The sequence below is a fragment of the Lontra canadensis genome, unplaced genomic scaffold, assembly GCF_010015895.1.
Source record: "Lontra canadensis isolate GAN:19392208 unplaced genomic scaffold, GSC_riverotter_1.0 scaffold14, whole genome shotgun sequence".
In the NCBI taxonomy this organism is placed as follows: domain Eukaryota; kingdom Metazoa; phylum Chordata; class Mammalia; order Carnivora; family Mustelidae; genus Lontra; species Lontra canadensis.
In genome coordinates this window covers 24,579,111-24,723,289 of record NW_022631008.1, presented here as the reverse complement: position 1 = coordinate 24,723,289, position 144,179 = coordinate 24,579,111, and the positions used below count along the sequence as shown (strand labels likewise).

Sequence of the window (144,179 nt, the reverse complement as noted above, 5' to 3'; positions counted from 1 at the left end):
ACACTGTTCTCCAAAGAGGCTGCACCAACTTGCATTCCCACCAACAGTGTAAGAGGGTTCCCCTTTCTCCACATCCCCTCCAACACATGTTGTTTCCTGTCTTGCTAATTTTGGCCATTCTAACTGGTGTAAGGTGATATCTCAATGTGGTTTTAATTTGAATCTCCCTGATGGCTAGTGATGATGAACATTTCTTCATGTGTCTGATAGCCATTTGTATGTCTTCATTGGAGAAGTGTCTGTTCATATCTTCTGCCCATTTTTTGATATGATTATCTGTTTTGTGTGTGTTGAGTTTGAGGAGTTCTTTATAGATCCTGGATATCAATCTTGTCTGTACTGTCATTTGCAAATATCTTCTCCCATTCCGTGGGTTGCCTCTTTGTCAAAAAGGTTTTTTAAGAGAGAAATTAGAAAAAAATCTTAGTTACAGGTCAGTGAAAAATATGAGTGACCTAGGAAAACAAGAATGTACTAGATACATTCAAGCAGAGGCTAGATCACTTGTCAGAGAATTTATAGATGGAACATACTACTACACTGGGCCCAAGGCTGACCTTCCAGTTTCTAGAATCTTAACACCTACTATTTCTGCAGTACTTTTAGTAAAAAGACAAATCAAAGGAACAGTTATACCCCTATTTAAATATGATTTTCTTAAACAAAGAAAATGAAGCTCTTGAGGTATAAAGCAGTACTAATCTACAGTAGATCAATCACCCATTTCTGGACCTCTTACATTCCTTCCTATCAGTTCTGTTCTTAGACCCACTCTTTGTTATCTGCCCCTCCAGCCCCTAGAACTATGTCTAGGGCACCAGCTTTGCCTATGGAATAAGCTAGAGCTATGCTTTTCAAACACTAATTGGAAAATAAATTATCATGAAGTTATCAGTCTCAGGAGCAGGCAAAAATATTCTTTTCTAATACAATAGATGTTAATGAAAATCCAAGAAACAGGGGCGCTTGGGTGGCTCAGTGGGTTAAAGCCTCTGCCTTCAGCTTGGGTCATGGTCCCAGGGTCCTGGGATCGAGCCCCGCATCGGGCTCTCTGCTCAGCAGGGAGCCTGCTTCCTCCCTTCTCTCTCTCTGCCTGCCTCTCTGCCTGCTTGTGATCTGTCTGTCAAATAAATAAATAAAATATTTAAAAAAAAAAAAAGAAAGAAAGAAAATCCAAGAAACATGAACTTACACATAAGGGTATTCATCTAATTGGGTAGTAAAATCCAAAGTCCATTTTCTTAACCACTAATATATATTAACAATAAATTATATCAATTCATATGGCTGAGATACATTAGTTCTCATATCAATGCCTAATTGAGATCTCCTGTACACATATAGTAAAGAGGTTGTGGAACCAAGGGTGAACATGAGTCATCATTTAATAAAGACACCTAAAAATACAACATTGAGATACAGAAAGACACTATGGAAAAAAAATCACAAGATGTGGCTCTAACAGTACCTAGCCTCCATGAAACAATTTATTTATAAAATCTAGTTTAAATAAAATAGAATTTTCAGATATGCTAATGTTCAATTTTAGAAAACCTTAGAAACATTCTCCTCTAGTTTTCAACTATGGCCTCTCTTAATGTTCTCCGACAAGGTCATGTTCTTCTCATAAAATGTCAATTTTATTGACCAAGGACTCACCGTCGGTGTTTTCTCCTTTTCTCTCTACAAATATTCCCAGGCTAATTCTTCCATTCTCATAGCTCTCGACACCTCATTTTTCCTTTTTTAGTCTCAGACCCCCATATTTCCTACAACTAATTAAACTTAATTATCCAGAACTGTCATAACCACCTCAAATTTAACAAGTCCAAAAAGGAAGCTCTCCCTAAAATGCCTCTGGCCCTACTTTTTTGTGTGTTTGATTTGTTTACCTTGGCGGATGGTGATGCCATCAAATTACCCAAACTAGGAAACCTAAGTTGATCCTAACTCTTCTCTTTCCTTGTCTCACAAAAAGCCTGGCAACTCTACCGAAGAATGGTCTCTGAATCCCCTCCCTTGCTGCCCTGCTTCCCACCTCACCACAGCAGTAACTGAGGCTACGAAGCGCTCTCCAGAACTACAACTTCCTTCTAAATCACCACCGAGTTTCCAGTATCCCCCACCCAGGCATTTCCAATCTGCATTTCAGGCAGCAATAGGAATAACCATGCTAAAACCAATACAACTTTTCTTCTTATAAAACCTCCACCAGCACCGGGCTGAGCCTAGACGTCTTTGTGCACTATACAGTACTTTTAAGCAGATCCAGGCCACCTTCCCAGCTTCATCTCTAGCTGCTCTCCCTGAGGGCCCCTAATCCAGTAAAAGGGCCATCTATAGCCACTTCTACACTTGTGCTGCCACACCCTCCCCTCTCCAAGCAGAGCTGCTTTCATTCCACAGCCCAGCAACACTTAAGATGAGCTTACATGATAGGTTATCAATGTCCATTGTTATATTAAGGAGCTAGAAGACAATGGTGAAGTTTGTGGTTCTGGAGCAAAAAGTGCCTGGGTTCACATCCCAGTTGGGTGACCATGCCTGTTTATCCATCTATGAGATGGAGGTAACAAATATTTTACAGGGTTTTTATGAAGATTAAATTATGGAAGAGAAAGAAACTGCTAGCAGATCACGTGGAACATAGAAAGAGGTCCATAAATGTTAGCTATTATCATTTCATCACTCTTCCAAGACTGTGAGCTATTCAAGGGCTGGGGCTCAATTTCATTCACTTCCCCTACCACCAACACCACCACCACCACCACCACCACCACCGCACACACACACACACACATACCCTTAATACAAGGCTTCAACTGAATTAGCCAATTTGAGGCATTTTCCACCCACACCGTGGCCATTTTAATCTCTAATGTTTCTCCTTCACTATTTGGAAGTTGAACAACCATTACGTTAAATGAAGATACACTTGGGCCGAAAAGAAAATGGGCAATAAAATAAAATTTGAGCATCTATACTTAAAATATAGGACACCAAATTTCAATTCAAATTTTTTAAAGCATTTTTCCAAAGATTTTACTTATCTATTTGAGAGAAAGAGAGCGCGTATTTCGAGCGCGCAAGCAGGCAGAGCAGCAGACAGAGCAGCAGGCAGAGGGAGAGGGAGAAGTAGGCTCCCTGCTGAGCAAGGAGCCCAACTGGGGCTCCACCCCAGGACCCTGGGGGATCATGACCTGAGTCGAAGGCAGACGCTCAACCGAGCCAGCCAGGTGACCCTCAATTTAAATTTTTAATAAACTAATGGAAAAGGGCACCTGGGTAGCTCAGTCGGTTAAGCATCTGACTTTGGCTGGGGTTGTGATCTGGGATCAAGCAGGCTCCCTACTCAGCTCAGCGGGAACCTGCTTCTCCCTCTCCCTCTGTCTGCCACTCCCCCTGCTTGGACTCTCTCTCTCTCTCTCTGTGAAATAAATAAAATCTTAGGAAAAACAAAAACAAAAAAATAATGGAAATATACATATCCCAAAATGGAATTCATAATGTTCTATTTCCTAAGGAATTTAAATTGGGCAATCAGGTAGGCTGATTTGCATGAAGAGCTTTTTAGGACCCCTAAATTCTTCATAGTTCGGCTTCCCAAACATCTTGGAGCCAGGGCTGGCACTAAAGCTTAGATGAGACATAAAAACAATGAACATGCTCTTCCTTTCCCCTCACTCCTTTCCTTGGTCTATTTCCTTCTTCTGTTTAACATTAAGTCAATGTTTCCCTCACATTACACTGTAGTAAAGAGTAGACTTGAAAAGATGAAAAAAATGCAAATATAAATGTAAACAGTAAATATTCCCCCAAAATTGAGGGATACAAGGCCCATTTTAAAATTGAACTCTAAATACTGAAAAGCATTTCAACTTAAATTTTTTTATTTAAAGAGAGGGAGGGAGTACCTTTACTTACAATTAAATCAACCTCTACCTTAACTGTATTTTCATTAAATCTCTAACCCTAAAACTGGCTAGATTTTGAGTATAGGAGGCAGTATTATAACAACCCATGTTCACCTGTCCAATGCCCAGCAAAGACCACCACTGAGGTACCAAGTATGTAGCAACAAAAGGTTTATTAAAGATGGAGCCAAACAAGGAGACAGGACAGCAAGCCTCAAATCCGCCTCTCCAGAGGAGAGAAGGAAATTTAAAGGCAAAGGGAAAAAGATCGGGGTATAACGTTGCTGCTGCACTTTTTAGGCTACAACTGCAATTAGTCCCATTAACCCTTTGGTTACTGGTTTCACTCGCCACTTTTGATCATTCCTCATTCTTGAGAGAAATGGGATAATGACCATCCTAGTTACTTCCTGCTGACACGGAAGTAAAAATCAGGGTTAGAGGAATGGAACCTTTCTGCAGTAATCTAGAAATATTTTTTACCTCCAGGTTGAAACCCAACATCCTACATGACCAAGATGTGTGTACTTTGGTTATTAGTTCTTGTACTATATTTTATCAAAACCTTAGGAGAGATTTGTTGTAACCAACCAGCTTATAGTACTTATGGATTTCTTCAGACCAGCTCCCCTAAAGTATTTTCAGGTCCATCAAAGGCTTGCCAGTCCAAACAGGGCTCTTTTTGATGTTCTCCTTGTGACAGGGTATAGGGAACCTGTGGACTCTTATAATTCGAGTGTAACGAATCCATGGCTTAATTTTCTTTAGATTCACTGAAGAATGAGTGGTCACCAGTACTTCATAAGGTCCTGTCTAATGAGGATGGAGCTGGCCCTCCAAGTGCTTTTTCTTCTAGGTCCTTAATACCATCAAGTCTCCAGGATTCAGGCAGTGTAAGGGCACAACAACCTCTAGAAGCAAACTTACACAGCGAACATAGCCAGTAGTATTCAATTTCCTAACATAAGCCTCATTAGGAACTCCTAAGTCATGAAGAGTGTAGAGTCTTCCATATAACAGCTCATAAGGGCCTAAACCAAGCCTACTTCCAGGGGCCACTCTTACCCAAAGCAGAGAAGCCAGCAAGGCTTCTTATCAAGTTAAGTTGGTTTCTTGGCATATTTTTGCCAAAGTTCATTTTTTTTCTGTTTTTCCAATTGGTTGGCTTCTCCAGAAAGCATGTAATTTCCACTGAATGGCCAAGGCACCGGACACTACTTGTATGATTTTTTGCCACAGACGCCACTCCATTGTTGCTCTGAATTGTTAGTGACCATTCAAACCTGGCAATAATCTTACTTAAAAGTGTTTTTGACAAGGCGCCTAGATGTCTCAGTCAGTTAAGCGTCTGCCTTCGTTTGGCTCAGGTCATGATCCCAGGATCCTGGGATGGCATCCTTTAACATCGGGCTCCCCACTCCGCAGGAAATCGGCTTCTCCCTTTGCCCCTCCTCCCACTTATTTTCTCAATCTCTCAATTTCTTTCAAATACATAAATCTTTTTTTTAAGTGTTTTTGACAATTTCTGAGGTCTCCTCTGAACAGCATGGAAAAGCTTCAGCACAATTTGTAAAGGTGTCTACAAAGACTAAGAAATATTGAAAATTACCTGTTGTTTTTGGCATAATAGTAAAGTCTACCTGCCGATTTTCTCCAGGTTCGGCACCTCTAAATTGTATACCTTTTAGAACTGGTGGGGGCCAGTTTTAGAATGGTTTTTAGCACAAATGTCACATTTTTTAATGGTGCTCTGAAAACTGGGACCCACAATATACTTATGGATCCACTTAAGAATAGTATCTTGGGGCGCCTGGGTGGCTCAGTGGGTTAAAGCCTCTGCTTTCAGCTCAGGACATGATCCTGGAGTCCTCGGATCAAGCCCCGCATTGAGCCCCGCATCAGGCTCTCTGCTCAGGGCTCTCTGCTCAGTGGGGAGCCCACTCCCCCCCGCCCCCACGTGCCTCTCTGCCTACTTGTGATCTCTTGTCTGTCAAATAAATAAATAAAATCTTAAAAAAAAAAAAAGAGTAGTATTTTAACCATAATGGGTGCTTTGGAGAATATGGTTAATCATTTCTTCCATAAGATGTTCTCGGATAAGGATTCATTTTAGCTCGAACAGGCTTTAGTGCCAATATGGTGCCAAATTCCTGTTCCTTAAAAAAAAAAAGAAAGAAAATTTAAAAAAAAATTCTCATTTCTTGCTCTTTTGAGGTCCTCCCAGGAAAACTGGGTTAATATTTAGTTAAACCCATGTCTGGCACTAAAGTCATTACAAAAGGTTTTTGGAGTCTTTGCCAAACTGGCAGCTTAATCTGCCTATTGTTCCCTTGAGCAATCAGTCCAATTTCTGGTGTCCTCAGCAATGGACAATAGTTGATGGTCGCCATTGCATCCAGCTCTTCATTGTCTTTGATCCATAAAACTGCTCCCATCCATAAACATATCTCCATCAGGAACGAAGGACTCTCAGCTGTAGGAATGCTCCGGACAGTCCTCAGCTCTCAGACACCATCAGGATTGTCTTGACTGAAGACAGCTAGCTGCCTTACCAAGGGTATGCCCTCTTCCCAAGTGGTCATGTCCAATCACTGTTACAAAAGGCCAGCCCTTTTGTCTCAATTTAGGATGATTCTAAAGGATAACCAACTTTTGGAACTCCTCAAGAGAATCAGTTAAGGCTTCTGCTGATATCATATCACTGCTCAACTTCTGCCTACTCTTGTTCTTTTATGCTCCCTTCTCTTTTTCCGGTGTTAATCACTAACAAACTTCTTAAATACTAATCTCCATAATTAATCTCCATAAAAAAACTAATCCCCACAAAATTCCTTTCCAAAAATCCCCTTCTCACAAAACTTCTAAAACTTTACTTCTCACAACATCTCACAATTTTACTTTTCACATTCAGATTTTGTCCTCTTTAGGTAACCAGGCTCACTTTCCTGGCATATAGAGTTGTTACTCTTATTATTTCCAGTAGTCTTAATTACATCTGTTAAAAGTACTTACATCTGTTTATTTATTCTTAGATCGCCCATACAACTTAATAAGAACAAGTTCTTAACGAAATTCTAACAAATTTTGCAATGGTGAGTTTATTTGACTTTCAGTAAAGACAGGCAGAATAAAACCTTTATATTTAATGCTGACAATTCTAAAGACGTGGCCCTTTTATTTAAACGAATAATCTTGAATTAGCCTTAATACTGAATATTTTCCAAGCTCATGTGAACTTAAACAGCTGGGTTAGTTTCCATCTTTCTCAGTTTCAGAATGCCCAGTTCTTACAAATGCTTGCCTTGGAACCACTAAATAAAGCTCTTCCACAAAATTAATTTTAGCAATAACACCCAGAGGTAGAGAAAATATCTCACATTTACAACATACAAGGACACACAAATACACAAGATGCAAACAAAATCTTAAAGGTCCAATTTCTAGATATCCCCCTTTTACAACACAAATCTAATTGCAAGATGGTATTATAATTAATGGACGCAGCCAAGCAGTGTTGCCAAAAAGGACTGCCCAGTTTTGGAGAATACAGGCCAAAGGGCTGCATGTGGAGATGAAATTGTCATTTCCCATTTTCCAATTAGAACACAGCTTGTTTTATTCTAAAATACCAAAAGCTTTAGCAACAACAACAACAACAAAATGAAGCCCAGAGTACCTCTGTGAACATTGTTCTTCCCCAAAAGTTGGGGCTCCACAGACTGAACCAAATGGCTCCCTAGCCAAGCCTTTTCTTAAAGAAAAGGACACTAAGAGAACCAAAACCCACTATTTGAAGGCAACTGAATGGGAGGAGAAATCTGAGAGCCAAACCAAACAGGAGGAAGAAATAAACTCACATGCCATCACACGAAATACTACTCACCAAGAGACATCTGTCCAAACTGAATCCAAGGAAACGTTTCCCTGCCACAAAGGTTAAATGAGGTGTTGAAAGTCAAAGGTACCCAGTTGGGATGGGGCCCCAGGGACAGTCCCTAAGGCAAAGAACCTAAGCAGCTGCTTGGACTTGTCGCCAGGCCCCCATCCCCAACTGCGGGCCAACAAACCACCCACAGGCAGGCAAAGAACTCCTGGCTAGCTTGCCAAATCTGTAACAAAACCCAAGTCTGGCGGCCCAATGTGCAGCAAAGACAATCACTGAGAATCAAGTAGGCAGCAGGAAAAGGGTTTACTGGAGAGGCAGGCAAAGTAAAAGATGGGAGAACAAGCCTCAAACCCACATCTCAGAAGTAGGAGAGAAATTTAAAGGCAAATGAGAAAGGTTTAGAGGAAAAGTAGCAGCTGCAATTAGTTCCATTAACCCTTTGGTTTCTGGTGAGTTCTGAAATTCTAAGAGATAATTCTGAAAGCAATAATATCTTGATTTAATTTTTTTTTAAATATGAGTACAGGTTAATAGCAAAGCCTTTATGGTCAGATGTAAATCCAAGTATAGCCTTTACTTGAAGCCAAAAGTTCTGACATTTCACTAGCTATATAACTTCTGCAACCTTGGATCCATCATCCCCAAAATGAGGATAATAAGAATTAAATAAGATAAAGTGTGTAGAAAGCACTTAGCATACTGCATGGCACAGAATAAGCATTCAGTAAATCTTATGTTATTATGATGACATTCCTTAAATCTTAAATTTTCATAAATTATGGAACATGCATTGAATAGAATTCTATTTTAACCATCTAAAATAAGGCAGTTCTATAAGACACCTGGGTGGTTCAGTCGTTAGGCATCTGCCTTTAGCTCAGGTCATGATCCCAGGGTCCTGGGATCAAGCCTCGCATCAGGCTCCCTGCTCAGTGGGAAGCCTGTTTCTCTCTCTCCCACTCCCCCTGCTTCTTTCTATTCCCTCTCTCGCTGTCTCTCTCTGTGTCAAATAAATAAAAAATATTTTTTTTAAGTTAAATAAAAAAATAAATAAAATGAGGCAGTTCTAGGAGTGCCTGGGTAGCTCTGTCTGTTAAGCAACTGCCTTAGGCTCAGGTCATGATCCTGAGGTCCTGGGATGGAGCCCCACATCCGACTCCCAGCTATGTGTAGAGCCTGATTCTCCTTCTCCCACTTGCCACACCCCCTGCTTATGCTATCAAATGAATTAATTTTAAAAAATAAAATAAGGCAGTTCTCTATGTATTGATATGTAACGATTTCTAAGATATACTAAACAAAAAATAAAAGAAAGGTACAGGAGGATATGTATGTTACCACTTTTTAAAATACAGACACTTACTTAAATACATACATATTTGTTCATACAGAGAACGTCCCGAAGAATACATAAGAAACTAATATTAGAGGTTGCCTCTAGGGAGGAAAACTACTAAGGGATAGGGGTGGAACATTTTACCATATTTTTTCTTGTATCATTTGCTTTTATTACCTGTTTCACAAATTTAAAAAAAAAATAAAGTTTATATTATGACTCAACCCTTATGATACCAAAAATATCCCATTATATATAGTGAATTATGCTAAACTTTGCAGAAAAATCTAAGGTGACTTAATCAGAGTTCTAGTATTAATTTCAACTCTATTGATGGTAATAATTAAAGACTGATAGGGTTTTAGCCAGATAAGCCAATGAGAAGGGTGCTGGAGTTAAGAAAAAAGAAAACATAAGTATGCTTGGAAAAGACAATAAGAATAACATCATTCATTCATTCATTCAGGAAATAGACTTTAAGGGTCAGGCGCCAAACACTGCGCCAAGTGCTGAAGAAACAAGACACTTGGTCCTTGCTTTTGAGTATCCTGCAGTTTAATGGGACAACATATGACCATTCACTCATGAACACGTAAGGATTTGAATGAATGAGTGGAGCAAGCCTAACGACAAAATACACCCCACTGAAGCCTCTAGTGACCTGAAAAGAACAAGAACTGATTCTTCAATCTGAGAATACTTGCACACCTGCATTCCCAGAACCCCCGAGAGTCAGCCTGGCCGGCAGAAGTCTGAGGTTTGGCTTTTAGATGCCTTGCAGGGTCACCATTCGGGAGAGCAGGGAAGGCCAACTATAAGGGCCCCCAGTCCCCTATCCCACAGTTGCACCCCTTCAGCCAGGCACTCCCACAACTGGGCTCAGCAGGTGTTAACTCTAACTGCCTGAAGGGAACAAACTCTTAGTGGACCTCTGATCCCAAAATGAAAGCCGTCCTGGGTCAGCTTCCTCAGTACTCAGGGCTCCTTCATCAGCTGCCAGACAGGACAAGAGAGGCTGAAACTCCTCTCGCCAAGGGACCCTAGCTCCAAAAATCGTGAAACCAGGAGGCAACTGGGCGAAAACAGAGTAGGGAGGGTAACTGACCCGAGGCTTCCCCGGTCATTTGCAGTGGGCTCGGCCTACTCATGGCACAGTCACTGACCTTTCCAAAAGGTGTTTCCAGGGGCGGTGGCCGGAGGGGCGAGAGCAGCAGCCCGGGCCCCGCACCCAATACATCTCCCTCTCAGCCGGCTCTGCACTAAGCGCAGGGTAACCAAGGGCGACCAGGAGGCCGCCATCTTGAGATCTGTACAAGGGAAGAGGAAAACTTTATTGAAACCCAAAACAGAAACGGTGGCACAGACAAATAAAGCCGTGCTCACAGAAGGCTACCCCCAGAGAACGAAAGGGAGCCAGACGAAGGACCGGACCTCTACTAGCGAGAAGGCTGGCTAGACTCCGAGGCCCTTCCGTCCTTCTGGGCGCCTCCAGGCGGAACTACGACTCCCAGCATGCAGTGCGGCAGCGCCGTGGGCGGAGGGGAGCCGGCGAAGGATGGGCTCGGGGGGACCGCAATCCTGCGCCCAGCGCCGGCCCAAATTCCCCGAGAAGGATCCCAAAACGTTTCGGGGATTTGGAACGTGATTATGATGTGTAATCACGTAACTCCTGAGTCTTCTCAGTTTAAGTACTTGACCGAGATTTCGAGACCTAAATAAAATGTGGGTGACCCACTGGGCACTCATATTTTAAGGAAATATTGGTGTTACCTGGTCACACTCCTTAAATGGTAGCCCGAATTTTTTGCCTCCAGCGCCCAACTCATCTTTGGCAGAGTATCTGAAATGTGCTCCTTCCACTTTTACTTTCTATATTTGAAAAGCATAAATCACTTTCAATATGGTATGCACTCAAATGTTTTTAAAGTATTTATAATAACTTTCCATTGTGAAAGCCAATGGCCCGAGATGGACAATTAGTGGATGGAGTGGCCATGGGATAGTGTATCCAAAAACGAAATCCTAAGTGGATGCCCTAATTTGATTAAACAAAAACAAAACAACAACAAAAAAAATTTGATTAAGTATAAGTGCATTGAGAATACAAACTGGTGTCCAGAAGAGGCTGGCGATCCAGGATGAGGGATGAAAAAAGCAACAAAAGATTCTACCAGATGTTGTGGAATCAATGAAAGGAGAGCACTTTGGGGAATCAGGAAGGACTTCTGGAAGCTTTGATTTTATTTTATTTTTTTAAGATTTTATTTATTTGGCAGAGAGAGATCACAAGTAGACAGAGAGGCAGGCAGAGAGAGAGGAGGAAGTGGACTCCCTGCTGAGCAGGGAGCACCATATGGGGCTGGATCCCAGAAGGCAGAGGCTTAACCCACTGAGTCACCCAGGCGCCCCTGGAAGCTTTACTTTTAACAGGAGTTGAAGACCCTCCAAGAACAGGAAATAGACTGAGCAGGCAGTCAAGAAAGTCTGAATTAGAAGGAGGACAAAGCCACAATCCAGTTGAGTGAAAACTAAAACAACTACCCTAGAAAGAATTCCAGGAAGTTAAGCAGTTCGTCCACAATAGAAAATTCCAAAGAAACAGGAAAAAGGGAGCATATCACAGTATAATTTGGAGACTCTACTGTCAATTTATGAAAAGTTATTTTGATTGTATCTTTCAAAACAAGTCAATTTACACTATTCGTTTTCCATCTTTAATTCTATTGTCTGACATGACTATTCCTCCATGCTATAGTGAATGTTTCCTTATTTCTTTATTGTTATTAATCTGAGGTATGACACTCTGTGAAAAACCTTTTGGAAAGGTTGAACTATTCTTCCTTGACTTACATATCGATCACACTCAGCACTTTCAGAAATTATCTATGTGTCATTTTTGTTTGCTTTGGGAGAATAGGTGCTTGCATTGGTCAATGAAATTACTTTTTATTAGGGATTCCAACAACTTAACAATTAGGAAGTGAAACAGCATTCAAAGATAATATAATGACAAATTGGCAGGAACATCTACAAGAAATTTTCACATGGCTGTGCAAGTGAACAGAAACATGGCAAATGAACTTTATTGCGTACCAGTATGAGGTAACTTAGATTACAGTTGTTGTATTCAAGAGAATTCATTATGACTAGAAGACTAATTTAGTAGCCATTGTAAACCATTTTATTAAAACATCAATCCTGTGTTCCTGCATTTCCTGCAATTGCTAAAACAAATGAAAAAGCAAAAATAACTATGAAAGTAATTTTTAACATTATCAGAAAAAGTTATAGAAGCAAATCAGAAAACCAGAAAACATTATCTTATCCTTATTTTAAAAACCTCCCTAGAGAAAAGGCCAAGTAGTTCTGGCATCTAATCTCAAGGACAAAACCAAGCTGAAAGTACCCAGAGAAGGACAAATAAAGTAATGAATGAAATGGGAAAGAAAGTGGTTTGGTTAATAGAAAACATACTATGACAGAAGTCAGGTATATTTGGGTTCTGATTTTGTCACTAAATTAACCTCTGCTTTTGTTTTCCTCATCTATAAAATTAAGATAATGTCTATCCTAGCTACCTTCCAGAGGTTTTGTGAGAATTAAACAAGATAACGTATATACACAAAGGGTTAATAAAATATACTTGTAAACAGAAACTGAAAGGGGATAAGATCAAAATCTAAAATAAGGGATGCCTGGGTGGTTCAGTCAGTTGGGTGTCTGCCTTTGGCTCAGGTCATGATCCCAGGGTCCTGGGATCGAGCCCCACATCGGGCTCTCTGCTTGGCAGGGAGCCTGCTTGCCTTCCTCTCTCTCTGCCTGCCTCTCTGTCTGCTTGTGATCTCTGTCAAATAAATAAATAAAATCTTAAAAAAATAAAATAAAAAATAAAATAAAATGTTAACTTGAATCATGCCATTTCTGTGTTTAACATCCACTATGCCTTCCCCTGTCACTCAATTATTAAAACATCCTACAAGGCCTCATGACTTGGCCCCCAACTAGCTTTGTGATCTCATCTCATGCCACTCTTCCTTACCTTCCCTCAGTCATTCTACATTGGCTTTCTTGCTATTCCTGGAACTCACAAGTCTGCTTACCACCCTAGAGGTTTTGCATTTCTTATGCCTTCTGCCTGGAATGCCGTCCTCCAAGAGATCTACTTAGTTCACTTCCACATGTCCATACTTCCTTATATCTTCTCAGCTAAAGCCTTAAGGCCTTCCCTGGCTACCTATATAAAATTGTCTCACCCAGCACTCCTTTTCCTCCCTCCCAGACTTATTTTCTCCACAAGTTACCATAATAGCATAATACATATGTTTACTAATTTATTAGTTGATTATCTGCTCTTCCCAGAATTTAAGCTCCATGTGGACAGGGATTTATGTCTGTTTTGCTCACTACTGTATCCCCAAGGTTTAGGATAGCACCTAGGTTAGTAGATAAGGTTTGTTGAATGACTGAATGAGAAGTCTTAGTAAAAATACAAAATGTATTGTTTTTGTCTCTACAAAAAAGCAAATAACTTGTTTCATGAAATCAGTTATATTCCTAATATTTTAAGCCCATTTTATTTTTAAAGACTTATCCATTTATTTTAGACAGAGAGAGTGTGTGTGCAAGCAGGAGGAGGGGCAGAAGGAGAGGAAGAGAGAATCTCAAGCAGATCCCAGCTGAATGTGGAGCCCAAGGTAGGGCTTGTTCTCATGACCCTGAGCTGAAATCAAGAGTCAGATGCTTAACAAAATGAGCCACCCAGGTGACCCATTTTAATGATTAAAAACACCATCAAACTTGGTATCACAGAAGTGGAATACAACCAAAGAGTATTTATTTTCCACTTATTTATTCATTGACTTGTCATTACACATGACTCCTCATAACTAGAGGACCTCATAATTATAGATTCTTCTACTTTAATAAAGAAATACTTCAGAGCTACAAGAAACAATACGGTTCACTCAAAGACACATAAGGAATGATTTAAAACTGTAACAACTCATTGTGTAGAGTTAAATAGAATCAAATATCTAGCTTTTAAATTCCAATGTTTGTATTTAAAGATTCTGAACCAAAAATATAATTTAAGTTACTTAATTTCCACAAACTGATTAAATATGGTTAAGTGCCTTATTGCCTATGGAAACTTCTAAACAAGATACACCTACTTCAGTATCATGAATTAACATGAAGTATAAATTTTGTTGCAAGCAGTCCATTCCTTCTGATAAGTAAGAATTATATATTTGCCGACTTTACAACAAAAGTTATCATTTTTGTCCTTTACTGAAACATTGTTTAACCTGTAAGTAGAGACTGCCCAAAGACAAAATATTTGGAAGTCAAGTCCGGTGACTTGACATCTGTATTTATCTATATTTTTCCTCCTTAAATGTTCTTTACCCAACCTTTGAAGGAGGAGGAGTTGAAGCTTTCCTTATGTAATTTCTCCACATGCCCTCTCTGCCATCTTTCTTTTTAAAAGAGCAGTGACCCCTAACTAATTCTAATCTTCCCAAACTCCACATGCAAATGTGTAATCTGACCACCACCTTCAACTAGTTTCTGTTCCTCATCACTCACATCCAATCTTTCATCAGATGCACCAGAATCCTGTCATTTTAATAAGGCTTAAATCCACCTTTTATCACTGGGTCTTCCTCCTGTCTTTCCCAGGCTAAATGCACTGGCTATAACTCTTTCCTCTACTCCAGCCTGCTGTCAGATTTGTTTCCAAAAATATGACCTATCTCACCACATCCCATCACAGATTCTAAATTTGCAATGCCTTCTTACTGTCGACAGAATTTAATTCAATTTCTTTATTATAAGCCTTTAGGAAATCAAGCTTTGGCTCCTATCTAACTTAACATTTTCTCAAATCAGTCAAATGATTTAGATTCAGAAAACCAGAAAACATGTCATGAGTGATTTACTAAACATCTCATTTGTTTTCATGAACCTTTATATATATATTATTTTGGAAAAACTGGAGAACTGATCCCATCTCTAATTCCCTACCCCCTTTCTTTATTTCCTAAGTGTGTTCTGATACTTTCTGTAATTAAAATAATAAAATAATCTTGATAAAAATAATCACAAATTGGGACGCCTGGGTGGCTCAGTTGGTTAAGCGGCTGCCTTCGGCTCAGGTCATGATCCCAGCGTCCTGGGATCGAGTCCCACATCGGGCTCCTTGCTCGGCAGGGAGCCTGCTTCTCCCTCTGCCTCTGCCTGCCTCTCTGTCTGCCTGTGATTGCTCACTCTCTCTCCCTCTGTCTCTGACAAATAAATAAATAAAATCTTTAAAAAAATATATAAATAATCACAAATTTACCCACAAAATTTGAAGTTGAATACTTCCAGGGCGACTCCAAGGATGTTCCAGATTTAATACAGCATACATGCTCAGTATTCATCATTACAAGAAAAAAAATTTCATATAAATGAATATCCAGACTTAATGAGAAAAAAATGACTTACCAACAATGACACAGGTACTATTCCTTTTTGAAGTTAGTTTAATAATAATAGGGGCTAATACCTTGTCTATTCAATGAGATAGTTCTTCAAATAGCCCTTAAGTCATATCTATATATAAACAAAAAACAGATCATGCTACGTAGAATTTGGATTGACACTCAGTGATGGTCAAAACAATCTAGATTTTTTTGGTTGGTCAGTTGGTGGATGCAATGCATCCAGGCATTCAAACAGACTGGATATTTTTCAGTTCTATAGCCTGCTTATTCAGAGGAACTTAAGTTAGCCAAAAATGCGACTAGCCTTTGAAACTCAAAGATGTGATCATAAAACTGTATGAACTCATTTGTTCAAATCAGTATTAGTACTTGTACTAATTAGTCTCAAAATTGGCCACGTTTTGGCCTAGACCTCAAAAGAATCAGCTGGGGTTTTTTTGTTTTCAACTGGACATCTTGGAGAGATTACCTGGTTAAGTTTAAATCAAGGTCAGTTTTATTTATCCAACTTTACTGACAACAGAGAAGTGTTGTTTTTTATTAAATAATGTAATGTTTTATTTTGTTTTTTGAGGATTTTATTTACCTATTTATTGGAAAGATATATAAAAAGAGCAGGGGAGGGACGCCTGGGTGGCTCAGTTGTTAAGCATTTGCCTTCAGCTCAGGCCATGATCCCAGGGTCCTGGGATGGAGCTCTGCTAGGTTCCCTGCTCCGAGGAGAGCATGCTTCTCCCTCTCCCACGGCCTGCTGCTCCCCCTACTTGTGCTCTCTCTCTCTCTTTGTCAAATAAATAAATAAAATCTTAAAAAAAAAAAAAAAAGATAGAGAAGGGTGCCTGGGTGGCTCAGTTGTTAAGCATCTGCCTTCAGCTCATGTCATGATCCCAGGGTCCTGGGATTGAGCCGCGCAGCAAGCTCTCTGCTCAGCGGGAAGCCTGCGTCTCCCTCTTCCACTCCCCCTGCTTGTGTTCCCTCTCTCGCTGTGTCTCTCTCTGTCAAATAAATAAACAAAAATCCTTTTAAAAATATAAAAAATAAAAAAAGATAGAAAGAGAACAGGGGAAGGGCCAAAGGGAGAGGGACAAGCAGACCTTGAACTGAGTGCAGAGCCTGAACATGGGGTTCAGTCTTACAACCCAGAGATCACTGGCTGAGCTGAAATCGAGAGTCAGGTGCTTAACCAACTGAGTCACCCAGGCTCCCCAACAACAGAGAAGTTCTTAATCTAGACTCTCTAGATAATGAAACCTAAATACCTTTTAGTCATGGGACATATCTAATTCAAGAAGGGTTTATTCCGAAGTTGAGTATCTTCTGCCAAAAGCAAGACTGTGCGCAGAAAACGAAGGGAACAGATAAGGAAAGCGTCATGAGACCTCTAATGTCTATACACACCAAATGTAAGGACCCAATTTTCCCAGCATGTATCTCACTTAGGCCAAGCAATTCTCATCAACTTCAAAGGGAGAGATGTGCATCCCCAGATCCAAGTTTGCAGTACCCAGGGCTTACTCAGCGGGAATACATACTATAATTTCTGGTCCCAGGCTTCATTTTTTAGTCCAAATCAACTCAGCTGGATTTTGAAACTTTAGTTCTTGCAAATAATCAACCATCCCTTAAAATATCAAATCTACTTGGCTTTATTTTACACATCGATCCTGTTGATTACTTAGGATGAGCCATAGTATGGGTTTGTACATTGACATGGAAGACTTGTAATACAGAGCAACATGCTATACTACTGTGTAGCATTATAGTATCAAATTACCAAAATTTTTTCTGGAAGTGATCTTATGCATAGCAAAGAGAGAATAAGGCGATATAGTTTGCCATTCTGCTGTTCAAAATTTTTTTAAATATAATTCTGTTTACAAGTACTATTTTTCAGGTTTAATTTGATACTTAACTACCAGATAAATTATCATCTAATGTAATTACTTTTATATGATAATTATGATGATGAAAGTCTACAAAGAGATTAAAGGGCATTTTCTAAGAAATAGATGTCTGGATTTAAATTATGTAATTTTTCTGCTTGTAGTTTTGGTGTTATCAATTTATTATTATCATTATTATTATTACTATTATTAAATAGTTATGAAGTGGCACGTATAGAAATAACCTTTACAAATAGCTGAGGCTTTAGGTCTAAGATATTTTTAATCACAGATTTCCAAAAGTTGACACAGTATATCCCCGTTATCTTTTTTTTTAGTATTAGTTTTGACTCACTCTAGCACTTTATACACATCAGCACCTGTGCCCATTTAGCAAAGAATTTCAGTACAAATCATTTCTGAATTGAATAGACATCTCTAAGAAGCATTACAATTGTTGCAATATTTTTAGAAACCGCAAACAAGGAAATAAACAACTTCAGTAAAAGTGATTTAAATAACAAATAACGTATCTTTATAAACAGCCTATCTCCTTGAGAACAAAGAATAAACAAGGAGACAAGGGTTTTTTTTTCTCTTTCCACTATTAAAGCAGATCACAATATGAATGGGTGAAATGTCATGAATAATTGGAGAAAATCACAGAGTAATCTTCTGCAAAAACATCTGATTTATTTAAATTGTCGCTGTTTGTCTTATTAGAACCTTTATTTAACCTTGTTATCCACAATGCAGTATTCAAGCTGGTTTATCAAAAATATACTTTGGAACTAACCATATTTTGAAAATTTTGACTTTCTCAGATGTAAGCTACGGTAATGTAAACCTCCTGTGACAGCTGTCTTAGTTGGGACCTAATTAATTGACATTGCATTACACTGAAATGCCTGTGAAAACCAATGTTTTGAATCTAAAACGACAGTAAGTAAATCAAGGCTTTGAAACATTCTGTTAATAAATTTAAGCTCAGGTTTCTGGTCAAGGGGATCAACAAACTTTCCACGACTAGATTCATCTCGATGCAATATTCATTTAATATGCCGTCCTCACAAACCTAGCCACACACCACCAGTCTCTCATGATAATGATTCAGGGCCTCATCCTATAATTTTCCACCCATGTTCTTTCTTTCTAGATAAGCCTATTTCCTTATAGACTACTGCACAGATTTCAAGGGTTAGCATGTATCTAGCACTGTTCTAAATGCTGTACAAATATTAACCCTTTAAGTGCCCATAACCACCTTGTGAGGTAGGTACTATTATTTTCCCGACCTCATATATGAAGAAATGGAGGCACAGACAGGCAAAGTAACTTTTCTAGGGTTACACAGGTATAAGGATTTGCCCATCTTCTCTACCAAGCCCTGATCAAACAGAATTGATTTGCTCATAGTATTGTCTTCAAGTCAGATGCATTTATATAAAACACAAAGTTCTAGCCAAGAGATATTTGTAACATAAAAACATACCAGCATGGTAATATGTAAATAATGGCTGGGAAAGATTAGAGAGAACAAAGCACTATGGAGATCTCTGCGGTCTAACATTAACCAAAACTAAGCTGTGGCAGGGGAGAAAAGCATGGATGAAAAGAAGAGAAAAAAGATGGCTCATAGTTATAAGTCTAAGTGATTAGAAAAATATTGATAATATTTACAGCAAAAAGGATGTAAATATTAGCTATTGCTTAAGGGTTAATGGGCCGGGATGATTTTAGACATGTTGAGTTGGATTTACCCAATAGGAAAACAAATGGAAATAGCATATGGGTACCTGCTTGAGTATGTGATTCGATGAATGCCAAACATTGTAGTGATACACCCACTCCGAGTTGAGATTGTTATAGATTTGGGAGCATTAAACAGCCTAGTGGATCAAGCCCTGGTCCAGCAGGTTTGGTCAAGCTCTCTACCAAACCAAACCCACAAGTTCTGGACAAATACATCTCTTACGCAGATAAGTTTCCCAATGAATAGTGAGAAGAGTTTACTTTCTTACAAATACGATTAGCAACCAACCTGGTACACCTGGGCGGGTATGTCCTCGTGGCTGAGGTCTTTCCCTAGAACACTGGCACCAATTCACAGAGATTTGCCAGGACTTCTGTGTCCCAATAGGTGTTGTGGTGTTGTTTGCCTCCTGGCACCCTCCTTGACTTGGCATCTCACAAACTTGGTCTCAACAGTCTTCAGTTGCTTAGTGAAGTGGTTTCTTTGGGTCAAACCAGGGAACCCGGGGCAGATATTTTTCAAGACTATTCACTTTTCTGCATTCCCACCAGTTACCATCTTAATTCCACCAGAGTGGTCTTTCTAAACCAAGAATCAATCAAATCACTCTTATTCAGAGGTTTCCTTTAGGAAGTCTTTAGATAATATCCAGAACCATAAACATGGATTGTATGCCCCGTCATGGCCTTGTCCCTCTTGGCCCTAGCCCTTTCTATTCCCTCTTCAATCCAGTGGTACTGAACTATGTGTAGCTCCCTAACTATGCCACGCTCTTTCTTTCCTCTGGGCCTCTGCATGTGTTCATCTCTATCTCCAGAATGCACCTCCTACACATATGCACACCCAAATCACAGGCACCTTGCCTCTCCAACACCAATGCTACATCTTAGTTTTGCTGCTGCTTCCTTCTGGAATTCTTGCCATACTACCCTCAAGACTGGGCTACTTGGCCCTCATCACACTCTAATTCATTTTTATGTCTCTGTGACTAGTCTGAAAGATCCTGGAAGCAAAAACTGTATCTTTTTTTTTTTTTTTAAGATTTTATTTATTTGAAACAGAGAGAGAGATCACAAGTATGCAGAGAGGCAGGCATAGAGAGAGAGAGGAGAAAGCAGGCTCCCCGCTGAGCAGAGAGCCCAACGCGGGCCTCAATCCCAGGACCCTGAGATCATGACCTGAGCCAAAGGCAGAGGCTTAACCCACTGAGCCACCCAGGCGCCCGCAAAAATTGTATCTTGTTTGCCACCTTCCCTCTTCTCCATACTCTCCCTTCCCCCAGCACTGAGCACACTGATTTATTGTGGGTGCTCAGTACCTATATATTTGCCACATGAATGGCCAGAAGAGCCTAAAAGTCCTAAGAGGGACATTATCTGTTTGGCTAAAGAGACCATATGATGCCACTGGTTCTGGAATGCGACCCTCTCCCTACCCCACCAATTAATTAATGCATCTTGCATTCTTGAGATGCTCTAGATCTTTGCTACTCATTGTGGTCTGGAGACCAGCAGCATTGGCATTACCTGGACCTTGTTAGAAATACACAATCTCAGACTTTCTCCTGGATCTCCTGGAGACTCTGCATTTCCTGGTGATTTGTATGCACAGTAATATTTGAGAAACTCTGCTCAAGATAACATTGGTGGGCACGCCTGGGTGACTCAGTCCTTAAGTCTGCCTTCGACTCAGGCCATGATCCCAGGGTCCTGGGATCGAGCCCCGCATCAGGTTCCCTGCTCAGTGGGAAGCCTGCTTCACCCTCTCCCATTCCCCCTGCTTGTCTTTCCTCTCTTGCTGTGTCTCTTTCTCTCTATCAAATAAACAAATAAAATATTTTAAAAAAATAAGTAAAAATAAAAAAGATAACATTGGTGGTTCTTCCTCAGAAAGCTGGTAATTCCATTTTCTTGAGAGAAGGAATGCAAATGCCTGGTTTCCAGTGCTCCCAGAGCCAAGGAATTATTTTTGCCCTAATCCATGTATACACCAACCTTGCCTGTCCTTACGTGTTTTAAATAAGTCACTCTGCATGGCAGGGGCCCTTCTATCTCAAAAGGAATCCTGTTCCTGCCTCCCACTCCCCCAGCCCTGGAAATCAACCACTCAGCTGGAAACAGGAATTTCTCCTTGTCATGGCTGCTTTTGACTTCTAGACAGTGAATCCAATGTTATCTATCAGAAGAATCTTTCCTCTCCCAGGAATGGGCCTTCTATCCCTGATGTCTGAGCAATCCTCAGCCATTCGCTGGGAGCAGCCTGTGGGAAATACAGCCTTGGAGCAAATGCAGTAATAAATTTCAGAGCACAGCAGCTGAGGCCATAGGTTAATTATGTTTCCTGAGGCTGGAGATCTGAGAGGCACATTCTCACGGCTACCACAAAGAGTAAGGAGCAGATATAGGGGGAAAAAAGGAATAATTAGTGGAGAAGAACTTGAAAAAAGCAAGAGAGAGTGGTTCTGATGTTAATAAAACCAGCTGGTCACTGCCTGCTTCACCAATACAGAAGAGGCACTAAATCACACACACAAAATAACAAAATGCAGAATTGTTTGTGTTTTGGAGTAGATGTTTTGCAAAGGATCTCAGGGTGGGGATTAAGACCCCTCAAGGGCATGCCTAGAACACAACAGGTGGTCACTAACCTGCCAGCTGAACGTGAGAGTCACCTTACCATCAGGTTTTCTTTGCCTAGTAGCGTGTGCGACCTCGACCTTGGCTAGCTCCAGCTCCAGCACCTAATCTCTTTAAACAACACTGTAAACAAAAATACAAAGGAAAGCAGTGTGAAGATGTATTCAGCTAAAGTATAAGCCTTCCGGGGATTCCAACTCTGAGACTAAGATGCAAACCCATGCTGCTTCCCTGACCTCGGAAGTAGGGCAGTTCACCTTTAAGAGGAGAGGAACGGTGTGATGTGTTACTAGAACAGATTAACACCAGCCTCTGATTCTCCAACACCACCACAATTGAAATCAATTCTGAGACACATTACCTGAAGTTGGCACAGACCCTACAGGTTAAGGACTCAGTCCCATAAGACTGTCCCCACAGTCATAAATGAGGTGCCAAAGCTAGCCACTTCTGCTCAGCCAACTTCAGATTTGGGGGTGGGTCTCATAATCTCCCCCTCAGCCTTGAAAATTTGACTCATGGATACCAGAAAAACATTTTACTTATCTTTGCTGGTTTATCTCTTACATTTGGTTCAAAAACAGCCAAATGGAAGAGATGCATAGGGCAAGGTCTGGGGAATGGGTGTGTGGAAATTTTATTCCCTCTTCTGACTGCCACCTTCCAGGCGTTGAAATTTCCCAACCTCTCCTCAAGTATTCGGCCTTTCTGGTGACCAGCTCCCATCCTGAAGCTACCTAGGGGCCTGCCCGGAGTCACCTCGTTAGCATAAACTTGGGTGTGGTCAAAAGGGGCTCCTCAGGAATAACAAAAGACACTTCCACTACTCAGAAAATTCCAAAGGTTTCAGGAACTCAGTGCTGGGAACTAGGGACAAAAAAAAAATATATTTTTTATTACACCAGATACAGTCACAGATAAAGATCAAAGAGAAATGAAATTCTCATGTGACTTCTAGTATAATAATACAACCATCTCAAATTACTGAGTAAAGAATAAATAAAATATATATATATATTGTTTAGTAAATGGTGTTGCAACAACTAGGTAGTCAAATGGGGGTGTTTAGATCCATATTTCTCTCATGCCAAATGAAATTCTAGGTGGATCAAATTTTTATTTTTGAAAAACACCTACAAATAGGGGTGCCTGGGTGGCTCAGTCCAGTAATTGGCTGCCTTCAGCTCAAGTCATATTCTCCAGGTCCTGGGATAGAGCCCTGCTCAGTGGGGAGTCTGCATCTCTCTATCTCTCTCTCTCTCTTTATCTCCCTCTGCTCCTCCCCCACCACTCATTTTCTCTCTCTCAAATAAGAAAATTAAAAATCTTTATAAAAAATTGGGACGCCTGGGTGGCTCAGTTGGTTAAGCGGCTGCCTTCGGCTCAGGTCATGATCCCAGCGTCCTGGGATCGAGTCCCACATCAGGCTCCTTGCTCGGCAGGGAGCCTGCTTCTCCCTCTGCCTCTGCCTGCCTCTCTGTCTGCCTGTGCTCGCTCACTCTCTCTCCCTCTGTCTCTGACAAATAAATAAATAAAATCTTAAAAAAAAAATAAAAAATAAACTAAAAATCTTTATAAAAAATTAAAAATTAAAGAAATTAAGAACCTATAAATAGTCTGGAAAAAATGTGGGGGGTTTTTTAGATTTTATTTATTATTTGACAGAGAGAGACACAGCAAGAGAGGGAACACAAGCAGGAAGAGCGGAAGAGGGAGAAGCAGGCTCCCCCCAGAGCAGGGGCCTCGATGCAGGGCTCAATCCCAGGACTCTGGGATCAGTCAAAGGCAGATGCTTAAGGACTGAGCCACCCAGGCGCCCCTGGCTTTTCTTTTAAAAGAGGAGGAGGTCTTTCTAAGCATGCTTGGAAACTCAGAAGCCATAAAAGAGAAGATTGATAAATTCAACTACATAAATTACAAACTACATGGTAAAAAACCATCACCGACAAAGTTAAACTGGGGAAGATATTTGCAACTCATATCACACAAAATGGTTACCTTTTAATATTTTAAATTTACTTTTTAAAGATTATATTTCTTTATTTGACAGAGAGAGAGACAGTGAGAGAGGGAACACAAACTGGAGGAGTGGGGAAGGAGAAGCAGGCTTCCCGCTGAGCAGAGAGCCAGATACAGGGCTCAATCCCAGGATCCTGGGATCATGACGTGAGCTCAAGGCAGACGCTTAATGACTGAGCCACCCAGGCGCCCCAAACTTTTAATATTTAATAAACTCCAACATATCAAGAAAAAGAGCAAGTCAATAGAAAAATGGGCAAAGCATTTGAACAAATATATCACCAAAAAAAAAAAGGAAATATGAATGGCTTGTAAACGTATGAGAAGAGGCTCAACTCCTTTTAAGGAACATGCAAATAAAGATACCATTTAGATAAGCGAAGACTAAAAAGTTTGAGAACACTTCATGTTGGTGAAGCTATAGACGAACAGGCACTTTCCTACATTGCTGAACGGGGTGTAGACTGGTTAAACCTGTACAGAAGACATCTGGCAATACCTCTCATAAATAAATATATCCTTTGACCTAGTAATCCCATTTATAGACATTTATCCTATAAATATAATCCCGTGTATGTGTAATGATAGAATATTCAGGCTATTCCTTGCAATACTGTAATAGTGAAAGGTTGAATCCCCTATACATTTGTGAATAGGGGGTCAAGTTAACTTATGGCACATCATGTAATGCGATACTTTGGGATAGTAATGTTAGATTATGTTAAATTAAGTTAACTTATGGCACATCATGTAATGCGATACTTTGCTACAGTACAAATATGGAACTATCTTCAAGATACATTATTAAGTGAAATACGATATTATATAAATTTTTACATATATATATATATATATATATATATATATATATACATGTTCTAGTATACTACTTAAGGGACACAACTCTCACCTCTTATGCTTCCACAGTAATACAGGTACACTAACAAATTATTTTTCTAGAATTAGGCCATTTAGGAAAACATAAAGTTGGTAATAGATTTTTTTTTTTAAAGATTTTATTTATTTATTTGACAGACAGAGATCACAAGTAGGCAGAGAGGCAGGCAGAGAGAGAGGAGGAAGCAGGCTCCCTGTGGAGCAGAGAGCCTGATGTGGGGCTCAATCCCAGGACCCTGGGATCATGACCTGAGCTGAAGGCAGAGGCTTAACCCACTGAGCCATGCAGGGGCCCCAGTAATAGATTTCTAACATCTAAGTCTATCCTTATAATATGCTGATGTCTTCCCATTCCTTTCCCCACTGCAATTGCCACTCTCTCTTACCAGTGTTAACAGCCTGATTATATCTTTCCATACTTTTTCCCATGCACAAACAGAAATCTGCCCATATAGATGTACATATCTTTATATATTATTTTTGTTCTGTTTGTTTAACCAAATGACATCATAATGGACAGATTTTTCTGTGATCCTCACCAACGCATCATGAACACTCCTCTTCTAATCCTAATAATTAAAAATTGATATATTCTCCATCCGGACTCCAGTATAAATAGGGTCTGTACTTTCATTCAGCCACTAAATTCTCTTGTTAATTCTAGTAGCTTACTCCTTTTGGATTATTCTAGGAATACAATCATATATCCTGAAAAATAATTTTCCTCCCCATATTTATACCAGGAACCTCTTCTTAGCTGTCTAGCTTCTATGTGGCTGTGCCACTCTCTTCTGTAGCTGCTTCCCACTGCAGCCATTTGTTGCTACTGCCCAAAGCTGCTCTGCATGGCATCCAAGGAATGAGACAGAAGATTCCTATGAGAATATCCCATGAGGGCTTTGTTCAAGTGTCACAGATCATAGCACAATACAATGGTTCCTGGTCTCCTGGCTCACATATATTCTAATTCAAAGTGTCATTTCATAGGGATCAAAGGCAGGCTCTCCCAAAAAGTGCCACCTTGGCATATTATTTTAAGTAAAAGTTACTCAGGAAACAGTCTGTGCAAGCACACTCAGACCCTCCTCTCTCCCCTCTGAGAGCGGGAAATAAATCTTCCACATGGAAGGTTTCCTTCCTGTACTAAGGAAAAAAAATATCCTCATCACCAGGAATCAAGACTGTAAAGTCTCCAAAGTTATAGAAAGAACCGTGTTAATTTTTACTAATCTATTATCCCAGCCCAAATTCTGCTCAGAATTACTTAGAGCTCCCAACCTTCTGTTTTCTGTGTCCTATTAATTCCTCACAGATTTATTGTCTCATTTCTGAAACGTATAAGAATTGCCTGCTTTGGTCATTTCTTTGGATCTCAATTTCATTATAGGGCCTCCATGAGCATGTAATTAAACTTGGGTTATTTTCTCCTGTTAATCTGTCTCACATAAATTTGATTCTTAAACCAGTTGGGTAATCTTGAAAGGTAGAAGGAAATTTTTTTCGTCCCCTACAATCTATACTCAATTCTTTTTTATTTATTTATTTGACAGAGAGAGATCACAAAGCAGGCAGAGAGGCAGGCAGAGAGAGAGGAGGAAGCAGGCTCCCTGCTGAGCAGAGAGCCCGACGTGGGGCTCGATCCCAGGACCCTGAGATCATGACCTGAGCCGAAGGCAGCGGCTTAACCCAATGAGCCACCCAGGCGCCCCTATACTCAATTCTTGAGCTCACTGCTATAATCATACCAGCCAAGTTCCCCTTTGGTCTCTGGCAACAGGAGACAGGCCCAGCAGGGAGTTCTGTCTGCACATACATATTCTAACTTTACCCTTACTCTTTGAAAGATACTCAAAGAAGGCTTCTTTGACCAACCTGTCTAATGAGCTTGTCTCATTCTCTATCACATTATTCTAGCTTTATTTCTTTATAGCACCAATCATATTATTTATTGACTTACTATGTTTCCCCAAGGACTCAATAGCCAGACCTGAAGAATTCAGAGAATTTCCGTAACTTATTTACCCTTAACTCACTAGTATCTACTCTTAACTCACTAGTATTGACAGTTGAAAAATACCTACTAGACCTTCAAGAAATATTTGTTGAATTAATGAACGTTGATTTTTCAGAAAATAGTCTGTATCATATTTAAGTAATTTCTTTATTCCAACTGTTCTTAGTGTTATTAGGAATGGTTTTTAATGATCTGGGCTATTTTTCAACTTAAGGGTCAGATTATTCAGAGTGAAATTTCTGAAACTCAATAGACTTTTAAAAACGCAGACATAGTTGCAGAACTATGCCATAAACAGAGATAACCCTCTAGGCAGGGATAGAAACATCCTTCTACCTCAAAGTTCGAAATCTCCATTTGCTACAGATGAACTACCATCTACTGGTTTTTTCCCAGGTGGTCCCCCCCCCCCCCCCCCAATTCTTAGAAAGTCTTATCTGAGTTTAAAATGCTGTAGAGGGGCGCCTAGGTGGCTCAGTGGGTTAAAGCCTATGCCTTTGGCTCAGGTCATGATCCCAGGGTTCTGGGATGGAGCCCCACATCCGGCTTTCTGCTCCGTGGAGAGCCTGCTTCCTTCTCTCTCTCTGCCTGCCTCTCTGCCTACTTGTGATCTCTGTCAAATAAATAAATACAAATCTTTAAAAAAAATAAAATGCTGTAGAAATATGTTTACCACTTTTCCTTCTTTTTTCTTTTTTTTTTTTTTTTAAACTTACTGGAACTTTGTGGGAAATGAGGGAAGAAAGTTGCAGTTTACCCAAACATAGGTCGTTAAAGGCAGGTTTCAGCCCACTTAACTACGTTATTTTGTTTTCGAGAGCCCAACAGTCTCCAAATGGTTTGACCTTAGTGCTGTGATCTGGCAAGATCTTTGTCCGTATTCCACTCTCCTACTTAATCACCTACCATTTATCAATCTAGATACGCGTCTGGTCAAACTGTCACGATGATGTCAAAATCAGAATGTGAGGCATGTTAATGGTTATCTAGAAAGGCGTTGTCAGTGGTTCACAGTAAAACGGGTGGTAGGCTGACGCAGAGTTAGCTGGAGTTTCATTTCGACTGCGGGCAAATCCCCCAAATCTAGCCGTTTAACTTTTGTTCTCGCAGCCCCCTAGACCGCGAAGATCATCTCCGTGCTTTCTCCCACCGCTCCAGGCCCAGGCGGCTGCAGAGAGAAAGGAAGCGTCTACCCTCGGACCCCTAGGTCCGGCCGCACCTCGGCCTCATCCTGGCGGCGACGCGCTCGCCCGGTGCATTGTGGGCACTGTAGTCTGGCCGGAACCTGTTCACGACTACAAGCCCCGTGACCGCCTTTGCCCGGTGACCGCCTTTGCCCCGCGTCCGCCTCGCCCTCAGTCGCCCTCCGCGGCCTCAGCTGGGCCTCCCCGGCCCAGGGCGCGGCGTCCTGGCAAGTCAGCTGTTTCTCGCCGGGGCACAAGAGGCGGAAGCCGGAGAGACGCAGGGAGGAGCTTCGCGTGCGGGGTGAACGCCCGTCCTACGTGCTCGTTCGCTTCGCGACCGCTGTGCGCGAGCCCGGTGTCCCCGCGGCGGGCAGCAGCGGCGGCGTCGGTGGAACGCGGAGGGGGCGGAGGGAGTCCGCGGCGGCGGCGGCTGCAGTAGAGAAATGGCGGAGACCGTGGCGGACACCCGGAGGCTGATCACCAAGCCGCAGAACCTGAATGATGCCTATGGGCCCCCCAGCAACTTCCTCGAGATCGATGTGAGCAACCCTCAGACGGTGGGGGTCGGCCGGGGCCGCTTCACCACCTACGAAATCAGGGTCAAGGTGAGGCTGTCTTTCTCCCCTTCGGAGAGACCCCTCCCGCCGTCCGTGGTCTCCCCCAGCCAACCCACGAGTGGTCCCCTCCGGCGGCTGCAGCCGCCCAGGCCGGGAGCCCCCGGCTGACTCGGTCGGGCAGCCTTGTCCCCGGGCGGGGTCTTGGGCCAGAGCCCCGCTTCCTCTAGGGCTTACAAGGGGTCTGCAGAGTGAGCTGAGCCCAGCCCTGGTATGTGGAGAAGGTGCTCGAAGAAGAGGGCGTGGGTTGAGCGCCGTTTGCCCCTCAAGCAGCTGATCTGGGAATGACATTTGAGTTGGAAAGGTGTAGATCTTTCGAGAACACAGTGCTTCATCGGGAGGGGAACTAGATCTGACTGAGAAAGGGGGTTTGCGCAAAGTTGAAGTTTTCCCAGTCTTCTTGAGCTGGAGACTTTTCCTAAAGGTGGCCGAGCCAAGCTGGTTGGTTGTTCCAGGCCCTTCCCGAGCTACCAAACTGACCAGGTTGTACACTTCTCGGAACAAAATCTAGTGGGTGTTCATAAAAGCCTGACCAATTTGGCAGGGCTGAGCCTGGAGAGAACAGTGATAGACCTTAGCCTTCTGGGCCACCATCGTGCTACAGGCTGAGGTGTGGCGAGTGTTCTCTACCTCACAATCCAAAACTACAACTGCTTTTAAGAAAGCCTATTCACTTAGGGATCTTGCTCTCTTAATTTCGAGATTTGCACTTAACTGAATGAAGGAATCAGATGAAGTAGAAACACACTCATAATTTCGTAGCTGGTATTTGATAGCAATAAGTAATTCAGATGATTTGAAAGATGCTAATTGAAAATAGTGCTTCACTTTCACTGTAGTTCAGGATTAAAGACCTTTATGTATGAAAGTATCTTTAAAAGTTAATGACATGAAATGAATCTAGCTGTTAAAAACGGCAACAAATTTTACTAAAAATTAAGAATTTCACTTTACAGTAATCGAAATTTACATAACAAGTTACTATTAATATTTAAGTGGAGTAATTTCTCATTAGCTTGTGCATTTTTTTGTGCATATGGTTAAAAAACAACCTATAATTTGCCATCTTCACCATTTTTAAGTGTACAGTTCAGTAGTGCTAAGTATATTCATATTGTGAAATTTATGCATTTAAAAAATATGTGTTGCTAAAAGAATTTTAATAATCAGACTTTAAAATGTGAAACCAAAGTTTATGTTCCAAGTCACCCTAGTGTCCCTACGGATTTGTAAACTGTGAGCCATACGCAGTTTTGTGAAAAAATCCAGGCTCCTGTATAGTCAAGGAAGTGTTTTACCACATAAGCCTAGTGAAAGAGTAAGCGCCCCCCCCGCCCCTTTTTTTTTTTTTTAACTTTTGGAATGATTTTAAAATATATGGCAGAATGTTCACTAAAAAGAACTTCCTCTTTTACCCTAATTTACCACCATGTTTTCCTTTTATTTTTTGTGCTAAAACAGAAGTTGGTATTCCTGTTTCTAAACTTCCATAGTTAGTACTTCCTGTCCTACAACTGAAGCAGAATCTTCTGCTTCCACTTCCTCCATTTAATAACTTCGTGTTTATCTTGCTGAATGCATTGTATTAAATGCATTGTATTATAATTTAATCATTTAAAAATACATCTGATACTTGATTACTGCATAGCTGATGGGACACTTTAAAAATAGTGTTTATGGTATGATCATTTACATTTTTAAGAATAATCCTTTTTAAGAGTGGTTAATAAGTTATGGAATGAACAAAGAATACACCTGCATTGGTTTGTATTATATAAAACAGTTTTTTTGTGTGTTAATGATGGTATTAGTCATAAATGCAGGTATCCCAAAAAAAGTGTAATTGAGTTTCTAATGGTTGTGAAATGACATTGGAGTTTTTCTTAATATGTGGTGTGTTAACTTAAAATTCAGAACACCTTATAGTAAGACAGTAGGTCTTATTTAAGTAGCATATGATTTTTTAGAGAATTACAGTCTTGTGTTAAGGTAAAATGACCAGGAAGATGAATAGTTAAGTCATTTTGTAATTTTATTTATTACTACTTTCTAAACTGTTGCTTCTCTCCCTAGCCCCTATTGCCTGCCCTTTGCTACTGAATTGCCATGTGGAGTTTGGGACCTTAAACTATCTTATAGTTACTTTCTAATTCTGGTCTTGAGAAAAGTGTTCAATTTTATAGAATCTGATTGAAATTACTCTAATTCACAAAGTAATTTTATCTAGATAGTGGTACTTTAGAATGGAAGTTTCCCAGTCTCCATTTATCTTTCGGTTTGAGGGTAGTGTTTAAGACTATTAGGATCACTTGATTAGTATCTCTGGGCTTTTGAAAATAATTGGTACAGTGTTAATGTTTTTAAAAATTGTTCTAATGGGTAGGTACAGCAGAGAGCACCATAAATGATGAAAGGTTTAGGAAAGCTCGGGGTTTAGAACTATTTTGGCATATTAAAGAGAAGTTTAAAGGAGAAACTCAGTCACTATTTTTGAAGTTTGTACCATAATGCCACCTTAATTTTCTGGGGATTTGAAGTTAGTTCAGATCTACTATTGTAACTAGAGACAGTTGTTTCAAACAAGAGGGAAGTTAAGGATCTTTCTTGAGCTCTAAGTTCAATGAATAGATTATAAGCAGAGTAAGGTCCCCAATCTAAACTCCATTTCCCCTCTGTAAAATAGGTATGCTAGCAATAGCATGTACTCATAGGACTAAATGAGATAATGTATGTAAATCTCTTTAGCATTGACTGGTACATATACTAAGCTTTCAAAAGTTACCTCCTTCTAAAAACAGATAGGTTCTAATTTAAAAGGCAGTGATCAACTAACTACACTTTCTGAGTTACTGTGCAGTTGAGTTACTAAAATTGTTAGATTTTCTTGTCATGGAAGTATACTTTCATTGCGGCAGATGTAGCATAAAAGAAGCCATCTTGTTCAAGGAGCTTTTTTGTTTGTTTGAAGTTTTTATTATTTTGTGTGATTCCATGTAGAAAGTTGTGATGTCATTTGGAAGGTGGTAAATTTCATATTAAGCCCAAAAATATTTAATAGAATACTTCATATTTTAAGGTTGCACATTTCCTGTGATTATAATAGTATTCTTACCGTTTTATTGAGATACGGTTGATATACAAGGTATTAAAACTGTATAGCAAAGTGATTTTTTATGTGCATATATTTTGAAATGATTACCACAATAAGATTAGCTAACATGCAACTCCTCACATAGTTACAGAAGTAGCCTTTTAAAATTGAGGCTTATTAAAATACAAAGCTGAATACTAAAGTTTAATCAACTTTTTTTTTAAAGATTTTATTTATTTATTTGATGGAGAGAGAGAACATGAGCAGGTGGAGGAGCAAAGGGAGAAAGAAAAGGGAGAAGCCGACTTTCTGCTGAGCAGAGAGCCGTATGTGGGACTTGATCCCAGGACCCTGGGATCATGACCAGAGTGAAAGGTAGACACATAACAGACTGAGCCACCCAGCCATATTTTTTTTTTAATTAAGATTTTATATATTTATTTTAGAGAGAGTGCGTGGGGGTGGGGGATGAGGGGCAGAGAGAGAAGAGAAACTCAGGTAGACAGCACGCTTAGTCTGAAGCCTGAATCAGGACTGGAGCCGAAACCAAGAGTGGATGCTTAACTGACTGTGCCACCCAGGCGCCGTAAGTCTGATAAACATTTGGACAAGAAAGATGGTTAGTAAAAGTAGCATTTTGACAGTTTTCCATTCTAAACCCGTATTGGTGATTTTATTCTGTGTGAGTCCTCTCATTTTAAATTGGAAGTTATTAATATCGGGGTTGGAAACTAAGAAATACATTCTTCGGGGTGCCTGGGTGGCTCAGCGGGTTGGCCTCTGCCTTCCGCTCAGGTCATGATCACAGGGTCCTGGATCAAGCCCCGCATTGGGCTCTCTGCTGGGTGGGGAGCCTGCTTCCTCCTCTCCCTCTGCCTGCCTGCCTCGCGGCCTGCGTGTGATCTCTGTCAAATAAATAAAATCTTAAAAAAAAAGAAAGAAAGAAATTCTTAGACTTGCTATCAGTATTTATAAGAATGTTTTAGTAAAGGTCCCAGATATATTTTTTTAATGATGTTTTAAAGATCAAGGTGTTTTATGCCAAAGGACATCTGCAGAATCTATGTAGCTTTATCAACTGGCCATGAGATGTCTGATACGCATCTTTGCTGGTGGCTACAGCTGGCTTCCGGGATCTCCATGAAGGATGGGTATGTCACTAGCTTTCAAGGTTCTTACCTAATCCATGCCTTAAGATGGGGGAGGGAAGCAGTGACAGTTAAAAAGTAGTCCTGCTATATTGGGCTACAAGGGACTGTTCTATATTGTTCATTATAGTACTTTAGGGAACGAAAGCACAAACCGTTGTCTCTCACCCAAAGTAAATTATCTGACTAGTGTCACAGCCGGGGTTAGATTGGAAGTAGTCTGGTCCTGGTTCAGAATTGCTTCACAGCTGCAGTTCATTTAATTTAAAACAGGACATTAAAACCTTTGTTGTCTGCAGCTCGTTTTGGGGCACCCTCGGGTGTCTGAACATTGGAAGGAAATCCCAGGGTTGGTACTCTTGAGACCTGAGTTGAGTCTTCAGTAATGCATAGTGGGTAAGACGCACCCAGGAGAGGCGAGCAGCTGCAGAGAGCTTGCTGTTAAATTCTGTGCTCTGATGAGACCTGGAGGGAACACGTTGTTGACTGACTGGCGGGTGATGTTCTAAAAGGCCTTTTTTTCTGTGTGTGTTGAAGCTGAAGAGGGGACTTAGCGCTTCAGTGCTGCTTCTATTCAAGGCGCTGTGCTCTACGTATGTGTCTATAAAATATGGAGCGTTTCATGAATTTGCGTGTCATCCTTGTGCAGGGGCCATGCTAGTCTCTGTATCGTTCCAATTTTAGTGTATGTGCTGCTGAAGCGAGCACTGCTGTATATATATAACACGGTCTTTGAGGTAACTGAAGAGAATAGGGAATATTCCTGTTTTGCTGATGTAAAAGCTGGGGTCCCTGTTGATCTGATCCTCATCTTTGGTCCCTTCCTCATTCTTGCTTTTTGTTCCAGGCCTGTTGAGCTGCCTGTACCTCCTGAATAAGCTGAATTCTCTTTTATCCAGGCCTCTCGTGTCTATATACTTCCTCCGCCATTAAAAACCATCTTCCTGGGGCGCCCGGCTAGCTTGGTTGGCGAAGCGTGTGACACTTGATCTTGGGGTTGTGAGTTTGAGCCCCACATTGGGTGTAGAGATCACTTTAAAAAATAAAGTTATTTATTTATTTTATCTTTAAAGATTTTTCTTTGTCAGAGAAAGCGAGAGAGCACAAGCAGGGGGGGAATGGCAGGCTGTACCGTAGGCACAGGGGTAACTGGCCCACCCAGGTACCCCCTTGCTATCATTTTTTTAGAGATTTTGCTGATCCTTGGATTTAGATTGGATTTCCTTCCTGTATAGCCTTGTAGCCCTATGAGGATTAAATTTATTTGCTTATTTGTGGCTTCCTTTAGTTCTTGTATCTTCCACTATAAGCTCCTAGAGGACAGGGACTGTCATAATCACCCTTATTTAACACCTGGCACTGCACTTCCATGTAGTGGACATTATGAATAATGACGTTTAGGAAGGTTAAGTAACTTGCCCAAAGTCATGGGTATTAAATGGCAAAACTGCGATTTGATCTACATTTTCTGACCTTCAGAGCCTCTATTGAACATTCTCCTGGGGAGCTTTTGAAACCATTGTCTTCTTTCATTGGGCAGAAGTGGGATTTGGGAAATGGTAGTTTCTTTATTTTTATGATTTTATTTATTTTATCTTGGGAGAATGAATGATGGAGAGAGCATGAGCCAGGGGGAGAGAAAGAGGGAGAAGCATACTCCTCGCTGAACAGGAAGCCCAGCTAGAGTGCTTCTTAAACTGTCATTTCCTGAGGTACCTGGGTGGCTCAGTGGGTTAAGCTTCTGCCTTCGGCTCAGGTCATGATCCCAGGGTTCCTGGGATTGAGCCCTGTGTCGGGCTCCCTGCCCCGAGAGGAGTCTGCTTCTCCCTCTCCCTCTGCCTCTCTGCCTGGCTCTTGCTCTCTCCCTTCCACTCTGTCTCTCTTTGTCAAATAAATAAATAAAATCTTAAAAAAAAAAAAAAGCACCCTAGCAAGGACACTTTACTGATACACAGGAAGGGTCATTCCTGGTTGCACCATGCTCTCTGTCTCTGAGAAGTATGAAAAAAATATATGGAACCACAGTGGTTGGTAGTTAGATGTGATTTAGAAAGGCAAATTCTAAGTAAATAAATAGAAACAAATCAGCCAACCAGAACAAAAAAGCAGATTAGAGATCTGAGAGTGGAGAGGAAAACCAATGACATTTGCCAAAGATAGAAAACTGGTTTTGGAGGGGAGGTAATTTAGATACTAGCTGAAAGTGTAACAACCTGTATAGCTTAGCTTTTTCAGAATGAGGGGAGGCCATGGGTGTATTCAGCCAAGACAGTTGTTTTTGCCACTTGTACTGTGTCCCCATGTAAGAATCAGGGAGGTAAGCCAGGAGTTAGGAAAATATATATATCCATCTAAGAAAGAAATTATTATTATTATTATTTTGAGTGTGCACATGAGCCCAGGTGGGGAGGCAGAGAGACAATCTTTTGTTTTGTTTTGTTTTGTTTTAAAGAATTTGTGTACTTACTTGTAAGAGAGCACAGTAGGGGGAGAGCCAGGGTCCTTGCCAAGCAAGGAGCTTGATGTGGGACTTGATCTCAGGACTGTGGGACCATGATCCAAGCCGAAGGCAGATGCTTAACCGATTGAGCCACCCAGGTGTCCTGGGAGAGAGAGAATCTTAATTAAGCAGTCTCCATACCCAGGGCGGAGCCCAGTGTGGGGCTCATCTCACAACCCTGAGATCATGACCTGAGCTGAAATCTAAAGTTGGATACTTAGCTGACTCAGCCACCCATGTGTCCCAAGAAAGAAATTCTTATATTTTGTTAGTATTGCCACACTGTACCTTTAAAGTGGAAAAGTTTAACTTTCAGCAGTCTTGGTGATTCTTTGCAATGGAAATTTTCCTGTCTTCACCTTCATAATCATGCTTACCAAAAAAGAAAAAAAAAAAGTTTGAACTGTTGTTTTTATGTACTTAGATGATTTACCATATTGTGCTGCTTTCATGTAAGCAGAGCCAGCAGTTTTTTGAACATCAGATAAGAGAGATGGTGTCCAAGAAAAGCAACACTATAATCTCAGTGTGGCTGTTTACTGATTTCATAGTTAATGACCTAACGCGTTCAACCAGAGTTTTACATCCTTAAAGAAATATTTAGAACCTAGGAATTTTGACATGGTAGTAAAATGTGACATATGATGTAACTTTCAAGAAAGGTGGTATCAGGATACAGTTTGGGCTGTTCTCACAGAGTCTTCAACAGTAGAGTCTTTATTTTTTCACATGACAGGTTTCAGAGGCAATCTTGGGCTGTTACCCTGGCTTGACTGTCAGCTCCCAGCATCACGTCCGTCTTCTAGCCAAGGGGAAAATGTATTCCTGCCCCATTGCCCTTTTCCTCAAAAAGAAGCTGGGAATTTAGTCACATCTTCAGCCATGTGAAGAAAGGAAGAACAGACACTGTTCTTTCTTTGCTTTAGCACAATAAAGAAGGATTGGGATCAGCCCTTCTAGGGTGTGGCTTTAGCAACATTCTGATCATCTCTCTTAATTCTTTATTTTTTTGCTGATGTCTGATTTCAAAGTTTAGAGGAAGGTGGGTAAGAAATAAAATTGAGTTCTCATTAGTTCTGACAATCTTTTTTTTTAAAGATTTTTTGTTTATTTTATTAGCATGAGTGGGAGGGCCAGTGGGAGAGGGAGAAGCGGACTCCGCACTGAGCAGGGAGCCAGGGATCCCAGAACCCCAACCTGAGCCAAACGCAAATGCTTAACCAACTGAGCTACCCAGGTGCCCCAGTTGTGACAATCTTAAATGTGAATGAGTTTTGATTTCTTCCTGAGAATTAATTTCGATAAGTTGAGAAAGACTATTGTTAAGACATGGCATATCTGATAGAGGTATACCATGGGATTGGGGTTGGATTAGAGGTGTTGAAAATACATGATTAATCTTTTTTTTTTCCTCCTTCCATGGCTGTTTAAAACTATGGAGGCAGTTTTACTTGGGACCAGCATTTTAATTGATGGTATTGAATGATAGAGTATATAATTTGAGATACCAGAGTAAGTGAGATCATTGTCTCTTACCAGAAAATCATAGAAGACTTGAAATAATTTTCATAAAATTATTTTGTGTCTAGCAGTATCGGAACGGGCACTTCCTAATTCTTTGTGCTCTAGACTTTGATTTTATCACTGATGTAACATCTCTGTTTGCTTGGATTTCCTTAAATTATTTCCACACTTGCCACCTATAGATTGTTTGCTTTCTGTTTTTTTCCCACTCCTGCCTTGTGGGATAGTAAATTTGGGAATTTTGATCCATACAGAGGAGGAGAGGAGTCTCAAATCTCCTCTCCTTACATCCATTTCTTTGCATCTCACTCCTCTTTTGCCTTGACATTATTCGTTATCTTGAAGTGGAAACAGAAGTAGATAAAAGTCTTGTTGGCTAGACATGTATTATGTATTGTCAGGCCTTTATTTAAGTTTATACCCAGGGGTGCCTGGGTAGCTCAGTTCATTGAGCATCTGACCCTTGGTTTCAGCTTAGGTCATGACCTCAGGGTTGTGGGATAGAGCTCTGTGTCTGGCTCTGTGCTCAGTGCAGAGTCTGCTGGAGATTTTCTCCCTCTCTCCCTTAAGCTTTCACTTGTGTGAGTGTGCACATATACTCTCTCTCTTTCTCTTAAATAAATAAAATCTTAAATAAATGTATTTATAGCCAGAGATGCCTCCCATATTGTGTAACCTGAGAACTTTTTTTTTTTTTAAGATTTATTTATTTATTTGGAAAGAGAGAGAGCAAGGAGCAGGGGAAAGGGCAGAGGGAGAGAGAGAAAGACACAAAGCCAACTCCCTACTGAGTGTGGAGCTGGACCTGGGGCTTGATCTCGCTGCCCTGCCCTGAGATCATGACCTGAGCTGAAATCAGGATTCAGAAGCCCAACCTACTGAGCCAGGCACCCCACTGAGAACATTATTAAGACACTAATAGATTTAAAAAAAAAGACACTAATAGATCTAGAGCAGGAGTGAGCAAGCTGTGGGCTTCCCTGTTTTTGTAGATTTATTGGAAGACTTCCACAACTTAAGGCAATAAATTTGTGTTTTAAGCTACTAAGTTTGTGATAATTTGTTACAGCAGCAATAGGAAATTAATAAGAATGACTGTACCCTTTTACTAAAAGTCATTTCCCGGGCACCTGAGTGGATCAGGTGGTTGAATGTCTGCCTTTGGCTCAAGTCATGATCCCAAGGTCCTGGGATTGAGCTCCATATCTGGCTCCCTGCTCAGTGGGGAGTCTGCTTTTCCTCCCCCATGCTCTTCTGCTCTTGCTTGCTCTCTCTCTCTAAAATAAATAAAATCTTTTTAAAAAACTGGGTATAAGAGAAAGAACCGTATAATCTTTAATAGGGTTGTTTATCCTTGCTGTTATCTGGTGCTCTTATATGAGAGGGGGCAACTTCTGAGACTAGACAGATGTAAAATTATGTATACTTTGTGATGAATACTGTGGATTATTGGCTCTTGGTTAAAATTTAGCTTAGAAAAGGTATAATTCTTTATTATTGGGCCTTTGACCCTCCATAATTCTAGGCAAGTTCTTGGAAGCAATAGTATCTTATATTCATAGCACACATTGGGAGAAAAATACTTCTGAGTTCTGCATCTTGTGATTCTAGGTCTCAAAGTCTAACATTTAAGTATTTCAGGCAATAAATGTATAACTACACAATTTCTTCTGATGTTACATTTTTTTTTTCCCCTTGGATTTCTATTTTGGAAAGAAACCAGCACGTTAGCCTCAGGCACTTATTTATAATGAGCAGGAACTGGCTGTTCTTTTAAAATATCCAGATCCATTTATGACAGGATAGATTTTAAGAATCCAACCTTAAAAGGCTATGAGGTATATAAACTATATGTATCAAATACGTAAGGCACCCAGAATTTCTATATGAAAAAAGTTCAAGAATGTCAAAGCTAAGGAAGCATTGTAGAAGAAGGATTTTAACTATAAAATCTGGTAACACATTCATAAAATTAAAGTATTTATAGGTTGGAGTAGGCTATTAGTTATGAATACTATTCAGTGGGTTATTTAGAAAGTATATGTTCTTTGGTTTGCTTTTCTCTAGAACATTTGATAGGCCTTTGTCTAAAACTGTTCTAATACAGTAGCCATTAGTCATAAGAGGCTATTTAAATTGAGGTGTTAGATAGAAGCTACCAGACATCTATTTCCTTGGGATTAAAGTTGACTTGTTTGACTTGTCTTTAGTTCATTACAAGTGATAATTGGGCTTGAATATACAGTATGTGTCATATATAAAGGGACCATTGTATCAGAGCTTTTTCCTTTGAGTTTCTGTAACCTTTTTGCCCCATCTCTCTGTTGTTTCCAGTCATTGGTCACTCACAGTCTGTTCACTGTTACCCTTGGGCGAAACTCCCCAGCATGCGCTGACACACACACCCTGTTCTCTGCTGATTAAGATAGAGAAAATTTCTTAATCCAGTCAAAGGTTAGAGACTTTCTTTCTTTATAGGATAATTTTAATGCATTAGGAAATTGAGCACAAGTTTGGAAACTATAGTTAAACTGTAGCTTAACCAAAGAGAACTGGGATAAGAGTAAATGGTGCCTTTCAGAGTGTATAGAATCTTACTTCTCTTCAGTGTTGTACAGGTACGTGTAAAATATGTGTGGTTTCAATAGGTTTCAATTACAGTTGCCTTCAGGTCTGTTGAGAGCACTGGGCCTTCCGGTGGTATTTAGCTCAGGCCCCTGAAGTAATTTCCTGTTCTCCACAGAAGTTGGATCTCTTACAGGTCTTGCTGTGGCCAGTAGAAGAGGAAATGCTTCCCCAAATCCCTTCCTGCCCCACTTCCTCAAGGGTTCTTAATAAAGGCCTCAGGAAAATCTGCTAGATTAAATGTTAACGACTAAATTCTCCTGTAGGCAAATGAAAAGCAACTCAGCAGAGGACATTAAATTCCGATTATAACGCACTTTGATAAATCTCATTTGGGACGCCTGAGTGGCCCAATTAAGCGTCTAACTCTTGATCTCAGCTCAGGTCTTGATCTCAGTGTTCCTCAGGGTTCCTATCTCATTTAATATTAGCTGTTGCTATTATTTAATTACTGAGTTGGCTTTAGCTTTCTATTGCATTATCAAAAAAGAGAAGAAGGCACCGGACTGGCTCAGTCGCTAGAGCATGTGACTCTTGATTTCAGGATTGTTAGTTTGAGCCCCACGTTGAGTGTAGAGATTACTTTAAAAAAAGAGAAAAGAAGGTACTGATTTTAGTAAAGGATTGGTTTTCTGACCTACATGACCAGACTTGTATTTTTTCTCCCAAACTCTCTAATATATCATTGAAATGTTCTTAAGGAAAAATAAAAACTACATAGAATCTCTTATACTATTGCAGAGTATATTATTTAAATGTGACAGTGGATGGTAGTGATGGTTGTACAACAGTGTGAATGTACTTAATGGTTCAGAATTCTGTACATTTAAAAATGTATACTCTGTGACATATAATGGTAAATTTTATGTGTGTTTTATCACATAAAAATAAAACATGAAAACGGGCGCCTGGGTGGCTCGGTCATTAAGTGTCTGGCCTTCAGCTCAGGTCATGATCCCAGGGTCCTGAGATCAAGCCCTACATCAGGCTCCCTGCCTGGTGGGGAGCCTGCTTCTCCCTCTCCCACTCGCCCTGCTTGTTTCCTGCTCTTGCTGTCTCCCTCTCTATCAAATAAATAAAGAAAGAAATCTTCTTAAAAAAATGGAAACAAATAATGGAGGAGGAGCAGTTGTATAAGTTAATGTAATGTTTTCTTTGAAGTTACCAAAGCAGGGAAGGAAAGCAGTTTTTCATGACACCCCCCCCTTTTTTTAAGATTTTTATTTATTTATTTGACAGACAGAAATCACAAGTAGGCAGAGAAGCAGGCAGAGAGAGAGGGGGGAAGCAGACTCCCCACCGAGCAGAGAGCCCGACGCGGGGCTCGATCCCAGGACTCTGGGATCATGACCCGAGCCGAAGGCAGAGGCTTTAACCCACTGAGCCACCCAGGCGCCCCCCACCCCTTTTTTTTAAAGATTTTATTTACTTATTTGACAGAGATCACATGAAGGCAGAAAGGCAGGCAGGCAGAGAAAGAGGGGGAAGCAGGCTCCCTGCTGAGCAGAGAGCCAGTGTGGGGCTCGGGCCTCAATCCCAGGACCCTGAGATCATGGCCTGAGCTGAAGGCAGAGGCCTTAACCCACTGAGCCACCTAGGCACTCCTCTTCATGACCTTTTAACAAGAATCTCTGTCCTTACCCATTTATCTTGGCTTAAAGTCTATTTTAGAGGTGCCAGGGTGGCTCACTTGGTTAAGCAACTGTCTCTTGGTTTCAGCTCAAGTCATGATCGCCAGGTCGTGTTCTATGGTCAGCACAGAGTCTGCTTCAGTTCTCTCTCTGGCTCCCTATTCTCTGCACTCTCCCACCCCCCATCCCCACCGCTGCCCCTGCTCCTCCCCCTACTCTCACAGGCCCTCTCTCGCTCTCTAAAAATAAATAAAATATTTTTAAAAAAAATTTTTTTTAGATTTTTTTTAAATTTATTTATTTGAGAGAGAGAGACCACAAGTAGGCAGAGAGGCAGGCAGAGAGAGAGAGAGAGAGAGGGGGAAGCAGGCTCCCTGCCAAGCAGAGAGCCCAATGTGGGACTCGATCCCAGGACCCTGAGATCATGACCCAAGCCGAAGGCAGCAGCTTAACCCACTGAGCCACCCAGGCGCCCCAATATTTTTAAAAATTTTTAAAGTTTATTTTATTTGTTATTAATATAGTCACTCAAGCTTTTTTGTGATTATTTGTAGGCTATATCATTTTCCATCCTTCGCTTTTAACCTGTATTTGTTTTTGAATGTTAAATGTGACTCTCATGGACAGGATATAATGGTAATCTTTTTTTTTAAATCCAGACTGACAATCTCTGTCTTTTGATTGAAATGTTTAATAGTTATATGTTTAATGGAATTATTGGAGTGATGGGTTTATTTCTGCCATTTGATACTTTTTTCTTTTTTAAAGCTTTTATTTTAATTCTGGTTAGTTAATGTATACCATGTTAATGTTAGTTTTAGGTGTGCAATACTGTGATCCAGCAATACATCACCCACTGCTCATCACAAGTGCACTTCTTTTTTATTTAATTTAATTTATTTATTTTTAAGATTTACTTATTTTACTACTTATCTTAGAGAGCACGCACAAGTGGAAGGGGCATAGGAAGAGGGAGAGAGAATCTCAAGCAGACTCTGTGCAGAGTGCAGAACCCAACACACAGGGTTTGATCTCACAACGTTGAAATCAAGACCTGAGCCAAAAGCAAGTCAGACTTTTAGCTGACTGTGCTGCCCAGGTGCCCCTTTTTATTTATTTATTTATTTATTTATTTATTTTTTTGAGAGAAAGCATGAGCTGGGTGGGAGGGGCAGAGGGCAAGGTGAGAGAGAATCTCAGATAGGCTCCATGCCCAGCGCAGGAACAGGTCTTAGAACCCTGAGATCATCACCTGAGCCAAAATCAAGAGTCATATGCTTAACCAACTGAGCCACCCAGGTGCCCCACAAGTGTACTTCTTAATACTTATTATATCTCATTGTTTTTCTATTCCTCCTTTACTGCTTTTTTTGAATTAAATAGATATTTTTAATATACCATTTTAATTCCTAAGGCCTTTTAAAATTCTTCTTTAAATTACTAGTGTTTGAGCTAGAAATTTACAATCACAGTGTGATTCACTTTAATGCTAACTTAATTCCAGTAAAATATAGAAACTTTGCTCCAAATATAGCCAGTTCCTCCCCCTTCCTTTGTTTTATATTGTCATGTGTATTATATCTTGACATAGTACTAGGGTAACAGTAGAGGTTTATAATTGTTTTATGCAGTTGTCTTTTTAATGATCTAAGAGAAGAGAAAAACACATTTATACATTTACTGTGTAATTACCTTTACTACTGCTCTTATTTCTTCATGTGGATCCCATTAACCATCTGTTGTCATTTCTTTTGAGCCTGAAGGGCTTTTTTTTTTTTTTTCTTTTTTTCTTTTTTTTCTTAAAGATATTTATTTGAGAGAGAAAGAGATAGTGAGAGACAGCACAAGCAGGAAGGAGAGGGAGAAGCAGGCTGAGCGGGGAACCTGACATGGGGCTTGATCCCAGGATCCTGGGATCATGACCTGAGCCGAAGGTAGTTGCTTAACCGACTGAGCCATCCAGGCACCCCTGAAGGGCTTTCTTTAGTGTTTCTTATAAGGCAGATCTTATTATAAATTCTTGCAGTCTCTGTTCCTCTGGGAACAGTTTATTTCGTATGTATGTATGTATTAAGTAGGCTTCATGCCCAGTCTGGAGCCCAGTGTGGGGCTTGAACTCACAACCCTGAGATCAAGACCTGAGCTGAGATCAAGAGTTGGACGCTTCACGACTGAGCCCAAGGTACCCCTTCTCTTTATTTTTGAAGGATAGCTTCGCTGGATATATTAGTTTTCTATTAGTGCATAAAAAATTATTGTAAATGTAGCACCTTAAAGTACTACCTCACTGTTTCTGTAAGTCAGAAATCTGGGCTTGGCTTAGCTGTGCCATTTGCTCAGGTCTTAAGATCTACAGTCAAGGTTTGATCTGGGTTGTGGTCTCATGTGAGGCCTGGGATTCTTTCCATGCTTACATGGTTGTTGGGAGAATTCATTTTCTTGTAGCTATAAAATTTATAGTGGCCTTCCTCTTCAAGGCCAGTGGGAAAAAATCTTGATTTCAGGGGAACCGAAGTTCTCTTTTTAATTGGCTCACCTGATTAAGTCAAGTCGAGTTAAAAAACTCTCGAGGAACGCAAAGATGGATTAGGGACTTTATCTGCAAAAGTGCTTCATCTTTGCCATACAGTGTAACTTAATCATGAAAGTGACATCCATCATATTTGTGGGTCTCACCCACACGCTCATGGGAGGTGTGTACCACTCATATGGGAGGGGTGGGAATTGGGACAGGTGCATGTCAGATTGCTGTCTATCACTGAATTTATAGACTTTGTTGTATTTTTCTTTCAGCTTTATGGATATTCCAATGCTTCCTAGTTTGTATTTAAGGGGAGAAGTCAGCTATTAATCTTGTGTGTCTCCCTATCTATGATGAGTCATTTTTCTGGTTGCCATTTTTAAGATTTCTAGTTGTCTTTGGCTTTTAATAGTTTCACCATGATGTGTGTAGGTATGGATGTGTTTATGTTTCTCCTGCTTGGAATTCATGGAGCTTCTTGAATGTGATGTATAAAGATTTTAGTCAAATTTGGGAAGTCTTCAGTCATTATTTATTTATTTTTTCCTTTTATTGTCAGACTCTCATTACTTGTGTGTTGGTATCTGTGACAGACTCTCACAGGTTTCTAAGGCTCTGTTCTATTTTTTTTGTTCTTCAGAATGAACAATTTCTATTGATCTGTCATTTGCTGATTTCTCTTGTCTGCCAGCTCAAATCTGTTGAGCCCCTCCAGTGAATTTTTCATTTCAGTTGTCACTTTTCTCTCTTTTTTTATTTTTAAGATTTTACTTTTAAATAATCTCCACACCCAGACTGGGACTTGTACTCACAATCCTGAGGATGAGAAAGTTGCGTGCTCCACTGACTGAACCAGCCGGGTGCCCCAGTTATTACACTTTCAACTTCAGAATTCCAACTTGGGTCTTCTTTTTTTTTTTTTTTTTTTTTAAGATTTTATTTATTTATTTGACACAGAGAGAGAGAGCACAAGTAGGCAGAGAGGCAGGCAGAGAGAGAAGGGGAAGCAGGCTCCCTGCTGAGCAAGAGAGCCTGATGTGGGGCTCGATCCCAGGACCCTGAGATCATGATCCGAGCTGAAGGCAGAGGCTTAACCCCCTGAGCCACCCAGGCACCCCAACTTGGGTCTTCTTTATAATCTTTTTTTGTTGAGGTGCTCTGTTCCTTGAGTCATTGTCAACATACTTTTCCTTGAATCCTTTAAGCATGATTTCTTTTAGTTATTTGAGCATATTTATCATGATAGCTTTGAAAGCCTTGGAATCCTTGTCAGCTAAGTCCAACAGCTGAGCCTCTTCAGAGATAGTTTCTATTGAAAACAATTTTTTCCCTGAATGTAGAATGCACGCTCCTGTTTCTTTGCATGTTTCATAATACTTTTTTGTTAAGCTGAACCTTTTATTTTGTTTGAACATTTTAGACTATTTTTTTTTTTTATTTTTAAATATTTGTGAGCATGAGCAAGCACGAACAGGGGGAGGGGCAGAGGAAGAAGAAGCAGCAGACTCCCCTCTGAGCACAGAGCCCAACATGGGGCTCAGTCCTGGGACCCTAAGATCATCACCCAAGCAGAAGTCAGACACTTAACCAACTGAACCACCCAGGCACCCCTTAGATAATATATTTTAGAGACTCATGAATTCTGTCACCTTTTGCCTCTCCCACACAGGACAGGGTCTGTTTCTATATATTTTTTAAGGACCTGCCTGCACAAAGTCTGTGGTGTGCTATTGCCAATATCTCTGATTTTTTCCCCCCAGTTCTTGTTTCTTAAGCCTAGTTTCCTAAGGGTCACTCTTGGATTAGCATAGCTTAGTGTGGTTAGCCAGTGACTGAGTCGGAGGTTCTACATAAGCATGTTGAGCCATTAAGGCCTCTGCCCTTTGACAGTGAATTTATTTGTAGGTTGGGAATGAATTCAAAGCATAAGCAATTTACAAATTCCAGCTTCTGGTTTGTGCCAAGTCTTCTCACGTCCGTGACTCTTCCGTATCTGTGAAAGACCTTACAGCCAGGGATACATAGATGAGTAGGGTCCTTGCCAGTCTTTCCTAGGCCTGCATGCAGCAGCTTTGTGCAGGCACACAGCCTCTCAGACCACCAGGGATAACTTACTAAGGCCCATCGTGGTTGTGCCATTCTCAGGACATCTCTGCTGAGTTTCTGTCAGGTGTACCCATTTGTTTCTTGCCCTAGTCAGTCTTGGAACCATTGGCTTGCTGCAGTTTTGGCCTTCTCCATGGTTTGCAACCAAGATCATTATTGTTCTCAACAATACCCCCTGCATATGGAACTTTTCTGCATTTTTCTCTTAATCACTTATCCCCGTCTAGCAATGATGATGCTGGTTTTGTCCCACACTGGTGAAACTACCAGTGACGGAGCTGGTGGGTGGTGGTTAAAACACCACAGACTTCCACTCTTATCTGAGGTTCACTGTTTTTTTCTTGAATAGATGCTTTTCGATTTGTTATATGTCTTCAGCCAATTTTCAGAATCCTGATATGGTTGTTTTTGACATGTTTGTCTGGTTTTATCATTGATTTGGGGCGAGGGAGTCGGAGATGTTTTACTTAGCTCTTCACCATTCCAGCAGCTCCCACCCTTACTGTTTTGCATTCTATCTTTTTTTGAGGTTTTATGTATTGAAGAAGTCTTACTAATATTATTATGCTTTTAATGTTAATTTCTATCTGCTCAGGAGCACTCTTTGTGCAATGTTTAAATGTTTTTAAAGGCCTCTTGATCAAATACTACTTAGCTTCTTGCACATAGTAGTTGTTTAGATATTAAGTGCTTAGTGGGGTTTTTAAAGCTTTATATAACATCTGCTTTGGATCAGGTACTGTAACCATAGTATGCCTTAGGATCATGAACTTTGAACTTGAAAAAAAAAAAAACCACTCTCTCTCTCTCCCTGCCTATTTGTATGCATATGACCCTAAGCAAGTTACCTCACTCTGCTTTTTGAGTTTCTTCAGCCATAAAATGAAACTTCAGAGGATAAAATGCGACATGTGGCTATACTGCCCAAAGCAGTCTACACATTAAATGCAATACTTGTCAAAATACCACCAGCATTCTTCACAGAGCTGGAACAGTTTGTATGGAAAAATTTGTATGAAACTGTGGAAGACTAACAGCCAAAGCAGTCCTGAAAAAGAAAAAACAAAACTGGAGGCATCATGATTCTGGACTTTAAGCTGTGTTACAGAGCTGTCATCATCAAAATAGTATGGTACTGACACAAAAACAGGCATGTGGATTAGTGGAACAGAATAGAAAACCCAGAAATGAACCCACAGCTATATGGTCAACTAATCTTCGACAAAAGATAGAATATCCAGTGGAAAAAGGCAATTCCTTAAACATATGCTGTTAGGAAAACTGAACAGCAATATACAGAAGAATGAAACTAGACCCACTTTCTTACGTTAAAATAAATTCAAAATAGATGAAAGACCTAAATATGAGATAGGAAACCATCCAAATTGTGGAGAACACAGGCAGCAACTTCTGATGGCCATAGCAACTTCTTACTAGGCACATCTCTGGAGGCAAGAGAAACAAAAGCAAAAATGAACTATTGGGACTTCATCAAGATAGACAGCTTTTGCACAGTGAAGGAATCAACCAAAACTAAAAGCTACGGGGCATCTGGGTGGCTCAGTGGGTTAAAACCTCTGCCTTCGGCTCAGGTCATGATCCCAGAGTTCTGGGATCGAGCCCCACATCGGGCTTTCTGTTCAGCAGGAAGCCTGCTTCCCCCTCTCTCTCTGCCTGCCTCTCTTCCTACTTGTGATCTCTGTCTGTCAAATAAATAAAATCTTAAAAAAAAATAAAATAAAAAGGGGCGCCTGGGTGGCTCAGTGGGTTAAAGCCTCTGCCTTCGGCTCAGGTCATGATCCCAGGGTTCTGGGATCAAGCCCCGCATCGGGCTCTCTGCTTAGCAGGGAGCCTGCTTCCCTTCCTCTCTGCCTGCCTCTCTGCCCACTTGTGATTTCTCTCTCTCTCTGTCAAATAAATAAATAAAATCTTTAAAAAAATAAAAAATTTAAAAAAATAAAAGCTAGCCTACAGAATGGGAGAAGATATTTGCAAATGACATATCTTTAGTATCCAAAATATATAAAGAACTTACCAAACTCAAAACCCCAAAAGACCCAAATAATCCAGTTAAGAAATGGGCAGAAGACATGAGTAGACACTTTTTTCCAAAGAAGACATCCTGATGGCCAACAAACATGTGAAAAAATGCTAAACATCATTCATCATCAGGGAAGTACAAATCCAAACCACATTGAGATACCACCTCACACCTGTCAGAATGGCTAAAATTAACAACACAGGAAACAGCAGGTGCTGGCAAAGATGCGAAGAAAGGGGAACCCTCTTGCACTGTTGGGTGAGAAAGCAAACTGGTGCAGCCATTCTGGAGAATAGTATGGAGGTTCCTCAAAAGTTAAAAATAGAAACTACGATCTAGTAATTGCATTACTAGGTATTTATGCAAAGGATACAAAAATACTGATTTGAAGGGGTACGTGTACCCCAATGTTTATAGCAGCGTTATCTATAATAGCTAAACTATGGAGAGAGCCCAAATATCCATAGACTGATAAATGGATAAAGAAGTGGTATACAAACACACACGTATACATACATACACATACAATGGAATATTACTTAGCCATCAAAAAGAATGGACTCTCACCATTTGCAGTTACATGGATGGAGCAGGAATGTATTATGCTAAGCAAAATAAGTCAGAAAAAGACATACTGTGTGATTTCACTCATACGTAGAATTTAAAAAACAAAACAGATGAACATACGGGAAGGGGGACCATTAAAGAGAGAAGGAAACCATAGATACTCTAAAGGTAGAGAACAAACTGAGGGTTGATGGAGGGAGGTAGGAGGGGGGTGGGCTAAAAGGCGATGGGCATTAAGGAGGGCACTTGTTATGATGAGCAGTAGGTGTTCTATGTAAACGATGAATCACTGATCTGCTCCTGAAACCAATATTGGACTGTATGTTACCTAACTAGAATTTATGTAAAAATTTTGAAAAAATGTGGCATGATACTTGTCCTACACTCAATATCCGATAAGTGATAATATGTTTGAAGTAATAAAAGTTCCTCTTTAATTACTGAGGTAAATGACAGTGTCTTCATTTTAAAGATGATGCAACTCAGAGAAGGAAGGTAACCTTTTTTTTTTTTTTAAGTTTATTGATTTATTTGATAGAGACAGACACAGCAAGAGAGGGAACACAAACAGGGGGAGTAGGAGAAGGAGAAACAGGCTTCCCGCTGGGCAGGGATTCCAATGCAGAGCTCGATCTGAGGACCCTGGGATCATGACCTGAGCCGAAGGCTTAATGGCTTAATGACTGAGCCACCCGGGTGCCCCAAAAGTAATTTTTTTTTTTTAAAGATTTACTTATTTATCTGAGAGAGAGAGCTGAGGAAGGGCAGAGGAAGAGAAGCAGACTCCCCACTGAGCACAGAGCCTGATGCAGGGCTTGATCCCAGCACCCTGAGATTAGGACCTGAGCAGAAACCAAGAGGTGAAGTCTCAACCTACTGAGCCACCCAGGAGCCTCAGAAAAAATTTTAATGAGCCTTAAAGCCTCTAAGCTTAAAAGGTTGTATATACATGTCTGTGTTACAATAACGCACTCCCCAGATTGGGTACCATCTTACAGAAATTTGCCCCATTGTATTCTAGTATCCTTAATTTCCCTCTCCTTAACCTTACCTATCCTTGTCTGTATAAAGTCTGCCAATCAGGGACCATGTCCATATATTTAGCCAGTGTTTGTGGTGGATTCCCAGTTAATACTTTTATTCTGTATGGTTCTTAGCATTCTAAGTAACATCAGTGGCTTATGAGATTCATAATTAATATTTATAAGTGTCATGACTTAAAATATATTTCCCACACTTCCAGATAGTTTGGGGGCTAGAGGTGAAGGATCTGGAATGATTTCCTTTTCTTAGAAACTTTACAACTCAGAGGAGAGGGTAAGGGAGGGAAAGTATGAGGAGAAAAGAGGCTAGACTAAGTACTCAGAAATGAACTTAAATTATGAGGGACAGAACCCAGAATACCTTGCTCTGCAGCCCTACCGCAAACACTTAATAGTTAAAGACAGTCTGCTGGCAAGAAATTTTTTTAATATTACTGACTTAATTATTAATGATTGAAATCTTTGATGACAGGTTGTAACTTGTGACCTGTGCTTTTTCCAGTGGTTTATTATGGGGGTTCTTAAGAGAGTTACTTACTGTGTCTAGTAAAAGGATTTTGTGTTAGTGATTTGAGTACTTTTGGGTTATAAGAACGGTAATCACTCTTTGTGGGGCTTTATGGAAGGAATGAAGTATTGTAATGACACTGCTGCCAGTCTCATGGATATAGTATTTAATGTCGTTGTCTGGTGGTCTTATTATCGCTAGTCACTCTCACAAGAAGAGAAGAGACTTTATTAACAGAAGCATTACTCAGGTCTTAAAGAATTAAGACTCGGTAAGTACCCTCTTGTTTTTGTGTCCCAGGTACTATTTCATACTTTGAAGAAACACGTCGGTTTCATTCTTTTATAATGTAGGTGGCCAGTTATTTCATACTCTATTCTTAAAGGTTTATCACGTTAGTGCAGAGAAAGCAACTTAAATTACAACTTATTTTAGGACCTTGCTTTTGTCTAGAGTAGAAAATTTTCAGTTCATTTTATCACCTGCTTAAATTATGGAAAAACACTTCCATAATTAAATAATCCATAATCAATGAACTGTTTTAGATTTTCTGGGAATCTCAGCTGCTCAGAACATAGTCAGGAGGTAGTAAGGAAGCAAAAAAGTTAAGAGCAAAGTGTTAAAAATAAAGAAGTCTATACACTTACTAAGTACCATGTTTTTATATATGAAATACTGTCCTCTCTGTGTGCTTTTTGTTTAGCATAATTCTACCAAAGTCAGGTTACTCATTCAGTTATCTTTTACTATGTAATAGACAACCCCAAAAGTTGGTGTCTTAAAACAACTAACATTCACTTTATCACAATTCAGCCGTCTGGTCACGTCTTAGAAGGAACAGTTTATCTGTGTTTTCCTTGATATCTGCCGGAGCACCTTGACTGGGGCTGGAGGATTTATTTCCAAGATGATTCAGTCATATGGCTGGCTGGCTGGCAGGTTGGTGCTGGCACCAACTGGGAGTTCAGCTGGGGCTGTTGATCAGGTCCTGAGTTTTCCTTCATGTGAATAGCTGGACTTCTAACAGAATAGTGTCTGGGTTCCAAGAGAGAATGTCTTTTCGTGAACAGATGCTCCAAGAGGACAAGCCTCAATTCACAAATACTTGGTAATGTACCATTTATCAAAGGTTGTTACATGGCTGAGTCGGTAGGGGAAAGGATACAGAAAGCGTGATTTACTGCAGGTAACCAAAGTAACCACCTGCTCCAGTTCCAGACCCCCTCATTCTAGTGAAGTAGCCTCCCTTGAGGCCATTGTGAAGCATTAGCATTCATAGCCTTTGGCTCAGTAATTTCACCTTCAGGGGTTTGTCTTAAGGAAAGTATATAAATTCCCTGGATCTGTATCAAGGCTTCATCTAACTCTCTCTTCCATAGCATTTTGCCAAGGGTGAGGTAGCTGGTTAATGCAGGAGCTGGGATTAAAACCAGATTGTCTGATTCCAGAGCTGTGTGCTTCATCATTGTATTGAACCACCTCTCATGTAGATAGCGTCTGTCTATAATCCTGTTAATGATACAAATGAGACTCTCCTAACATATTTAATAAAAATAGAAGTTGTATATATAGAAGTCTGAAAGGATATGTATCAAAATGAAATATCTAGAAAGGAATGTGTATTACTGTTCTAATTTTTTGAATTGTAAGGATACTTTTTATGAGCCTATCATGCAAACTTAACCTAATGTGTTTTTCATATGTATATTGGTGTGGGTTTTTTTTAAGATTTTTTAATTTTTAAGTAATCTGCACCCAGCTTGGGGCATGAACTCACAGCCCCAGGATTTAGAGTTGCATGTTCCACAGACTGAGCCAGCCGGGTGCCCCTTAAATTGTTTTATTTCTACTCTACTTCTTTAATCCCTCCCACCTTCCAGCTTCATGCCGTGCATAGCTCTCAAGGGGGAGATCCTATTTAGGTCCCTGTAGTCGGCATGTGCCTGATGCTGCGTATATAGTTGTTCAGAATACACTTACTGAGTAGGTTCTTAACTAATATTCTTCCGCTGGTTTCCCCGTTTAGTTTTACCTACAATGACTTTGCATCCCATTTCCAGTTAGTGTCATAAGAGTTAGTTCCAAATCACTATCCTTGAAGAGGTAAAATATCATGGCCTGTAATTATCTTGGCTAAACTGAAATGACGGGGTCATCATGCAGATTCCCTAGCTCCCTTTCCCTGTCTCACAGTTAGTAGGTGTAGGGCCGGGGTTCTGGGGCATTGATTCTCAACCCTGGCTGCCCCTTAGAATTGCTTAAAAACCCCGATGTCCGGGTTCCACCTCAGACTAATGCGAATGAGATTCTGTAGGTTGTGGCACTTGGGATATGTGGGAATGGGGGGTGTTTACAACTCTTGAGACAGTTCTCACCATGAGGCAAGTTAGGAAGATACAGAAAATAGTTTTGCACTTTTAAAATAGTTCACAAAAGGTCACAGACTATGAATAAGCAGTTTTCTTTCAGAAGCCTGTATGGGATGATATAAACATTCATGAACTATGAGGAGCCAGTTTTTCTTTACAGTAGAATTATTACTGTGGTTTCCTTAAAGGCGAAAACCTTTCATGGGCTCACAAATGAGTCTTGTTGTCAATTCACAAATGAAGAATATGGTCAAAGTAGAAAAAGTATATGGAATTACTTGATTTATGCATTAAAGCAGTCTAGATAATTTCTTCTCTACTGTTTTGGATATTATGCTGTAAAGAATACTTCTTTCATGTGGTACACCTGAAACTAATATCATACTGTATGTCAGCTATACTTCAATTAAAAAAAAAAGGATACTTCTTTTAAAATAATGGGAAATTGTATCACTGGAAAGCCATGTCCTTTTTTTTTTTTTTTTTTTTTTGAAAGAAAGAAACTAAACTAAATACCTTGGCTTACTGACAATCTACATTTCAAAGGTTCTCTGGACTAAAAAGCTTATTCTTCGCTTAAATGACTTCTCCCCAGCCATATTTAGAGTTCATCTAGGTTATAAACCATATCTGCAGTTATTCATGCTGTTCCAGATGGGGTAAAACAAGTATCAAAAGTACTGACGGGGGAGGTAATAGCTTAAGCACTTCTCAGCTTATCCTTTATCTCTAGATGTAGATATTTGGAGAAATGCAGCCGTTTAATGAGAGCAGGAGTGAGGCATCCATTTACATCTCTTAGGATTGGTTAAATAGAGTATGGTCTATTGAGTACACTTTTGATGTTGTTGCCAGTCTCTTTTCTCAAATGTATACATGACACTATCTGAAGAAATACTAGAAACACCTAGTAAACATTTTTCTACTATCTGTTGTTGAGCTATAGTCATGTGATCACATTTTGAGGCTTGGTTTTCTCTTTGGCTGTCAGTGATCATCAGGTTACATATAGGGTATCTGTGAGCTGCTGACTTTGAATAGGTTAGCCTGTGGAAGTGTGTCAGCCGCAGGTTTTTGGAGACCAGTGTGACACTTTCCTCTTACATGTGAAAGGAGCACTTATTTTCTAAAATAGTGGTCTGTACCATGGTTTCAAAACTTTGCTCTATAGTGTGTAGTATCTGTTTGGATTTCTGACGATTTTACTCTGTGCCATTAGTAATACCTTCTGGGACATGGCTGGTTTCTCTTTTATATAAATGGTAGGGTTTAAAATTTTTTATATTTGCGTGCGATTGCAGCAATGTTATGTTAGTTTCAGGTGTGCGGCTTAATGACTGACCGTGTCTGTAGGTTATGCCGTGCTCACCACTAGATAGCAGTCGTGCAGTACAGGCATACAGACATCACGTTTCATCCCTTCGGGGTTTTGTTTCTGGTGTATTATTATAACATAAAAGACAATACTGAATAGTTTTCTTCAAGTTTTTAGTCTTACACTCTTTTCGAGTTTTCTGAATATACTAGGTGTCTTGTATAATTAGTCCGTTACCTTTTCGTGTGCTCTGCAAAATACATTTTCCTCTTGCAATTGAAAAAACAAGATACACAGAAGCTTGAGAATCACCCTGAATTTCTCCTTAGGCAAGTACAAGTATTATCCTAAGGCTTCATTTTAGCCACATAGACTATCAATCCTCTTCTCAATCTCTTTACTAAGTCAAATTGTGAACCAAATGTCCTTAACATATCTGTATGTTGGTGCTATTATTTGGTAGTCCAGTAAGCTCATCTCTTTATGGTTAAAGTCAGGCATATAACTTCACCTAAAAATGTGAATTTCTCCAAGAAGCAGAATTCACTTTATGCTCTGACCATTCTTAAGCTTTAAATTTAGGTGGATAAATTCCAAATGGCACTAAATTTTATTATAAGGGCAAGTACAAGAATAAGAAAAAGACTTATTGTAAAGAAGGAAAAAAGGTATCTTTACACTGGAGAAATCTGGCTAACTTAACCTTAATCAGGTGATTCAGTAACAGGACAAACTGACATCATGTCTTTCTGATGTGATGTGCTGAGACAGATTTCAGCATTCCAGCCATTAGGCACATTCCTGCCAGAAATGCAGGACATGCAGCTGGTTAAGAGGAAACAGACAAACTCAAATGTATAATGTATCTCAAATATCTGGCCTTCAGTGGTTAAAATTGTCAGCATCTTGAATGGCAAAACATCAGGAAGAGTGTTCTAAATTGAAGATCAAAGACACAACAAGGCAGAGCTTGATTCTTAATTAGATTCCAATTTTTAAAAAGTCTTAAAGGACGACTGTTAAAGTTGAATACGGACTGTACATCAATGTAAATGTCCTGTATTTGGTCCTTGTTCTGTGGTTGAATAAGAGAATGTTCTTAGGGAACGCACACCAAAGTGCTTAGTGGTAATGGATTATGATGTCTGCAGTTTACTCTCAAATGGTTCCTCAGAAATAACTGCTGCAGAAGATTAAGAAAGCAAATGTAGGGGCGCATGGGTGGCTCGGTGGGTTAAAGCCTCTGCCTTCGGCTCAGGTTATGATCGCAGGGTCCTGGGATCGAGCCCCACATCAGCCTCTCTGCTTGGCGGGGAGCCTGCTTCCCTTCCTCTCTCTCTGCCTGCTTCTCTGCCTACTTGTGATCTCTGTCTGTCAAATAAATAAATAAAATCTTTAAAAAAAAAAAAAAGCAAATGTAACAGTAACAGCAGTTGGTTAAAGGTAAAGGAGAGTATTATAATAATAGAATTTTTTGCTGATACAGAAGGGGTGATGTAAGAAAAGCAACTTAGACTTTGCAGTTGGGTGCTATGTATGGTTCTAGTGTGTTTATATGTAATACCTCATTTCATCATTACAACAGATGTACGAGATAGGGTTATAAGAACATGGCCTTCAAGAACCACATATCGAATTTATTTCAAAATATTTATCCCTTGAATGATTTCCCAAGCAGTAGAAAAGAAATTATCTGGGCTAGTTCAACTTCTAAACCATTTATTTTTATATACTCTCACACTGTTATCCCTAGTTTATAGAAGAGCAAATTAAAAAAAATAGATTAACTAGCCCAAGTCATACAGCTAAGTGACCATGCTGGAATTTGAACCTAGACAGAGACTGAGCTTTTAACCACTGTTGTAATATAGAATATCATAAAGTGTGTACTTTTATACTGAATGATTAATTCAGTATAAAATGTGAGATTTTATAAATGTGAGATTCAGTATAAAATGTGAGATTTGACAGAATGAGAAAGAGTAGGGTTACTGACTTTTTCTTTGACTGCAGAAGGAATAGTATGAGTACTATAAAGTTTTGTAAAACAAGATATTAAAATCTTAAGTTTTTTTTAAGATTTTATTTATTTATTTGACAGAGATCACAAGTAGGCAGAGAGGCAGGCAGAGAGAGAGGAGGAAGCAGGCTCCCTGCTGAGCAGAGAGCCTGATGTGGGGCTCGATCCCAGGACCCTGGGATCATGACCTGGGCCGAAGGCAGAAGCTTTAACCCACTGAGCCACCCAGGCACCCTAAAATCTTAAATTTGATTAAAATTTCATTTCTTTATTTGAAGCATTGAATGCTTTTTTTTTTTTTTTTAAAGATTTTATGTATTTGAGAGAGTGGACAGAAGTGGGGTGAGGGGCAGAGGGAGAAGCCATCTCCCCGCTGAGCAGGGAGCCTAACGCAGGGCTTGATCCCGGGGTCCTGGGATCATGACCCAAGCCAAAAGCAGATGCTCAGCCACTGAGCCACCCAAGTGCCCCTGAATGCTTTTCATTTGTATTTTTCTCTGTTTTTCTATTCTCTGTTTTCCACTCAGTTGTTTTTCACTCTGATTTCCACTCTGATCTTTATTATTTCCTTTCTTCGACTTGTTTTGTGTTTATTCTAGTTTCTTAAGGTGGAAGTTTATTCATTTGAGTTACTTCATCTTTTTTAATGTAGACCTTTACAGCTGTAGATATCCATCTGAGCACTGGTTTAGCTACTCGTTGGGTGATTGTTTGAACCAGTCATACATGTTATAATTAATAGTTTCTAACCTTGTATATTAATCTGGGAACCTTTGTAAAAGGCTCATTCCCAAGGCGCCTGGGTGGCTTAGTCAGTTCAGCATTGGTCTCTTGATTTCAGCTTAGATCATGACCTTGTGGTTGTGGAACCAAACCCTGTGTCCTGCTTCTGCACTCAGTGTGGAGTCTGCTTGTCCTCCTCCCTCCCCTCTGCCTCTCCTGGAACTTGCCCTCTCTCTTTTTCTCTAAAATAATTGAAATCTTGGGGTGCCTTAAAAAAAAGTCTTGGGGCACCTGGGTGGCTCAGGCAGGCAGGCATCTGCCTTCAGGGCCAGTCATGATCCCAGGGCCTTGGGATCGAGCCCTGCATTGGACTCCCTGCTCTCTGGGGAGCCTGCTCGTCCCTCTGCCTGCCGCTCACCCTGCTTGTGGTCGCATGTGCTCTCTCTGTAAAATAAATAAAATCTTTAAAAAAAATTAAGTAAAATCTTTAAAGGGTTCATTCCCCTTGAAACTGATCTAGTTGCTCTGAGGCAGGCCTTAAGACTGTTTTTGTTTGATTATAAAGACTGCCCAGATTGCTACCATCTGAAAACTTAACCAAGCTATACCCTCAGTGTTATTTGCTCATATGTTATACTTCCACTTAAGAAATTGTTTCAAGGTACCTAGGTAATTCTGAAGCATAACTGGGTTTAGGAACCACTGATGTCTGGGCACATGGGTGGCTCAGTTGGTTAAACGTCTGCCTTCTGCTCAGGTCATGATCCTGGAGTCCCTGGATCGAGCCCCACATTGGGCTCCCTGCTCAGTGGGAGTCTCCCCACTTCCCTGGTCATGTTCTCTCTCTCTCTCTCTCAAATAAATAAAATCTTAAAAAAAAAAAAAAAAAAAAGAACTACTGATGTCATTGATTTTAGTAGTGGTAAGATACAGAGTGGAGATTTTGGTTTGTCTCTTTTTCTCTGACTTCTTAACATTGCACCATTTATTTATTTATCTATCTTTCTGTCTATTTATTTATTTTAATTATTTTCGAGAGAGTGGTGGGGAGGAGCAGAGGGAGAGTTTTAAGAAAACTCTGCACTCAGCACTGAGCCCCACTAGGGGGCTTGATATCATGACCATGAGGTCTTGATCTGAGCCGAAACCAAGAGTCGCATGCTTAACCAACTGAGCCACCCAGGTGCCCCCCCAAAAGTGTCAATAAGTAGTGCTGACACATTAACTAGTATTTGGGTTGTAATAATTAAAAAGGTATATTTTGGAATGGTGAATAAAATTGGTGTTTTGTTTTGTTTTGTTTTGTTTTTTTAGATTTTATTTATTTATTAGAGAGAGAGAGAGAGAGCATGAACAGTGGCAGAGGGAGAAGGAGAAGCTGATTCCCTGCAGAGCAGGGAGCCTGACTCAGGGCTCAATCCCAGGACCCTGGAATCATGACCTGAGCTGAAGGCAGATGCTTAACCAACTGAGCCACCCAAATTCCCTAGTGTATAAAATTGTTTCTACAGACTTAATGAATTCCTGGCAACTTGCTTAGCTTTTTAAGAGGCAGATCATTATAATTCTTTGCTTTTTAAATGTAAAGTTTGGGCCATAGCCCTGACATAGCTTCGAATTATTATTAATACTGGGTTTCTTATATAGATGCTATAGGAATAGTTGATGTGTTTGTAGGAGCCTCTGTCTTTGCTTCAGTTTTATAATGAAACAAGTTATACAACTTTCACAGTTACACGGATGCTATTGAAAAGACCAAGGTTGGGTGCCTGGGTGGCTCAGTGGGTTAAGCCTCTGCCTTCGGCTCACGTCATGGTCTCAGGGTCCTGGGATCGAGCCCTGCATCGGCCTCTCTGCTCAGCGGGGAGCCTGCTTCCCCCTCTCTGTCTCTGCCTGCCTCTCTGCCTACTTGTGATCTCTCTCTCTCTGTCAAATAAATTAAATTTAATTTAATTTAAAAAAAAAAGAAAAGACCAAGGTTACTCAAACTCACCTTCAGCGTTTACTAGTAATAGGTACCTATGCACATAAATGAAGATTATGGCTTAGTTTATGGTTCTTGCCTGATGATGGACTTTATTTTACATGTCTCTGATGTTACGTGTCTCTGATCACTGTTCCTACAAATAAAATACTGTGGTTTTATAGGTAAAATAATAGTAGCTGGCAGAAAATAGTGGCTTCTAGTTTATGCACAGTATGAGCAATTTAGAACAACTACGGGGGAAATACGAATGTCAGGATGAGAGAATACTAAATGTTGCCTTTTGGAAGTTTCAGAGTTTTAGTCATTTAAATAAGTTAACCATATTGAAGTCTGATTTACATTTTTTTTTTTTTAGGATTTTATTTATTTATTTGACAGACAGAGATCACAAGTAGGCAGAGAGGCAGGCAGAGAGAGAGAGGAGGAAACAGGCTCCCTGCCAAGCAGAGAGCCCAATGCGGGGCTCGATCCCAGGACCCTGGGATCATGACCTGAGCTGAAGGCAGAGGCCTTAACCCACTGAGCCACCCAGGCGCCCCTGAGTCTGATTTAATTTAATTTCAGAATTCACCACTTTATTTCTCTCTGGATAAGTCTATAAAGCATTTTTAAATGAAATCTAAAGTAAAATCTATTAGGAACTTTTGCTTTAATTTGCCTCAGTAGTCTGGCTCTTGTGCATTTTCTTCAAGCCGGATAAACCTTAGAAGTGGCTAGAACAGCTGTTCTTTTTTGTTTGTTTGTTTGTTTGTTTAAGATATAATTGACATGGGGCACCTGCCTGGCTCAGTCAGAAAAGTTAGTGACTCTTGGTCTCAGAGTTGTTAGTTTGGGCCCCACGTTGGGTGGAGAGCTTACCTAACTAAAGAAAACTAAAACTAATAGTAATAATAATAATAATTGACATATTACATTAGTTTCAGATGTACAGTGTAAGGAATGATCCCATATTTGCATACTTTGTGAAATGATCACAGTAAATCTAGTTAACATCTCCTACCATACATAGTCAAAAAAATTTTCTTTCTTGTGATGAGAACGGAACCAACTTAGGAACGGCACCCGTTGTTAGGCCTCTCATGCACACACATGTAGCTAATCTGTCCAGTTCTGTGGCTTCAACGTCGTGGCAATTTCTCTCTTCTGTTTTTCTATTTCAGAGTTATTTTCCTGTTCAGAGATGTTTATTAATCCTGATGCTCACAGAGACACACCTTAGCCAGATACTCAGGGCATAGTTTAACCTTTTCAGTTTTCCCATGACCTACGCTTTAGTGTGCTCAGCATGTAGCTCACACTATTTAACTTTTTCCAAGGTCTTCCTACAGTGTGGCTTACTCCATGTGTTAAGAGAATACTGGCCAAATCCAGTATCAATTCCCTTACACTTTAATTATACAAATGGTATCATAAAATGGTATCATACTGTATGTACTGTTAGGAAACTTATTTTTAAATATTTTACTTTTTTATGTAATCTCTGCCCCCAACATGGGACTTGAATTCATTACCCTGAGATCAAGAGTCACATACGCCAAAAAAAAAAAAAAAAAAAAAAAAGTCACATGCTCTTAAACTTCTCTTTAACACATCTCAGGCTTTCTGATCAGCCTTTTTCTGAGGTTTAGTTTGTAAAAGCTGTATAATGTTTCATTTATGTTTGTAACAGTTTTATTAGATTTTGTTTGTTTTATTATCACATGCCCAATGCTTAAGTAAACTACTGAGATACATAATTATGATATAATACTGATATCTTTTTGTGTATGTGGAAATATTTGTAGGATTAATTCCTAGTGGAACTGTTGGCTTAGAGGATATATGCCTTTATTTTATTATTATTTTTAGTTTCAGGGGTAGAATTTAATGATTTCATCATTTGCATATAACACCCAGTGCTCATTCCATCAAGTGCCCTCCTTAATGTCACCCAGTTACCGCATCATCAACCCTTCTCCCCTCCAGGAGCCCTCTCTCAATTTGTTTCCTACAGTTAAGAGTCTCTTATGGTTTGCCTCCCTGTTTTCATCTTATTTTTAAGATATGAGCATTTCAAAGAGTGATAGGTGTTACCAGAATGCCCTCCTTACAGGTTGCACCAGTCAACCAGATTTTTCTCTGTCCATCTGTCTGTCTCCTCACCATCACTAGGTATTAAAATGTCCTCCCTGACAGTCTGAATGAAAATGGGACCTTACTGTTTCAACTAGCATTTCCTGTGTGAGTGAAGTGGGTCGAATGTTACTGGCCCTTTAGTCTGTGTTCTGCCTGTTTTGTCAGGTAATTCATCTTTTCCTTAATTGGTCTCTAAGTTCTTTACATTTTAATACAATTATCCCTTTGTTTTATGTTGCAAATACTTGTCTACAGTTTGTTCTTGGTCTTTCAACTTTGTTTTTGTTTATGGTGTATAGTATTTTTAACCACATACATTTTTTGTATACTTATCCTTTAACCTCCCTAATATAAGCTTCAAAGGGTTAGGGCTCCATCTCAGGCTTTACATTTCCTCAACTTACCTAGCACTAGCCCTTTTATAAATGTTCCCAAATTGTAAAAATAGTTGAATCCTCCTAAACCTGTAGTTAAAAAAAAAAAAAAAAGGTAATGACCCTCACTCTTCTCTATTTAGAAAAACAAAATGGAACATTTTATGAGGGTTAAATAAATTGAAAGTGACTGAGCAAGAGTTTATAATCAACAGTGGTTTAACGAAAACACCTCCACGTTTTTTCATTTTTATTTTGATCAAGTTGTGTTGATCAGGAGGAAGTTAACAGGCAAACTTGCCACTCCAAATGTAATGGGTAAATAATATTAAGAATTACATGATGTGACTTTATCAAAACTTTAAAGCAGTCCTCATGTAAAGAGAAAGCATAGCCAGCTGAGCAGACTAAATAGAAGAATTTTCTTTAACTGTGAACCTTTTTTATATATAATCTAAAAAATTACTAGCTAATCATAGAATGGAACGGACTTTTTCGCCTTCCCACTCCCCTTCTATTAAAGTGAATCAGATATAATCATGATTGTGTCAAAAGTTCAAAAGGGAAAATGGAAGGTAAAATGAGCTGAATTGGCACTCTTCCCTCAACATTGTACCTGTAAGCTTGATATGTTGTTTCAGAGATTAACTTTATGGACTTCCGTACCCAGAAGTATGAAAATTCGCAGGGAACTCTTTTCACAAGCTTGATCTTAACGTATTGAATAAAGAGAGCAGCTAATCCCTTTTGTAAAGTAATTTGAGAGGAGGGAATTCAAAATGTAAAATCTCACCTGCAGAAAACACTCAATTCTGTAAAAGCCTTTCTATCTTTAGACACTTACAAAGACTTAATATTTTAATGCGGAAGGGTGAACTTGGTTAAAAAGCCAATGGGTGAAATTAGAGAGAAATAATCCAGTGCTTTCTTTCTGGGAATTATCATCCTGCTCCCCAGGGGACCTAATTTTATTCCCTGTGGGGAACGAGAGTACCCTTCTGTACACAGCAAGCCAGCATCTCTAAATATAAGCTTGACTTTTAGTATAATAAGAGTCTTGTTAGGTGCAATTTTGCTCTTAGTCATTAATACAATGAACAAATGTTGTGGTTACCTGGGAAAGAAAATCCAAGTGCTTTTAAACCTCCTGTGAGATTTGGTTTCACGCTTGAAACCTATCCAGTGTTATGCCCAGTAGCATCTGTAGAAGATTCCGAGCTATAAGGTATACAGCATGGAGAAGTTAATACACTTTGGAAAAAACTGAAATTTACTACAAAATGGGTTTAAGGCCCTGAATAAAAAGCTTTTCTTGTGCTGAATGACATTTATCAGTGGCATTAAGTTTAACAGATGATCGACATTTTCTGAAGAGTAAGGTTTACATGATGGTTGATGTCTCTTCTGGTGACACTTAACTTTTCTTTTCAGCTGTAAAACGGTTTGCTGTTCTACAAGTACGAAGATCAAATTAGAGACAAAGTATAACCCATGAGTCTATAATATTAAATAGCATTTTCAGTATGGTATGGCATTAATTATGTTAGATCATTTCTGTCCCCTATAAACTTTGTGATATTATGTGCACTTTAAATTCTGTTCTTGCTAAAAAAGTCATGGTGGTATACTGCTTCTGCTAATAGCCCTTAATCATGAGCCATTTTAAAGTGGGTTTGGTGGTATATTTTCTCTTTTTCTAGGGATCAGTAAAAGATAACAGAAATCTTTCTTATTACTTTTAGAAGTAGACATAAGTGGTCCTTGCAGTCTTGTAAAGAGCAGTCTCCATTCCAACGTAACCTCAGAGTTCTGGGCATTATGTTTTCAGTTCTTAAACTTGCCCTCAGCCTATAAAGCTGTGGATCTATGAACTTGATCTAATGTGTATGACTCCTGATTTCCTACTAGTAGTAATAGTGCAGACTTTGCACTCTTTCCCTGCTAGTTTCTCGCATTTTTTTAAGAAGACCATTAAGCATAATCCTTTATTCATTTCTTTCATTGTGAAACATCTAATCCAGTCATCACAATAAAATATTTTGTATATCATGTCAAAGTAGTTAAGGTCTCTTCCGCTCTTTGAGCATTGTATGGTACAGTACTGTCTAAACTGGACAGCCATCGGAGCTAGTTTTATCCCACTCCTCTCCACTTGACATTTCTACAGCTCACCAAAATAGGAAAAATGCCCTATATTTACGGAACTGACCTCAGGCAGAATGACCTTCTAAAGCATATGTGCAGACATATGTTTTTAAAAGTTGTACTCCAGCATAAATAATACACTTGTTTAATGTTTAGCCAAGTTTTATTTTGTTAGAGGTAAAATGTCATCGTAATAACTTCATGATTTTCTTAAGGTAACCAGGCTTGCCGTATTATCAGTTTGACAAACAGATTCCTCACCCCAGCTCTGTTTTTGAAGTCCCTATCCCATGCTTCAACTTAGGAGTGATTTTTTTTTTTTTAATTTCAGACAAATTTGCCTATTTTCAAGCTGAAGGAATCTACCGTTAGAAGAAGATACAGTGACTTTGAATGGCTGCGAAGTGAATTAGAAAGAGAGAGCAAGGTAAGAACTATTTGTAATGGGACTTTAAAGCCAAAGACTCTGAATTTTAATGTTTCAGAAAACTTAACCTTGAATGAAGGGGGTAAAAGCAAGTATAATTTCTTTTTTCTGGTAGTTCAGTTTCCTCTTATTTTTTGGGAGATGGGGGAAGGCTGTAATTTTTCCTTACAACTCATTCTTCCCTTGTCTGCTTTAATGGCCCAGTTGAGGCCTTTATTAACTCACGCTTGGCCAACACTTACTTCTCAGAACTCTTTTGCTATTACTTCCTTCCTTTTCCTCACCTTCCTGTTCAGTCTTGCCCCCCCCCCTTCCCTACACCTTCCTAAGTTTCTCTTCCTCAGTACATCTCATATATCATTGTATTTGCAGTTCTTTTTCTTTTACTGATTCATAATACACTTTTTCATCGTCACACATGTACATATAACCAGAGTTTTCATAAACCAGTACTTACCTGTGATATGTGCTGATATTGTTCAGCTTAGCTTTTCAAATGATGGCCATGGTCTCATTGGTTGCTACATGCAATTTAAAAACACTGCTGTATACTTTGGTAAGAGTTATCTTCTCTTAAAATTTAGTGGCTTTGGCTGCAAAAAAAATTAAGGCAAGGCAAGGCAAGGTCTCATTCTAATGACCCTAATTTCAGCCTGGTGTCAGAAGGACATCAGAAGTTGGTGTGTTGGAGCCCTGAAGCAGGTGAAGGCTAGCTTGTGCTCATTTCTCAAGTGTGATAAGTTGAAGAAGGAAAACTTCCTTAACCAGATACCTGTGGCTGGATAGAAGAGCGATATATTACACAAATCATAGCATTCTATAGAAATGTAAAGCAGAATCAGTTGGCTCAAAAGAATATCAAAGAATAAAATATCTATGAATAAAACTAGAAATATAAGACCCACGTAAAGAAAACTTCAAAACTTTACTGAAAGACAAAAGCAGAACTTAATAAGCAGAAATGCTACATTCTTGGTTTGGAATATTCACTTTTGAAGAGTAATTTATTCTGTAAACATTTGAGAGCCATCCTGGATGTCCTTTGGCTTAACGGGTAGATCTGTGAGCACATTAAGTCCCCACTTTCATGGTCCTTATAATCAGTTGGGGAAGTTGGCTGGCGGGGATGGGAAAGCAGAAAAAATAGATATCTAGTATGTCAGATGGTGATATGCTCTGAAGAAAACAAAAACCGGGGCGCCTGTGTGGCTCAGTGGGTTAAGCCTCTGCCTTCGGCTCAGGTCATGATCTCAGGGTCCAGGGATCAAGCCCCGCAGAGGGCTCTCTGCTCAGTGGGGAGCCTGCTTCCCTCTCTCTCTCTGCCTGCCTCTCTGCCTGCTTGTGATCTCTGTCTGTCAAATAAATAAATACAACCTGTAAAAAAGAAAGAAAGAAAAAGAAAAAACAAAAACCAAGGGAAGTAGGGAGTGCCAGGAGAGTACTCTTTTTTAGAGTTGTCAAAGGAAGGCCTCACTTAGAGGTGACATTTTAGCAGTAGACCTGATCAAAGTAAAGCATTATCTCTGATAGAAATATTAGTGGTTTTTTTTTTTAATAAACTTACAGATTTATATATGAGCTTTATAATCAAAGAGAACACCAAGAAGAGTCAAAAATTATTTTCAGCATGTACGGAGCACCTGCAGACATCAGAGTTTCTCTTAAGGCTGCAGTAATTAAAACAGTTTGGTATTGCTTTAGAGATAAGCAGATAGATTAGCAGAATGTAATAGAACTTAGGGGCTGACTTGCATGTTTATTGGAAATTTAGTAACAAAAATAACATTGTCAATCAGTAGGGAAAATAATTTATATTCAGTAAATGGGGTTGAAACATTTGGCTGTCTATTTAGGAATAAAAATTTATAACTTACTATATATAAATTATAGATGGTTTGAAGATCTAAATGTACAAAACAAGTTAGGAACATTTTGGGTAACAGGAAATTATTTATGACCACAGGGAAGAATTCCCAGCTTTATTGAGATATAATTGACAACACTGTGTAAGCTTAAGGCATGCAACATAATGATTTGTTATATGTATATATTATGAAATGATCACAGTAAGCTTAGTTAATATATCCATCACCTCACATAGTTGTTAATTTTTTTTTTTTATTAACACATAATGTATTATTTGCTTTAGGAGTAGAGGTCTGTGAATCATCAGTCTTAACACAATTCACAGCATTCACCATAGCACATATACTCCCCAGTGCCCATAACCATAACCCAATCACCCTATCCCTCCCCCCGCCGGTCCCCCAGGTTTTTTTTGGTGGTGGTGAGAAAATTTTAAGATCTACTGTCTTAGCAACTTCTAAGTGTACAGTACAGTATTGTTAACTATAGTCACCATGCTCTACATTAGACCCCCAGAACATTTTATAACTGGAAGTTTGTACCCTTTGACCAGCAGCTTGCATTTCCCCCATCCCCACCCTCTGGCAACCACTAATCTGCTACTCTCTGTTGCTAGGAGTCTGATTTTTTTAGATTCCACACATAAGTGAAATGATGCAGTATTTGTCTGTCTTTGATTGATGGGAAGAAGTGTCTTGATAGGTTTTGGGCTTTGCTTAACATAGCATGTGGTGCCCCGGAGTGTTTAATAAACATTTGGGGCATGTAGACCTCACTTCTGGAAAAAATAATGGCTTCAGTGATCTATAATTCACATGCCATACAGTTCACCCATTTAAAGTAAAATTCATTGGCTCTTAGTATATTCACAAAGTTGTACAACAACCTTTACAGTCAGTTTTAGAACAACTTAGTCATTCCATAAAAGAAACCCCGTACCCATTAGTAGTCACTACCAATTTCTCCCTCAGCCCCTCCTCACCCAGGCCTGTACAAGTGCTAATTGACTTTCTGTATGGACTTGCCTGTTCTGAACATTTCATATAAATAGCATAGAGTATGTAGTCTGATGTGTCTGGCTTCTTTCACTGAGGGTGTTTTTTAACATTACTTACTCATTCTTTTTTTTTTTTTTTCCTAGTTCATTTCTTTTTGTTGCCAAATATTCTGTTGTATGGATATGCATTTTATTTATTTATTTTATTTATCCTTTCATCAGTTGGTAGACATTCGGGTTGTTTCTGCTTTTGACTGTTGCAGATAACGCTGCTGTGAACATCTGGTACAGGGTTTTTTGGACATATGTTTCTGTTTCTCTTGAATGTATACACAGGAGTGGATTTACTGGGTTCTGTGATAACTGTTTAAGGAACTCCCAGACTGTTTTCCAAAGCAGCTATACCATTTTTACAATCCCACCAATGTCTGAGGGTCCCACTTTTCTCTCTGTCCTTACCAACACTTACTAGTATCTGTCTTTTTTTTTTTTTTCTTTTAAGACGTACTTGATAGAGAGCGAGTATGTATGCATGCTTTGAGGGCAGGGGGAGAGGGAATCTCAAGCAGAGTCCTGCTGAGTGTAGAGCCCCTTGCGGGGCTTAATCCCACAACCCTAAGATCATGACCTGAATCGACTGAGATGCCCAGGTGCCTCTACAGCTAGCTGCTTTACTATAGCTGTCCTAGCATGTGTGAGGTGCCGGGTCAGTGTGGTTTGAGATTTTCATTTCCCTGAGGGCTGGTGATGTTGATCATCTTTCCGTGTACTTATTGGTCATTTATATATCTTCTGTGGAGAAATACTTTTTTCAGATCCTTTGCCCGTTTAATAGAATGTTTTGTCTTTTTATTATTGAGTCGTATCTAGAATATATTTAAAAAGTCTTACAAGTTCCTTATCAGACATGTGATTTGCAAAAATCTCCCATTTTATGGATTGTTTTCATATATATATATATTTTTAAAGATTTTATTTATTTATTTGACAGGCAGAGATCACAAGTAGGCAGAGAGGCAGGCAGAGAGAGGAAGGGAAGCAGGCTCCCTGCTGTGCAGAGAGCCCGATGCGGGGCTCGATCCCAGGACCCTGGGATCAGGACCCAAGCCGAAGGCAGCAGCTTAACCCACTGAGCCACCCGGGTGCCCCTGTTTTCATACAATTGCTGTACTTTGAGGGTCAATACTTCACTTTTAGTAATAGGCCAGTTAAATATCTGAAGAGTTTCCTGTGAAAGTTGTACTTGTATTACAGTATTGCTAAAAACAGTTATTTTCGTTTATGTATTAGTACTTTTAACCAAAATACAGTTTTTGAGGCTAGAAAGTAGGTGATGTTTAGTATACTTTCCTTTATTATGCTGGCCCAAGTATCTTCCTGTCCACTTCTCACCCCACATGTACACAAATATCTTTGGATTAATGACTGTTAAATTGGTAAGAACTCTAACGAGATCGTTTCAGACTGCTTAAGCAAAAATAATTTGATGTTGAAGAGGATCTTTGGAATCTTAGCCGAACAAGCCACTCATGATTTTTGTAGATTATTAATCCTACAACCTCACCATCCATTTCAGTGACAGCTTTGAATATTATGTTAGGAAGAATATATCTCTGCAGATAACACATAGTAATCTTAAGTTTCATGCTAAATTATGCCCTGAATTAATGGTAGTTATTTGTTTAGTATAGTTCTGGCTTCTTTTTTTAACAATAGCTTTATACATACAGGTGTTTTTCCCTGCCCATCAGATAGCCATCGTACTGGGGTTCAGTTAGTGGTCACAGTCTCTGCTTCTCAGTTGTATGGTTGCTGTAGGTTTTAACACTCAACTTCACAAATGCTGATACAGGGAGAGAGATTTGAGAATGCTAAGGCAGAGTTAGGAAGGTAAATCTTCAGACGTCTTAAACATTGGTCTTCTGGGGAGAAGAGTAGATGGATCTGGGAAGGAATTAGGAAGTTCATGTTGGGCATTTGGTTTTCTGTTCTCTTTTGCTTTTATTTTGTTCTTTGCTATTCTGTATGAAGTTGTGTTGATCTTTTTTTTTTTTTTTAAGTTTTTATTTATTTATTTGGCAGAGATCACAAGTAGGCAGAGAGGCAGGCAGAGAGAGAGGGGGAAGCAGGCTCCCTGCTGAGCAGAGAGCCCAATGCAGGGCTCGATCCCAGGACCCTGAGATCATGACCTGAGCCGAAGGCAGAGGCTTAACCCACGGAGCCACCCAGGCGCCCTGTGTTGATCTTTATTTTTTTGCCCTAGTTCATTTCTTTTTGTTTTAGGATAGAAACTGCATCAAGGGTTTAAAATTTTTAGAATGCATATAATTTTATTACTGGTGTTTACTGTTTATATTTTCTTCTTGTCTGAATTGATTCCTTACACCTTTTCTGTTGTGTGTAAGATACGGATCCAGCTAAATGGTTAGTCATATAACAGGTCTTTGAGCTTCTGTTTTGTGCCCAGGCTTTCTTAAAATTTTAAGGCCTGAGACGGGATCGTTATTTGAAGGCATTAATAGCTTAAGTTGGTGGTTTTCCACCAGGGGCAGTTTTGTCCCCCAGGAGACATGTGGCAATGTTTGGAGACAGTTTTTGGTTTTTTTTTGTTTTTTTTTTTTTTAAGATTTTATTTATTTATTTGACAGACAGAGATCACAAGCAGGCAGAGAGACAGGCAGAGAGAGAGAGAGGGAGAAGCAGGCTCCCCGCTGAGCAGAGAGCCCGACGCGGGGCTCGATCTCAGGACCCTGAGATCATGACCTGAGCCAAAGGCAGAGGCTTTAACCCACTGAGCCACCCAGCCGCCCCTGGAGACAGTTTTTATTGTCACAACAAGGGGGTGCTCCTGGGTGCTACCTAGTCTGGTGGGTAGAGGCCTGTGATGCTGTTAAGCATTATGCAGTGTGCAAGAAAGCCCTCCCCACCCCACCCCCAGAGAATGACCTGGTTCAAAATGTTAATAGTGCCATAGTTTGAGAAACCAAACTCACCTGTGAAATAGAGCTTTGTGCTGTTTAACTCAGACAAATATTTGAGCTCCAGGTAATTCCTAGAAGAGAGAGATCAGTATGAGTTGGTCCTAGAGGACAGTTAGGCTTTGAAGGGGAAAATTAGGATATTCCTATGTCAGAAGAAAGAAATTGACAGGTCCTTGGGGAGAGAGAGGGTAGTGGATGTGGGAGAAAGTTGACCTGTTTCTTAGCCTAGAAAATGGTAGAGTGGTGACAGAATTGTTGAGTATTTTATTTTTTAAATGCTGCTCGAACACAGGTAGGAAAGACTATTTGCAGATGGTATGAGGTGGAAGAAAGAGACCATGGAATTCTTACCTGCCCAGGCTGGAGAGAGTCTGTTACTATTGTAATTGAAAGTTGATTGTGGTCTCTGCAGTTTCAACTGTAGGGAGCATTATCTCTCCTAAGTGGCAGCCGGACTGTCTGGAGGCATCACAGCCTTTACTGTAGCATTGCTCGAGTGTTCTCTTGGTACACTTGAGCCTCGACAGGTTCAGGGAAAACGATAATTAAGCTACAAGCCATGCCATTGAGGAGCCGTAGTCTGATGGATTATTCTGCGTTTCGGTTATCTTGCCTCCAAACGTTGAATCTTTTTTCATTGTGTTTTTTACTGATTTTGTTTTATATTTAAACTGGTCTAACAGTGGAATGGCTGTCCTAGTGAACGTTTACTTGTCTTCATGTTGTGCGCTATAAATTTTCACAACCCGGTCAGCGTCTTCAAGAGCTTTCTTTCCTGTGTTTTTTCAGGTTGTAGTTCCCCCGCTCCCTGGAAAAGCGTTTTTGCGTCAGCTTCCTTTTAGAGGAGATGATGGAATATTTGATGATAATTTTATTGAAGAAAGGAAGCAAGGACTGGAGCAGTTTATAAACAAGTGAGTACTTTCTGTACCTCAAGGTTTAAGAGGGAATAGTGTTCTGAGACGACTTCAGGTGTCAGGTGAATACTAGTAATTTAGGTATTAAGCTGAACGGTAACACTACTTTTCTTTTTGGCCATTTCCTAACTGTTTGTGCCATTTGAATAAAGTAGAAGTATGTAACAAGTTGAAGATCATGTGATAAATATTAACACACTTGAGTGATTAATATGAGTAGCTTTGTGTTGACCTAAGTTTTGTATTTGTTTTTCATAATTTATGCAAATTACATTTAAAATTGCAGCATTTAAAAAATACAGTTTTACTTATGATTCTTTCTCATTTAAGGTATGTTCTAGCATGAACAATAAAACTTAGAGTACATATGCAATCATTTTGTTTGATTGCAGATGGAGGTGTTATCAGCATGTCTTATGTAAAGGTACACATTTAAAATGTTCATGGCAGAATGTATTTTTTTCAAAATGTAAGAAGACCTGAGATTTTGGTTTTTAAACCAAAATTTCTGCTTTTAATTTTACTCTTTTGGAAATACAGCGGTTTTTAAAAAACAAAGTAATAGAATTATGCCAGGAAAGGGATCGCTGTAATTGTGCATTGGCCTTAAATTTGACCAAATAAAATCAAATGCTGGAGAACATGGTTGTGTGAGCTTACATATTAATCAACACTTCAGTTTTTACCTAGTAATAAAGATTGAAGATCTGTGAGTGGTTAAACAGGAGGGAAAGTTGTACAAAGCCTTAAACTTTTACTTATCACGTCACTTTTGTTGTCTTACAAACATGCTTTCCTTTAGGAGAAGGGAACGCCAGCTGAGGTGGTTTTGTAATTCAGAGATAGAAGTCTGGTCACCCATCTGTATCTTATGTGTAGTCTGCAATGGAAACCTTTAAAGCAAGCCAAAAAGAAAAAAAGAAAAAACTGGACACTTACATCTCTTTCTTAATATTTTGAGCTTTTAGTGAACTTCAGTATATTTCTAATTCTGATCCTGTATCTTTTCCTTCTTTAAAATGTGTTCGTAGATTTAATGACATGTTTCACTTTTGACATTAAAATTCATTTAGGTTTCTTGTGAATATACCCAGTAATATATAAAGAAGTGAATTGGTCACGTGTTCCAGAAGCAGTGCAGAGCTGATGATTAAATGTTTTCTAAATGACCCCAGTGAGCCAAAGGAAAGGAAGTATCAACCATTTGCTGAGAGAGCATAGCCTTGTGAGCAGGCCAGAATAACACGTATTATTACTAAATCGTACATGCTTTTTAACCTTAGAAAATGTGTGTTTGACCCCCCCAGGCTCGCTTTTGAAAAATACTGGACTAAGTGTGTGTTTTTTAATTTCTAGGGTCGCTGGTCATCCTCTGGCACAGAATGAACGTTGTCTTCACATGTTTTTACAGGATGAAATTATAGATAAAAGCTATACTCCATCTAAAATAAGACATGCCTGAAATTTGGTGAGAAGGGGCAAAAAAAACCCACAAAAAACAAAAAACAAAACAAAAAAAAACAAAAACAAAAAAAAACACACCTCTCCGTGACTATTAATGGTTCATACGCACCAGTGAAGAAGTTCTAACTAACTCTCAGCATGCCGCACAAAAACTGGTATAACATGCCCTTGGTATACTAACATCCATACGCTCAGTTTGGTTTGGTTTGGTTTTGGCAGTTGACAAGAAGTTAATCTGCTTTAGTGAAAATCCCTCCTTCCAGCCTTTCTATATAAATAGCTCTTCCTTGCTGTTTTAATGTGGTCCCCATGATCGCCTCGCAGACCTGTTACTCCAGTATAACCCGCAGTGTCCTAACTAAAGTTACTGACTTGGTCTTATCTGCACAGTTTTTGTGTCCTGTTTGCTTCTTGAATCTGATTAACTAGAATATTTCTCTTATCCTTTTTAATATGTGATGTCCCTTGACCTAATTTATGTGTAGAAGCACTACACCATTGGTTTCCAGTCCCCTGTGTGTAAGATACACACTTGTGTGCAGAAAGTCTCCCTTCAGGCTTGTAATACCCTTCGCGTGGAAGATTAATGAGGGAAATCTTTATATTCTGTATAAAAACAAAATCAAATTTATATACTAAAATCATTTGTCTAAAAATTTAAGTTGTTTTCAAATAAAAAATAAAAAGGCATTTCTGATATGCACTGATTGTGTTGCCTCCGGCTGCTTCCCCCCACCCTCTTATGGCTTTCCTGCTTAACTTACTGTTGAGAGGGATTATTTACTAATTATATACTTCTCATTCCTGTAACTCCATTCCTCTTAAACAGTGGTGATATCAAATATGCTACCACCCTTTGAATTGGGGTATTTTCTTTTATACAACAAAAAAAGTGGTGTACTAGAAAAAGCATTCCTTAAAGCTTACTGAGTTGTTATGAAGCACTTTGTGTATTTGAAAAATGCTTTATAATCTTAAGTCATTCTTCTTAAAAGGCCTTTTAAGATAAGTCAGTACTGTGCCTCCTATTTTTCACAGGAATTTTTTTCCTAGTTTTCTGAGTGACTTGTTTAAACACACTTAGCAAGGGTATAATAACCCTTTTCTTGGTTAGCAGAGTCACGCTTTCTCTTTAATTTGGTTTGGGGTCATGGCACACTTCATCCTCTTTGACCAAGGCTGAAGGGCACAGTGTTCTAGCCTGCCTTGTGTAAGTGATAAGAAACCAGAAAATGAAGGACTCCTTGCTCTCTAACTTGTGTTGTAGCCAGACCATTGCAGTCAGAATGTGGTCTCTAATTTGAGTCTGTACAACATCTGGTGGTTTGGGGGGTCTCGTTGTGACCCAGAGTTAAACCCCAAGGTAAGGAAAGCTTGTCCTCCCACTCCAGAGTTGTCTCTGGAAACAGGCCAGTCCATTTGAGAGGAAACCAGCTTAGGTCTGGGCCAAACTAGGATGTCCACCAAGCAGACTGGAAGTCCTAGGAATTAGAGCTGCCCTCTAAGGCCTTTTATATGCTTATATTATGCTTAAATAATATTTCACAATTGCATAAACTGGACATTTCACTTCCTATAAATTCAGAAGGTACAAAGCTAAACAGGTGATTTCAGTGAGCCGGAGAGGTAACATCAAAGCCGTCGATGTTGGTATGCAGGACGGAGCAGTGGCAGCTCTGAATTCATGCCTTGCAAGCAGTGGTTTTCAAGCAGGGATGGTTTTGCCCCCAAGGCACATGTCGCACTCTCCCAAGACATCTTTGGTCGTCACAACTGGGGACCACTACCGACTATGGTGGTCAGAAGTTAGAGACGCCGCTGAGCCTCCTCCAATGCGAGGGGTGGGCTCCTACGTCAGAAAACACCAGGAATGCAGAGGCTTCCACTCACTGGAATTCTTTTGATTTTGGCCATTTATAGGCAAGGAAATAACATGGCTTCGGAGGGATGGTACTGGCCTGCTTACTTTTAACCTCTACAATTGCCTAAGGGCAGGCATGCTCTTAGAAAGTTGAAGTTAGGTGAAAAGTGGCTTATTTCAGATATGTTTTTGCCTGATGTGGGAAAGTACTTCTCAGGGTTGTGTCAGAGAATTGAAACCATGGTCCCTATTAGAACAACACCTTTGAGGCGCCTGGGTGGCTCAGTTGGTTAGGTATCTCACTCTTGATTTCGGTTCAGGTCATGGTCTCAGGGTCCTGGGATGGAGCCCCACTTCCAGGCTTCAAGCTCAGCGGGAAGTCTGCTAATCCCTCTCCCTGTGCCCCGCCCCCTGGCTCGTCATGTGTGCATGTGCGTGTGTATGCACATGCACACTCTCAATTCTCTGAAGGAAAAATGAAGTGACACCTTCGAGCCTGTGAAGTAAAAATGCAGGTGCTGTTAACACCAACCATACAGGAGGAGGTTCTAGAAGTCCTTAAGGATCTTCCTAGAAGTAGAAATTAACCTGGCAGTGAGTTGTGCTACAAGAGCCTCTCAGTAATTGCCTCGTCTCAGCTGTTAGTTGTGAAGCATCAGCATCAGTGATTAAAGCCTCCAGTAACTTACAGTGGTGGCGAACCGGATGTAAAATCCTTAGCACAGCGGTATCTGGGACACGTAAAGACTTTGTTATCTGATGGCAGTGCTCGTCAGTGAAACCACCGTTAAACCCACGGCTGTTCCTGCATAGGTTTATCTGGTATTTATTTGGCTTCCTTATTGGAGGTTCTGCCATCATGCCCCTCAGTTGTGGTGATGACCTCTGAGGGGGGACACAGGGGAGGATCTTTTTATTATTTCATGGGGCTTTTGAGCCCCGCCCTCTTGTAGATTACAAGCCCTCGTCCCGCTGCTGCAGCCCGCTCTGTCTGTGTTCGGTTATGGGAGTGAGGATAAACAGCCACTGGAGGGAGGAGGCTGCTGGCCTCTAGACCTTCACAGATACAGTGTGACATCTGGATGGACAGATAGTGTGGCGTGCTGCCCGGCACGTGGGTGGGCTGCTCGGTGGATGCTGGCTGAGAAATGAGTTAGAAACCATTTTAGGAGGATGAAGTGTAAATTTTCCTTGGTACTTGCTTCGTGATCTCTGTCACAGAGCATCACTCTTACACATGGGAAGACTGAGGCCGTGCAAGCCTAAGGGACATGCTCACGGTTACCCAGGTTGCGATGGCTCTGGATGAAGACTGTAGGGACGTCTGACTCTAAAAGCCATACGTTGGTGCACTTGCTGCTCTTGAACGGGTCCCGAGACCCGGTAACCAGCCTTTACTTGGTGCTCAGTACATTTACCGAATGAGTGAAAGCATGAGTTTTCAGTAACATTTCCTGTGTCTTCTAGACTGAACATGAATGAAGAATGGATGGGTTTTGTTTTGGTTTTTGGTTAGATTTTTTAAGTGTGGGTATAAAAAACATTTTTGGACATGAATAACTTGCTGATCAGGAGTTTCTTATTTTTCTACACTTAGCTGTGTACCATAATTGCTCCCTAAGACGGAGTCCAAGAATTTTTTTTTTTAAACTTGCTAGATAATTCTGAAACAGCCTGTTCAGACACTTAGCCAGAAGGCCCTTTGCCTAGAATTTGGTCAGATTCCATCTTAACCTAGCTACTTAAGTCATCACAAAACAAAGTCAAGAAATCCAAAGAAAGACAAGTACCATATGATTTCAATCATCTATGGAATTTAAGAAAACAAGCAAAAGGGGAAAAGAAAGAGGCAAACCAAGAAATAGACTCTGGACTATAGAGAACAAACTGATGGTTACCAGAGGGGAGGAGGGTGGGAGGATGGGTTAACTAGGGGATGGGGACTAAGGAGGGCACTTGTGATGAGCACCAGCTGATGTGTGGAAATGTTGAATCACTATATTGTACACCTGAAACTCCTATTACACTGTATGTTGACTAACTGGAATTTATTCATTTATTTATTTATTTGGCTCCACACCCAATGGGGGCTTAATAAACTCAATGACCCTGAGATTAAGGGTGGTGCGCTGTATCAACTGAGCAAGCTAGGTGCCCCTACCTGGAATTTTAGTAAAAACTTAAAGTTTTTAAAAATCAAAGGAGTCAGGACTTACCAGATCTTGAGAAGTTACTTTTGTAACTCAATTCATAGTGCATGAAATTTGTGTTATTCCAACTTTGCTAAGAAAATAAGACCCCAGGGGCGCCTGGGTGGCTCAGTGGGTTGGGCTTCTCCCTTTGGCTCAGGTCATGATCCCAGGGTCCTGGGATCTAGCCCTGCATCAGGCTCTCTGCTCGGCAGGGAGCCTGCTTCCCCCCTCTCTCTCTGCCTGCCGCTCTGCCTACTTGTGATCTCTGTTAAATAAATAAAATCTTTTTAAAAAAAAAAAAAGACCCTGATCATTCATTCAACAGCACAAAAAGAAGTTTAGAAGGTGCCGGTTAAAACTCACCAGGTGCTTTCTCCTGTTAGAATGAAGGTCATAAATGGAAGCAATTCAGTAAAATCAAACAGCAACACAAAACATTGTATGTATGCAAAGTGTTAACATAGGTAACCATGGCTCCTTTTCTGAAGAAACTCAGTCTTGTTAAGACATCATCATCAGGGGCACCTGGGTGGCTCAGCCGGTTAAGCAACTGCCTTCGGCTCAGGTCATGGTCCCAGGATCCTGGGATCGAGCCCCACATCAGGATCCCTGCTCAGTGGGGAGCCTGCTTGTGCTCTCTCGCTCTCTCTGTCAAATAAATAAAATCTTAAAAAAAAAAAATCATCATGAAAGAACTCACTGATAGTCTAGCCAGAGAGAAGATACGGCAAATGTGAGGACAAGAAGGGATCTAGGAGTTCAGATGGAGGCACGGGAATGGCTATTCAAAATAAAAGGACTTCCGGTTCCAATTCTGATGTGTAAAGAGATGAAAGTTGGCACTCTTGTCCTTACAGGAAAAAGCTGGTCAGGGGAGCTGGGGTGGCTCAGTTGGTTAGGCGTCTGGCTCTCGATTTTGCCTCAGGTCATGATCCCAGAGTGGTGAGATCAAGTCCTGCATTGGGCTCTGCGCTGGGAGTGGAGCTTGCTTGAGATTCTCTCCCTCGGGGCGCCTGGGTGGCTCAGCTGGTTATGCATCTGCCTTTGGCTCAGGTCATGACCCCAGGATCCTGAGTCAGGCTCCCTGCTCAATGGGAAGCCTGCTTCTCTCTCTCCCTCTCCCTGCTGCTCTCCCTCCTTGTGCTATCTCTCTCCCTGTCAAATAATTAAAATACTAAAAAAAAAAAAAAAAAAAAAAAAAGATGGCCTCCCTCTCCCTCTGCCCACAGTGCCCCACCCCACATGCACGTGTACGCTCTTCTGTCTCAGAAAAGCTGGTCACACTGAAATTCCGTGTCTTTCCTTGGACCCATCCATCAGAATTGAGGTTGCAGGGCAAACCACATCCCAAAATCTGAAGAAAGAGGCTCCTCTAGAACGGACAGTCAAAATCTGTTTACCTGGAGCAGACACTGCTGAGCCATAAACTGGCAGGAACACTCACACGCCGATACTGGGTTGCTGCGAGTTGAGCGTGGCCCAGCACGAGAGTGAGAAGTTCCTGGAGCCTGCAGTTTTGAGGGGCTGCAGGGCTCAAAGCCCATGTCCCTGGGCTTTTTTACCTGCAGGCACCCCACCAGATACCACAGTAAAGCTTAGGATCTCCTTATGGCTCTGGCAGGGAGAGGAGAAGAATAATCATTGTGAAGTACACCCAGAACCTTCTTTACCACCAAGGCCTACTCTCCAAGGCAAAAGACTTTGCCAGAGCCGAATCCCTGTCAGGGAAGGGCGCTCCTTGCCCACCAGCCCCTCTAGCCTTCCTCTCTTACCTAAGGAGGGGGGGATACATTCAGTCAGCCAGGTTGTCAAGACTTCAAGGAAACAGGTTGGGAATGGGGCTGTCAGAGGAGGGAGGACGGGGCAGAGGGGCAAGGCTCTACCACTGCGGGCACACTGGTGAGGGTCACAGGCCCACTACGACAGGGAGATTTAATCTGGGCCTAAGAACATGCATACACTCCCCCTACTTCACCACCACACCCCAGAGCTCTGGTAGAGCCCTAGTGATTGCCGCTGACTGCTGTAAGACTCTGAGAAGTAATGAGGGAAACCCAAGGTTAAGAGAGAGACAAAAGCAGACCTAAAGGCATTTGAAGCTTCTGGTACCTAAAACCACAGCAAAAACCGAACACATCCACTCCCTAGCCAGATTACCATAAATCACAGAGGACTGCTTACCTCACTTCCTGTTACCCAATGCAGCATGTCTGGCTTTCAGCAAAGCTTCACAAGGCATGCCCAAAGGCAGGAAGTCAGGAGAGAGAGCAGGCATCAGAACTGGAGCCAGACATGGCACAGATTCTGGAACTGTCAGGCAGGGAATTTAAAATACCTATGTTATATATTTTTTTAAAGATTTTATTTATTTATTTGACAGAGATCACAAGTAGGCAGAGAGGCAGGCAGAGAGAGAGGAGGAAGCAGGCTTCCTGCTGAGCAGAGAGCCCGATGCAGGGCTTGATCGCAGGACCTGGGATCATGACCCGAGCTGAAGACAGAGGCTTCAACCCACTGAGCCACCCAGGTGCCCCACTATGTTATATTTAAAATAATTATATAATATGTGAAAGGTTTTAATAGAAGACCACATGCAAGAACAGAAGGGGAAACAGAACAGAGCCATGGTCGAGAACTTTCCAAAATTAAAGATACCAAACCCCAGGTCCAGGAAGCTGAGAGGGTAGCAAGCGGGACCAATTCAAAACAAAACAACCTGTAGGCATATGATTTCCTAATTGCAGAAAATCCCAGACCAACAGGAAAATCTCGAGAGAAGCCTCAGAGTCAAAGGAATGCTGGTGGGACGGTTTTGAAATGCTTTTCATCCACAGTCTGGAGGCCAGAGGGGGCGCCGTTGTTTCATCTGGAGTCTGGATTCAGATAGGGGGGAAGGTTGCATGTCTATACTCCGTATTCTCTAACTGGGACTTAGCATTTCTTCCGTTGTGAAGGTGGGAGCCAACCAGAGAAGTAGTAGAATACGAGTATATATGTCCCATGTGTGGCTGCAGATCTTGAAATACACTGGTCACCGCTTGAAAATGATTGTAGTTGTCAGACCTGCCCCTGAATCTTGTTTAATGTGTTATAGAGTGGCCCGTATGTTACCTTATCACAAGTTTTAAAAAACACGTTAATGGGGCGCATGGGTGGCTCAGTCAAGCATCCAACTTTTGGTTTGGGCTCAGCTCCTGATGTCAGGGTCGTGAGATGGAGCCCCACATCTGGCTCCATGCCCACCGGGAAGTCTGCTGGCGATTCTCTCCCTCTGCCCCTCCCCCTGCTTGTGTGTGTGTGTGTGTGTGTGTGTGTGTGTGTCTGTGTGTCTGTGTACAAGCGCACACTCTAAAAAATAAAAATAAAAATAAAAACCACTTTAATAAATGATTTCAACAAATTCGTTTTCTTCATAATCCGGTGTGTTTTATTTTATGCTTTTATAAACATCCAAGGAGGGAATGTTTGGCACAAATAAGTCAGGAGGTGGTGATGTCACAACTCCTGAAGGCTCCTGTCCCAGAGCGAGCTCTGGACATGTCCTGAGTCTACACGGAGCCAAGCGGCCTCACTTGCTGTGCGTGTGTAGAGAGGGCGAGGGAGATCAAAACACAACTGACCTACTACTGTCTGTCGTGGGCTGAGGTTCCAGCCCGGGCTTTCACGTGTATTATCTCATTTAACCCACAAAATAGCCGGTTATTATCCTCATGTTACCAAAGAAGAGCTGAGACGGTGTGATTAATCAGTCCAAGGTCATCCAGTCAGTAAGAAGTGAAACTGGCGGAGAGACCCATGTCCTGGGGAGATGGAGAGGAGAAGGGAATTGAGGGAAATTGGAGGGGGAGATGAACCATGAGAGACTATGAACTCTGAAAAACAATCTGAGGGTTTTGAAGGGTTCGGGGGGTGAGAGGTTGGGGGAGCCAGGTGGTGGGTATTGTGGAGGGCACGTATTGCAATGGAGCACTGGGTGTGGTGCATAAACAATGAATTCTGTTACACCGAAAAGAAATAATAAAAAAAGAAAGAAAGAAACCCATGTCCTTCTAATTCTGGAACCGGGGCCAGGGCCATGCTGACCCCGATACAGATCGCATGGGCCTTTGGCCGTAAGGGCGGGACCCACGCTAAGCATCCGCCCTGACAGCCCGGGCCTCCAGATCCTGGGGTTGCCAGGGCCGTGGCCTTCACGGCATCCATGCCCTCTCCCCTCTCCAGTGCTCCAACAGTTGCCTTGATACCAGTGTTGTTAGCACAGAGGCCAACGCAAGCAGAGACTCATTCTCTTGATCTAAAGGAAAGTTAAAACAGTGAAGAGAACCCGGTTATAAAACTGGAATGTCCGTCCACGCTTGGCACATTCAAACACTGCAGCTTTGTCATTACTTAGCTTCCTCGGTACATTTCCTCTCCTTTCTAGCTAGATTATACTTTAATCCAGTTGTTTTCATGTTCAGTAAATCCAAACCATGTTTAACCGGTTTATTCATTGGAGAATCTCTGAGGTGAAGAAAGTTTTGTCCTTTCAACTGCACTGGGGATTTGCTGTCTTCTTTCTGTAAAGGGATTTTCCTGGACCTGTAATCTGAACATTCTGACCCGTGGGGAGTTTTCCCCCCAACTATGAGCAAGTTTGTGAAGCTTGACCCTTTGTGTGCCATGGAGCCGAGACAATGGCCTTCTATGAATGGCTTCTCCCAAGGACAATGGTCATGGCCGTGAAGAATGTTAACCACCTGGCTGTCACTCCCCACAGCCTCGCTGCCCATGGCCACTGCGGCCACCCCCAACTCACCTTGCTACGTGCTTCAGAAGGGACCCACCGTTCCGTGAGAGCGTTCTAGAGAGGTCTGCAGTCCGCAGGCTCTAGAGAGCTGGCAGTCTGACTTAAGCTGAGGTGACTTGGTCTCCCGGACACGTCTGTGTTGGTGAAATGGCGGGGCCTCATACGTGTTGTGGGCCGGCAGTTTGAACTGGCCCAAATTTCATAGAAGGCAACTTAGCAAGAACACTGTGGGCCCAGGAATTCCACTTGGAGGAATTTATCTCACAGATGTACTTTCTGCTTTGAGAAATGGTATTTATACAATATGGATATTTTCTTACATAATCTCTGAAAGATTATGAAAGAAAACGGGTACCATTGGCTGCCTGGTTGGGGGGGCAGATTGGGCGGCCCAAGGGCAGGGGTGAGAGGACAACGTTTCACTGTATACTCAGACAAAACCAAACCACTTCTTATTTCGAAATCATTTAGATTTACTGAGTGTTGGTACAGATAACACAGAGTTCCCATATGCCCCCCTCCCCTGGTTGCCCTCGTGTTGACATCTTCTATGACTATGGGATTTTTGCCAACTCTAAGAAACCAGCATTGGTATGTCACTCTTCACTAAACTCAAAACTTTGACTTCCATCAGCTTTTCCACTAATAATCCTCTTTCTGTTCCAGGATCCCATCCAGGAGACCACATGGCACTTAGCAGTCACATCTCTTTAGGCTCTCTGGTCTGTGACATGGACACCCTTTGGAAATTTTGGGGTTGTGTCTCATGTGACTATTAACTATTCCAAAAAAATAAGTACATTTTTTAAAAGAAAGAGACCTATGGAGTTGCAGGATGTTAGAACTGGAAGGAATCTCAGAAACAATCCAATCCGAGCCTCTCATTATTCAGACACAGAAAAGGACTTGTCCAAGGCCCTCCGCTAACAGCAGACCCAGAGCCCAGACCAGAAGCCAAAAGATGAGGCCAGAGAGTAGTAGAAAGAGGATAAGCTTCAAAGTCACCCACGCTTGGGTTCAAGTCCCAGTTCTATGTCCTTGGACCAGTAGGTATCTTTAAAAAAAAAAAAAAAATTTTCATTTATCCGAGAGAGAGAGAGAGAGAGGCAGAAGTAGAGGGAGGGAGAGTCCTCAAACAGATTCCCCGATGAGCCTGGAGCCCAACTAGGGGCTCAGTCCCAGGACCCTGAGATCATGACCTGAGCCAAAATCAAGAGTTGGGCGCTCAACCGACTGAGCCACCCAGGCGTCCCAGTACGTACTTTCTTGTCTGGATTCTTTCACTCAACATGTTTTAAGATTCAGCTATGTTGTTGCATGTATCCATAATTTGCTTAAAAAGACCAAACAAATAAACAATAGCTTTTTGAGGAAGTAGTCATGATTTCTAAGAATTTGTTGAGAAAAGAAAGTATTCTTGATCTCTACTTGTGCAGAAATGTGACACCATGGACCAAACTCTCTTGCCTTCCTGGAAACACTCAAGCACAGTGAGCGGTCAGGCCCCGCGCTGCTGAAGGGGGAGCAGTGGGAGAGAACGCTGGGTGGTGAGAGCCCCAGGGGTACCGAGGGGCTGAGAAGAAACTAAGCTCCTCAAAGAGGCTCTGAGTAGACGCATTCCATACTAAGAAGCAGGGAATTGGTCTTTTATATGGATTGCCAAATTCAGCTGGAGAAGTTGTGGAGAACCTGAGCCCTGGGGTCAGCTGGCTGTGGGACCGTGGACATGTCCCCCCTGCCTGCGCCTGCGTTTGAAGCAAGGGGAACAGAGAGCTCATCTCTAAACTGGGTCGGCTTCTTGCTGTTGCCTCTCTCACCACTCGCACCTCTCAGTGTCCATGCCCTTGTGTTTCCTTGGCACTCGTCAGATGGATCAGTAGCACCTATCTCCTCAGTCTAATTGACCCCATACACTCTACAGCAACACAGTGAAGTCTTTATTCAGGACATAGTGACTGCTTTCTAAGCACAGGACATGGAACTGGACGTCACCGCCTAGTAGGGGACTGAAGGTGTGTACGGACCTAACAACTCAAGGCAGAAAGTGATGTCTAAAGCAAGGTGTACACACTCTTCAGAATCTGATTCCAGTCTTGTTTCAAACATATCTCCTACCTTCAGCCCCTACCAACACATCCTCCAGCCTCTAAGGCTTTGAACTCAAAATGCCAGTCGAACGGGCATTTGCACATGCTGTTCCAGATAAACTGCTGTTCCCGGCTGGTCAGCACCTGATTCACCCCTGCTCATCATTCAGGAGTCCGTGTAACTGTCACCCGCTCAGTGAAGGCTTACTGCACGTCCCAGGGAAGAGGTTCTTCGGCTCTCATGTCCCGTTAGCAAGGTGGCCACGTCTCCATTCATGATGGCTCTCGTCACTGCGTGTTTCCCTTACTAGACCACGAGCGAGCTCCTTGAGGGCTTTACCATTCCTGTCTGTGTCCCGCCCTTCTGGTGTCAGTAGACCCTCAGTCAGCCTTACTGGCTGAAGAAATGAATGAGCAATGAATACCATAACCGGCGAGGTGGGGGCAGGCATCCCATTCCCTTCCGCCAATCAAAATTCTTCTTTCGGATGACGGCGCTGGAATGCCAGAGTTGGCCAGGAGTTTGGAGATCTAGTTTCACTATTTCACAGTTCCAAGGATTCACCCAGCTCCTTAGAGCAAATGGAGGAAGCCCAGATGAAACGCCCGCTACAATTCAGTTGCGAAGTGCGCAATTTCTTCAGTTTATCTACAATTCCCCTGGTCTTCACAAACTCACCTGCTGCTTCGAGATAAAACTCACTTTGCAGCTTATCTTGCGGGGGTGATTTCCATAGCCCTTTGAATATTTTGCAGTCCCCCAGAGAATGACCCCTTCTCCCTGCTTTTCTCCCCAAGAACGTGTCCCCATGTCATGGGGGCTAGTGCAGCAGAAATGTGTTCCCAGTGTCCGGAAGAACTGGGGTCCCCGGGCACAGCGCCCCTGAACCACTGGTCTCTGGAATGGTTGCTGCTGAGGGGTTGCCCACCCATGGGTATTTGCACAGAGCATTGCCGCAGCTCTAAGTCGTTGTCTGGGCTCCAGGTTTGGTCCCTGAAGGACAGGGCACCACTTCAGGTCTTGGTGGCTGCTGATCCCTGGATCTCTGCAGAGTTCTTCAGATAGTCATAGACCCACGGATCTGCCCCGACCCTCCGTGGACCAGTCTGTCACCTTGCTCTGCCATGGCCAGCCCCTAGTTCTTGGGTTAGCTTCCACATAACAGGAAATCTGAGAGACACTGAAAGCTTAGGACCTCGCTTTTCTTTCTACATGCTGGGGCCAGTGGCTATGGCCAGTCCAGGACGATCGTGGAAGCAGCCTCCGCGTCCTGGGGCTCACCAGAATCCAGATGAGGACACAGAAAGCTCCTTCTTCCCAGGAAGTTATCCTAACTTCTCCATGTCCCTCCCCAGCACCAGGTGAAAGGTCTGGAAGTTGGGACACAGACATGGGCCTGGTTCATTCTGCTTCACCCTTTGCTTTTCCTTCTCCCCTCAGACTCAAGAAACAGGAAGGAAGGAGCTCTTCTTTTACTTCCTCCCTCTACTTCAGCCATCAGGCAGCACGCCCCATGGCTTCGCTGTCATACACCAAAGCAGAGTTTTCTCTAGACTACAGAACTCCGTAAACTTGGTTCTCTAGCTGCTGCCTTTGAAAAAGGAGAGAATTCTGGGGCACCTGGGTGGCTCCGTCGGTTGTGTCTGACTCTTGATTTCGACTCAGGTCATGGTCTTAGGGTCATGAGATCGAACCCCATGTCAGGCTCTGCTGGGCATGGAGCCTTCCTGGGATTCTCTCTCTCCCTCTCCCTCTGCCCCTCCCCACCCTGCTCACGTGTGCTCTCCCCCACTCTCTCTGTCAAAAAAAAAAACAAAAAACAAAAAAGAAAGAAAAGAGAAAAAGGAAAGAACAACAGATTTGGAAAACTGAAAATAATAAGCCTGGTTTGTAATGTTATCGTATTGTTTAAACTCATTTTGGTGGGCACATGGGTGGCTCAGTCATTAAATGTCTGCCTTCAGCTCGGGTCTTGATCCCAGGGCCCTGAGATCGAGCCCCGCATCGGGCTCTCAGCTCAGCGGGAAGCCTGCTTCTCCCTCTCTCACTCTCCCTGCTTGTGTTCCCTCTCTCACTGTGTCTCTCTGTCAAATAAATAAGTAAAATCTTAAAAAATAAAAATAAAATAAAATAAACATATTTTTTCAGATCAGAAGCAGAATCCTTCCCCTCCTCCCCAACCTCCTCTTCTTTCATTCTTTTTAGAGCAAATCCCAGTATTTCTCTCAGCCCAATGGATATCTCAGCTAAACAAAGGCAAGGGTGAAATGCTCAGAAAGGTATGCAAACTATGTAGTAAGTCATTTTCAAAATGATTCATATGCAGAGGTACATGGGTAGGAACCAGAAAAAATAGGCAAACATGGAAATAGTTGTCTAAGGGAGGTGGAATTATAGATGATTTTTGCCCTTCCAGATTTTCCTATATTATCATCTAATAAAGTCACTTCTTTAACGTTGTTATAATGTTCTATTTAAAATAAAAATAACTGGGGCGCCTGGGTGGCTCAGTGGGTTAAAGCCTCTGCCTTCAGCTCCAGTCATGATCCCAGGGTCCGGGATCAAGCCCTGAGCCCTGAATCAGCTCTCTGCTCAGTGGGGAGCCTGCTTCCTCCTCTCTCTGCCTGCCTCTCTGCCTACTGGTGATCTCTGTCTGTAAAGTAAATAAAATCTTTAAAAATAAATAAATAAATAAAATAAAAATAAGTGGGGCGCTGGACACTTGGGTGGCTCAGTTGTTAAGCATCTGCCTTCGGCTCAGGTCGTGATCCCAGAGTCCTGGGATCGAGTCCTGCATCAGGCTCCCTGCTCAACGGGGAGTCTGGGGAATCTCCTTTCCCTCCCCTCCTGCTTGTGTTCCCTTTCTTGCTGTGTCTCTCTCTGTCAAATAAATAAATAAAATAAAATCTTTTTAAAAATAAAAATAAAATAAAATACCCCTGTGGCTAATAATACATTATATGTTAATTAAAAATTTTTTTAAATGCAGACAAAAAATAATAAAATAAAATAAAATAAAACTAACTACCCTATCACCCCTGGCCCATAGTGCACCTCCTATGTATGTGTGAGATAATCCACCAGGCACTGTGTGCGCTAGAAACCAAATCAGCTAAGCCAACTCTCCCAGGAGGGGGAAACGCAGCTCCAGGCTGGGGAAGAGGGCACAGGTTGTGCACTGCTCCAGGCTTAGCTGCTGTCTATGGGGTTCCATAGGATCTCTGAACAAAGGGATTAGGGAGGAGTGGTAGTCCTTAGGCCTGACAGCTTCAACACCCCACTTCTGAACTACAGATAATCTGAACCCACTGCCCTTGCCCAACATGACTCTGAGTTGCCCAGTGTCTAAAGAATCCATTGCTCTCTCCTAGTCCCGAGTCCTGAAGAGAACCTGTTCCCCTTGCAGAGAGTGTGCAGTGGACAAGGGGGTAGTGTTATGGGCAAGGGCTGGCTTCGTTCTTTTGACATGTAGGGCTGGTGAAGCCGGCAACTGGCCACAAAGAGCTTGGGGAGTCAGTTCAAGGGGGCACAGCCCCTCCCTGCACACCAGGCCCTCCCCTGCTTCAGCCTCCCCACCGCCCCGGATGCTCGCTCTGAATCACGGGCTTCTGCCAATTACAAAAGGACTCTTAACTCTGCTTCGCAGCCCCTTGATTGATAGCACTGGTGAGTGAAATTATAAGCCTTAATGATCACGTTAATTTCTGGGGAAAGGGAAGCGGTCAGAAGAGGTTCTCAATCACAAGCGCCACAATCAGCTGGGTGAGTTCAATGACAGGCCAGAGCAGGGAGAGAGGGGAAAGAATTAACTTTTTTAAAGGTCATCAGCAAGTAGTGGGAGAGTAACCAGGCATCAGATGATCCTGGAGCCTGGACTCGAACCCCCGGCCCGGGGCTCCTGACTGAGGGTGGGCCTCTCGACTTCTCCTCCTTAGCCTGGCTCCCAGGCCAATTCCCGGGCCCTGCCCGAGAGATTCTGCTGTCACCGTGCTTGGGACACGGCTTGGACACTGAGGGCTGTGAGGGCTTCTCACGGGATTCTCGGAGCAGCCCAGATGGAGAACCAGTTGTCTAAATGAAAGGATCTGGGGGCAAGTAGTTAGGATTGAGCGCATCTGGGGATCCACTTAACCTGACTGGTTTTTGCCACCGAGGGGACTTTCTTCTGCTGGTCTCCTGACCCCACCTGAGGACAAGAATGAGAATAAGTCCCCCTGGCTCTCCTGAGAATCAAACCTAGGACTTCAGCCTCCTCAAAGCACTGACCCTACTCACAGTTTCCCAGGAGAGCATTGCAACACCGGGGTAGGTCAGGCAGCTGCCCAGGCGATGTGGCAACATCCTGGTTACCACATCAGGGAGACTGCCCTGTGCATGCGGCCGGGAGCCCAGCTCAGCAGCGGCGAAAATTCTGATGACCCTCCCTGATGGTCTCTGTACTGGTCAGCAGTCTTCAGAGCAAACAGCCACTTCACGTCCCAATACAGGCTTCACAAATCTGAAAAGATGATTTATGGGGCACCTGGGTGACCCCGTTGGTGAATCGTCTGCCTTCAGCTCAGGTCATAATCCCAGGGTCCTAGGATGGAGTCCCGCATCCGGCTCCTTGCTCAGCGGAGAGCCTGCTTCTCCCCCTGCCTGCTGTTCCCCCTGCCTGTGCTCTTGCTCTGACAAATAAATAAGTAAATAAAAATCTTAATAAAAAAATAAAAAGATGATTTACAAATACATATGAAATAAAATAAACCATGAGTCCTTTGTGCTAAAGGCACTGGGGTTCATCAAAGAGGGTCATTGTTCTTCAATTTTTCCTAAGTGATTATAAAAAATGTTATTGTAAAATGAGTGGCTTGAGATTCTCAGAGCAGCATCTTAGCCCCAGAAAGTGGCTGCCAAGCTGCTTCTACATTATTTAAAAAAAAAAAAAAAATCATTCATCTACTTTCTCTCAACCTGCCTCATGACATGGGTGCACTCGAAAGCTCACCGGAGAGGTCTGGACTGAAAAATTGGGGACTTGAGCTTGACGGTGGACAGGCTGAGACCTCCTTGGCCAGCCAGGGAAGTAGCACGGCGGAGGCGTGTCCAGCACAGAAACACAGGCGCGCTCTGTATTTTTCTAACAGCTTCTGAAGTGTTCATCAAGCCCGTGTCTGATTAAGCACTTTTAAATTCTGAGCAATGAAATGGGCCCTCTCATACCCTCTTGGCAGGAGTGCACATTGATCCAAACTTTTTGGAGAGCCATTCGGGCGTATGTACCAAAATTAAAAATGCATATAATCTTTGACGCAGAAATGCCACTTCTAAGAATTTTTCCTACAGAAATACCCCAAGTCCGTGGATGTAGATGTGGAAAGATGGTTCTTTACAGTTTATAACAGTGAAAAACAGCATGTAACTTAAAGTCCATCAGTGAGGAATTAGTTGGATCAACAACAGTTAATCAATAAAATGGAATGCTAGGCAGACATTAAAAAGAATGAAACAAAGCCATATATACCCCCAGAAGAGAGAGCCAAACACACAAGAATAATCTGCGGGAACGTAGAGGGTTTCCATTTTTATAAAGATTAAGGACGGCAACCACAGTTCACATCTCTGGTCAAGGGGTTCAGTTTCTAGGCTCCTAAATTAGACTAAAAACCCTAAATTCTAAGTGAAATAATTCGGGAGCCTTATTGATTGAACTCCTGAACTCACCGGCTGTTCTTTCTCTTCCCTAACATCAAAGGACAACCAAAAGCAATTCAAACACAATGGTAAGACTGCTCACCTAATTGTCACAGTAAATAAATAAGACTTTTGAAAAGCAACCCTCCCAGATGTAGAAAAACCATCTGTTGAGAAAGAGCCCAGAAGACTGGTTTTTGGCTGCAGAAGTCACTTGGCTAGGCCTACCTCCTCTTGTTTGTGTATTCAAATCCCATACATTGGAATGGTCTAACTTGAACTTGTATGTCCGGAGGCCCCTGTGACACAGCCCCTTAGCCCCCCAGCACCAGCCCGCAGAGGATACTTGCCTTAAGATCTAGGAAATCACTAAGGTTCTTAGAGCACCGAAGCCGCAGCCAGCAGAGCTCCCCAAATCCCAGAAGAGAGTTTTTAACTCTAGGCTTTTTCAAACATTGAAAGCCAGCTTTGATTCATGTTTACGCCCCAAACAGGCAGTTCCAGTGGGAATGTGTTCTAGAGCAGGTCCCACGAAACTTACTCCCTCTTAACTTTACGGAGACGGTTTTCAATGGATTAAAATAGATTCTGTGTTTGTGCCGGATTTTAGTACAGGTTGGTGATACCCCTCTGTCCCCCTTCTCAGAAACATCTCAAACATTCTAGCATCTTCTTGGTACCTTTCATCAATGCCACACATTCCCAAAGGTAACCACTATTACGGAGTTAGTGTTTATCCTATTCATGTATGTTTTAAATATTTACGATATATTTATATATCTATAAACATAATCTGGTCTTGTTCTGTAGGCTTTAAACTTTACATAAACACCAAACTCTATGTCTCCTTTGTGATTCACATCCCACCCACTCACACACTGTAGTTCATAACAATGGACCCTTGAGGAATACACTGGTTCCAGTCTACTCGCTTTAAATGCACACCTTCTATAGAATACTATATATATCGCAAATTACCTATTCTCCACTGGTGGACATTTTCCTCTTCAAACAAGAGCAGTGTTACAAGGAACGTTCTTACACACATCATTAAGTACCTTGCTTTTCTCTAAGCCTCGCTTCTCCTCTCTGTGGACTCAGCACAGGAGTGCCCAGCTGGTTGTACTTCCACACATGCAATCTCTAGGATCAGTTTAGCCAAGAGTCGCTAGTCTGCTCCTGGCCCTCGCTGGAGCTGTTGCCCAGGAGGACCCCACAGCGCCCTTGGCCTGTTGGGCACCTCTGATTTCTGCCCCTGGCCGCTGGCAGTGGGGCCGGTGCCCTGAGATTTGCTGGGAACATCTGAACCCACTTCCTACTGCTCCTTCCATATCTTACTCACCGATACAGACCTTCACACTCTATCTTTTTTGGTCACTAAATGATTTCAAGTTCCTGGTCAGGACTGAAATGCTGGCAAGAGAGTTAAAGGAGTGAGTGAATGAAGACTCTGTTAATCGGTGTCTTTCTTCTTCACACAGCAATTTTTCTAAAAGATGCAATTACATTTGAGAGCTGCAGAGAACAGAATCTTATGTTTTATTTCTTTATTCATCATTTTACAAATGGGATTCACTGTAAAAAGGAAATTGCCTTTGTGGTTCAGTTCTCCAGGCTGGGGTGCTCCGAGGTTCAATTTCTACACCAGCTGCCACAGCCACCTCGGAGCTGGGGGCAAGAACCAGCCAGGGAGGGAGGCTAAGAAATCAGGTAGCATTCCTTTAAATCCAATATATTTTTATTCTTTGTAAATACAATGAGTACAACCTTTTAACTTCACAAATCAGTTAATTCACTTTGTACAAGAAAAGTTTTACTCATCCTATGATAGTCCAAGTGCTGAATATTTTTCCTCAGTTGCTAGTACCTAAGAAATCAAAATGTGAAAAGTACAGCAGCTATTTTAAAATGGTTGTTTCTACATTTCCATAAGTATAGATTCATACCAAAGGAGCAGCTTATAGTGTAGGACGGTGTGTGTGTGTGTGTGTGTGTGTGTGTGTGTATGCGCACGTGTGCGTGTGCGTGTGCATGCGCGTGTTCAAGGCTTTACTAGAAACCGGTTTTCTGAAAGGCATTGAAGAGTCTCGGGCTGTTAGCCATGGATCAATCAAGAAACCATTTAGCCTTCATCTCCATGTGGTTCCTTCTGGCGTCATGTCTCTGTTCAGCTACTCTGCTGTGACTCGCTGAAACACGAGTTTGGACCCCCATCGCCTTTGGTTTCAGCACTTTGATAATGGGACAGCGATCTCCCTCCGCCTTCACCTCCGCTTTATTTGGTTTTGCTGTTTTTATCCATCCTCCGTCAACTTGCGTTCTTTTTAGTAAAGCTCTTCTATTTTTGAGATGTTATCCGAGCTCAAGTCCTGGTGCGAATCTCATTTTCGTCCACCAGTTCCTTGGACAAGGTTGCCTGGCCTATGGTATTGAAGAGAAGGAGGAGGAGAAGGAGGGGAAGAAGAAAGAGAAAAACAAAAGAGAGAGAAAGGAGAGAAAACAAGTTTCACGGCATAAGCTACCTTTCATTTACTAACTCAGTCCTGAAGGCCACTTCATGATGTAGTATGATAGAAGAAAAACTTTTGATAAAACTTTTGATTGAAAACCTAACCATTATTTTTAAAATAAATTCTCCAACGTAAAATAGTTCTGAAGGCTGCCGTATGATGTTATACACAGAGCTCTATTTGGTTACCCAACTTCATATGCTAAAAAAGAAAAGAAAGTTCTACGGACGGTTCAGCTTTTGAGAGTTCAGCCCTGTCTTCCAGGTAAGAGGCAGGATGGCACGGCCTGCAGCAACCCCCCGATCTGGCCCCCCTCCCAGGGCGCGGCAGCAAGGAGTTCTCTCGGCTCGGGTGGTCCTGTGACACCCCCTTTCCTTCCCTGCTGCCCTACCCTGGGGGAGGCAGCAGGTCAAAGCGACTGGAACTGTTTTGCGTCCATTGGCATGTTTTTCTGAAGGCTACACATTCCCAGGTTTATGCTTCCTGAAGGGTTTGTTAGTTGAGGCTTGTTCTCTGCGGGTAGAAGTTCATCAGACACTGTCCCATCCTGAAAAGCGGGGACTTGGAGCTTAGATATCACTGGATTTGTACATATCTGAAAGCAGTCTTGTAATGGGCACGTTGCCGATGGTTTTTTTGAAAAACACTTCTTCTATGGTTGATGGACTAATAGAACGTAAAGCTGGCAAAAGCAACAGGAGTTTTCCAAAGCGACAGGGCTGCGTGGGGTATCTGGAAGAGGAGAAGCCATGAAAGCAAGGTAAGAGCCATTCCTCACGGAAATTCATATCCCATACTTGAAGGCACACCCTCTTCCTGGCTGGGCCTCTGTACTACCCCACCCCCCTGCAGCGGAGGCCCCCACAGGTGCTCCTGGCCCTGCTCTGCCGGGTGAACAGCCGAGGCAAGAGCCTAAATGACGCGGCCCAAATCATGTGGTGACTGTCTCTACATCAGGCAAAAGGCTTGCGTTTTTTTGGATGAAAAGTAATTAAAAAAAATTATTTATTTGACAGACAGAGATTACAAGTAGGCAGAGAGACAGGCAGAGAGAGAGGAAGGGAAGCAGGCTCCCCGCTGAGCAGAGAGCCTGATGGGGGGCTCGATCCCAGGACTCTGGGATCATGACCTGAGCCGAACGCAGAGGCTTAACCCACTGAGTCACCCAGTGACTCAGTAAGAAAAAGTAATTTTTATTTTTAAAAAAGATTTTACTTATTTGCAAGAGAGGGAGGTGAGAGAGAGAGCACAAGCAGGGTGAGGGGCAGAGAGAGAAGCAGGCTTCCTGCTGAGCAGGAAGTCCGATTCGGGGCTCGATCCTGGGGCCCTGGGATCATGACCTGAACCAAAGGCAGATGCTTAACCTACTGAACTACCCAGGCGCCCCGGAAAAATAATTTTAAGAAACATGGCACCAAGTTCAGGTCAGATAATACACTGAAGTCTGCCAGGGCAGGAAATCACCATGCTGCTGAGGATAAAGGGTAGCGCTAACATCCACATTTTCTGATTCACAAGGCTCCTTCCTCAGGCTCGTTTCCTCAGATAAAATGGTTTCCTTTTCTAAGCCATTCTCCAAATTATTATTCAGGCATTACACTTAGTCACTCTCAGGAATAATTCTGTCCTTATTACACTGCAAATTAAAGACTAAGTTCTGTTGGGTGGTAGTGCCATCCAACTTTCATGTCAATGAAATTGGCATATAATTAAAGATGTGAGAAATTGCTTAACAATTTCCTCTCTTGATGTCCAACATACGTCTGTGCTCAGATGGGCAAGTTCAATTTTCCGCTGCCCTTAGATGCCTGTAACCTCACCGTGGCCCGGATGTTTCCTCCATTAATTGTTGGCAATCAGCTACTTATGTATTTCACAAGGAGGGCTCCTTCCTCCACAGCACACCACCCAGAAGACTGAGCTCCAGAGGCACCTGTCAGTAACCAAGCCAGGTTTAACCCCTTCCTGGCCACAGAGGGCTAGAAACTGATATCAAAATTCATTCATAGGAGCTAGGTAGCTGAACGCTGAGTTTAAGTGACCAGTAATGTCAGCCTGCAAATAGAATCCAGAGGAATCATGATCACTGTTGTCTCTTAGCTTTCAGCACCCGGAAATCCCTCTCTTCAACCTGATACTAGGCTGATAATTCTTCCTGGGCCTCTGAGGACCTCATTTGGCTGTTCGGCTGCCCAGCTTCATTATCACCCATGGACAAGGAATGGAATGGAATGGAACCCCCAGATCCACATCTCCCTTCTACCTGACTCTCTTCAACAGCTCTGCTTCCCCTCCTGGTGTCAGGCCAAGGAGCAAGAACACTACAGTGGGTGGGAGGCCATGGGATGCCTAGACAAGCCTCCGCCATGTCTGCAGCCCTCACCCAACATGCTGGGATTTTCCCATGGTGAGGAACCACTGTGGGAAGTAGTAACTTCCAGAAAGGATGGATTTTGGAGAATCCATAGACCATTAAATCTTGACCTTCTGCATGGAGATTATCCACTCACCTACTCACCCGCTTCTTTTATTTCCTAGTTAGGAAGGGGCTGGTTAGTCAGCAAGGATGAATTGTCTGTTATATGTGGAGACTTGTACTACCCAGAAACAGTAACAATGTGTGTGTGTGTGTGCGTGCACACGTGCGCGCGTGTGAGGCAGAGAGAGAATGCCTAACTACTCAATATTATTTTTTAGAATATCTGTGTCCCTGATTTCGTCCATTAGCATAAATAGCATAAATAACGGGAAGCTTTCTTTTCAGGCATAAGTGTTCCGTGTCTGTCACAGAGCCGTGTGTTTGATCTTCAGTTATAACATAGTTTGTGTGAAATGCCAATTCCTAGCCTTTTCCTTATGTCCTAGATAATTAGAGAAGTAGCCTACAGAGCTGAGTTTGCAATTTTTAACAATTAATGTATAATTAGCTCAGTTTGCAATACTGACTTTTCAATTTCAGATTTTATTTTTCTAGACAGGAAAGTGCTAGAGGAGAATATTCTCTGATTGAAGGAGCTAAGAAATGAGGCATATGCAGTTTCGCCCTATGTATGACTCTAGGTATTAATATTAATTACAGGGGCACCTGGGTGGCTCAGTCAGCAAAGCATCTGACTCTTGGTTTCAGCTCAGGTCATGATCTCAGATGGAGTATGGAGCCTGCTTGGGATTCTCTCTCTCTCCCCCTCCCCCTTCTCTAAAAAAAAAATTAATTATAGCTATAGCTCATATCATGAACTAAAAATTCCTTGTCAAAGCAAATGTGTTCCTTCAATGAATAATCTCCTTGTTTTGAGGCTGGGGAGAAGTAGTATATTTGCCATTTTGCTAAAGAAGACTTTTGTTAATTTGTGGTTGCACTCTCTCAGGGTCACCCTAGAAGAAATTTCTGGTGGGCCCTGCCCCCTCAGACTCCTCTTCCTGGACACTGGTACCTCCCACAGCACCTCTGCTGGCTCTCCTCGCAGCCCTTCTCCCCTGCTGAAGGCCTGCCATTCAAGGATCAGCTCACATGTTGTCTTCTTTCCCTCACCAACTGGAATTTGTCTTTCCCACTGCCCACTTTGCTTTTTCTCTCTTCTCTGGTCTGAACTGAATGCACACTTCTGTCTACTGCATGCAGGGATAAGTGGGAAGTGTCTTGCTCTTTCTGGTGTCCCACCATGCTCACCAGCCCTGCATGGAGCAAGTACTCAGCAAAGGCTTGACTGAATCAGTAAGTGGGTGTCACATTCTTGTCAGTGTGATGTTCTTTACACCTTAATGACTCTAAATGTCGGAGTCAGTTATGATATACAAGTTAGTTTGTAGTGGGCAAAAAGTGCCCAAATTACTAGCCCAAAGTACTGCTCTATTTTATAATTTTGAACAAAGATGAAGTATTTACCCTATATTCAGAAATTTAACATGTATTTATAATTTTTAAAAAACAGCACTTTAATTCGAAAGACATGTACCCAGGCACTATCACTCAACAGAGTTTCAGCGATATTCCATGGACAGGAACAGGTTTATTCGTTAGTTTTCAAAGGAGGATTTATGACAGAAATAAGCAGCTTCGTAGCAGAAGCTCTGTTCCCCCCCAGTGAATATAACTGTCTTGGGATTTCTCCCACCCCTAGATGAGGAAGGCACGAACGGCCGGGGCCACTCAATTTATGACTCCCAGCACTGTGTCTGTGGGTGATGTTGAGATGATGGAGAAGGTTTCCATGGGCTTCCTTTCAAGGTCAATCTAAGAAGAAACAATCATAAGCAACTCTATTCTATTCTATTCCTCAGATCTATTGCAATCCTAACTTACAAAGCTAGCAGTGTTCCACGACTCTTTAAAAGTCTTGCCTTTTTTCATTTGAAAATGAAATCAGAGTCTATACACCTCTGGGTGGACTCGTCCACTGGAGGGCCAGGAGGAGCACCGCTGGAGCCCCAGTGTCTGAGAGTTTCTACAACGAGCCAAGAACAGCCTCTGCCAATGGGCTCTGCTCGGCCAGAAGTAGCCGTGACTCAAAACAACTCAGTGGATACCAGTCACCAAAGCCAAACAACAGTCATGACAGGGTAACAGATGCCTCTCAAGGATGATGCGACCACTCGCTAATAGATTAGCTAACAGATCATAACTCTTTGGCCTTCATTTTTGACCCTTCCCCTATCAGTGTCCATTTACACAAACGTGTCCAAATGTTTTGATGGATCAACTTGTTCCGGGTCTGGCAATGCTTTCACTCTGATGATCTAATCTGACCGCCTCCTCTCACCCACGTGCGAGGTAAGTAAGTTTCTAACTATATTAGCGGGCGGGCAACAGGATAATTGGTCACAGGATTTGAACTGGCTGACTCGGGCCTGCTCACACATTCACAATGGAAGCGGTTTTCTGAAGTACGGGGTCAAGGCAAACAAGAGTCACCTGGTATGGATGTAGCTGTTGAGGGTTAGCTGGGCCTCATCTTGAAGGGCTGCAATGGCGGCAGCATTCCGGAAACTTCTCAGCTCAGAACCACTGTGTGTAGGAACTAGAAACAAAGATGGGAGAAGCTATGAGAAGCAGCACAGGAAATGCAGATGGGAAAGCACCTCCCTGGAAATGGATGACCAGCTGGAGAACAGGTAGGGCCCCCACCACGGAAAACGGGGCCAGTCCCAGGTATCGGCTCCCTTAAAAAACCATCCCCCCTTTGTGCAATGAGTCGAGACTCTGAGGTGGCTGAGTGAGGGAGGTGGCAAACCCACGGAAGGAGAAGAGGCGGGGGGTCTGCGTCAGCTTACCAGCTTTGAAAGTGACGATGCATTTCAGACAGGCAAATTCGGTAGCATCTAACCGGAGTTGTCTAAATCGAGCCACCACCTCCTGTAAAGCTTGTATTTCAGATATGATCTTGTTCAGCTTCTGGGAATCTGTGTTGTCACCGTTCATGCCTAGAATAGAAATATGGAATAAATGCTCTAATATGAAGGCATTTTCACGATTTAATATTGATTTTTGACAGAATTCTGCATATCAATATCTATTCAATTGTCACTCTAAGATATCTGATTCCATGTAAACCGGCTATATTGTATGAAAGTTAATATAAAATCTTCTCTTGGATGATAACAAACACAGTAATTTGCATTTAAATAACAATGCAAGCAGTCATGAATACAACAAAACAACATTATTTGCATTTAAATATAGATTTATAAATGACAGGTATACTCTATTGTTCAGCAGGAATTTGTTATTCTTTACATGTTGTTCTTTTTTCAGTAATGTATTTTTATGGTAATTTCTACAACAAAGTCATTAAATTGTGCAATTCTTACCAGATACAGCCAGTAGAGTGTTAGCATCAACCGGAATGGCCCATTGTGCTATTCCTAGAACAAACAGTTCTCTCCAAGCATCTTCCAAAAGCATCAGCTGTCATACAATAGATGTATAATATAATATAGTGTGTAATTTATAAATTTATAAACAATTTCAATATGTAAATTTCCATTATTTTAAAAAGTGTTTTAAATGCCTGTCTTGGTAAATTTTCCTCTGAATATTCCAGCTTTTCCTTTATTTTCCACATTTTTCCTTTTTGAAAAGGTGCCTATACATAAGCACAGGCATCTGAGAGTCAGCCATTCCAATTCCCCAAACTTTGCTTCCTTTGGAAAAGGGTTTACCCTTCTTGGCCTTGCATCTATTCATTCCCGACCACCTAGAAACTTCTCCAGAGAACCAGGCTCTATGAAATGCCACCAGCAGCTCAGCAGGCAGATCCCCTTCATATAAAATGCTGATATTATGGGTTGAGGATTACAGACTAAGCGTGCAGATCTGGGCCCCCATCTTCCTAGAGGGTTGGGGGGCTGGGCTGGGAGAGAGAGAGAGAGAAAGAGAGATCACTAATTCCCAAGAGGCATGCAGGGAAATCAGGGTGTAATTATGTTAATAGGGTTTTGCTGAGTTTACCTCATCTCACTGCCTGATTTTTCTGAGACTCATAAGTGGACAGCATCAAGGTGCTTGTCATTTTCACTCTAATAAAATGTGCTACTGAATATTTAAAATGAAAATCTGACTCCTTTTCCAAATTAATAGACCGGATTCCACTTCATTGTAGTTTGCTTGTTGTTGAAGGGTTTCCACTGAAGGGCTAAGTGGCAGACAGTAAGTAAATTTTGTTTCTATTAATGAGTATACAAATACCTGTTTTCAGAGAAAGCAGCCAGTACACATACGTGTGGGCGCGCGCACACACACACACACACAACAAATGGTTAGAGTCAACCCGCAACTCTGGTCAAAGATACAACCTAACTATTTTGGGAAAAAAATCTGTTTTGAAAAATCTCTCAAAAATCAGTCAGTTCTGGATGATTTATGTGAAAGTATTTCCTTTTGGGAGCTAAGAGCTGAATTGTGAAGGCCTGTTACCAAAATCACAATCAGACCAAAAAGGTTTAATTTTGAAAATGCTTTATTTTTAGTTTTATTGCATTAGGTACAGAAAATAATACTTTAAAATGCAAGGTAAACAATATCTAATTCTCACCATGTCTGAAAGTCCAGGCTATGGAAAAAAGAACATCCCATGCTAGAAGATTAAATGTTTTGAGCACATTGCTAGGTCTCTCCGTAGGAAACATACTTCATATTAAAGGGCACCATTATGCTTTAATTAGGTATAAAATGAATTAAAGAAATAAGCCACTTGCTTTCAAAACTACTTATTAGCCTTTTGAGAAATTTTCATTAATTTCCATGAATGTACTGGTAACGTCTAATGCTTATGAACACTTCATTTTCTTTCTTTCCCTTAAGATTAGAAAAATTCTGGCAGACGCTATCTCTGCGATTTCTAACAACAAAATTTCCGGCTTTTGGTAAGATGTAATTTTTAGCAGCATATACTTTTCTCTCGGTCATTTACAACCACAGAATTATGCACAATGCCCATTTGTTTACAAAATCTCATAAAGGTCTTCAAGAAGCAAAGAAGATCCTGGCCTGTGGGAGGTCTGCAAGGCAGCCCATACCCATACATGCTCATCAATTAGTGGTCAAGAACATGAGTACCGCAGTGGAAAATATAAAGCTGTGAACATAAAACAATGAGACTAGCTCTGAAAATCTTACAGGCGAATACTATCAACACTTACTTCTGCTAGGTCCAATATTCTTAAGAAACACTGTTTTATTAGCAATTTTACTGTCATTACGAGTTTTTAAATTTGTGATTAAATTTGGTGTTTCAATTAAACTTGAAAAAAAGAGAGCTAATGTTTTTGTCTGTTTGTTTTTCATAGACCAGATCCAACTTTCCTGAAATAACATAATTATGTCTCTTAGTAAGGATTCCATAGCTAGATATTTTGAACCCATCGTAGGAAGCTGATAAAAATCGTTTCCTCTTTGCCATTAAGAACAGATGCCTGGCCTTTGTGAGTTATCCAGGTAACCTCCAGGTTCATGAGGCTGACCACTGTTGGTTTTTTGGTTTTGTTTTGGTTTTGCTTTTCCCCCAGTCCCCTTCCCCAAGAGCTCAGTGCCCTCCTGGTCATACCTGGTCCTGCAAAGATAGCGTGGAGAAAGCTGGTACACTCTTAGCCCACTTGATGCTCATGAACAGAAGCCTGGCGGCTGATTCACACACGGACTCCGTGGCCACTTCGTACAGATACATCGGGGTCCCATTCACTTCGTGGGGATACTGAGGGGGAAGAAAGAGAAACACCACGGAGTGAGGAAACCACAGCTTTGCAAGAATAGCCAACCTTTTAATTTCCTAATTAGACTGGGGAAGGAGATAGGCATTTGGATGTTCTGCTTAAACACGCAGTTGCCATGGGTAGACAAAAAAACATCTATATCTATAGAATTTGAGAAATAATAACCATTGGGAAAGGCCCATTTCCAGTCTCTGGGGGCCTGTTCTTCCAAAGGGGCATCTGGCTTTTCTATCCCCTGCAGCAAATTTTCCTCCAACTGAGCCAAGTGCCAGGCCTGTCTCCCAATTTAGACAAGAGCTGCTTGCATTTGTGTAAATAAAAATAGATGTGAAAAAAGTATAAATTAATAGGCATCCCAAACACAAATATGCATATGAGTATTTTTAGAAAGGATTAGTATATTATGGAAATATTTCAATTAGACATCTTAATCATTCACAGAGCTTCCCCATTCATAACTGACAACATATTCATAACACTACTTTCCCAAGCTTATTATACACATCAAGGGTAAGAAAGCAATATTAAATATTGTGCTTGTGCGTGTGCCCAGGTGTTTGGCTTCCCTGCAGTTTGGGGCTGCAGCTGGCCCTCCCCTTTGCTGCCTGGAGTGGGTGCTTTGGGTAGGTACCAGCTGGAAGCCTGGAAGGTAGTCCCTAGGTGGCAGCCTTTTGAAGTGTTCAGGCTGTGGCCCTTCTCAACAGAGACTCAATCCGCGTAGAAATACATGCATCTCAGAAGGGAGAGCGGAAGACGGAAGACGAAGCCAGCTTCCTCAAACCGTCCTAACAGGGTGCGCTGCCCTTGTTGTTGCTGCATTAGGGACCCTACAGCTTTGCCCCAGAAAAACAGATCCCTGCGATCTGCTACACGGGGACTCTTCTCTGCCAGCTGCAGCCAACTCCTTTTCCCTAAAAACAGAAGTGCTCTTCTGGCCTCCAGAAATACCTAGGTTGCCCCTCGGCTCAGCCAGGACTCCACCCCACGGCATTTTTTTTTTTTTTTTTTAAGGGGCAAATTCCTGGGCCCCACCTCGAACTTGTTGGAAGGGACTCTCTGGGAAATGGGGCAGGGAGTTCACGTGTGTAGCCAGTTCACCAAAATTTGGACACTCCTGGCTTAGGCGGGGAGAGCGGGGGGCCGACAGCTCCCCGCAGAGCCCGACCCAGGACCACGCGAGGTCGCTCAGTCTTTGGCTCCACCCATCCTAGCGCCGAAGACCTGGGCGCCCCGCCCCCGCCCTCAGCTCGCCACGGGGCTCCTTTGGGCCCAGCGAGGACACGGACCTTGGGCGTGGGCTGAGCCAGGCTCACGAGAGTCTGCCGCTCCGGGGTGGCGGACACCGCGGCCAGCTCCAAGCCGTGGGGTTCGAGCTGCGTGACTGCGGTGAAGAACGCGGGCGCGGGCAGCGCCGCCGAGGGGAAGTGCGCAGCCGCCCCGTTCTCCTCCTTGTGTCCGCGGAAGTAGAGGGCCACCTGCTTGCGAATGGTGGACGTCCGAGGCCCCCGCTCGTGCTGCACGGCTGCAGAGACAGACAGATGGGCGAACGCCCAGGATCAGAGACTCGACCACACTTAGCCGCTGCCGGGCTCCGGGGCCAAACGCCACGCCTGGGCAGGCAGGGTCACTCGAGAGGTGAAGAGAGGGAGGGACAGGGAATGTGCGGGCGGAGGACGCTCCGAGGTCGTCTGTCTCTTACACTGCAGGCACGCGAGAGCCCAGGCTGAGGGGAGAAGCCGGACCCCAAGTGTCACGATAATGGCCAAACCTCCAGCAAGACTAGGCGTGTTCTCTTGTCCGTTCAGGGCTCTGCCCCACCCAGAGGAGGTCGCAGAGAAACCAGAGACCCTGGGGGTGGGGAAGCGACAAAGGGGAGAAGGAGCCCTGTGCCCAGCCAGGCACTGCCGTCCCTGCACAAGCATTTCCCGGTCAGCCCAATGGTGACTCCCCCCACCTCCACCCCCCGGGGAAGTGGCGTTTGGCCTCCTAGGGCCTCAGGAGCAAAGGACCCGAGGGAGAGCCCGTCTTGGAAGTGTGCTGGAGGAAGGCAAGGGAGATGTGACAATTACCGCCAACAGTTTAAACAAACAAATTAATTCAGGGCAATCTTCCGCTCGCAGAGCTTGACAACTTGTCAATACACGAGTTCAACAGGTTGGACGTTCCCTCCTGCTTCCTGCGCTTCTGAGGAAGGAGCTCTCCCCAGTGGGCTCTGTGCCTCCTGGAGCTGCCACCGGGCCCGGACTGTCGCCAAGGCAAATTCTCTCAGCATCCCTATCCTGACGCCCCATTCCTCCCTCCCGGCCATGACCCAGGCCCCAGGCCCGGGTAGGCCTGGGGCGCCCTCGCCAGGCCACCACCGGGCTCGCACTGGGCCTGCGCTCTCCGGGGGAAATATCTCATGCTCTAGCTCTTGTTGCGCACCTTTAAGATCCTTCTGAAAGTCGGCTGTGCGAGGCACCCACAGGAGTCTCCCTGCCTCTCCAGCCCCTTTTTGTAGAACGGAGAGAAAAAGCCCAGATCGCCACAATGGCTGTCCTGGTTTTGGAGTCTTGATGAATTAACAAACACCGGCCTGAAATTCCGTGAGCTTGTGTCTCTGCCCTCCCTCCTCCCAACAGTTCCCTAGTCCCTACGGTCTCCAACCTCGGAGACCATCCAGACTTCGAGATCCTGCGGAAGGTTAACAGGCTTAGGGCTGCAAGGAGAGGTGAGAGGAGGCATTAGGATCCAGGAAATCCTCAGGAGTGTCCCGCAGAGTGAGTTCCCCCAGAGTGCTGTCTTCATGGGGGTGGGGTGGTTGTGGGGTGCATATGGGCCATACCTCTAGAGTTCAATGGGATGGGGGTAGGGGCTCATTCAGAGAAACAGATAAGACTGAAAGTCGGAGGCCAATTCCCAGCATCTGGACAGAAGTGCTCTAGAGATGATTTACATGCATTGGAGTGCCATGTATTTTCTGTACATATAATTTACTTACTAGTCAACCAACATTAGAGAAATAAAAAGCTCTACTGATTACCATCTTTGTTCATGTTGACTTCCAAACACTTCTTCAGCCGACACGCCCTGCACTGGTTTCTGTGCGTCTTGTCCACTGGGCAGCCTCCCTGGAACAGAGCACAGGCGGTCAGCGGCCCCCAGGGCCTTTAGACGGGAGATGAGAATGCGGGTTTGGGGGAAACGTGGAGGCGGGAATGGACCCTGCCGCCAATCTGGGAGCTGCAAGCCTGGGGCCCCAAAACTCGAAGGCCTTGGACACGAACAGGGCTAGGTAGGGAGAGGGCCGGGATTTCTGGGGCTACTTCAAAAGGAGCAGCCCCCAACCTTGTGAAAGTGGACAAGGAGGAAGAGTCCTTCCCCGAGCAGGCGAAGGGTCAAAGAGCCTGGTTTGCCTGACTTTGCAGCGTTGGGAGGACAAGCTCCAGAGAGGGGCTTCCGCCCGGCTCAGAGATGGTGGAACAGGGCCGAGACGTTTCAGGACCGAAGACAGCGACCGGACCAGAGGAGGAGGCTGATCAGCCAGGATCCCTACCACACCCCCCTCCTGCGAACTATTCTTTCCACCTTCAGGTTTCCAGTCTACCTCTTTCTGTCACTCTGGGGCGGGGGGACATTTATTTGTCGGATACATATTTTCCATTTAGTCTTCACTCTCCTGTTTCCTCACTCTTAGCTTTGTACTTGAAGCCATCCTTCTAACCAGCATGTTAACGTTGTCTTAAAGACTGGGCTCAGCCCAGATTGACGGAAACACAGCCATTCCTAGAAGGTGAGGCAGAAGCCAAAGTGGTTAGCAGGGCAAGGCCTCCAGAGGTGAGGATGAGAAGGGAAGAGCCCAAGGCCTGGGCAAAACCTTGAAGTGTTCACTATGTAAATATGACCAAGAAGATAATGTCATGGACTGTCTGACAAAATGATAATATGGACTGAGAATATTAGCATGATACCTGGGGGAGGGGGGTTGTGCGGAGAGCTAATTACTGCCTTAGAAATATTTATTTGAGAAGCACGAGAAAAAATGTTTTACCTAATGCAATTTTCTGGAAAAGATATTGGCTATTGCAAGAGGAAATTTACAGAGAAAGTTTCTTATGGAATTCATTCACTGTTAAGTGTTATTACTGAGGGAACATATACACATAGATACATAAAGAGTCATATCTACACATACACTTTACACACCAAAAATATATAAGTTTGGTGCTCTCCTGTATTTATATGACTTGCAACTGTTACAAGTACCGTGGGAATAAAGAGAATAAAATAAATGTATTTTTATTTTCCTTCATAATCTAAAAAACTCATATAGTGCGAATTGTGGGTAGGCACATTTTCTGAAATAGCCCTTAAGAAAAAATGACACACTTGAATACACTTTTTTTAAAATGAGATCCCACCCTTCTGATTTAAAATATGCTGAGGTGTTTAAAATAAAGACAGCGCAGAGGTTTGTGACAATTTCTATATGTCCTCATTACTGTTAATAACAAATTGGAACATTATTTATCTAATCTTAGAATACAAGAGATAAAGGAAGTAATTTTTGCTTTCCAAATGAATTCTTCAGGACATCTTTGCTGGCCAGTGTGATAGCTCGATGTAAAGAGGGTTAAAGAACTTGTTATTAATTGCAATCGCATGTCTATCGTCAAATGTTATCTTCCTAGTATTCTGACAAACAAGCTAATGCAAAATGGAAGCCTTCACTTGTTCTTACGAGCGTCTTCAAATCAGATCAAATGTGTATAAATATCTGAAGCTTGAGAGAAAGATGAGTGCTTGAGCTCAGCCCATTTATTCTCTCGGCAAGGAGAGGACACCAAGCCTGATGAGTCTATTATCAGTCCTTTACAAGGACTTGGACTGACATCAATATGTTCGAATTGATAGCCAACCCCTTTGAAAATATCAAGCATTAACATCTGAGATTTTGATTTCCTAATTCTGTGCATTGCATAAAATTAAAAGGTGATTTAAGTAGAAGCCTGCTCAAATCTGGTAACCCACAGTAATACCCCATTCCTGTGGGGCTATAGGGATACAGTCCTGCCTGAGTATAATGTGATGTGTCCATATGGTGAGCCAGAGCTGTGTGCCCAATTAAACGGGTACCAGGGTTGGAGTTCAAAATAACTTATCCAAATGTAAGTATCTTCTTGTTCTTGTTGATAATCCAAATCTATGGGAAATTGACATGAGCAGACATAGCTTTAGAAAAAGAATAATTCGCTAGCTCCAGACAATATGTGTGTGTATGTGTATACCATAAATATTAATTAGTGGAGGTGCTTTACCATTTTGGTTACCAAAGGATGACTTCTGACTAATACGCTCTCCCGGGGTCTTCTTGGGAGTCAAGGTGTTGGCTCTGTGCTGACGGTCTGCGTGAGTGGCTGAGGAGAAGGCAGTGTGGGACCAAAAGGCTGATCTCCCTCAAATGGGCCTATTACTGAGCTGGAAACTGAGTCAGGGGGTCCTACTTGTTCTCTCTGGAAGCTCTGCCTCACTCTCAGCCCATGCTCTAACTCCCTTGTCTTTTCCAGGCAGTTCTGCCAGCTCCATACCAAGACACAACCAACCAGGCCCTTCTTCTAAGCAGCAAAAGAGAAGAAGATATGAGAGCCTTGGGGAGGATTCCAGCTACCCTTTCCTTGAGAACCTTCTCTTCTTGCTCACTCTGCCCTTTCCTGACAAGGCAGAACTAAAGTCTCATGGAGGCTGCAGTCCCCCTTGCTCCCTTCCAGAGCGGTCCTGCTTCTCCCAAGTTGAAAGGACAAAGCCCTTCCCGCAGCAAGTCCTGTGTTCCAGGTGGCCACACTCCTCTCAGGTGTGCCTGGGATGCATGCCTTGTGCCTTTTACTTCCACCATGGCAGGCAGTGGTCAGGGCACTGAGCTTGGGCTGCTGCTTGGGGGCAGAGGTGGGGTAGGGTACAGGCAACATAGCACAGCCTTTTCTCCAGCTTGCAACGTGTGGTTTGGATTCTAAAGTTCCTTAGGTTCCCTGGGCTGGATTTAAAGCCACTGGGTGTGGGTCCTACCCAGTGTCAAAGTGTGTGAGAGGATTACAAAAAGCGGGGTGGGTATGTGTGCGCAGGGAGGAGCCCGGATTTCAGATGTGCCCCTGCAAACTCTGGTATCTGCCCTTACCTCTTCCCGCCTTTCCCACGAGGAAGGGCCTCTGAGAGCTGAGGCGGGAAGGAGGGGAGAGGAAGGGAGAGGTCAGGGCTCGGTCTCTCCTCAGCAGCTTGGAAACCCGGAGGAGGCCTTGGCACAAACAAAAGAGGGGGAGGCAGCCGAGGGGAGCCGGGCAGTGCAGCCCTGGCCGAGGTACCTGGTTTCCAGATTTGCAGACATACGTCCTATTCCGCCGGATACTCCGTTTGAAAAACCCCGAGCAGCCGTCGCAGGCGTAGACCCCGTAGTGTTTCCCCGAGCTGCGGTCGCCACACACTTTACAGGGGATATCTAAAATACGGCCTGAGATCGCAGGAAAGACAGGGAAGGGGGAAGGGACGAGAGGGAGAGGAGGGCGGAGAAGAGGGAGGCAAGGGGAGCCGGAGAGAGAGATGCTAAGCAATCTGACCTCTGAAGGGATTAGCACCGAAGCTGCGGTAAAAGCAAATAATGAAGTGATTTTATAGCCAAACTTTTTTTCCTTGAGCAAGTGTCAGTTTCCTACAATGAGCATTATTCATGCACCGCTACATGTATTTGGGTCTCTTCTAATCGCTGAGACCCATTTTGGAATAAAAGATTACAGCAGGCCCGGGCGGCAGCACGGCCCGCCGCTGCCTTTCTGCTCCGCGGAAAGTTTGGCCGCCTCCCTCCCCCGCTCTCGCATTTAACAGAGAAAGTTGTTAGCGCGCGAGGAGACAAACTTGAAATGTAAAAGGGGAAAGAAGAAAAACAAACACGGCTGGAACCGGGGATGGCAGCTGGAAGGCAATCGAGTTTTCTCTGAGCTGCCGGGCGGTTGTTATTATTAGGATTATTATTGTAATGCTAATACTAGGATTATTAATGATAATAAGGGTAGTGGTAATTGCCCAACTTTCGCTTTACCTATTTTAAAAAATGCTTAGTGGATCGCTTTTGAGAAATTATTTCTTTTAGGAAAAAAAAAACATTTTCCCCCCAAAGTAACTAGCACCGGGCTGGGCAAATGAGGGAGTGGCGCGTGCGCGGTTCCTTCCCAGGTTAGCGCGGGACAGCCACCCCTTCTCCCTCCGCTCCCCAAGTTCTTGCGCAGAGACCTACCTCCTCACACTGGATCCCGGGTGGGGCCCTTCCTGCCTGTTTTTCCTCCGCCGTGGAAGGGTGATGTTTTAAAGGACCTAGCTGGTTTCTCTAGACTGCCCGTGTCCACCCCTGGTGGCCTCGACGGTCGCCTGGCTTAAGAGAACTTCTCTTGGAATCCCCTCAAGCCCGGGGCGCCTACGGACGGACCTTGGAGGAACGTTCGGGAGAGGTGGTATTCCAACATTCTGGGGGAGGGAACTCTTTTGCTCTTAAGGTTCAAGAGTCCAGCCAGCCCGAAGCCATTCATAGGGGCTTAGAAATCTTTATTCTTGCAAACAAAGTATTAAAGTACCAACACTTTGATAATAGTAATGACGGTGGTAATAATTAACTTATTTACATTGAATTTTCCCGTCGCTACTCCACCCAAGGCCTCCAGTCTGGGCCCGAGAGGCCTCCACGGTGAACCTGGACAGTTGCTGTCCGGAGCACTCAGGTTGGGGAACGCTACCAGGCTGGGGTGCAGGGCGGCGAGTCAGACCACCGGGCCAGGGTAATAGAGGAAGAGAGGGTGCCACGTGGGGAGGGGCCCGAGGTCTCAGAAGTGGAAACTTGCTCGTGGATTCCGAGGCGTCCTGGCGGGTGGGGATCCCTCCCTGAGCAAGGCCTTGGAGGAGCTGCCGGGGGCCGGGAAGGAGGGGGGCATGGAGAGCCCAGCGGCCAGGGTGGGGGTGGGGGTTCGATAACGACCAAGCTCGGCCAGGGTAATTACAACCCCGCCATAGCACCTGCCTATAGAGCCACCAGTGACCCGTCAAAAAGAGTAGCATGGGAATTCAGACGGCGACAAAGGCCGGTGGGGGAGGCGCGCAGCGGAGCGACCACCGCCTTGGAGCCCCCTTTCCCGTAGGGTGGGAGGAGAGGCTGTGCTTGGTGGGGGGGGGGGAGGAAGCGGCTGGGGAGAGCCAGGCAAAGCCACAGCGGGGCTTGTCCCTCACCCCCTTGGGCCTGTCACCGTGCCCATGGGAACTCACAGGCGCCCAGCAGCCGGTGATGCGAGCTCTGCGGCGTCGCACTCCCACTGGAAACAGCAAACTTGGTTTCCTTATTTTGCAACCATCCTTCCCAGCATGACACGCACCCTCTGGCTGATCTGGGGTCCATGTTTGGGATTCAGCAGTCCTGTCGCCCCAGCTGTCCTCTTCCCGGTGGCACTTTGGATGATGCCAAGATGAGAGCGCAGGAGCAGCAGTGGTGGTATTTCTCCCCCTCTTCCGCACCCCCCCTTCCCATCCAGACAGGAGCACGGGGACACACCACATCTCTGGAGAACCCCATGGGGCGCAGGGAGGACCGGTGCGGGGCGGGTGACCCCTCTCCAGCTGGGGGCCGGGGTCAGGGCTCCTCGACAGTTGCCCGGCAGGGCCACCACCGCTGCGGGTGGGTCCTGCCTCGGCGCAGACCTCTGGGCCTCGGCTCCCGGGGCAGATTAGAGGCAGGCCGACGGGCCCGGGGCGGGGCCCAGGAGGGAGAGACGCGAAAATTCCGGGGCAGAGCGGGTCTGAGCCTCAGACTCCGCCACCCAGCCATGTTAAGGTGACTTGGGGTCACGAGACAAGCTGGTTGACCCCGTTGCAAAGCTCCTCTCATTTAGCAAACCGAGCGAGCTCCGACGTGAGGCAGGCGGGAGTTTCCTGAGGCTGGAAAACCGTTCTTAACTTCCCTCGCCAGGGGGTCCCCTCGGGGCTTTTTGTGTGTCATAATTGCCTAAAGATATATGGCAGCTTCGATTACTGTAATTACCATCAGAGGCTGTTGAAAGAAGTTAGTCTGGGCTGCAGGGGTGACTGGCCGGGGTCTTGTTACCACCCAGGCGGGGCTCCCGGGTGACATCGCTCTGCCCTCCAGCTGTGCGAAACCGAGCGAGGCGGGGGCTGCAGACCTCGCGGCCCGGCTCGGTCCTGACCTCGCCCGCTGCGCGCCGACCTCCTCGCCGCCCCGGGCCCGAAGGCCTCAGTTTTCGGGCCCGGCTGCCGCCACCTGTCTGGAGAAGGCCGGGATGCAGCGGCGCCGCGGGCGGGGGCAACCTTCCTGCTGGCCTGACGAACTGCCACTTTGGCGGCCGAAACCTCCACCAGGTCTCAGGCTTCCGAGGCCGAACTCAGGCTCTTGGGGAGTTGGGGAGCTCCCAAGTTTCCCCAGCATGTCATCCAGCCTTTTCTTCCTGAGTGCGGACGGCTCGCCTGAGTCCCGGTCCACCGCACGCGGGTGCAGCCCCCAGCCAACCGAGCTACTCGCCGGGCCCTTCCCTTTCTTCCGAGGCCTCATTTTTTCAAGTATCCCCAACACACAGCAACCCCGGGGCCTCCGCACCCCAAGTGGGCGAAGGACTCCGAGGCTCCTTACTTCTAGGGAGGGAGGAGAGGGCCTGTCACGGGGAGGTAGCAAGGAGGCCTGCGGAGGGCCGCGGGCTCTGGTTTCTGCAACTGGGGCTCAGAATGCAGCAGGAAAGGTTTCCTTCTGCACCTCTTGGGAAGGACCTCACACGCCAGAGCACGGACTGCAAAAAGCGAGACCACCTCGCTTCCCAGAGACTAGGGCAGCAAGGGCCAGCGTAGGCCCGAGGCTATCTGGAATGCCAGGCCTCCTCAAGGGGTGGCTCCGATTTGGGCGGCCGCAAAGTTTCCTTCTCTCTTCCCTCTGCCCTACTTTCAACATTCTCCTTTTCTCTTTTTGGTTCACATTCACTTTACTTGAATTTAAAAAATGGTAACACCCAAACCAGAGCAAACGTTTAAAGTGAATTACTTCCCACTTACGTGGGACTTCAGCATCAGTGCTCAGAAGTATCTTGGATTCTCCCAACTTTCAAAGACTCAGGACAATGAGGGCGAGTGGGGGGTGGTGTTTGAGGAAAGCACGGAGTGCCCAAAATGCTATGGGAAAAGGCAACAAGGGCGGTTAGAGAACTCCGGGGCCGTGGGGACTGTGACAGGAGCCACCCCCAGCCGTGGGCCCCGGAAAAGGCAGCCCCCGGCCACCGGAAGGCGGGAACTGAAATGCCCCCGGGGAGATCCAAGCCTTGTGGCAATGCCCGCCCAACGCCAGCTCGGGCCTCCACATTCTCCGGTTCCGCGGGCACTGGGCCGGCAGATGCCCTCGCGCGCCCACTTAACCCCGCACTCCGGCGTCTAGGGGCAGTTAGAGATCAGCCGGGGCTCGGCATCCTCAAGGGGAGCCACCAGCTAGGCAAGTTTGAGGAAGGAGAGAAGCGCGCGAAGGGAACAGGCCGCACACTCCTGCCTCTGCCGAGCTCCCGCTCGAAAAATCCTTGGGATTAGGGATTTGGTCCCCTCTTTGCTAGAGCGGTTCGCCATACTTTAAATTCCCCAGTTATGACCTACGCGGATTTAGGATTAAGGAAAATGTGACTTTTAAGTTGTTTCTGCTTCCCAGTTTGCAGGATTATTTGAAATAGCTAGAAACGGGGTGCAAAGCATTCCATTCAAATCCGCTTTGCGCAGAGTTGCTTTTGCGCGCTGGAGCTCGGAGTTTTGAGCGAGCGTGTTATTGTGCTGCCGCCTGGAGCTGCGGCCTAGTTCCCGCCCCCGTCGCCCCCCATTTCCCCGCACCTGGCGGCCAAGCGGAGACAACTCGCGCGACTGGTGGGCTGCTTGGGTCTCAACCTTCCTACCCTACCAGGGCGGGGGTGGGGAGGTGGCAGGGGGAATCCGACAATCCAGAGGTAACGAAATTCTTCTTCCCTCACCACGAAACATCCCGACTCACGGTCTACAAGGAGCTGGGCCAAAGCGCACACGCCGCCGGAGTCCCTTTCCCGGGCTCGGAGCTGCAGCGCTCGGAGCAGGACCTCCCCGGCCTCCCCTCCCGCCCACCCCAGTCTGCGCTCCTGAGCCCCGCGGCGGCCCCAAAGGTACCCACTTGTTGATCCGGCCGGCTTGCTCATGCTGGCTGTCCCCGGGCGGAGCGGTTGGTGGGCGCTGCCCGAGTCCCGGCCGACAGCGCCCGCCTCACCGCCGGGCGCCGCCGCTCTCCAGCCGCCCTCCAGCCTGCAGGCTCCCGGGCCGGACAGGTGGGTGTCGGTTGCGCGCTGCGCTGCTCCCTGGGTGCTCAGAATTCGTTCCACGGTGGGAATTTAAGCATCCTCAAGTTTCTTCCCGGCTCTTGCAAAACCGCAGCTGCTGGGAATGTTGCTTGGTAGGGACACGCGCATGGACAGACAAACGGAGAGACGGACAGGCAGATCGAGGAAGATGGGAGGAGGACAGCAAGAGAGGAATAGTGAAGGACAGAGATGGAGACACGAAAACGGTCTTCCTACGGAGCAAAAAGGAGAAAATCCCTCTCTTTCCCCATTCCTGTCTCTCAGTCTTCAATTTATCCTTCTACATTAGGCATGCGGAGTGTGGCCAGATCTCTACAGAGCGCTGCTCTTTTAAGGAAAGAAGGAAAACACAACCGCGGTCTCAGGCAGATGGGCTCCGCGCTGCCCAAACCCGAGAGCGGAGTGGGAAACTAGATTGCTGGGAAGTCTTCCGAGGAAACAGGGGGCCAGGTCCCGGTTTCCGGGGACAGCCGCGCACAGAACAGCAAAGGGTCCCCGAAGTTCATTACCCCGTGACTTTGTGCTTGTCGCTGCGGGCTGGGTCCCCTGTAATATCTCCAGAAGCGCTCTGACAGGCAGCCGCGGGGAGGGGAATAGGGCGTCCCTGGCCCACTTAGCTTTTCCCCCAACTCCTGGCGGGGTCTGACGTCAGCCATGTGCGGGGAGGGGATGGGAAGAGGGAGGGGGTTAAATGCTAATGATATTAATGAACCTCCAAGCGGCTCCCAAAGAAAATGCAGGCGCTGTCGGAGCTGACGAGTTAGAGTATGATATATGGGAGTGTGGCTCTGTGCGTGCGTGCTGGTGAGGACCGTGCTGCTCTTGTAATAAAAATGAATTATTATATTTCATGGCAAGAGGGAAGGGGAGGGGAGATGGAGCATTCTCAAAACGCTTTCTCCCTTTTCTCCAGAGCGCCAGACAGATTCGTGGAAGAAACTGGGTGGCTGTGTGTTTGTGTGTGATTGCGCGCACCGGATATGGCCATGTGAGTTGGTTCATTCTTGGTCCCGTGCCCCTTCTGTTGGGTAAAACTTGGATCTGGTCCGAGGTGAGTAATCATTCATTTTGCAACTATCTACGGAAAGTTGTAGCTCAGGACGCTGTGTGCGGACTTGGGGCCTGGGATGGGGTCTGCTGGAGGCTCCGTTCCTGTGGCCTTCGCGGAGTCGGCTTGGGCACCAGCTGCGGGGAGGGTGCCGCCCGCTCCCCAAAGCAAAGCCCATCTGGAGCAGAGCGAAGTCCCTGTCGCCTCCATTATCTGCACTGGAGCGACTGGAAGGCAGAACTTTCCTTTTTGTAGCTCATCCCCAGAGGGCTTCGCTGGCTCCCCCTCTCTAGGAAGCGTCCGGGAATCTGCAGAGCTTTCTCCGCCTTAGGCCCCCACTGCTCCCTCCAGCCTTCCCTCGATTCCTGTGCTCTCTCGCGCCCCGGTCCCTGCGCCGCGGTGGGAGAGCGCACGCCGAGGGAGCGGTGATCCCCGATCTCTAAGAGATTAAATCTTATTTAAGCTCTCCCAGCAGCTTGAACTTGTCGAACAAGAGCTTGCCAGCCTGTCCTCCGGGCGTGGGCCGACTAGAGGTCAGGGGTCACACCTCCTGCTCTCCTGCCCTCCGCAGCGCGTTTGGCGGGGAGGAGGAGTGAGGGGACCGGGACGGGGGCGGGGAGGAGAACTGAGACCCGCACTCCGCAATTCTACCCGCCCTCCCCTGGCCCCACTTTCTCCAGACTCAGGGTCAACCCGGGCTTTTTTCAGAGTTTGTGTGTGCAAAGTGAGTGCTTGCGTCCCCCGAGCCCTCGGAGGGCGCAGCAGCTCCTCCGCCCGGCGTCTCCCAGGCTCTGGCTGTGCGCTCCGGTAGGCGGCCTTAGCACGTGACCGCAACTTTCCGCAGCAGCCTCCGCAGGGCCTGGAGCCCTGGCCTGCGCACACCACACGCTTGAGAGCCCCGCGTCCTCACCAGGGTCGTAGGGACATCCAGAAAAAAGCAAAAAGGGGGACGACACTTCCCAAGTTAGCCCTCCTCGTTTTTTGTTTGTTTGTTTGTTTGTTTGTTTTGTATTGGGACGAAACTGGGGAATTGTGGGACAAAACCATAAACCTGAGCGTATTTTTTTAGGAGACAAGACAAGAAATCAAAAATTTTGACAGCTAAGTTGAGCAGTGTATTGGCCGCGCACGCGAAATAGTACAAACTTGAACTCCGCGCCCAGACCGGGAACTGATTTCCGGGGCGTCACTTGAGAAACAGAGTTATTGTGCCAGTCTCGCTTTTGGAGCCTGGGGTTCTGGCTCCCGCCGCCGCCGCCACCACCATCACCATCACCATCACCATCACCATCACCATCACCATCACGTGGACGCGGAGTGGAGCGCTTGGTTAAGAACAAAGAAGAAGATCCAAGTACAGTAATGTTTCTTGGGCAAAAATGAAAGCCAGTGTCAAAGACTAGACCTAGGCCTTGTCCCCAGGCGGAAAGTCTAGGAGTCTGTGGCAAGAAGGAGACTTAGAAGCCGCTTTTTGGGGGTGGGGGTGGGACGACCATGGCTCTGTAGGGGTCCAACCTACCTCTCCCCCGATTCCTCAACATTTTCGTCCTGCTGGCTCATTTGTAGGCATCAAAACTTGTGGAAAATACTCCTGAAGCTCACCAAATTGTCTCAAAATCAAGATGGGAATGCCCCCCTTCTTTTTCCTAATGAAGCAGGGTATCCATCCAGAAGGGCACTGAATAGAAACGCGCGCGCGCGCACACACACAGACACAGACACACACACACACACCCCATCCCCACCACCACACCATCCAGCCCTGGCAAAAGGCACAACACGCGCACACACCCGCAGCCTGTTCGTCCTGTGTTCTGCGAGCCCGGCTGTAATTATCCGCGCATTTTGCATAAATCACAATGCAATTCTGAAATCATCATGATGACTTTCTGGCATGATTGGTTCGGTGGCAACGGCAGCTACAAGATCCAGGGTTGGCGGGAGGGGCTGAGGAGGGGCCGCCCACCAGGTCCGGGAAGAGCCTAGAGCCGATGCTGCTGCCGGCCAGAGGGACCTCGGATCTAAGGTGTAGAAATCTCAGTGGATTCAGCTCAGAGAAGAAAGCCTCGGCAAGATAGAGACTGTTACTTTCCATCTTCCTATCAATGCGTGGCATAGCTGAATCATAGCTGCATAAATGTTGGGTGAATAAATAAAGGAGGGAAGTCTCCTGCAGAATTCCCAAGAAGCCCCCCCACCCCAGGCACAATAAGGCCAACCACTGGAAGCCAGCAGGTGGGGTTCAGGCTCTGTCCAACTAGCTGTGTAACCTTGGGCAAGAGATGACCTCTCTGGGCTCCAACCATCTGTAAATGATTCAACCTTAACTTTCAAAGATTTTTCCTGTGAGTCCGGGATGGGAAATAATTTTTAAGGGGCAAATGTCACCGATCTCAGAAATACTTTTTTTTTTTTTTTTAACAGAGACAAGTTCAAGGATGCGTTTATAGCAGTTATCTTGGGGAGGGAATGAAGCCATATCCCAGAGGGTCTGAAGTCCTTCTGCCCAGGTCTAAACACAGCCCTTAATTTCCTCTTTAGCTTTTTGTGATTATGGGACTCTCCACCAAACCAAAACCAAAACACAAGGAAGGCATCTTTTATTATAGGATGTTTATATTTTGGCCCAGGAGATAAGAAATAAAACCATGAGAAGGACCATGGACTCTAGGTGTGTCTCTGCCCATCCATCAATCATCACGCTCTTGATCACATACTGAATACCCACCATGTATCAAAGATTAATGACATGATCTCTTTCTCAAGGAGTCTACAGAGAAAGCAGACACATAAAAGGTGTTAAATAAACTGGCTTGGACTAAAACACAGGGCATTCTGGAAAAATACACAAGGGGCCCTAAACCAGTGTGGGGTGGACTAGGCTGTCACGGGATGCCTTGAAAGCTGGTGTTATATTAGGGGAATCTACTGCCTCTGAAAACGGTCTTATATTATAGCTTACTCTCCCTTACTCCATTACTCTTTTTGTAAATTACCATATAATGTATTATTTGTTTCAGGGATACAGGTCTGTGAATAAGAATAATCAGCCTTACACAATTCACAGTGCTCACCATAGCACACGCCCTCCCCAATGTCCATCATCCAGTCCCCCTATCCCTCCCACCCGCCTCCCCTCCAGCAACCCTCAGTTTGTTTCCTGAGATTAAGGGTCTCCCTCCCTCCCATCTCCCTCCCTGTCCCATCTTGTTTCATTTTTTCCTCCCTTCGCCCCACAAACCCCATCTCAAATTCTTTATGTCAGAAAGATCATTTACTCCATTACTCTTACTAATGCCCCTTCCCATCCATTTAAAAAAGGAAGTAGAGTCCTGCTAACTAAATGGTATAAGAGAGGCAGGGGTGCAAGGCATGCCTCCAACATCAGGTTATCTGGGTCTCACCCCTAGCTCTCTATTCACTAGCATCACCAAAAATGGTGCCCTTTTCTCCGTTAACGGTCCCCCCACCCATCCGTTCTACATTAAAACAGCAGAGGAGAAAAGAAAAAGCTTTTCCATCAGCAAAAAGAGCTGAAGTTGGTGTGGAACAGAGAGATGTCCTCCCCCACCCATGATCAACCCCCTCTCAGAGGCCATTCTACCTGTAGAGATTTATTCCTTTAAAATGCCCTTCACCTCACTGACAAGCAGAGGTGAGAAATACCCAGACCCAGAAAATGTCTGAGAGAACCTATCAGCTAAGCTTGGCTGAGGTTCGATATTCAGTCTCCAAAAGATGGTCAGATACAACTTTGCTTATTTGTTTGTTTCCATGAGGACAAAGCTGATTTTCGTTGTTTCCAAACCATAAGTCAACCTGTGCTTGATTGTTGCTTTCCCAGTAGATGGAAAAGATTGTCTAGCACAAAGTATGTGCTCAGGGAGGGCTTGCTAAGTGACAGAATGAAAGAAACCATCACATCAGGCTTGCTCCTGATTTTGCTTTGGGCCTCTCTACAAGTTGTTTAGGTCCTCTCTAATTCTACTCGGAAAAAACACACTGAAAACAATCCAGAATAGAGACCCAGATACTCTAGAACCCAGCGGGTGCTGAACCTGGAGTTTTTTCCCTTGACGTTTTCCAGGACTGTGTTGGCTAAGAGTTGTCTCTTACTGCCTACCAGATGAGAAGATGAACACTGTTAAGAGTAACCCGATTAAGACAATGTTCGGTGTGACCGGCTTCTCTTTTCTCCCCCTTCACAAATAACATTGTCTCTGCATTCATTCACATCCTCCCTCCCTTAGAGCCATAGCAGCTGAAGAAATTCAGGTCTAGAGAGAGGCTGAGGATTAGAGGCTTCTGCTTCAGAGTCTCTCTGTACCTGGATATTCTTCTTGCCCCAAGAATAATCAAATAGAAACATCTTTCCCCCACCTCTTCTTTTATCTCCTACCTAAAATGTTTTATTCATTTATATTGTGCGCTGGTGCCAGAAGAATTTCTCATGGCTCTCTTGTCAAATTGCTTTAATTTGGGACCTGGGCTCCCTCCCTAACAGAGGACTCAACTTGAGATGTATTTAAAGCAAAAACAACCAAAGATCATTAACAGAAACATAAGAGCAAAAAAATATTGTGATCTCCTTCTCCTTGCCTGGGGAAGATGGGTCAACAGAGACAAAGCTGTCTGTTTCTTATTTCCTAAGGGCAAGAGTAAGAGGTTTAGAGGAGGCAGAAGACATACCCAGCTCTCCAACAAGCCAGGGAGCTCCTTGAAGTAGAGACTATCTGCTTCATCTTTTGGATTGCCAGTGCTCGGGCTCTGGTACATAGTGGTGCTTTATAAATGTGGACTGTATAAGTGACCTTGCCTCACAGTACTCAAAATGAAAGGTGAGGATTGAGGTGGGGGGCTTGCCTTTGCTCTGCCCCAGCAACAGGGAGGGTAGGGAGCAGAGACAGGAACTCTAGGCCTCCAAACCATGGGAAGCAATGCAGGTAATTTTTTGGCTTTCTAAAACAAAAGAATGATGAGAGAGATGAGAAAGCAGATTACATCCAGGGAGAGACTGGCCACCAAGCCTTCTTCAACCTCTAATTTCCTGTCAATTACACAGTCTGACTTGGTTTCCATTTACCCCAAAATTACAGAGCACACAAGTCAGAAGGGACCTTGGAGATCAGTACTCATCTGATTCCATCATTTCACAGATGAGAAAACTGAGATCCCTAGAGACAAAGCTTGTCCTAGGTCACTCACCTATAGGCAGAGGCTATCACCAGAATGCAGATTTCTTGATGCTGAGTTTAATGCTCTTTGAAATATTAATTCCACTGCATTGAGCTACCTCCCATTTCCCAGAAGGGCTTCTAGAACCTCCAATTAAGGCAATTTCACTCACTTACAAGTGAAGTAATCAGAATTAAGAGAAGTGTTGTGTGCATCTTGAAGCAATGACTCGGTATTTCTAGAACTTCAAACTTCTGCACTTTACAACTTTTTCTTGCAATTCCTTCTCTGACAGTAAAATGTGCTGTGTCCCAATGGAGAGCAAACTTGTGAGGTCTTTTTCTGTTTTGTAGAAGGAATGATATGAGCTAGGAGAGGAACTACTTAGAGATACTAATTGTAGATGCTGAGAAAAAGTCAATGATTAGACTGAACAATTAATTACTAAATTTGATTGGTGTGGATTGCCAATCTGGGCCTTTCAGATTTTAAAAACATCCCTCTATTCCCTCCACAGCAGGGACCTGCTTTATCAGGATTACTGTTTCAACACTAGTAGAAACAATTGTTATGTAAAATGGGGTAGCCCGTTTAAATGTGGCTAGCATATTTGAGAATAAGCTACGATTCTTTATTCTATGAATAAGTATATCAAGATCACATATTTGATCTCTGCCAATGCAGTGAAAAGCATCATACATTCTAGTATGCTTTGTTTCCAAATGATCTAGTTCACACAGTACCCTGTTGTCCTCCTATTCTAGTAAGTAATTTCAGAATTCACATCACTTACAAAGATGCCGAGTGGCTATTTAGGGAAGTCTGATTCAAAAAAAAAAAACCTCCAAAACAAAACAAACCTCCCCCTCTCTTCTCCCTCCCCCAAACCCCACGCGCTTTGTGCAAGACGGAGTCAACCAGTGGGATTCACAGGAGGTCCCCAAGTCAAATGCTGCAGCTGCGTTTTTAAAAAGGGTTGGATAAACTACAGCCGTTAATAACATCTGTATCTATGCAAGCTAAGATGATGATAGGGGTAATCAGATCTCATGCTTCAGGGCATAAGATGATTGCCTGCTGGGAGGGGGAGGATTTGGCCTTTCAGGTAAAGCCGTTCACAACACAGGAGGTAGGTTGCAGACATTTCTCCCAGTTTCTAAAATTTCAGGTGTAATTGACATGATTTTGGAGTAGAAGAAACAGTGATTTGAAATCAGATCAGGATGTTGAATAATGAGATATTTGAAATACCCACATACATTTCCTAGGACATATGTGTATCTTTCTATATAGATGAGATACAAATATTTAGATGCCTTTTTTTTTTTTTGAAGGCTGAGGTTCCTTGATATGTTTTGGCCATCTTTTATGCAGTGGAAGCTTAATAAAATGTTAACAACAATGAAAACAGTGGAAGAAATTTAACTTTTGTCCATGAGTTTATGATTAGCTAAAATAATATATAATTATCCAAGTGTTCATAACTGCACCTATTTGGATTCCAAAATATATTTATTTCTAGTTGTATCAGCTACATAATGACTGAGTTGCATGTTTGGATTGTATGAGGAATGCATTCATTTTAATGTCCTGGTCGCTAAAGTAATTTTTAAAAACTTAGTATTTGTCTGGAAGTGAGAAGGGAATTAGGCAAGATAATCTTACCTTCTCTTTTGATTTCTTTAACATTTTCAAACCCCAGGAGGGGTACACTTTTTAGTACAGTTGCACAATTTAACCAATTTTGAAAACACTTCTGCAAGTGTGAGCTGGGTTAAATAACTCCCTTTATTTAGAGATGTCAACGCATACTGCACGGCATACAACATCAGACAGCTGTCCACATTTCAGAGAGGTGTAGAAGCTTTTGAAGGAGTAGGTTTCTAGCAGAGTGGTTAGAGTCCTTTTGGCATGAAAGACATTCTTGCTACTGCCTTCATCATTATTACTAAGCCATTCACTTCTGTTCTACACAGAGGGACTGTTCTGAAGGATATGGCTGTTAAATGCAATTTTTAAAATAATGCACATAAACAGTTTTAAAGGGGGTTAAATCCTGCAGCTGTTTGGCTGCAGACAGGCATGGGAAATTAGTCAGAAGCCCAAAGCATCATAGTTAATAACCATTATTCTGTTGTCTGGGATGTTTGTTTAAATACTATTGACACTGTGTATGTATTGTCATCTTCTCTAAATTGTAGCTCTTAGCCACTGAAATCTTGTTAAAGACCACCTAGGGTTTCCTCTGTATGATGCTGAATTGTGTATTCACCTGATGGATAAACAAAAACCAGATTTTTTGTTGTTGTTGTTGCAATTTTTCTCTCATGTGCAACTAGCAGGAAATTTTCTGGAGTAAAGAAAGAGATTGCCTGAGTACACTAGAAATAGCCGCTGTGGGGTCCCAACCTTCGTATTTCTCCTCTAGTGATAGAAAATGAACAAACCCATCAACTGATTAATACAATTCAGTTCTGCTTAAAATTCACAGATCTGTTTGGTATGAGACTGTATTTTAAAAGACTCATACTTGCCATTAAGTGTGAAGAAATCAGTAACTATTCTTTTCATCAACAGCATGTTGGGCTTTTTTTTTTTTTTCCTCCCCATTTCGATTTTGCTTATTAAGTGAGGTCATTTGAGAGAAGAGCTGCTCTGGTGGTGGGTGGGAAAAAAAAAATCTAAGAGCCCGACTCCCAAGTTGAGAGCTCGATCACGGGCCATTCAGTACAAAGCGTTTTATATCTTGACTTATGAGGGGACAATAGCCGGTCTTACAAAGGCACCACCTGTGATTTAACACGGTTGACATCTTTGTTAAGGAGGAGCCGGAGGGCAGAAGAGAAAACAGCACGTGCACAGTCCGGAGCTTGTTACCAAGACCCACCTTCAAGGCCGTTTCACAGAGTCGCCGAGGCCGCGTCACGTTTTTGTTTTTGTTTTTGTTTTTTTTTTTTTGTTTTGTTTTTTTCTCGCAGTGTTTTTTGTTTGTTTGTTTGTTTGTTTGTTTTTTAAAGGAAGTGGGGAGAGAGAAAGGAAATGAACGTTATCCACGCGAACTGACCCAAAGCTCTGAACTGAACCGGCTTGCCCGCGCCGAGCGGTCCCATTTTACAGATGGGTAAATGGAGGGCGGGTCGGCGGAGCATCTGGCTCAGCAGGTGCGGGGGGGGAGGTCCTGGGGACCCCGCCGGGCTTTGGGGCCGCCCGGCTCGGGGCGCGGAGGGCAGCGCGGCCGCGGGAGGGACGTCGAGGCCCCCGTCTTCGGCCCAACCTTCGGGCCGGTGGCTTTTTGCTTCCTTCCCGAAGGTCGTTTCTGACAAATCTATCTATTTGGGGCAAATTGTCAGTGAGAAACTTCCGCTCGAACTGCCCTGGACAAAACCGGCTGTTTGAAAAGGGTAAATCCCGCGGCCCCGCGAGGGGAACAATGGGCCGCTGGTGCTGCTGCGGCGGGGGCGGCCGGGCGGGCCGCACAAAGGGCGGATTAATTGGGGCCGCGGCTGAGCGGTTCGCGCTAGCTCCACTCAGCCCGCGCTGCGGGGCGCCCCATTGACTGGGCCCCGAGCCCCACTTTTCACAAACTCCAAACAAAAGTCAATTTCTTTTTTATAAGGCGGGGGAGGGGGCCGCAGCCACGATTCTCCGCTCGCTCCTCCGCCACATTCTTGCAGCCGCGGGGTGGGGGGGGTGCTGGAGGGAGAGGGGTGCAGGGGAGCGGAGGGGATTGGAAACGCACGCGGGTGTGGCTACCGTGCGTCCGCGTTCCCGCCTGCGCCGCCTACCCACCCGGTCCAGACCCGAGTCGCGCCCTCGTGGTCGCACCTAAATTCCAGGCAGGAGCTTAGATCCGGGCGGGAGGCCCGGTAGCCACCGAGACACGCGGATGGGGTGGTGGCGAGGGCCCAAGTGAGGGCTGGGCCACTGAGCGGGGGGAAGGATGGGCCGGTGATTTAGGAGGAGGCGAAAGAGACGCCCTCTAGGTATTCTAGACCTTGGGAGGTGTGACCACTCATCAGATATTTATTGAGCAACTATTTTGTTCCTAATGCGGGGGACGGGGGGGGGGGCGCGACAAAAGCGAGTTTGCCCTCAATTTACACACAATTAGGAAGGCTGACTCCCAAATCAATTAGCGGGTGGGGAAAGGGCTTGCCAAGACGGGGCCCCAAAGGAAGGCGTCACTACCATCCTTCTGTAAAGTTATGACATGGACTTTCCCGTGTAACATTTGGAAAAAGATATCTAATTACTTTGTAGACACACCCTAGTATGAGAAGTGGCAGTAATTAAAAATTGTGGAGTTAATATTGTGACGGTCTGAAGACCAAGTATGGAGGGACCAGGAGTTCATCTCCTCTGTTTCTCTCCTTTCAAGATAGCAGAATGAGTGCAGAGGGCTCTTCAACTGACACTGAGAGGGGCAGGAAATTCCTTTAACAATAAAACTCGATGCATTCCCCAGCCTACAAGCCTCTGTTGTAAGCTGGGTAGGCAGTGGTTGCATACCAGACACCCCAGTCCTTGTGGTTAGTGCAAAGGCCACATTCTTCTTGGAGGACCGGCTTTCCAAGTGAATCAACAGGGAGGAGGGACCACGTGCAGGTGTAAGGGGAGCCATTTGTTGATGGAGGGCTTGAGCCTGTGCTAACAGATTATATTACAAGGTTTTTATTTTATGGGAGATACTTCTGTTCTTGGATCAGCAGGCACTTGTGTGCTCTAAGGCTGGTGAATGGAAGTCTTCAACAGCTAGGCTTTTACTGTAGAGACCCTCCAAAGGCATCAGGCCAGGGTATTGGCATGCCTCTAGGCGGGCACTGTAGAGGGGAGCTCTGATGGCAGGTACTGAATCTGTGGCAGGCTTAATAAGAGCGGTGAAAACAAGCCTTCAAAGACAGGCTGAAATATGGCTAGAGGCAGAGAGGGCTAGACATTGACCTCAGGAAGCAACAGCAGCGGAAGGATCTGCTGGCAGAATTCAACCTGTGCTCCTCTTTAACCAGGGTGTAAAGTTGTAGATTTAAAGTGATCCTTTCTACATAAACAATGAATTCTGAAACACTGGAAAGAAATTTAAAAATAAATAAAAATTAGGGAAAAAAATAAAACGATCCTTTCTGGGCCAGACCGTGAACTCTTACAGATTTCTGTTGAATTGGAGGCTGTGCAAATCAAGGGCAAATATTTATCTAAAGATGTCACAACTTTGAATCTCAATAATAATTTATCTGCTCATCTCTGATGGAAATCTAGAACAGCTGTTACTCCATTGTATATTTTGAATTTCCAAAAGATAAATTGGGGGATCAACATTTTTTCTTCCACCAATTCTCAATATGCTTCTTTTAGTTTACTGACACTTTTGCAAGTTCAAAGCAAATAAATGATAGGGCCTTTTGCTTATTACGAAAGTTATTAAAGCCTACCAAAAATATATTTAATATTCAACTTTTATTGGCAAGTGTGACAATGCTGAGTGAGTCCATGCCAGCGAAGTTTGAGTGAGCGTGGAAAGATTGAGATATTGCATTATTAGGAAGAAAAAAAGAAAATACAAGTATGAATCAGAGTGATGTAACTTCCAACGTCAATGTGTAGGTTTAGACAGAACGGATGATGGACTCTAGTGTCTATTAATGGAAAGCTTATGACCCTAGCTTCTAGGAACCCGCAGCATGATTACTCATCATTTTTGTTTTACAGAAGAAATTCTTCAGAGAGGGGGACACAAGGTGATTTTAATAAGGTCCACCCATGAAAGGGGTGACATACTGGCATCAGGCCATTCCATCACTCAGGTTAGTGCTAAAGACTTTGAATTACTCTGTCTTTTAGAAGGAATTGTTTTGGAGTCATTCGATGTGAACATCTTAGAGAAAAAAAGCTCCTGGAGATCTGACTATAATTAAACCTCATATTTTTTTTTTCCTCTTATACTTGCGGGCTGAGCAAACACGGCTGGAAAGAAAAGATGATCTTGGTATCCCCAGTCTTAGGTTGCCAGAAAAGTATAGAAATCTGAGCTCTAATAATGGCAGAGAAGTGGCAAATACATGACTAGAGTATGTAGTCATGAACCAACAAGGGGCACTCAATCTGGGAACGGACTGGATTTAAATCAGTTAAAAGAATGGTGTTTTCCGGGGCACCTGGGTGGCTCAGTGGGTTAAAACCTCTGCCTTCAGCTCAGGTCATGATCCCAGGGTCCTGGGATTGAGCCCCGCATCCACATCGGGCTCTTTGCTCAGCAGGGAGCCTGCTTCCTCCTCTCTCTCTCTATGCCTGCCTCTCTGCCTACTTGTGATCTCTGTAAAATAAATAAATAAAATATTAAAAAAAAAAAAAAGAAGAAGAAGAATGGTGTTTTCCTTGAGGAGGTAAATGGCTCCAGTGGCTTTTCCTGGAAGAGGGAAAACAAAGGAGACATAGTTGTTGAGCCTTGGTATGGTAGCCAAGATTCTGGAAATGAAAGAGCTAACATCTGATTGTGAAATGTATCATACATATAAAATACTACAGGAATGTATCTGTACAATTTCAGGAATGAATTAAAACAGATACCCTTTTCCTAGCAGCTACATGTTAAAAATAGAATCTCACTATTATGTCTGTAAGGAGACTCCTTTGTGCCCTCTCGGATTGCATGTCTTCCTCCCACGGGTACATACCAGAAGTCATCACCACCTTGAACTGTGTTTTGCTCATTTGTTTACTTTCTTTATAAGTTCACTACTCATGTATGTATCCCTAAATAATGTCATGTGGAGTTTTTTTCTTTTTTAAAAAACTTAATATAAAGAGAAGCATACATTATATAGTCCATAGTGAAGTGTTTTTTTTTTTTTCTCCCAACACTATGTTTAGTGTTGGCATTAAACTAGTTGTGGTACAGTCATACAATGTGGTTTCTTCATTCTCTGTGTCGTGTGGTCGTCCCCTGTGTCAGCTTGCCACACGTGATTGGTCCTCACTGCTGTGAAGAGACATTTGGGTTCTTCCCTTCCTTTCCCTTTCTTTCTCTCTCTCCTTTCTTTCTTTCTTTTGTAATTACAACAGATGTTTCTACGTATTTCTCTTGTGCATGCTTCCTGGTATGCACATAGGCCAGAGTTTCTCTAGTATATAAACCCAGGTATAGAATTGTCCCCCACCCCCTGCTCTTTTTCAGTTAGAGAGTGGGGGAGGAAGGGGCAGAGGGAGAAGGAGAGAGAGAGAGACACTCCAGCAGACTCCCTGCTGACCTTGGAGTCCAACGAAGGCCTCCATCCTGAGACCATGACCTGAGCCGAAGTCAAGAGTCTGGTTGCTTAACTGAGTGAACCACCTAGGCATCCATAGAATTGCTTTCTTATTCAATTTCACTAGGTACTATCAAATTGTTTCCCTTAGGGGTTGTATTAATTTACACTCCTACCAGGAAGTGATTTGAATTATTGTTGTTTCCCATCCTTGTCAACACTTATTATTGACTTATTTTTAAATTTTTGTTATACATATGGGAGAAATATCTTTTTGTCATTTTAATTTGCATTTCTCTGATTCCTAATAGAGTTGGATATTTTTCAGGTGTCCGTGGGCCATTTTTATTTTCTCTTTTGTGAACTATGTTTGTGAGTTTTGCTATTTTCCCATTAGGTTGTTTTTCTCATAGGAGTTTTAAAAAAAATCTATTTTGGCTAATAATCCTTTATCTTGATTATATATATGGCAAATATTTTTTTACTTTTAGTGACTGTCTTTTCACTCTCCTTTTTTTTTTCTTTTTTAAAGATTTAACTTATTTATTTGACAGACAGAGATCACAAGTAGGCAGAGGCAGGCAGAGAGAGAGACAGAGAGGGAGGCAGGCTCCCTGCTGAGCAAAGAGCCCAATGCAGGGCTCGATCCCAGGACCCTGGGATCATGACCTGAGCTGAAGGCAGAGGCTTTAACCCACTGAGCCACCAAGGTGCCCCTTCACTTTCTTTTTAATATCTTTGATGAACCAAAGTTTTAATTTTATGTGGTAGAATTTATCAGTATTTCCCTTCATAAGTTGGTGATTCTTGTTTTAGAAAGCTTTTCCTATTGTGAGGTTGTAATGACATTCCCCTAAATTGTTTTCTAGAAGTTTTATAATTTTGCCCTCTATGTCTAAGTCTTTAATCCAATTGGAATTGATTTTTGTGTATGGTGTGAGGTAGGGTTCCAATTCAGTTTTTTCCAAGTTGTTTAATACATTTTCCTAGTATCATTGACTGAATCTTCTATCTCTAGTGCCCATTACATTATAGAAATAAGTCTCTATATATGCACTGATTTGTTTCCATGTTCTCTATCATATTGCTTTGGCCCCTTTGGTTAGTCTTCTGCCAGTATCCCATTTTCTTACTATAGCTTACATACTAAATTTTGATATCTGGGAGGACAATTCTCCTTACCTTCTATCTTTTCCTTAGGGAGTCTTGACAATTTTGGACCCTTTCCTCTTTCATTTCAATTTTAGAATTAGTTTGTCAGGCTCCATAAAAAATATTGCTGGGGTTTTTCATTGGAATTGGATTTAGTCGACATGGGGAGAATTGACATCTTTGTGCTATTGAAGTTTCCTACTAACGACCTGGTATTTCTCCATTTACTTAAATCTTCTTTAATTTTTTTTCAATAAGGTATAATTTGGGGCACCAGGGTGGCTCAGATGGTTAAGCATCTGCCTTCAGCTTCAGTTGTAGGTCCTGGGATCAAGCTCTGAAGGGGGCTCCCTCTGCCTCTCCCCATCCCTGTCCCCTGCTCTTGTGTGAGCTTTCTCTCTCTTTCTCAAATGAATAAATTAAAAATCATAAAAAAATAAGGTACAGTTTTTTTCTATAAATGAGGTACACAACTTTGATTAGATTTATGCATAGAGGGACGCCTGGGTGGCTCAGTGGGTTAAGCCGCTGCCTTCGGCTCAGGTCATGATCTCGGAGTCCTGGGATCGAGCCCCACATCGGGCTCTCTGCTCAGCAGGGAGCCTGCTTCCTCCTCTCTCTCTGCCTGCCTCTCTGCCTGCTTGTGATCTCTCTATCAAATAAATAAATAAAATCTTAAAAAAAAAAGATTTATGCATAGATTTATTATATATTTTTGCTCTTATAATGGCATTGTCTTGAAATTATATTTTCTTATTAGTTGTTTTTGCTCTATAGAAATCTATAGTGATTGGAAAAACTCTCTAATGAATTCTAATAATTTACCTATAGTTTCTTTTGAGTTCTCTATGTGGCCAATAATATCATGTGCACATATGACAGCTTTTTTTTGAATCTTTCTTTTTTCATCCTTAAATTTGTAATTTAGTTGCTATTCTCATCATACTTACATACTTTAGGACCACAAATACAATATTGAATAATTGTGGTGGCGGTAACTTTGCATTTTCCCAATTCAAGAAAAGTATATGATTGTTGGTGCATATGGGATATGAGTTTGGAATTGGTATATCTTCTGGTGAATTCAGTAGCAATTAATTTCATTTCTAGTAATGTTTTGGCTGTGGTCTATTTTCTTTGATATTAATTTAGGCATACTAGATTGCTTCTTTGACTTTCAACCTTTCTTGTATTTATATTTTAAGTCTTTTCTAAGTAGTATATAACTTTTTTTTTCAATTTGATAATCTTTGTCATTTAACTGGAGTCTTTAGTACATTTATATTATTGTACATACTGCTATACTTGGATTTATTACTACCATATTTTTGGTGTTTTGTATTTCTATTTTTCACTACTTTCCTTTTTGTTTCTTTTGTATCAGTTGAGGATTTTCCTCCTTAGTACATTTTCCTCCCATTCTTGTTTGGATTTTATATATATATATATATATATATATTTTTTTTAAGATTTTATTTATTTATCTGACAGAGATCACAAGCAGGCAGAGAGGCAGGCAGAGAGAGAGGAGGAAGCAGGCTCCCCGCTGAGCAGAGAGCCCAATGCAGGGCTCAATCCCATGACCCCGGGATCATGACCTGAGCCAAAGGCAGAGGCTTTAACCCACTGAGCCACCCAGGCGTCCCTGGAAGTTATATTTTTTGAATGTCTATTTTTTTAGTGGTTACCTAGCTATTTTAATATTTTCACTTAACACAGTTAATCATTCTATTTCCACCTCTTGAACAATATGAGAACCTTAGAAATCTTTTCTTTTTAAGATTTTATTTATTTATTTGACACAGAGAGAGTGAATGAGAGAGAGCACAAACAGGGGCAGAGGGAGAGGGAGAAGGAGCCCCATGTGGGACTTGATCCCAGAACTTAGGGATCATGACCTGAGCCAAACGCAGACGCTTAACTGACTGAGACACCCAGGTGCCCAGAAATCTTTTCATCTTATCCTTTTCTAGTTTTGGGATCCCATTCCAGCTTAATCACTTTCCCCCTGCAGATTAGATATTATTGTTAATATAAACAAATTTATTTAGATTTACCCACATTATTGTTAATATAAACAGATTTATTTAGATTTACCCATATATAAATACTATATATTTGCTGATTATTTTCTTCTTTCTGAAGTACATCCTTTATAATTTTCTTTAGTGTAGGTCTGTCAGTGTTAAAAGTCTCTCAGTTTTTGCTTGACTGAAAAATATCTATATCTTATACTCATTCTTAGGTATTTCACTGTGGATATAATTCTTGATTTGAAGTTATATCAGCACACTGATGATGTGATCAACTATCTTTGGGGGTTTTGTTTGTTTTTACTGCTGTTGAAAAGCATATTTTACAGATGATATTTCTTCTCTATTTTTAAAGTTTCCCTTGCCTTTGGAGTTCTGCATTTTTACAGTCATAATTCTATATGTTGATTTATTTATCTTGCTTGGGATGCACTTGGCTTCCTGTATCTGAGCCCTGCCATCTTTAACAAAATTCTCAGCTGTTACCTCTTTGGAAATTGTCCTCTCCTTGTTCTAGTATTTTCTTCATGAACTTTCATTAGGAATCATAAAACTCTTAACATTTCTTTCATAATTTTTGTCTCTTTCTGGCCTATATCTTGAAAAATGTGTTTAAATCCATCTTCCAGTTCAGTGATTCTCTTTTCTATTGAGTCTAAGCAGCTGTTTATGCCCCTCATTTAAGAAGTAATCATCTTATTTTTCATTTCTCAAGGTTCTGTTTGGTTCCATTTCAGATCTGCTTGGATTTTCCTCACTGTTTCTTGTTCCATGCTAATATTTACAAGCTTTTCTTTTAAGTTTCATTAACCACATAAAATTTGTTATTTAGTCACTCATAATGTCAATATTTGATTTCTGTGAGGCACCGCCTTTGGTGTCTGCTGCTTGCTTTTTCTGGTTTTCCCTTCATGTTTCTTCCTAGTTTTGGGATGTTTTTCTCCTTTGAGCTTCTCAATGTCTTCATGCTTTCTTTCCGGGGATTCCTAGAGGCCAAAGTTGAAGATGAATTTGTGCAGGGAAGATTTGCATTTGCTCTTTCTAGTCAAGGCATCTGGCTGTACTACCAACTTGGGATCCTTTTATGTTGAAGTACTCTATTATTAGAGTTTAACTTTTTTTTTTTTTTTTTGACCACACAAGTGGTATGACTCCAGATAGAAACCTGTGTGAGGCCTAGCTGTTCTTCCTAATTCTTAGGGAAATTTTGTTTTCTTTCTGTCTTCTCAGTATCAACCATAAGACAGCAAAAGTTCATGCTGTGGCACCCCTCTTTGGATCAAATTTTAAATTTATCTTTGCACTGAGGATATAGCCCCTTGGGTTTTTAGTTTTATGCAAGGATTCTCCTAACAGGTTCCCCACCTTGGGCATTCCCTGAGCATTATCTTAGAGTTGAGAGATGCAAGGTCTCCAGAGTCTGACAGAAACTCTCAGGGTGAAATCTGGCTTTGGAACTTGCTTACCCTACCAAGGTTCCTGTTTTCACCTACTTTTTGGGATCTGAAAATCCCTCTTGTTTGTGCTGGTTCACTGATCCATTTAAAAAAATGAGTTTTTTTGTTGCTGTTTTAAATTAAAAAAATATATATGTTTTTAAAGAAATCTCTTTGCCCAAAGTGGGGCTCGAACTCACAACTCTTGAGATAGAGAGTCTCAGATTGCATTGACAGAGAAAGTCAGGTGGCCTTAAAAAGATATTTTAAAATATTTAAATCAGGGGGCACCTGACTGGCTCAGTCCATAGAGCATGTGACTCTTGATCTCAGGGCCATAAGTTTGAGCCCCATGTTGGGCCTAGAGGTTACTTAAGGAAATAAAAGAAAGAAAGAAAAACTTCAAAAAACTTTATTAAGCATTTTAGTTATTTTAGTTGAGACTGTCATTCAGGGTTCTCCATAGAAAGAGATTATATTATATGTAAGAGACAGAAAGAGAGAAAGGTTTTATGGAATTGGCCCACCAGATTGGGGGGAGGGGCTGTAAATCCAAAATCCATGGAACAGGCTGGTGGGCTGGAAATTCCAGTGAGAGTTGATACTGCAGTCTGGAGTCCAAAGGCAAGTCTGAAGGCAGAATTCCTTCCTCCTGGGGAACCTCAGTCTTTTCTCTTAAGGCCTTCAACCCAGTGGATGAGGCCCACCCACATTATTGGAGGGTAATCTGCTTTACTCAAAATCTGCTTTAACCACATCTAAGAAATACCTTCATAGCAACATCTAGACTGGTGTTTGACCAAACACTGAGCCCCATAGCCTAGTCAAATTGTCACATAAAATTAACCATAGCAGAATCTAATCTACCAAAGTGCTAGAAACAGAAACCAGAGGTATAATTTCTCGTGACAGAAATGATAGCACAAGGAAGGGGCATAATTATGTCATGCTTAGAGGCTTCTATGCAAATAGGTCTAAGGCGACAGTGGGCATTTTCTTAGGAGGCTCACAGACTTCTGTCGTCACAGTTTAGTGCTTACTGTTGGCTTGCAATGCTTACTCCGGGTTGTGGCAAATGTGCCCTTTCATATAAAATTACAGGAAAAGGAGGATACACTTAATTGCCTCAAGTTATAGGTCATAATGATGCCGTCTAGATTGGAAAAGTATATTATTTACTCAAACTTGCCAAAATGCAGTAAATATAAAAATACAAAGAAAGCCAAACTGAGGAGAATACTGCATTGCAGGGGGATCAGAATAATGACTATCCCTGTTTTAGAATCTAAAAGGTGTTGTCAGGTGATTAAAAAATTCTTTTTCTTCTTCTCCTCCTCCTTCTAGACATTCATGATTTCTTAGAAGCCTAGAAACAGATGACAATCAAAAATTTAAAATCCACAAATTACCTAGCTATCTACATACAGAATGTTGGTACTTTCTTCGCAGTGAATAACAGTGGGCTCACATATAATGCTTTTAGGTTTAGAAAAGCTTTTTGTTGTTGTTCTGTTTGATTTGGGGGAATGCCTCTGGGGAAGAAGATGTGGGGAAATAGTGTCAGCCATCAGGAGGAGGAGAGGCAAGAGAATCTTGCAGGGGGCAGCTGAGTGACTCAGTGGGTTAAAGCCTCTGCCTTCGGCTCAGGTCATGTTCCCAGGGTCCTGGGATCGAGCCCCACATCGGGCTCTCTGCTCAGCAGGGCACCTGCTTCCTTCCTCCTCTCCCCTGCCTACTTGTGATCTCTATCTGTCAAATAAATGAATAAAATCCTTAAAAAAAAAAAAAAGAGCAAGAGTCTTGCAGGATTTCTCCCCCTTTTTCCCTCGCTGTTATGAAAAATTAAGCAATGCCTTAGCATGAAGCATTATTGCATAAAACAGAACAGTAAATGTCTAAAAAAGGAATTTCAAAATAGACACATAGACTTGACAGAGACTGGAAGAAAATATGAACAGTGGTTATCTGGATGGTGGAATTGTCAGTTATTGTTTTCTTTATATTCTTCAGTATTTTTTCAAAGGTTCTGAACCAAACACGACTTCATACTGAGAACATAAATTGCTCTTATGTTTATTTTACGGAGCAAGAACCTAAAATATCTTGAGGATTGTTTTAGAGAAAAATGGGTTTTCCCTGTGTACAGTGTATAAGACTGAGTTTTTATACAATATAAAACCATTTCCAAATAACCATTCCAGTGTCAGAAAACTTGTTTTCATGCTTGCAAAATTGAAACTCACCAAATGGTAACACGTTAAGATCATTTGCTAAATTTGTGTGAAAATTTTTAATATTTTAGATTCATCCTCAAGAATTTATGAACTTTTCATTTTACTGGCAAATTTCAAAACTTTGCTTTGCTAAAACTAAAATATTTTTTCCAACTTCTCATTTAAGCTGGTATTTTGCTTTTGAAATACATAGCTGTCTCTAACACTGGTTACTTCTTTCAAATCCCTACAGTCTATATACAGGCTAACTGTAGTTAGAACTCTTAGAATTCCAAATCATGAGGCGAGTTGATTTGTAAAAGCTATGATTCTTTGGACTGTGTAATTATGGAAAGGCCAGAAAGATCAGTTTAGAGGCAGCGAGGTTCAAGGTAGTTCCTTCCGGGGAGTAATCACATAAAACAGGAAATGTGTAAATCTGCGAACACATACATTCTTAAGTTTCTCTGTAAAGGATAACTACTGGCTGAATTAGAGAGGAATTAGTATTATTGGTAAGACCTCCTAGGACTTGACTGGCTTTTCTTGAAAGGAAAAAAAGAATACTAAAAGGTTAGGTTAAAAAAAAAAAAAGTTCTGCACTGGCATTTCATTGTTCTTCTCTGGAAAGTTATAAGGATGGTGCTCAGTGACCTCTCTGAAATGTCACAAAAAGCAGTGGCATCTGGATTAGTAGAGAAATTAACATGCAGAAGAGAATTCAAAGGCCGCTACACAGATTCAGAAAATTCTTTAATGTATCTGTATACATTAATTGCATGTGTACTAAATTAAACTCTATATAATATCTCTAGATAGACACAAGGCCTCCTTGTTTGGTGGGTGGATATGAGAAGGGACTCTGGACCACCTGTAGTTCTTAAAGTTAAACTGGTCTTTCACCCCATAAGGCAAAATTCAGAATGAAGACTTTGGAATTTCAGAATCCAGACTCTGTAAACATCAAATATACTAACTACAGATTCATGTGTTAAAAGACAGGGGGAGGAGAGTTGAGAGAAATAAAATAGAGGTGCAAAACAGGAAGAGAGAAGGGAAGAGAATAAGAAAGGGTGAAGTGGGACAGGAAAAGAAAACGTATATTGAATGAAGGGATTAAATTGGGGGGGGAATGGGGAATAATCCATCTCCACAGGGTCCCTCTTCCCATGAACTTTTAAAATAGAGAACCCAACCCATAAACAAGATGTAACCTTTCAGCAGAGAAAACATCCAACTTTCTTAGCGGTTAGGAAGTCTCTTCACACTGGGAGGAAATCTTCCCCCTTGTGGGTGGGTCTCACTGATGTTGAGAACAAAGAAAAAGGAATTGATACCAGGGGTGGTGTACAAGGGTGAAGTTGCCATCCATTATTTCTGGCCCAGTTTGGTGATATCTAATCCTATTAATGCCTGGTATTAGAAGACTCTTTTATTTCTATCCTACCCTCTGTTCTCTCTGTTTCTGTGGGGTGAGGTGAGGCATAGTTAGGGAGTTGGCGTGAATACATAGAATTGATCCTAACGAGATTTTCTAATCTCTCTAGCAAATCACGTACTTACTTATCTCCTCTCCACGTTTCCCTGGCCCTTGTAAATTTTTCTCACAAGAGCGAAAAGGAAGACTAAAGAAGCCTATTGATCTAATGGAAACTTGTGACCAGATACATGATCAAAACCTGGATGGAAACCTGGAAGAATGCCCTTGAAAACTGTGCACTTTTCCTTTCCCCCATGCTTGTCCTTTATCATCATGTTTGATGTCTTGGCTAGTGGGAAATATTTTGCTGCTCGTCCATTGTTTGTCATATGTTATATGATGGAGGGGTCTTGTGTGTTGTAGCAGCAGAAAAAAAAAAGAGCAGCCTGTCTCGGGCTTTCCTTTCAAAGTCTGATGCTGGATCAATCACTTAACTAAGCTTTTCCCTGAGAGATGGGAGATGGGAGGGCTGAAGTTTGGCCCCTAGCATAAAGCCACCTACCCCCGAAACAACTGTTAGCTCAGTTTGTAGCCTGTCAGTATCAGTACACATTGAACTTCAGGCAAAGTGAAAAATACTGCACTCAAATAAGGTGTGTGTTATAAATTGGAAAGTGGCAAGAAGAGGAGAAGGAGATGATTAAAAAACTAACATAGGCTGAAAGCTGACCACTTAACTAAAAGGCCTTTGGTACTATAAACTTAATGGAGTAATTGAAAAAAAAATAGTAGAAGTTTAGGGAAAAAATAATGTTTCGGTCTAAGCCATTTATAGGACTTTAAACCTATTATATTTTAGTAGATTTTTTTCATGTACTCATAGACTTGAAAAATTGTATGATTGCTGAATTTTTTTTAAAAAAGATTTTATTTATTTGAGAGAGAGAGCTAGAGAGAACACGAATGATGGGGAGGGGCAGACGGAGAGGGAGAAGCAGACTCCCTGCTGAGCAGGGAGCCTGATGTGGGGCTTGATCCCAGGACCCCTAAGATCATGACCTGAGCTGAAGGCAGATGCTTAACCGACTTAGCCACACAAGTGCCCCTGAATCTGAATTTCTGCTTACTTTTGTTTCAGAATCTGAAAGCTGCTAATCCCGTCTTAATTTAATTTTGTAACAAGAGCAAAAACATATTTGAAACATAATTACTCAAGATTTTCTCATGCCAACTGGTAAGAAATTTCTACCTCTTGTGATGAATGGAAATAATGTCCCCAATTACAATCCCAGCGATAACAAGCACCACCACAACAAAACAGCAATAACTAACTACCTGTTATTGACTCTTACTATGTCCCAGGGACTTTGCAAAATATTAGTTCTCTTATCTCAGTTAATCCTCACATACATCCATAAGGTAGGTTCTGCTTCAGCCTCATTTTGCAGGTAAGTAAACAGAGGCCTATTTTAGGGATCAAACCCATAATTGCTCATGAGAAAATGCACTATGATCCATTCATTCATTTATTCCATTCCATTTATTCCAGACAAACATAGTTTATCTGGACATATGGTTGGTACTGAGGCACAGATGTGGACACTGGCCTCATAAAGTTTATAGTCTACTGGAAAATGAAATCTCCACTCATTTTTCTAATTTTTTTTAAAGATTTTATTTATTTGGGGCGCCTGGGTGGCTCAGTGGGTTAAGCCGCTGCCTTCGGCTCGGGTCGTGATCTCAGGGTCCTGGGATCGAGTCCTGCATCGGGCTCTCTGCTCAGCGGGGGGCCTGCTTCCCTCTCTCTCTCTCTCTGCCTGCCTCTCTGTCTACTTGTGATCTCTCTCTGTCAAATAAATAAATAAAATCTTTAAAAAAAGAAAGATTTTATTTATTTATTTGATGGAGAGAGAGATCACAAGTAGGCAGAGAGGCAGGCAGAGAAGAGAGGGGGAAGCAGGCTCCCCATTGAGCAGAGAGCCGGACATGGGGCTCAATCCCAGGACCCTGAGACAATGACCTGAGCCAAAGGCAGAGGCTTGACCCACTGAGCCACCCATGTGCCCCAAAATCTCCACTCATTTTTGCTTAAATAAATGCAGATCTAATTAGATTAAAAATTATCTTTCTTTTAATAAATTGGCCATATGTATTTTTGAAGGCTGGCTCTTGGTTGTCCAGCAATCCTAGGATTTTTTTAAATTCTAAAAATTCTAAAAGATCTAAGGATCTTTTAAAAACAATTATAGTTATGGGAGGCATCTGGTTTTTTAAATTTATCTTTTATTTTTAAGAGTTTATTTATTTATTTGACAGACAGAGATCATAAGGAGGCAGAGAGGCAGGCAGAGAATGAGAGGGAAGCAGGATCCCCGCTGAGCAGAGAGCCCAATGCGGGGCTCCATCCCAGGACCCTGAGATCATGACCTGAGCTGAAGGCAGATGCTTTAACCCAGTGAGCCACCCAGGTGCCCCTTTTTTGATTTTTCATAACAACTTTATTGAGATATAACAGATGTACCATTAAGTTCATCTTTTTGAAGTGTATAACTCAGTATTTTTTAGTATATTCATAGAGTTGTGTGCCAATATTCTCAAATTCCAGAGCATTTTTTCACCCGCAAAAAGAAAATGTATTTCCATTAGCAGTCACTTCCCATTTCCCCCTCCCACTCATCCCCAGAAACCACTAATTTCTGTTCTGCCTCTGTCGTGCCTGTTCTGGACATTTCATATAAGTGAAATCATATGCTATGTAGCCTTTTGTGTCTGGCTTCTTTCACTTAGCATAATGTTTTCCGGGTTCATCTTGTTGCAGCATGAATCGGGACTTCATTCCTTTTTTATTGCCAAACAATATTCCATTGTACGGATGTGCCACATTTTATTTATCCATTTATCAGCAGATAAACATCTGTGTCGTTTCTACTTTTTGGTTATTATGGGTAACACTGCTATGAACATTGCTGTGTTTTTCTGTGTGGATGAATGTTTTCACTGCCCTTGTATATATGCCTTGAAGTGGAATCACTGGGTTATATGGTAACTCTATGACTAACTTTTTGAGGAACTGTCAAACAGTTTTCCAAAGTGGCTGCAGCATTTTACATTATCATCAGCAATGCCTGAGGGTTCCAGTTTTTTACGTCATCGCTAGCACTCATTATTATATGTCTAATTGATTATAGCCATTCTAGTGGGTATGAAATTGTGGTGTTCATTTGCATTTCCCAGGGCGCCTGGGTGGCTTGGTGGGTTAAAGCCTCTCCCTTCGGCTCAGGTCATGATCCCAGGGTCCTGAGATCGAGGCTCTTTGCTCAGCAGGGAGCCTGCTTCCTCCTCTCTCTCTGCCTGCCTCTCTGCCTACTTGTGATCTTTGTCACATAAATAAATAAAATCTTTTAAAAAAAACCTTCATTTGCATTTCCCTAATGACTAAAGACATTGAGGAGACATTTATTTTTATGATTTTAAATAATCTTGACTAGAGGAACACAACAGAACTATCTGAGGAGTTTTACAAGACTGGGCTTCACATCACTCCAAGTGGTAAAAATATTTGCCAGGATGCCCTACTGAATATTTGGAATGTAATAAAAAACCAATTCAAAATGGCTTAAGCAATGAGGAAAATCATCATCACACACAAGAAGTACAAGGTCAGGGGATTACAGAGCTGTTCTCTACACCCACTCAGTACTATCATGGGGATCCAGCTTCCTTCCGTTCTTCTACTCTGTGACCCTAGCATGTCCATTTTATCTGCATGCTTGCTGCCTTTGTAGTAGGAAGATGGTTGCTGGAATTCTGGGTGGGCTCTCTGGATGGGAAAATGTCCAATGGAAGAGAAATCTTTCTCAGGAACCTCTAGCTGTCCTTTCTTATATCTCACTGGCCTAGAACTGTATCACATGGTCCAATCCAAACCAATCACAGAGAAAAGAAATGGTGATTCCATGTATATGTTTTAGTTGAGGTGGGATTTACTCCCTTCCAAAATGGGAACTATATGGGAGTTCTGCTAACAGGGAAGAAAGGAGAAATGGATGTTGGATGGGCAACTAACAATGTCTCTGTTATGTAGCTATACGCTACAACATCATGATGATGAAAAATATTAGGTTAAATCTTGAAATTGCTGCTATTCGATCATTGACAACACTAATTTTACATAGTTCAACCTAATCATTTCCAATGCCATTTGACAGATTGGGCTGAGGCGTGGGGAGAGGATAATATTGGCTCCAGGTTTTAGTTCAATCACTTAGAATGGCTCATAAAGCGTAAATCACTTAAATTGATTGGTACAAGTAAATCAGACTCTTGTGAGCAAAAAGATTTTGTGTAATACAAGATCTTACTTGATTTCTTTATCTCTTTCTTGGCACATCTCAAATGTTGGGAAATCTATCCATAATCCCAAAGCATTTGTCCTGATGCACGTGCTGATGAAGTCTGTGAATGTTTTATTTATACAGACTTAATGGTTTGCTGAATTTTAATTTTAAACAATTAAATCACAGAATGCATTATTCTGTTTTCATTAAAAAAACATTTAAAGATTTCAAAGAGAAAGTGACTGTCTACCTTCCATTTTAGGGGTCTTTTAAATGAGGCTGACTTTGAGAAGTCTAAAATGAGCTATTTAGGATGTAGAAATAAACGGAAAGATTTTAAGATGGGGCTACCCATGAATTGCAGAGATGTGCCCAGAGCAGATTAGAAAATGGCCACCTCTCCCTTTTTAAATTCTTAAATTCATGTATTTATTTATTTTTTGAATAGGCAACATATTCACACAGTCTAAATTCAAAAGATATGAAAGTTCTAGTGATGGCTCCTTCCCACAACTGCTCCTTAGCCACTCAGTTCTCTCTTCCCAAGACAGCTGCTACCAGAAGAAAATTTTTAGGAGAATTCAAACTATGCCTTTCCCTCCATACAGCAGTATACTGTACACACTGTTCTGTCCCTTTTTGTTTTTTGTTGTGTACCTAACAGGCTATTTCGGAGACCACTCCAAACTGGTACATAACGAGCATCCTCATCTTTGTTTTTGTTTTTGTTTTTATATTTTATTTATTCATTTGACACAGAGAGAGAGAGAGAGAGAGATCACAAGTAGGCAGAGAGGCAGGCAGAGAGAGAGGGGGAAGCAGGCTCCCCGCCAAGCAGAGAGCCCCATGCGGGGCCCGATCCCAGGACCGTGAGATCATAACCTGAGCCGAAGGCAGAGGCTTAACCCACTGAGCCACCCAGGCACCCCTTCATCTCTGTTTTTAATGGCTGCGTAATACTCCACAGAATGGACCCTATTTCTTTTCTTTTTTTAATTTTATTTATTTATTTGACAGAGAGAGAGATCACAAGCAGGCAGAGAGGCAGGCAGAGAGAGAGGAAGGGAAGCAGACGCCCTGCTGAGCAGAGAGCCCGATGCGGGGCTGGCTCGATCCCAGGACCCTGAGATCATGACCTGAGCCGAAGGCAGAGGCTTAACCCACTGAGCTACCCAGGCGCCCCTGGACCCTATTTCTTTAACCAGCCCCCAATGGATGGACATTTAGATTGCTTTCAACTTATTATAAGCAGTGCTGCAAAGAATAATATTATACATATGTATTTTGCATATGTGCAAGTATATCTTGGGGAAAGTTCCTACAGAGGAATCGCTGTCTCAAAGGCTGTATGTGTTTGTAATTTTGATAAATGTGATAAATTGCCCTTTTTTCCAGAGAGTTGCAACAATTTAAATTTCCACAGCAATGCATGAGGGCACTGGTTTTTCTCACAGGTGGCAGCTTTCCAGAAGAGAGGTCATAAAGATGCTCCCTGCACCTTCATTCTAGGTGTGTGGGCAGGACCCCAAAAGGATCTTGTTCCCATTTTTAGTAACACAGACAAATGCTCAAGATATGCTATTAAAGGGCCAAAAAAGGATACAAATCTGAACCACGTGAAAATTTGGGGCTGCACAGAAAAAAGAATGGGAAGACAGAATTGAAATATCGACAGTATTTAAAGTCTTTGTACTTTTCTACAGTCAGCTCTCATTCTGTTTATAAGCAGAAACAATGCTGAAGTCATGGCTGCTCTTGTCCCTTGGGTTAGGAAACTCAGTCCCTTGCAAGATATCTCAGAGGAGTTCCCTTTCAGTAAAGCTCTCCCATGAAGGAGCCTCCAGCTGGGTTCCATTTTAGGCTGAGCACCTACCCGCTCTTCCTTCAGTGTCTCCTCTGCTTGGTCAGAGATGCCAAGGAACTGGAGCGGCAGCTACAGCTCATCTGCAGTCTGGCAAATCCACCAATGCTAGCATTCCAACGGGTATATGTCTTATTAAAAAAATAATAATAACTGTTCCGGTTTGTCAATTTCACTGATCGCGATGGGGTTTCATCTGGCTCTTCGGCTTTTCCACCGCCATGATTTCCGTTTTTCACTAAGATCGTTAAAATATTTCTGAGCCACCCAAAACCCCTTCTATCCAGAGAAAGATCCCATCATTGGCGAATAGTCTTTGGGTGCTCCGCGCAGTTCATCCCCCCAGCCTGGGCAAGAGGATTTCCCGAGGGAGGTGACTCAGAGCTATCTGAGCCCCTGGCCCTGTTCTGCACTCATGCTGCATAAAGGCCCATAGCTGTTGCAGTTGCAATTTTCTCTCTAAACCCCACTCCTTTTGTTGACTTGCAGAGGCTTACATTCCAAAAAAAGGTAATTTGAAAGTGCTGCTGAATTTAGATGCATTTTGCTAATTTGTTTTTATTATGCATAGAAATATTGGTATAAAAGGTGTTTCAATTATTTTCTAAGGGAGGGACCTATGCATTCTCTGCAGCCACAAAGCTTTTAAATGGAGTTATTTTTCTCGGCTTATAATCGTTCTCCCTTTTAAGTACCCCAGCAGAAAAAGTAAGTTTACTGCCCCTCGCACAATGGGCCTCTTCACTTTTTAGGTTTGGGAGACCTGGGTGACCTACGAAAGTTAATTAGAAGGTTAACAAAGACGAAGACAGAGTCGAATCCATCGCCTCTCCTTCAGCCAAAGATGTCATCCATTAATTAGGGAAATCGTTAAGGTGGCCTTTATAGAATCCATAGAAAATCTGCCGTTGGCGGTCGACAGTTTTGATCAGATTTTCCTCTCCCCAGTAATACTATGCTTAATAGTACGAAAAGCAGAGGGCTGGGGTGGGGAGAGGGGCGCGAGGAGGGGGTGGGAGGGATGTGTTTCAGCAACATTACAGTTAACCAGCCTCGGATTGGGGCGGCTTTGATTCTCAGGCTGCCCCGCATACTTGCTCCATGATGTAATCCTTATTGAACCTGGAAGCCGGGCGAGCGGCAGGGAGGCGGGAGAAGCCGCCGCTCCCGCCTGGCAGCCGCAGGAGGCCCTGGGAGTTAGGAGCGCGGCCCCGGTGGCCAGACGCTCTCTCCTCTCTCCGCTGCGCCGGGTCTGCTGCGGCCCTGCTGGCTCCCTCCGCCCCGACGGCTAGGGCAGCCCGGGATCCGGGTGGCTGCTCCGGCTGGGGGCAGCTGTCCGGCCCCGGTGGGCAGCGGGCATCTTTTCGTTGGTTGGAGAAGGAAGATTTCTCCCGGTCCTCCTCCCTTCCTGCTGCTTCTCTGCCACCAAAACACCAGCCCAGCTAAGGAAACGCTTCAGTCTGACTAGCTCTCTGCTGGAACCACGCGGCTCTTAGAAAGTCTGGGTATTTGTTGGTGGTGGCAGAGACGCGACCTCCCTGCACCCCAGTTTCTTGCCTCCTCGCAAACGTATTTGAGCCTAGAATTTCTGATATAGACAGTAAAACCATCAGGATTATTGTTTGGGTGTTACATATTTAAAGATGGTGTTAATTCTGAATATGAACTGCCTTTAATTTTTAACGTAGAACTTTTTTTTTTCTTCTTTTTCCCTAACACCATTTAAACCATTTCCAAGTGTAGACGGTAGGGCGTTAAGTACATGCGCATGGTTGTCTCACCATCCAGTCCTCCTAAACTGAAACTCTGTCTGCATTGTGGGGCTTAGTTCTGAAACGGCATTGCAGGGTTGGTGCCATGGTTTTTCAAGTTATCAGTAAATTCTCTTTCAGGGATTAGCATCTTTTAAGGAGTTGAGAGTTTGTGCATAGTTCTTCATGCCAAAAGCTGGAGCGATGTCATGCAGCCCTTGTTCACCATGCAGAACATTTCCATGTACTTTTGCCTCTTTCTAGATTGATACCGAGCAAATGCTGCATGAAATCTCACCCAGACCGTAGTGAAGGCCATTTTGGTTTGCCTTATTAGCCCCAATGCAGAGTGAGAAAGAACTGCTGTCCTTCAGAGAAGAGCAAAGTGTCACTCTCAGGTCTTCGCATTGCCAGGGAAAGGCCCAGGGCTACTATAAACCTAGAGAATCACATCTGATGACCACCCAGGCCTCAGTCTCTCCTTCAGCGGTTCCCTGACCCAGCCTCCAAGCCTCTTCCTCCTCCCCACCCACCTCACAAGAGGCCAAACTCCAGGGCACAGACCAGGGTGCTGGGACACCAGCTGCCACTGGAGGCCCCGTTGGCAGGCCTTTTAGTCAAGTCATCCGTCCACAGCCCTAGGGAAAAAACAAGGGTGATGTGCCCCCAACTTCCCAGAAGAAAAAAGTAGTGTTTATGAAAAATCGACTAAATGATAAAAGTGCATGGAATCAAAAGCCCATAAATTGTGAAACATAAGCCATAGCTCTTTTTGTCACCAACACCAAAGCTTAAAACAAAAGCCCACCATTCCCGTATCCAGAGCATCTCCCTTTTCCCCCAAATGCTTTGATCTCAGTTCAAGCATGTGTGTGCCTAGCACCTATGTTGTCAAATTGCTTGCTATTCCTTTGCTGTTACAGCTAGCAGTGCTTAAAGGCCCTCGACTAACTGAATTAGAGACTCTTAGTTGTTAGTTGGTGGTGGTTATAGGCTGAGTCACATAAAGTGGCTGTTCTGCTCCACTACGTTTGCTTACCAAAGGACGTCTGGCCACCTTGACTGCATGTTGGAGTGCCCCAGCAGCTTTTAAAAGTCCCAAGATGGGGCGCCTGGGTGGATCAGTCTATTGAGCTTGGGTCATGATCTCAGGGTCCTGGGATCAAGACCTACACGCAGCTCCCTGCTCAGGGGGAACCCAGCTTCTCCCTCTCCCCCCTGCTTGTGCTCTCTCTCTCAATAAATAAATAAAATCCTAAAATAAATAAATAAGTAAAACTCCCAAGACAAGAGCTGCACCTCAGACCAACTACATAAGAATTTCTGGGGGTGGGATTAGGGTATGGTATGTTTTTCAAGCTCCCCAGGGCATTTCAATTTGCACTTATGAATCCAAGGCCATCTGTGAGGTTGAGAGCTGTGATGGTTTATGTGTCAACTTGCCTGGGCCACAGGGTGCCCAGACATTTGGTCAGACATTATCTTGGATGTGTCTGGGAGGTGAACATTTGAATTGACAGACTGAATAAAGCGGATTGCCCTTCCTAATGTGATGCTCATGAATCACTTCAAGGACTGAATACGATTTAAAAAGCTGAGTAAGAGGGAATTCCTCTTACCTGGCTGTGTTTGAGCTGAGACATCAGTTTTTTCCTGCTGTTGGATTTAAACACTGATTAAACAGTGATTCTTCTTGGATCTTGAGCCCACCAGTGGTTGACCAGAAGTACATCACTGACTCTCCTGGGTCCGGCTTGTTGACTGAAGATCGTGGGACTTGTCAGGCCCCATAATCATTTGAACCAATACCTTATAATAAATCTATTTCTGTATAGATACACATCTTATTGGTTCTGATTGTTTGGGGAACCCTGACAAATACAGATTTTGGTACCAGGAAGTGGGGTGCTGCTGTAACAGATACTTAAAAAATGTGGCAGTGGCTTCGGAACTAGTGGAGACTGGAGGAGTCTGAGGTCCAGGCTAGAAATATGGATGTTAAAGGCAGTTCTAGTGACTGCTGAGAAAGAAAAGAGGAGAGGGTGCCTGGGTGGCTCAGTAGGTTAAACATCTGCCTTTGGCTCAGGTCATGATCCCAGGGTTTTGGGATTTAGTCACTCGTTGGGCATGTGCTTCTCCCTCTGCCCCTCACCTCTGCTCCTGTGTGCTCTCTCTCTCTCAAACACACACACACACACACACACACACACACACACACACACACACACATATATATATATATGTATATATATATATATATATTTTTTTTTTTTAAGAGGAGAGCTGGAGAGAAAGTTTCGGTCTTCTTTGGGAAGACATCAATAATCGTGAACAGAATGGTGGTAGAAATGTGGATGTGAAAGGCCATTCTGGAAGGTCTCAAGGAAAAATGACAACAGGTTATTGGAAACTGAAGGAAAGATGATCCTTGTGACAAAGTGGCAAAGAACTTGGCTCCACTGTGTTCTCCTGTTTTGTGGAAAGTTGAACTTGTGAGTAGTCAAACTGGATTATATAGCAGAGGAGATTTCTAAGCAAAGTACTGAAGGTGAGAGGAGAGAAATGTGTTGAAGAAGGAATTCTTAAGCAAAAATAAAACCAGAACTTAAAGATTTGGAAAATCCTGAGCCCACCCACACTGAAAAATGAGGAAGGTGTATTGACAAGAACCCTATTTGAGCCCATTCTTGGGCTCAAACTGAGATCAAGTGTTGAATGCTTAACCAACCGAGTTAACCACACCCTAAGGGTGTGGCCCTTATCCTTTGATAAGGAGATTAATGTGGCAAGAACCAGGGATCTCATCAGCCATCTCCGAAGAAGCCAGAAATAGAGACGGGATTATACCATCCAAAACACTGACAGCTTCAAGAAAACGAGACAGAATGAACACCGTTAACATGGGTTAACATTCAAGAAAAGGGAAGAATAACCCCGAAGGTGATTTACAGTTCCCTAGGCCTACTATTTCCACCACAGGGCCAGGAGGCAAGGCTATTTGGTCTTTGCTTTCAGAGGGCGGGGTCCTTGAAACGAGCCATGGTGGGGACCCTCATGGGAGAGCTGAAAGGGTGGGGCTCCCCACAGAGACTTGAGGGTGACACTGTCACCCCAGCGACCCTGGAAGGCAGTGCATCAAACTAAAGAGGATTATTCTTAAACCTTAAGAGCTAATGGAATTTGTCTTGCTAGGTTTTAGGCTTATTTGAGACTCACCACTCTTTCCTTCTTTCCTGGTTCTTTCTTTTGGAATGAGAGTGTCTGTTTTACACCCGTCTCACCACTGCATTTTGGAATCACATAACTTGTCTGGTTTCACAGATTCACATCTGGAGAAGAAGGTTCAAGTGTCACTTATATCTGATTTAGATGTTATTTAGACATTTTGGATTTTGGACTTTAGAGTTGGTGCTGGAATGAGTTAAGACTTTGAGGGCTGTTGGAATTGAGTGCATGTATTTGCATGTCAGAAAGACATGAATTTTGGGGGGCCGGGGTGGAATGTTATGGACTAAATATTTGTGTCCCCCTCCATTCATGTGTTGAAGCTCTAACCCCCAATGTGACTATATTTGGAGATAGGGCTGGTGAAGGGATAATAAAAGTTAAACGAGGTCGTGAAGGTGGGTCGCTATTTCAATGGGGCTGATGCCCTTATAAAAAGAGGAAGACACACCAGAGCTTTCTCTTCTTAATGTGAGAGGGCACAGAGAGAAGGCAGTCATTTTTAAGCCAGAAAGATCTCTCACCAGAAACCAAATTGATCAGCACCTTGAACTTGGGCTTGCCAGCTTCCGCAACTATGAGAAAACGAATTTCTCTTGTTTAAGCTACATGGTGTGTGGCATTTTGTTATGGTAGCCAGAGAAGATTAATAAAAGAACCATATAAAGGAGATACCAATCACTCCCATAACCCATATCGCTCTAAAATTGTCTGCTGTAGGATACCTGGCTGATTCAGTTGGTATAGTATGCAACTATTTTTTTTTTTAAGTAGGCTGGAGCTCTGCACGGGGCTTCAACTCAAGACCTGAGATCAAGTGTTGAATGCTTAACCAACCGAGTCACGCAGGTGCCCCTAGAGTATGCAACTCTTGATCTTGGGGTCATGAGTTTGAGCCTTAACCCTGGATGTAAAGATTACTTAAAAAATAAAATTGTCCCCCAATAGCTTGCCCTGCGGGCCACATGCTC

General features: G+C 42.8%; 3 protein-coding genes and 1 non-coding gene across 6 annotated transcripts in view; 1 reads left to right on the top strand and 3 right to left on the bottom strand.

Moving 5' to 3' along the window:
* The window catches only part of AFG1L (AFG1 like ATPase), a 225,537-nt gene extending 214,913 nt beyond the window's left edge, over positions 1-10,624 (bottom strand). Inside the window, exons 1-2 of one of the 2 annotated variants that reach the window (XM_032858264.1) lie at positions 10,568-10,624; positions 10,300-10,443 (exon numbers count right to left, since the gene is read on the bottom strand). In XM_032858264.1, the coding sequence (XP_032714155.1) occupies positions 10,300-10,435 (136 nt within the window). In that variant the 5' untranslated portion in view covers positions 10,436-10,443; positions 10,568-10,624. Of the gene's footprint in view, positions 1-10,299 lie in introns of both variants that reach the window. The other variant, XM_032858265.1, reaches the window with a different exon arrangement.
* A 17,575-nt stretch (positions 10,625-28,199) lies between these two features.
* SNX3 (sorting nexin 3) lies at positions 28,200-71,650 on the top strand. Of its 2 annotated transcripts, none has more exons than XM_032858263.1 (4): positions 28,200-28,546; positions 63,306-63,401; positions 70,035-70,159; positions 71,519-71,650. In XM_032858263.1, the coding sequence occupies exons 1-4, from the start codon at positions 28,451-28,453 to the stop codon at positions 71,622-71,624; spliced, it is 423 nt and encodes a 140-aa protein (XP_032714154.1). In that variant the 5' UTR covers positions 28,200-28,450; the 3' UTR covers positions 71,625-71,650. The 2 variants fall into 2 exon arrangements, with proteins under 2 accessions (XP_032714154.1, XP_032714153.1); XM_032858262.1 differs by having other exon boundaries at positions 28,203-28,612.
* On the bottom strand, positions 33,465-33,568 carry LOC116868235. Its single transcript, XR_004382778.1, has one exon. It is a non-coding gene; the product is annotated as a U6 spliceosomal RNA (small nuclear RNA).
* An 18,592-nt stretch (positions 71,651-90,242) lies between the features above and the next one.
* NR2E1 (nuclear receptor subfamily 2 group E member 1) lies at positions 90,243-111,019 on the bottom strand. Its single transcript, XM_032858260.1, has 9 exons — positions 110,133-111,019; positions 105,283-105,428; positions 101,970-102,057; positions 100,234-100,469; positions 98,782-98,928; positions 96,548-96,644; positions 96,011-96,160; positions 95,652-95,757; positions 90,243-91,471 (listed from the first exon to the last, which is right to left on the bottom strand). Exons 1-9 carry the CDS (start codon positions 110,155-110,157, stop codon positions 91,309-91,311), a joined length of 1,158 nt encoding a protein of 385 aa, XP_032714151.1. The 5' UTR covers positions 110,158-111,019; the 3' UTR covers positions 90,243-91,308.
* Positions 111,020-144,179: the final 33,160 nt, after the last annotated feature.

What these genes read in the sequence shown, in the direction of transcription:
- SNX3 (XM_032858262.1), top strand. Translation starts at nt 28,451, where the DNA reads ATGGCGGAGACCGTGGCGGACACCCGGAGGCTGATCACCAAGCCGCAG. An exon ending in CCTACGAAATCAGGGTCAAG is followed by an intron (nt 28,613 to 63,305) that starts GTGAGGCTGTCT and finishes TTTTAATTTCAG; the next exon opens with ACAAATTTGCCTATTTTCAA. An exon ending in AATTAGAAAGAGAGAGCAAG is followed by an intron (nt 63,402 to 70,034) that starts GTAAGAACTATT and finishes GTGTTTTTTCAG; the next exon opens with GTTGTAGTTCCCCCGCTCCC.
- NR2E1 (XM_032858260.1), bottom strand. Translation starts at nt 110,157, where the DNA reads ATGAGCAAGCCGGCCGGATCAACAA. An exon ending in CACTCTACTGGCTGTATCTG is followed by an intron (nt 96,161 to 96,547) that starts GTAAGAATTGCA and finishes TTTCTATTCTAG; the next exon opens with GCATGAACGGTGACAACACA. An exon ending in CATCGTCACTTTCAAAGCTG is followed by an intron (nt 95,758 to 96,010) that starts GTAAGCTGACGC and finishes CTTTGTTTCTAG; the next exon opens with TTCCTACACACAGTGGTTCT.